This window comes from Papio anubis, chromosome 1, assembly GCF_008728515.1.
Source record: "Papio anubis isolate 15944 chromosome 1, Panubis1.0, whole genome shotgun sequence".
Classification (NCBI taxonomy): Eukaryota; Metazoa; Chordata; class Mammalia; order Primates; family Cercopithecidae; genus Papio; species Papio anubis.
The window spans coordinates 159,603,373-159,727,088 of NC_044976.1; the positions used below are offsets into that span (position 1 = coordinate 159,603,373).

At 51.6% G+C, this 123,716-nt stretch overlaps 3 protein-coding genes and 1 long non-coding RNA gene across 12 annotated transcripts; 2 read left to right on the forward strand and 2 right to left on the reverse strand.

Moving 5' to 3' along the window:
• Nucleotides 1-890: 890 nt before the first annotated feature.
• On the reverse strand, nucleotides 891-18,429 carry LOC103878719. The gene is made up of 5 exons (XR_004179283.1): nucleotides 17,607-18,429; nucleotides 7,897-7,998; nucleotides 6,261-6,377; nucleotides 3,103-3,151; nucleotides 891-2,445 (listed from the first exon to the last, which is right to left on the reverse strand). It is a non-coding gene; the product is annotated as an uncharacterized LOC103878719 (long non-coding RNA).
• PTPN7 (protein tyrosine phosphatase non-receptor type 7) lies at nucleotides 10,286-26,030 on the forward strand. 9 transcript variants are annotated; one of them, XM_003893293.5, is made up of 10 exons: nucleotides 10,286-10,483; nucleotides 12,370-12,539; nucleotides 13,537-13,720; nucleotides 14,017-14,101; nucleotides 16,844-16,920; nucleotides 18,428-18,565; nucleotides 18,916-19,026; nucleotides 20,049-20,206; nucleotides 22,565-22,678; nucleotides 24,282-26,030. In XM_003893293.5, exons 1-10 carry the CDS (start codon nucleotides 10,310-10,312, stop codon nucleotides 24,373-24,375), a joined length of 1,305 nt encoding a protein of 434 aa, XP_003893342.3. In that variant the 5' UTR covers nucleotides 10,286-10,309; the 3' UTR covers nucleotides 24,376-26,030. The 9 variants fall into 9 exon arrangements, with proteins under 9 accessions (XP_003893342.3, XP_009188325.1, XP_021789589.1 ...); XM_009190061.4 differs by having other exon boundaries at nucleotides 10,287-10,483; nucleotides 12,366-12,539; XM_021933893.2 differs by lacking the exons at nucleotides 10,286-10,483; nucleotides 24,282-26,030 and adding exons at nucleotides 10,575-11,276; nucleotides 23,604-23,920 and having other exon boundaries at nucleotides 12,366-12,539.
• A 2,594-nt stretch (nucleotides 26,031-28,624) lies between these two features.
• On the forward strand, nucleotides 28,625-39,613 carry ARL8A (ADP ribosylation factor like GTPase 8A). The gene is made up of 7 exons (XM_009190083.3): nucleotides 28,625-28,913; nucleotides 34,946-35,026; nucleotides 35,322-35,395; nucleotides 37,209-37,302; nucleotides 37,483-37,550; nucleotides 37,787-37,857; nucleotides 38,499-39,613. The coding sequence occupies exons 1-7, from the start codon at nucleotides 28,791-28,793 to the stop codon at nucleotides 38,546-38,548; spliced, it is 561 nt and encodes a 186-aa protein (XP_009188347.1). The 5' UTR covers nucleotides 28,625-28,790; the 3' UTR covers nucleotides 38,549-39,613.
• Nucleotides 39,614-43,506: 3,893 nt separating this feature from the next.
• Nucleotides 43,507-49,917, reverse strand: GPR37L1 (G protein-coupled receptor 37 like 1). The gene is made up of 2 exons (XM_003893295.5): nucleotides 49,128-49,917; nucleotides 43,507-45,292 (listed from the first exon to the last, which is right to left on the reverse strand). Exons 1-2 carry the CDS (start codon nucleotides 49,755-49,757, stop codon nucleotides 44,477-44,479), a joined length of 1,446 nt encoding a protein of 481 aa, XP_003893344.1. The 5' UTR covers nucleotides 49,758-49,917; the 3' UTR covers nucleotides 43,507-44,476.
• Between the last annotated feature and the right edge of the window lie 73,799 nt (nucleotides 49,918-123,716).

Sequence of the window (123,716 nt, forward strand, 5' to 3'; positions counted from 1 at the left end):
GCCATCTGCTTACTTATCTTCCTGAGGCACTGAGGACTATTCATCATTTTGGCCTCAGCAACTGGTTTCATGCCAAGAAAATGACAGTCATTCATTAAATAATTGTGGGATGGATGGATGGATGGTGGATGGATAGATGGATGGATGGACGGTGGATAGATGGTGGATAGATGGCGGGTATATAGCTAACCAGATGGAAGGAGGTAGAAATTGCTTGCAGATAGATTCATGAAAAGTCTCATCTTGTACTCATGGCCTTCTGAGTCAAGAATATGGCACACAAGGCCGGGCGCAGTAGCTCATGCCTGTAATCCCAGCACTTTGGGAGGCCGAAGTGGGCAGATCATGAGGCCAGGAGTTCAAGACCAGCCTGGCCAACATGGTGAAACCCCGTCTCTACTAAAAATACAAAAATTAGCCAGGCGTGGTAGCAGGTACCTGTAATCCCAGCTACCTGGGAGGCTGAGGCAGGAGAACTGCTTGAACCCTGGAGGTGGAGGTTGCAGTGAGCCGAGATCATGCCACTGCACTCCAGCCTGGGTGACAGAGCAAGCCTCCATCTTGGGAAAAAAAAAATATATGGCACACAGTTCAGCCACAGTGGCTCACGCCTGTAATCCCAGCACTTTGGGAGGCCAAGGTGAACAGTTTGAGGTCAGAAGTTCAAGACCAGCCTAGCCAACATGGTGAAACTCCATCTCTACTAAAAAAAATTAAATAAAATAAAAATACAAAAATTAGCCAGGCAAGGTGGCGGGCGCCTGTAATTCCAGCTACTCAGGAGGTTGAGGCAGGAGAATCACTTGAACCCAGGGGTTGAAGGTTACAATGTGCTGAGATCCCGCCACTGCACTCCAGCCTGGGTAACACAGCGAGATTCATCTCAAAAAAAAAAAAAAAAAAAAAAAAAAGAATATGGCACATAGAAGTGCAGAGTAGAGGATGCCAGTCCCCCAGTCCACCACCTGGGGCTGGCCTCCCACAGGCTGCAGCCAGGAACTCACAAGTACAGGTGTGGATCTTCTGAATGCTGGAGTTAAGGTTCCCCGCCCAGGCCCACACTGACACGGCACAGCAGGAGCTGGGCACCAGACTCCTCAAAGTCAGGCTGGAATTGTCCGGGCCCAAGTCAACAAGACTGCCCGGTGACCTCTGGCTGCCCTCCTAGTGCCAAGCGACCCTGTAGCCTTCCCACTGTCCTGGTGCTGGGGCCCAGTCAATGGCCAGGTCAGAGGGGCCGCCCCTGCTGATAACCTCCAGTAACTGTGGTGCCAGGGGACCTGAAGAGAAAGGCAATTTGGTGAGGGGTCCATATACCGCCTGCAGCCCTTTGGTGCCCCCTGCCCAGCTCTTCTGAGCCTCTCCCCTGCTCTGACCTCCCTCCCCTGGTTGCAGTGAACTGAGATTACGGCACTGCACTCCAGCCTGGCAACAGAGCGAGACTTCATCTCAAAAAACAAAAACAAAACAAAACAAAACAAAAACAGAAAGTGCTTAGCACAGAGTCCAGCACACAGAAGGGTTCAATTGACAACTATTGTCACCACCATCATCCCCTCAGATAGGTGCCCACCACTAGCCAACTGGAGGTACACTCCCTCTGAGCCTCCAAAGACGCCGCCTCCCCTGCCAGTTGCATCCTGGCTACTTGACCCATGGAGAAGAGATGGGAAGTCTCGGCTGTGTCTCCTTTACCCCAAAAGGCACTCCCAGGTCCACTCTGTGGCATTGGGCCCCACTGCCTAATGGGGCCCGGCAGCAACACTGAACGTCAGCTCATAGGGGGTGCCCGGAGACAGGTGAAGGAAGGTGTGATGGGAGACTCCCCATCTGACTACTGCCATCAGGTTGGTGCCACCTAGGAGGTCTATAAGCACCACGTGGAGCCAGGCAGCCCCCCTTGGAGCCATTCCCAAAGGCTTGCAAGGCACTGGTGCCCTGGGTATGCAGTACCAGGTGATCCGGAGACACAGGGGCTGCAGGAAGGATGGAGAGAACAAAGTCCGGCTCAAGAAAGACCCCTGGAGCAGGATGCTTGCAGGGACCCTGGCACTAGGGAGCACAAAAGCCCAGGCACATTGGGGCACGGCTGCCTACGAGGCGCCGGACTTTCCACCATTCCCACCACTCCCAGATTGGCTGCCACCTGGGGCCTTGCCCAAGTGCCCACCTTACCTGTCCACTGATGGAGGCTGGTTTTTGCTGGGAGGTTGCTAGCCTAAGTGTTAACTTCCAAAATATACTCACTACCTGGCAAGAGGTCTCCAAAATTGTAGCACAGGGTGCCCGGGGGCGTGGAGATACTATGTGCCAATGTCTGGGATTCCAGGTGGTAGAGGAGAAGGCGATAGCCATCCTGCTCCCCGGGGGCTTCACCCCATGAGGCCTCCAGGCGGGATGGGCTCCCGGGGCTGTGGAGCTGCAGTCCATGGACAGTTGGCGGGGCTGCATCAGAGGGAGACAGAGACACCAAGGTCACTGCCACACGGGCATCACCCCTTTGCCTGTAGTGCTCCTAAATGGGTGACTGTACTAGACATGGTCTACAGAGAAGTTGCCCTCCCTGCCAGCACTCCAGGGCAGCCCCCTCCTGCCCCAACCCCAGGCAACACCCCCACCCCCTCAGCCTGCAGGCCTCATACCAGTGCGAGCAGTGAGGGTGACAGTGACATTCTGCCCACAGGGTCGCAGGGCAGTCACTTCCAGCTGGTAGCGACTCCCTGGCACCAGATCCTGGAACTCAAAGCTGGATGCATTGGTGTGGGCCTGGAGCTGCTGCCCTACAGGAGAGCTGAGGGGGCTCAGACGTGTGAGGCAGAGGGCATGGATGAACAAGCCTGGTTCCGGGGCTGCCCAACTCAGAAAGAGGCTAGTAGGTCTACCCTGGCTGGTGATGTTCACGATCAGGGGTGGGCCTGGGGAAAAAGAGGTGCTTTCAGAACCCACTAATAGCCTTTCTGCCTTAAAGAAGAATGGAAGGCTAAAAAAAAAAAAAAAAACCCAGAAAAAGCCAGGGTAGAGGCAGGGTCTGGTGTGGAAACACTGGCCCTGCACCCCTGACTCTTCACCCCCAGAACTCTCTCCCCCGCTGAAGACACCTACCTGCACTCTCCCTGCCTGCACTCCTTTCCAGGGACGGGCATGCTTCCTCCTGCAGGAAGAAAGGGAACAGAGCGTGGGGGAAATGGACAGAGGCCTCTGGGAAGGCTACTGGGGTGGTGGGGCAGGGCCAGGATCCAAGAGAAAGCTCTGTTGCTGTGTCTGACAGCCCCACACACAGCCAAGGGGCATCTCCCAGAGGTGAGCTCATTAGAAGGTGATCTGTTCTCCAGGCAGGCTGGAGCAATCTGCCTTGCCTCAGCTGGTGCCAAGCATGCTGGCCTCTGTGGAGGTATGAGCAGACTCTCCTCACCAATGTGACCTGAAGGCCGTGGGGCCCCGAGGAGGGCTGGGAGGCCTGGATATGCCCTGAAGAGTGGGGACCCCACCCGCTGGTCTGCCCCCCATGCCCACCTTACCTCTCAAGCAAAAACCCCGGATAGGAGCAGGGCAGCAACAGGACAGGCCCCAACCTGATAGCTACAGAGTAAAGTTGGGAGGCAGCAAGGGGAGGAGCTAGTCCCCTGGCCCTCTTGCCTTGCTGGCTGGCAGGCAAGCAGGCGGGCGGCATGGGTGGGGCGCGGTGAGTTCTGGCAGAAGAGGCAGCAGGCAGCAAAGTGCGCGCCCTTTTTTTGAGACGAGTCTCACTCCCACACCTAGGCTGGAGTGCAGTGGCCGGATCTCAGCCTACTGCAAGCCTCCACCTCCCGGGTTTTAAGCCATTCTCCTGCCTCAGCCTCCCGGAAGAGCACTACAGGCTACCACCACTCTCGTCCCTCGCTAGTTTTTGTACTTTTTAATAGAGATAGGGTTTCACCGTGTTAGCCAGGATGGTCTCGATCTCCTGACCTCGTGATCCGCCCGTCTCGGCCTCCCAAAGTGCTGGGATTACAGGCCTGAGCCACCGCTCCTGGCCAAGGGGCTGCCTCTTACTCCCAGAGTCTGACCCCCCATCTCTCCAGCCTTGGCAAGGCTCTTGAAGGAACAGAGGAGGAGACTGGCTCCAGGCCCAGAAGGTGGAAGCGGATTGTGACTCTCAGGCTGCAGACAAGCCCACCTCTTCCCGATGCTGTAGCAGGACAAGCCACAGACAAAACTCCTCAGACACCAGATTAAAGAAGGAAGAGGTTTATTTGGCCGGGAGTGTCAGCAGACTTGCATCTTAAGAGCCGAGCTCCCTGAAAAAGAAATTCTTGGCCTTTTTAAAGGCTTACAACTCTAAGGAGTCCATGTGAAAGAGTCATGATGAATTGAGCAAGTGTGAGGAACGTGACTGGGGGGGCTACATGCATCAGCTAACAGAACAGAAAGTTTTGCAATGCTTTTTCATACAATGTCTGGAATTTACAGATACTTACAAAGTAGTTTAGATTAGGGGTTGATTTTTTTTTTTTTTTTTTTTTTTTTTTTTGAGACAGGAGTCTCACTCTGGCCATGCCAGGCTGGAGTGCAGTGGCCAGATCTCAGCTCACCACCAGCTCCAGCCTCCCGATCACGCGCCATTCTCCTGCCCCTCAGCCTCCCGAGAGTAGCTGGGACTACGAAGTCGCCACCTCGCCCGGCTAGTTTTTGTATTTTTTTTTTAGTAGAGAGGCGGGGTTTCAAGCGTTAGCCAGGTTGGTCTCGATCTCCTGACCTGTGATCCAGCCCGTCTCGGCCTCCCAAAGTGCTGGGATTACAGTGAGCACGCCCGGCCTATTATTATTACTTTTAACTCCTAGGGCCAGGTGGTGGTGCCAAGGTTGTCTGGCTATTTATCTTACTTCTGTTTCTTTCCAACTTTTTGCTTTCTCTCTTTCCTCAGACTCTCTTGTGAACTAGGCAAGATGGGGGGAGGAGGACAGCAGGAGTAGTAGTGGTCTCCTTCCTTAATGCCTCCCCTACCTCTAGCCCACTTCCAGCCCTCAGCTCTCCAGGGAGGAAAGGGTCCTGTGCTCTTGGGAAAGACCCAGAGGAGAGGTGGTTTTGCAAATGGACACATTTGCAGCTGGCTCTCCCACTCCTTGGCCCTGGAGGAGGGGCACGGTGTCTGCTGATTCCATCACCAAATGCGAGATAGATAGTGTTTCCGGGGGTGTGTATGGTCTTGGTGACACCATGTGGATGTGTGTTCCTGTGTCCTAGGTGGATGGCCAGCTGAGTGTGTGCCTCCTTTTGTATCTCCATGAGGTACCATGCTCTTGTGGACAGAAGCACATCCTTTGGCTCCTGAGTCACAGCAATTGTAGATCTAGAGCCCACCTGGCCTTCGGGCCTCCTCTGGTCGCACCTCATCACTGCCAGATGAGGAAGGCGATAACCAGAGAGGGGAAGAGCCCAAGTTTGTGAACAGAAAAACTGGGCTTGAACCTGGGACTTCAGACTCCACAAAACAGAGATGGCGGACCCTGCTCCTAACCTCCCAAACTGGGGTCCTCTCAGCTGGGAATCCTCTGAGGAGCAATTCAGGTACCTGAGACTTTTGCTTGCCTTCCCCCACTTCCTCTCCCCGGATCAGCAGCGTCCATCCTGGTTCCCCGGGCCCCTCCCAACCTCCACCTGGCTTTGGGCACTGCTGGAACCCAGGCAAGCCTGCCTGAGGCCTGGCCTCAAAGATAACGAAGTTAGGGCTTTGCTTTACTCCTGACTACAACCCGAGTCACCCCGAGCTGCTCACCCAGGTGCTCCCACCCACAGACAACTGAGGATGAGGAGGGAGAACGGAAGAAAAGGCTTTGGGCCCTGGGAGTGAAGCCTAGGACTCAGAACAAACTCAGGAAGTGGGGAGAGGGGATGCGCGGAAAACACACGAGTATGGAAGTCTGAACACCAAGGCAGCCTCTGGGGTAGCTGGATTCTCCTGGGCCTGCCCCAGCAGGAAGGACAAGCCTGCCCCAGCTCAGCCCGGCTGCCTGCTCAGGCCACAGCCAGGGGCTGCTTGCCCCTCCCCCGCTCCACCCAGCCCCAAACCTCAGAGCCGCCCACCCGGCCCCTGGATGGGGGCCTGGAAACTCAGCACTGCAGACTCAGGAGATTTTCCAGGCTGTGTGTGCGCCTGCGCATATGTGCTCTTTTGAAAGGCGGGGGCGAGGGGCGGGGGAAGGTTGCAACCAGGGAAACTGATGTGAAAGGGAAGCGGTCCCAGGTCCCAGTGTGACCAAGAGGTGGGCGAAACGACGTACCTTCTCATCCCATCCTCATCCCACTTCACCTGTGGACGTCTCACTTTGTTCTTTCTGGTAGCCTTGATCAGCAACCAAAAAGGGGAGAGGCGGGGTGGAGGCGCCCTAATTCGGAACCTAAGGAGAAAAGACGCACAGGACACAGGTCTAGGTAAATGCAGGGTATGTCAGAACCTGCCCAAGAGTCCCCACAAAAAAGAGGCCTGCGGGGCCCAGCACAGACTCCATAGCTAGTCCTTTGGACAGAGCCTTGAGGAGGCACCTGGCCTTAAGAGGCACAGCCACCAGTCCCCAGCTCAGCCTAGGGGACCGGGAGACAGGGCCCCTAGAGGTTCTGATAAATAAGCAGCAGCCAGCTGGGCACGGTGGCTCATGCCTGTAATCCCAGCACTTTGGGAGGCTGAGGTGGGCAGATCACGAGGTCAGGAGATCAAGACCATCCTGGCCAAATGGTGAAACCCCGTCTCTGCTAAAAATACAAAAATTAGCTGCGCGTGGCGGTGCGTGCCTGTAATCCCAGCTACTCGAGAGGCAGGAGAATCACTAGAACCACGGAGTTGGAGGTTGCAGCGAGCTGAGATGGCGCCACTGCACTCCAGCCTGGTGACAGAGTGAGGCTCCATCTCAAAAAAACAAAATAAAATAAATAAGCAGCAGCCTCCCCAGCCCAAACCTCTCCATTCAGCAAAAGAAAAGGTACCGCAAGGGCTGTATCTCCTCCCCAGCAACCACCCCCACAGACAAACCCACATCCTCTCCCTAGAGAACCCCTGGGGTTCCCCCCACTACCCTGAGGTCTCAGGGCACCTTACTGATTCCTTCTGGAGAGAGCCAGCCAGGAGGCAGAGGAGAGGGCAAGGGGCAGGTCCAGGAGTCCTGGCTCCCAAATGTGAACTGGCCTGGCCTACAGCTGTCCCAGGCAGCGCTCTTCCGGCCCCTCCCTGCTCTCCCACAGCCTGAAGCCAGGCCTTGGGCAGCCCCCACACTGGAGGAAGATAATCACCGGGCAGCAGAGGGGTGGGGTGGCTCAGGACAGCCAGGCCGCCCACTCCCCCTGCTGCCTATACTATGGGGAAGGTGGCCAGGGAGTGGGGGAAGGCCTAGTTCCCCGTGACCAGGTCATGGGAGAGCAGGGGAGGGGCTGGTCACGTGTGGATTGACACTGTGCATGTGCATTTGTGCAAATGTGGGCCATGAGGGTGTACACATCTGTCTTGATGGATGCATGAGTGGGTGTCCAGGGACAACACAGAGCGGGAGGGAGACGGGAGCCCCTGGGAAGAAAAGGCCACATTGTAGAATAGATGTCCATTTGGCTGGCTCTGGGCTTGGGAGAGAGGGAGGGACTCTTCCACCCTAAAACCTTCCTGCCAGGGTCCTGAGTTCCAGCAACGGGCAAAGAACCAGGTACTTTCCTGGACCTCCTGGCAAGATGGCCCAGTGCCGAGCAGGGCTGGATTGCTGGTCCTCCCAGCCAGGGGTAAGGGGTATGGGATGTTCCCCTTCACCCAAAAGGTAGCAGGAGGTCCTAGCTGGCCCAACACAGGGGTGCAGCTTTGAGACAGGGGTGCAGTTGTCACTCTGGTCAGCCCGGACCCATCCCATGCCCCTAACAGCACTTCCCTGCCCCACTCACCCTGTCTCCCCTGCTGTCTCCCTGCTTCCTCCGGGATGAGGCCTCCCAGATCCAGTTCTCAGTGTTTCTGTCTCCCCCACACAAACAGGAACAAGCCTGGGCCTATAAAGTTGGGGCAGAACGAGCTGGCTCAGGCTGGCCTAGGATTTTGGGGGCGAGAAGGATGGAGGAGCAGCCGCCCAGGATCCTAGTGCTTCTCCAGAGAGGAGCCGAGGAGGGCAGCTAGGAAGGGGGCAGAGCAGGTGGAGTGTGCAGGACCCAGGAGTCCTGGCCCCCAGCAGCTGACTCTCTCCCCAGGATCCTCCTCTTGGATAATTAGAGGGTGGCAGCCTTTGCTTCTGGGAGCCAACTGCACCCCAGCAAGGAGCTCCCTACTCCCTAGGGGCTGGCAAGGAGCAAAGACTTCTGAGAATTCTAGATGTAACGGCCGCCTTTCCCCTGGGCCGGGGGCTTCTGACACTTGGGGCAGGGAGCTGCAGCTCATAGCCCTGGAACTGGGAATCACTAGAGGGGGAAACAAGAGAGTCAAGATGTGTGTGGCCAGAGCTCGGGAGGGCTGAGGGCACCCACCACAGCCTCAGATGGGACAAGGCCTGACTCTCAGGATGCGTCATGCCCTGCATCAGTCCCTCCCCAGCCTGGCCTGCCCTCTCTGTCCTCGCTGGTGTGGACTCTGTCCCACCCAGGATGCTGGGAGACCCCTGGGAGTGACTCCTTCCTGAACTTCCTCAGTGCTCTGGTGGAAGCGCCCCAGCAGCCCTGCTTCGGGGAGAAAGTCAGCAATGAGGAGGAAGAGGGAGGCTGTCGAGAGGTGAGACCCAGCAGCCGTGACCTCCTCACCCTGTGCTGCTCCCAGGCCCACTTCCCCAGCCAGCTCCTCCCAGCTCCTCGCTCCTCTGGCTACTGACTCCCAACCTCTCCTCCGGGAGCAAATCACTCCATGGGCTGACAAGGAAGGTGCTATGATCATCCCCCAGTGGAGGGAGGAAGCTGAGGAGGAGACTGAGACTCAGCAATCTGCCCAAAGTCACACAGTTAATAAGCTACGTTTAGACTCATTATGCACAGATCTTTCTGATTTCCAACGATTACTATACTTTCTCTGGAGTCGAGGGTGGCTAGAACCTAAATCTCAACCCAGGAACACAAATCAATTCGAGTGATGGAAGTTTGACAGCTGCTGGGACCACGGGTGGGAAGGTTCTGGAGGGGAGAGGGAGTCACTCCCAGGAGCCTCCCAGCAGCCCAGATGGGACGGAATCCACTCCAGAGAGGGCAGAAAGCGGTGTCCCAAGTCACCAGGCCAGGCTGGGGAGGGGGTGGTGCAGGGCGACGACGCATGTTTGGTCCCATCTGAGGTTGCAGTCGGCACCCTCAGCCCGCATGAGCTCTGGCCACACACCTCCATGGACGTCCAGGCATCTCTAAGCACAGGAGAAGAAGGAATGGGCAGGAGCCAAGGAGTGACTGTCCCCTCTACCCCACACCCAGCCAGAGGGAACGGGGGATCCTTGAGAGGTCTTGCCTCATGCTCAGCCACTACCCCACCTGCCCCCAACTATCTTCCCCATCTTCTGGCTCCCATCTTCCTTGCCGTGAAGCTCAGCTTCCAACTGTACAGCCCTAGGCCTCGGTCTGTGGGGGCAAAGGGTAGGCTTACAGCCAACAGGGCTCAGACCCTGGAAACTTGGGGGGACCAGGCAGACCTGTGTGGGGAGGGCTTTGCCGCTTCCTCCTCCCACCCCTGTGGTGTCCTAGCTTCCTGTTCTTGATAACAATCAGCATAGGCCCAGAGCCGGGCCCTCTTTCCAACCCCCACCTGCCCCCTTCTGTGTCCCCAGGGCCCCCACTACCCACCAGTGGAAACACTGACTGGTGTGGGGGGTGAGGCAGAGGCCAGTCTCCGGGTCACTGCCCGCAAGCATGTTAGGGATTCCCAGGTTCCTGCTCCCCTCCACTCTCTCCTGAGCACAGGAGCCAACCCATTTCCCAGCCCTAATTGGCCTCCTCCTCGGGGAAACCCACCCACTCTGGAGAGGAGCGCAGGCTGCAGGGAAGGAGGTGCCAGGATCAGCTGGCCATGGAGGGGCTCAAAAAAGAGCCAGGCCCTGTCCCCACTGCCCAGAGCAAGGGCGGGTGCTGGGAGGCCTTCTGAGCCTCTGAGAGCCGTTCTTGTTCTTCATCTCAACCCTCCTCCCCAAGGGGCCAGCAGAAGGCCAGCCCCCTCCCGACCACCCCCTCCGGCGTGCCTACCCCCTGTGCCTAGGGTACCTCATTTCTTTTTTGCTGTCACCGTTTGACAGCTGAATCAGGGAAGTGGGAGGAAGAAAGAGGACGTGGATTGTGCGTGTTGGGGGCCGGGAAGGGAAGGGCGTTTGAAATGTTACAAGGTAAAAGGAGGCCTGCAGCAAGCATGAACCGGCTGGGCTGCTGGCCCGCAAGGAGCCTGCCAAGGCCAGGCAGGGGCAGTGGGCAGAGGAGTCTTGGACTTGGGGGCCACCCTTCAGGTCCCAGGCATCCAGGCACCCCAGCAGCGAAGAGGACATGGGAGTCCCCTGGTGTGAGGGCCAGAGACTGTCCACTGTCTGTAAGTCTTCTAAGTAGATGTCAGGGTTCTGGGAGGAGGCCTGCAGGGGGCTCAGACTCCCTCCCACAAGTGGACTCTGCTATCTGTTTCCTGCTTGGCTGGCCTACACTCAGGCCGCGGGCTGTGGAGAGCTGGGCCGTGGCACAGGGCGTGGAGACGACCTTTTTGGCCTGGCCCCAGGCCTTTCTTTCACATTGTGAGGCATGGATTCTTGCCTCCTCTTTTTCCCCACCCCGAGTCTGTGCCACATCTGCTCTGGGAAGATGTGGTCTGTGCTTGGCCATGAATTCCCAAGGCTTGAAGCAGCAAGGGCTTTGAGGGAGAGGACTGTGAGGCAGAAGCAGAGAAGCAGAAATAAGCCTCCGGCCAAGGTCAGGTTGAGCAGGAGAGCCTTGGGTTCTTTGTGGGACAGCACAGAGCTGGGGGTCAGGCGAGCTGTGCCCAGCAAGTAGGCAGTGGCTGGATGTGACAAAGACCCAGAGGAGAAACACAGCAGGAGGGGAGAGGGTCTGGAAGCTGGGGAAAGCAGGATGGTCGGGAAGGCCTGGCCCCTCACCCATTCCCAGGGAACAGGGCCTTGGGCCCCAGAAGGGCACAGGCGGGAGGCAGCCGACCCCTGGTGGCTGCGGCAGCAGGCACAGGAGGGCAGAATGCAGCTGGGGTGTGCGTGGGTGGCAGCAAGGAGGGGCGGAGGGAGGAAGCTGGCTTCCTGGAGCCTTCTCAGCCCTCAAAGACAGACCGACAGACAGACAGACAGCTGGCAAGAGGCAGCCTGGGGGCCACAGCTGCTTCAGTAAGTATCTGAAGCGGGGACTGGGAGTCCTGTGGCCCTGGGGGGTGCGAACTCCGGGGATATAAGAGGGCATCTCAGGAGGGAGTGCGGGAGGGCGAGTGGGGCGCTCCAATGCCTGGCTGGGGAATGGGTGCTCACAGACCTGGTGTCCCCAAGATGGGGGTGAGCAGGGAAACCACAGGGAGCTGCAAGGACAGCAAAGGCTGAAGGGACCCTTTCTGCTGCCAGAGACCCTTGCTCTACCACCCATACCTGTGCCGGGCCCACTCTGTCCCCTCACCTCCATCCCTGCCGCCTTGGTGACTCAACAGCCCCGCCACCTCGCCCACTGTGACCCTGGCTCTGGGAGATAGGGACTGCCCCCAAGAGGAGATGGTCCCATCACCTCCATGCCCCCTGTCTTGCCCCCAGCTGTCGCCTCACCATGCGCTGTCGCTCAAGGGCTTGGTGAGGCCATTTCCTGTGACGGTTACAGAGGCGGGAGACGGGGGGATGGGCAGGAGGAGGAAGGAAACACCTCCAGCCTACCTCCCTGGACAGAGACCCCAGAAGCCAGAAATGGACTTGGGAGTGGAACAGCAGCAGTTAGGAGAGGACCCTGCTGGGGCCCAGGAGCCTGCCTGCCTGGCTGCCCAATCAGTTCCAACACTGCTGGAGGCCTCCATTCCCTGTTCAGGAGAAGGCCCACTGGTTAGCTCAGAGATGGCTTCTGCACGCTTTCTCCCTTCTGTCCTAGAGAACACATGTTTTCTGCTTCCTCCCTTGCCTTCTCCCACTTGGACCCGCTCACAGCCCTGTGTACTCTGGTGTGTGGCTTCTCTCCCCTCTCTCTTTTCCTCCTTCTGGATTCTTTCCTATCTTCATCCACAATCTCTACCCTTTATCTTGCCGTTACTCTGACCCCAGACTGCCTTGTGCCCTGGGTCCCGCCATATAGATCTTGTCCTTCCCTTAGTGAAAATGAGGCTACCTCTTGGGAAACAGAAGACGCCCCAGTGAAAACAGAGCGCAAAGCCGGCCTAGCGTGGGAGCCTCCTTCTGGCCAATCAGGCAGGCCAGAGAACAGCAGCGGAGGACCCTGTCTTTCAGGCAGACCTCATGGCTGAATGAGCCTCCCCTGGGCCTAGCACCCCACCCCAGCATGGTCCAGGCCTGTGGGGGGCGCTCCAGAGCACAGCCGCTGACCTTGTCTTTGGGGGCAGCCATGACCCAGCCTCCGCCTGCCAAAACGCCAGCCAAGAAGCATGTACGGCTGCAGGAGAGGTGAGATCTTCCCTGGGAGAGGGGTCTTCCCCGCCCTGCGTCCCCATTCCGCTCCTCCCTTCCCTCCATCTGCTCCGCCAGCTCTGACAGCAGGGTCCAGAGGGCCCTCAGTTGTTGACTCCTATTTGGAAAGGAAACCAGTAGTGCTCATTTGCATGTCTTTTGCATGTCTGGAGCACAGAGTTTCATATCAACCCTGAGCCTGCTCCCTAAATTCCAGGCAAGGCCAGCAGCGTTCTTGGTGCTGGATGCATGTCAGAGCCACAGGGCCTGGCTGGGAGTGGGAAGAGGCAGGCGGCTGGAAGAAGCAGTTGAGTTCAAGGCTGCCCTGTTCTGGCTGACAAAGGGAGAGGGCTGAGCCGGGCATGGTAGCTCATGCCCCAAATCCCAGCACTTTGAGAGGCTGAGGTGAGAGGATCTCTTGAGTCTAGGAATTAGAGACCAGCCTAGGCAATATAGTGAGACCTCCTCTCTCAAAAAAAAAAAGGAGGGCATACAGCAGGGGCCAGAACCCTAAATTTACTGGGCCTCCAGGTTAAAGGAAAGACAAAGAGCGGCCCCCTCAGAGGTGCCTCATAACAGTAATACTTGTAAGATAAGCAAATATGGTCAGGCACAGTGGCTCATGCCTATAATCCCAGCACTTTGGGAAGCCAAGGCAGGAGGATCACTTGAGTTCAAAACCAGCCTGAGCAACAGAGCAAGACGCTGTCTCTCCAAAAAAAAAAAAAAAAATTTAAATTAGCCAGGTGTGGTAGCATATGCCTGTGGTCCCAGCTACTCTGGAAGCTGAGGTGGGAGGATCGCTTCAGCCCAGGAGTTTGAGGCTGCTGTGAGCCACAATTGTGCCAGCACACTCCAGCCTGGGCAACAGGGAGAGATCCTATCTCCAGCCTGGGCAACAGAGAGAGACCCTATGTCTAAAAGAAAAGATAAAAAGAAAAGGAAAGCAAATATGATTGGGTGCTCACTAGGCAGTGGGGGGCTATACCTGCAGGCGGGGCTCCAATGTGGCTCTGATGCTGGACGTTCGGTCGCTGGGGGCCGTAGAACCCATCTGCTCCGTGAACACACCCCGGGAGGTTACCCTACATTTCCTGCGCACTGCTGGACACCCTCTTACCCGCTGGGCCCTTCAGCACCAGCCACCCAGCCCCAAGCAGCTGGAAGAAGAATTCTTGGTAAGAAATTGGGGTCCCCTCCGAATCACTCTGCCCTCTGTATCAGAGGCAGCCAGCTGGAACCATTCTCTCACGGGCACCGTGGGCATGTCTCCTCTTTGGGCCCCTTAGGAAAGAGAACGTCAGGGTTGAGGGAGGGGGCTGCCCCCAGGCTTCCCCTTCTGCCCCCACCCCATCTAGGCCTACATACTAATGTCAAGAAGGAATGGCCAGAGTCCAGCTGTTCTAGAAAAAGGTAGAAGGGAGAGAAAAGGAGGCTAGGAGTCAGCTGCTCACCCATTTCCTCCCCCTGCCAGAAGATCCCTTCAAACTTTGTCAGCCCCGAAGACCTGGACATCCCTGGCCACGCCTCCAAGGACCGATACAAGACCATCTTGCCAAGTAAGAACTGCAGCTGGGATGGAGGGAGTTGGGTGCAGTCCCTGGGGCTAGAGAACTTCACAGGACAAAGTACACAGTTTCAGCCAGGGAAGGACAACCTTGCTTGGCACATCTTCTCTCAGCAGAGAAAGGGGGAAGAAGCAGCAAGAATCACAACAGCAGCAATAATAATGTTTGCAGATATGTACCTTGGGCCAGGCCCTGCTCTCAAACCTTTTTTTTTTTTTTAAGATGGAGTTTTCGCTCCTGTTGCCCAGGCTGGAGTGCAATGGCGCAATCTCAGCTCACTGCAACCTCCACCTCCCAGGTTCAAGCGATTCTCCTGCCTCAGACTCCCAAGTAGCTGGGACTACAGGCATGCGCCTCCATACCCGGCTGATTTTGTATTTTTAGTAGAGATGGGGTTTCTCCATGTTGGTCAGGCTGGTCTTGAACTCCCGACATCAGGTGATCCGCCCGCGTCAGCCTCCCAAAGTGCTAGGATTAGCACTGCGTGAGCCACTGCATCCAGTCTCAATCTTTTTTTTTTTTTTGAGACTGAGTCTGGCTCTGTCGCCCAGGCTGGAGTGCAGTGGCCGGATCTCAGCTCACTGCAAGCTCCGCCTCCCGGGTTTACGCCATTCTCCTGCCTCAGCCTCCGGAGTAGCTGGGACCACAGGCGCCCGCCACCTCGCCCGGCTAGTTTTTTGTATTTTTTAGTAGAGACGGGGTTTCACCGTGTTAGCCAGGATGGTCTCGATCTCCTGACCTTGTGATCCGCCCGTCTCAGCCTCCCAAAGTGCTGGGATTACAGGCTTGAGCCACCGCGCCCGGCCAGTCTCAATCTTTTATATTCACTCATTTCTCACAACAATCCCATGAAATTTGTACTGTGATATTATGATGACCATTTTACAAATAAGGAAATTAAGGCACAGATAAGTTGAATATGTTACCTAAGATATTCAGCTTAGCTACTTGCATGAAGCCCTTTTCCTTGTCTTCCTCTCGCTTGGGAAGTGCCCAGCCAAGGCTTGTGGTGGAGGAAGCACCACCAGGAGGGCTCCCAGAGAGAGGGCTTTGAGAAAGTCAGATGGAGACAGGGCAACGGCCAGCAAGAGAGCAGTGGCGGGGGGGATGGAGGACACTCAGCTAGGAGGGGGTGACCCTGCAAGCTGACAGACCCAGGACAAGCACCTTCTATTTTTCAGAGGCAGGCACGAGGCCCTGGAGCCTCTCCCTCCCTCCCCTGCTCTCCCTATAGGGAAGCTACTCCCAGCTTGAGGCTTTAGCTCAGTGAGCACATGGGCCCTGTCTCCTGCTAACCCTCCTGGAGTGCCCTCTGCCTGCATGGGCGGATCAAGGGGCTATTAGCGCTATTCCAGGCCAGGGGGAGGAGTACCCCTGTTCTTGGCCTAATTCTAATCAGCCCTGCAGCCACCAGAAAAGGGAACAATTCCTTTGCCTGAGATTCCCCTGGTCCCCAGGGTATCCTCTGTCCATGACCAGGCTGGCATGAGCAGAGCAAGAGTCTCTTCTCCTTTCCTCACAAGCCAGCTTCTTCATCCATGTTTGGGTTTCATTTAGAGAAATCCTTCCCCCTTAGAGGCAGAGGCCAAATGCCTGATGGCTGAGTGGAATCTGAGTCCTAGTTCCACTTCACGGCTGTGTGATATCCAGCAAGTTGCTCATCTGAATCCCATATTCACCATTAGAAAACAAATTCTTCTTCCTCTACATCTCTTTTTCCATTCCTACCAGCATAATCTTATTCTAAACCCGTACTGATCTCAAGGATAGAATTCTATATATATTAGAATATTATATCTGATATTATATCTTCCCATTTGGTCTCTGCTGTTCCGTTCCCTTCCTTCTGTAGTCCATCCTATATAGCACCACTCAGTTAACCTTCCCAAACTATTGCTTTGATCATGTCACTGTCCTGCTCAAAAACATTATATAGCTCCCTACCGTCTGCGTATAAAATTCTTCATAGGGGCCAGACATGGTGGCTCACACCTGTAATCTCAGCACTTTGGGAGGTTGAGGTGGGAGAATTGCTTGAAGCTAGAAATTCAAGACCAGCTTGGGCAGCAAAGTGAAACCCTGTCTCTACCAAAAACATAAATAAATAAATAAGCCAGGTGTGGTGTGGCATGTGCCTGTAGTCCCAGCTATGTGGAAGGCTGAGACAGAAGTATCACTTGAGCCCAGGAGTTAGAGGTTACAGTGAGCTGTGATCACACCACTGCACTCCAGCCTAGGCAACAGAGTGAGACCCTGTCTCTAAAAACAACAACAGGCCGGGCGCGGTGGCTCAAGCCTGTAATCCCAGCACTTTGGGAGGCCGAGATGGGCGGATCACGAGGTCAGGAGATCGAGACCATCCTGGCTAACACGGTGAAACCCCGTCTCTACTAAGAAATACAAAAAATAGCCGGGCGAGGTGGCGGGCGCCTGTAGTCCCAGCTACTCGGGGGGCTGAGGCCGGAGAATGGCGTGAACCCAGGAGGCGGAGCTTGCAGTGAGCTGAGATCCGGCCACTGCACTCCAGCCTGGGCTACAGAGCGAGACTCCGTCTCAAAAAAAAAAAAAAAAAAACAACAACAACAACAACTTCAGTGGGGATAAGGCCACCTGCTGTACACAAGGTGCTGGGACTGTGATGAGCACAGGAACTCTCTTCTTTCTGATCCTGCTGGAGTCTGTGTTAGTTGGTCACCTTCTGACCTCTGACCTCTGCTGATTTTTATTTCCTAGATCCCCAGAGCCGTGTCTGTCTAGGCCGGGCACAGAGCCAGGAGGACGGAGATTACATCAATGCCAACTACATCCGAGTGAGTGGCCTGGCTGCAGTGGTGGGTGGGGAATGGGGGAATTCTCAGACATCTGAGAATATCTTCCAGCTGTGACTCGTGGATCAGGTGCCTGCATTTCCTGCCCTCCCTGCTCCAGCTCACTGCTGTCATAGCCCTACCAAGCTGGGCTGGCACTGAACGCGCCCTAAGGCACCAACCTAAAAAACGGAGCAGATGTTGAAAAATATCTGGAGAGACCACCGAGTCTCCCTAACCTCCACTATCAGCCCTCCCATGCCACCCTCTAAACTTAGCAGGAAGTTAGTGTTGTTGAACCCAATCTCCAGCTCCTTGAGAGGTCGCAGCTCCCGAGAACTGCATGGGTGATGCCAGCAGTAATGGGACCTCCCCCACAACTTACCTTTTTTTTTTTTTTTTTTTTGAGACGGAGTCTCGCTCTGTAGCCCAGGCTGGAGTGCAGTGGCCGGATCTCAGCTCACTGCAAGCTCCGCCTCCCGGGTTCAAGCCATTCTCCGGCCTCAGCCTCCCGAGTAGCTGGGACTACAGGTGCCCGCCACCTCGCCCGGCTAGTTTTTTGTATTTCTTAGTAGAGACGGGGTTTCGCCAGGATGGTCTCGATCTCCTGACCTCGTGATCCGCCCGTCTCGGCCTCCCAAAGTGCTGGGATTACAGGCTTGAGCCACCGCGCCCGGCCCACAACTTACCTTAACTGACCCTCAAGTAGCCCCTCTTATGTGAAGACGGTTGATTGATGTCAAGCTATAGGAAGCTCCAGGCCAGGTGGATGCTCCTCGACAGCTTCTCGCTGCTGTGGACCCTAAGGCGATGTAAAAGCAGCGCTCTCTAGTGACTCAGTGTGGTAAGACATCAGTCAGGGGCGCAGGGAGGCGAAAAGCTCTTAGCTAGGGAAGCTATGGGGAAACACGATCTTCCATTTGCCGGCCAATACCAGATCAACTGCAGTCCTGATTCCACCATCATCTTGAGGAGCAGGAAGCTGAGGGTCCTGAAGGTGAGAAAATCAGGTTAGGGAGACTGTGCTACATTTTGCTACTACTTTTATAGAAAAGTAACATGTACGTGTGAAACTGTCACTGAACAAATATTAAACACTGTTTAGGTATTTTGTGCTAGAAGAAAGCAGCAGGGGAGGAAGAGAATAAACATGTATAGAGCACTTGCTATATTGACTCAATGTATCTTACTGAATTTAATCCACTCTACATTCCTACAAGATAGATATTATTATGCCCAATTTACAGATGATACAACTGAGGCTTACGGAGGCTAGGTAACTGGCTTATAGTGGCACAGCCAGGAAACAGCAGAACAGGGATCTGATCCTCACTCCAGAACCCATATCCTTTCCACCGTGTGCCTTCTGAGTGTGCGTGTTCATGCACGTGTGTGTCTATACCTGTGGTTCACAGCTTCAGGCTGACCCCAACACCTGAGGCATCCAGGATCACCCCAGAGTTCTGCTCTCACTGCTCCCCACCCCTTCCCCTGTGCTTCCACCTTCCAGGGCTATGACGGGAAGGAGAAGGTCTACATTGCCACCCAGGGCCCCATGCCCAACACTGTGTCGGACTTCTGGGAGATGGTGTGGCAAGAGGAAGTGTCCCTCATTGTCATGCTCACTCAGCTCCGAGAGGGCAAGGAGGTAGGAGGCAGAGCCACGTTCATGATGAACCCAGAAAGTGCTATGCCCGCCCCACCCCCTACTCCCCACACAGGGCAGCTCAGGACCAGAGGTTTCCCTGGGAGCCAGCACCAGCTCATACCTCTCAGAAAATTCCCTGAGATATACCCCTGGGAGGCTGTCCATGGCCGAAATATAGGATAGGGTGAGCACTCTGCTTGCAGGTGTCAAGCTCAGAAGAGCCAGGCTCCCTGTTGCTGACCTTCCATCCAGTAGGGGTGGAAGATGGGGAGGAGATACCAGCCCCTCTTTGCTGCCCTGTCACCTGCTCCAGCTGACCCTCTTCTGACTCCCAGCTTCCTCCCTCCTAGAAATGTGTCCACTACTGGCCCACAGAAGAGGAAACCTATGGACCCTTCCAGATTCGCATCCAGGACATGAAAGAGTGCCCAGAATACACTGTGCGGCAGCTCACCATCCAGGTACCACCCCAGGGGCCAGGCCCAGTGGGAGGTTGGGCTGCCCACAGCATCTCTGGAACTCAGGCCGGCTCTTCACTAGGAGCCAAGGGTTTGCTCATCTAAACCATCTTAAATCCACATCTATAGAAGAAAGAGAAACTTGAGCACTGTCCTCAGCCTCTAGTTAATAGGGCAGAGCCAAAAAGCCGAATAGGACTACCAGGAAGTACCCACCTGTCTGTGTGAATGGTCAGGCGAGGATAGGCAGGATCCAGGAGCCGGGCCAAGGGAACGAGAGGAGGTTAAAGGAGATGTGGAAGGCTAGGTGTGGCAGCTCATGCCTGCAATCCCAGCACTTTGGGAGGCTGACGCGGGCGGAGTCCTCCTGAGGTCAAGAGTTCCAGACCAGCCTGGCCAACATGGTAAAACCTCGTCTCTACTAAAAATTACAGCTACTTGGGAGGCTTAGACAGGAGAATCACTTGAACCCAGGAGGCAGAGGTTGTAGTGAGCTGAGATTGTGCCACTGCACTCCAGCCTGGGTGATGGAGTGAGACTGTGTGTCTCAAAAAAACAAGCAAAAAAAAAAAAAAAAAGAAAGAAAGAGATGTGGAATAACATGTACATAAGGGCTTTTTAAATGCCTTCTATTATTTTACGGTGTTTTATATTTTTGAAAGCATTCCTCTATCAACTCATTCTCCTCCAAATATCCTAGCAAGTAAACCAGTAAGATATCACTATCCCCATTTTCCAGGTGAAGAAAATGAGATCAAGGGACTTGCCCAAAGTCATGTGCTTATGGGAAGCAGAGCCAGGACTTGAATTTCGGGGTCTCCCCTCTCCCAGGACAATGCTCCTTCCCAGCATTTTGGAGGGGGAAGCGGTGGAGAATGATGAACATGAAAATTGCAACCTAGCTTGCTTTGAGTAGATGACCCCCCACAGGGTAATTCCAGCCCTTGCCTTCCTCAGTCACCAGAGAAAAAGGCAGACATGCCCTCCACCCTGACCTTGGTTCTCATGCCTTGTCTCCAACCCAGTACCGGGAAGAGTGCCGGTCAGTAAAGCACATCCTCTTCTCAGCCTGGCCCGACCACCAGACACCAGAATCAGCTGGGCCCCTGCTGCGCCTAGTGGCAGAGGTGGAGGAGAGCCCGGAGACAGCTGCCCACCCCGGGCCCATCGTAGTCCACTGCAGGTGTGTGGCCCTCCCTTCACTGCAGCCTGTGGACTGCGCTTCCCTCCCCTGCCCCCTGGGTCTCTCCTGGGGAAGGGTCTGAGCAGAAGAGCATCAGGCAAGCCTAGCCCTTACTTGGACATGACTCACAAGGCCATTCAGCAAGGGCTCTGTTCTTTTCACCTCCTTCATGCAGAACCCGAACATCTGGGCTGGACACCCAGGCCCCATCCACAGAGGGGACAGAATATCAGGAAGGTCCCAGTCAGCTGCAGGAGGACATAAACAGGATTCCAACTGTTGGGGAACTCATTTACTCATTCAACAAATATGTATTGAAAACCCTATTATTGGCCGGGCACAGTGGTTCACACCTGTAATCCCAGCACTTTGGGAGGCCAAGATGGGCAGATCACTTGAGGTCAGGAGTTTGAGACCAGCCTGGCCAACATGGTGAAAACCTGTCTCTACTAAAAATACAAAAAGTAGCACGTGCATGTAATCCCAGCTACGTGGGAGGCTGAGGCAGGAGAATTGCTTGAACCTGGGAAGTGGAAGTTGCAGTGAGCTGAGACTGCACCACTGCACTCCAGCCTGGGCAACAGAGCAAGACTCCATCTCAAACAAACAAACTAACAAAAACAAACAAAGAAGGCAGATTAAACAATTAAATACCGGCCGGGCCTGTAATCCCAGCACTTTGGGAGGCCAAGGCAGGCGGATCACCTGAGGTCGGGAGTTCGATACCAGCCTGACCAACATGGAGAAACCCTGTCTCTACTAAAAGTACAAAATTAGCTGGCCATGGTGGTGCATGCCTGTAATTCCAGTTACTTGGGAGGCTGAGGCAAGAGAATCACTTGAACCTGGGAGGTGGAGGTTGCGGTGAGCTGAGATCACGCCATTGCATTCCAGCCTGGGCAACAAGAGCAAAACTCTGTCTTAAAAAAAAAAAAACAAACAAACTATTAAATATCACACAATGTGATGAGAGCTGTGATGGGGATATGATGGGGAGCATAGAACCAAGTCTCCTAAGCCAGACTTTGACCAGAGAAGGTTTTCCAAGAGAAAGGCCATCTAAGCCAAGCTAAGACCTGAAAGGTGAATTAGCCAAGCGAAGAGAGGGAAGGGAACACATTCCAGGCAGGTGGAACAGCATATGCTAACTAAGGCCCAGAGAAGAAATGTGAAAATGGATACACTGCTGGGAGCAGGGTTACAGGTTGGGCCCAGAGGTTATGTGTGGGGTAATGATGAGAGATGGGTTTGGAAGGCCAGTGAAGGTCAGATGATGGGGGGCCTTGTAGGACTGGCTAAGACACTTGGTTGTAAAATAACACTTTGGCTATAGAGTGAAAAATGGATTGGGCTGGAGTGAGAGGGTATCGTAGGGGATAAGACTAAAGAAAGAGATCACTGGCCGGGCGCGGTGGCTCAAGCCTGTAATCCCAGCACTTTGGGAGGCCGAGACGGGCGGATCACGAGGTCAGGAGATCGAGACCATCCTGGCTAACACAGTGAAACCCCGTCTCTACTAAAAATACAAAAAATTAGCCGGGCGTAGTGGCGGCGCCTGTAGTCCCAGCTACTCGGGAGGCTGAGGCAGGAGAATGGCGTAAACCCGGGAGGCGGAGCTTGCAGTGACCCGAGATCGCGCCCCAGAGGGGGAGAAAAGGGGAGAGACCCCGCCACAAAAAAAAAAAAAAAAAAAAAAAAAAGAAAGAGATCATTTGGGAGTGCATATCCTAAATAAAACAGAGCACAGAGGCAAAAAGCATGACACAGGGCCTTCCCAGCCCACCCACAGGTAGCAATGGGACATGTGCAGGGAGGTCATTAGAGGCTCACGCAAGAGGAACAGGAGGCCTGGGGAGTTTTGAAATGAACAGAGGGCACGATGGAGCAAGCAGAGCAGAGCGGAGAGAAGACTGTGGGAGGGCGCCGAGGTGGGAAACAGAGGGGCCGGGCATGGGCTGCGTGGAAGATGAGTCTGAGCTGAGAGGAAGTCAAGGTTAGATAAGGAGGGCTCAAGGGTCAGCACGCCCACAAGTGGGGAACTGTCTGTTGGAAACTGCTGTAGATGCTCAGCAGAGGGGAGATCATCAAAACGTCCACAGGGACCAGAAGGTGGCCTGCAACAGGCTTACAGTGAGGCTGGTAAGAAACGTAAACTCCTCCTGTGCCAGTTATAACCTGCCTCCAGCAGGGTCCCCAAGGGGACTGGAATCCGAAGTACTCTACCTGCCCCCATCTCCAGAGTCCTATCCCCAAAATACAGCACCTGCAGGTCCCATTTCTTTCTCCACGGTTTGGGGCCTGGCTCTTAGATTCCCTTGTCTCCCATGACCTCCCTGTCCCCTCCCTGGCTATCTTCAGTGCAGGGATTGGCCGGACAGGCTGCTTCATCGCCACGCGAATTGGCTGTCAACAGCTGAAGGCCCGAGGCGAAGTGGACATTCTGGGCATTGTGTGCCAACTGCGGCTAGACAGGTGGGTCTGTGGGTGTAAACAAGGCCAACAACATTAATGGGGGGCATCAGTGCCTCTGGGCCCCAGAGCCCTGATAGGCCCATCACCATCAAGCACTCCTGCAAGAAAGGAAGAAACCCTTTCTGCTTAGAGCTGTTTATTTTGCAACTAACAACCAGCAAAAAATATCTATCTGGATGGCCGGGCGCGGTGGCTCACACCTGTAATCCCAGCACATTGGCAGGCTGAGGTGGGTGGATCACCTGAGGTCAGGAGTTCGAGACCAGCCTCGCCAACATGGTGAAACCCTATCTCTACTAAAAATACAAAAATTAGCCGGACCTGGTGCGGGCCCTTGTAATCCCAGCTACTCAGGAGGCTGAGGCAGGACAGTTGCTTGAACCCAGGAGGTGGAAGTTGCAGTGAGCCAAGATTGTGCCATTGCACTCCAGCCTGGGCGACACAGCAAGACTCTGTCTCAAAAAAAAAAAAAAAAAAAAAGAATATCTATCTGGAAAGTTGGCTTGGAGGCCTGGAATTAAACATGATATGAGGCAACAAGTAGTGCAAAGAAGCTCACTGGGTTGAAGCAGAGCCAGTGTTCAGATTCCAACTTTTGTCTCACTGAGATGTCACTAGATTTCTCTGAGCTCCCATTTCTTTTTTTTTCCTTTCTTTCTTCTTTTTTTAATAATAGAGATGAGGTCTCACTATGTTGCCCAGACTAGTCTCGACCTCCTGGGCTCAACAATGCCCCCTTGGCTTCGCAAAGTACTGGGATTACAGGCTTAAGTCACTGTTCCCAGCCCCCACTTCTTTATCTAGAGAGAGATAATGGCTCCTTCCCCAAGAAAACTGTTGTAAGAAATGAGTTAACTTATATGAAAGTGTTTTGGAAATGGAAACTATTATACAAATGTATGGAATCATTATTTTTACTTTTAAGATTATTAGAAAGAAGGAAACTTGAGGCTCAGGAGTATTCCTGGCCCGACTCAAGGCTTCAGAGGTCTGGTTTTGTCCCAGGAGCTGAGTGAATCAAGGAAGACCAAGCGTCAACACGGGGCATCACCCCTCAGCACGTGTAAGGGGCAGAGGACTCCTCTCACAGCAAATCTGAGGGTCAGCAAGGAGGAGTAGCAAGTAGAAAAGATGAATATAGGTGGCGGGGCATGGTGGCTCATATCTGTAATCCTAGCACTTTGGGAGGCCAAGATGGGCCAATCACTTGAGGTCGGGAGTTCAAGACCACCCTGGGCAACATGGTGAAACCCCGTTTCTACTAAAAATACAAAAATTAGCTGGGCATGGTGGCAGGCACCTACAGTCCTAGCTACTCAGGAGATTGAGGCAGGAGAACCACTTGAACCCGGGAGGCAGAGGCTGCAGTGAGCCAAGATCATACCACTACTCTCCAGCCTGGGTATCAGAGTGAGACTGTCTCATAAAAAAAAGAAAAAAAAGAAAAAAAAGAAAAAGAAAAGAGTAACACAGGCAAAGGAGTTGGCATGTTCTTTGAGAAAGTCAGGACTTTTCCAGTAGGACTGCAAGAATGTTTGACTGGAGCCATTCAGCCAGCACCCTGACCCTCCTTTACTCATGGTCTGTGTGTTTCTCCTTGCAGAGGGGGGATGATCCAGACGGCAGAGCAGTACCAGTTCCTGCACCACACTTTGGCCCTGTATGCAGGCCAGCTTCCAGAGGAACCCAGCCCCTGACCCCTGCCACCCTCCAACAGCCCAGGCACCCACCTCCCTCAAGCCTGGGAAGGTGGGTCTGGGGAAAGTGGGCCGAGTGATCTGGGGGTACCCCTTGGGTGGGTGTGCTCCTTAGTGGTGCTTGCAGTCACAGGAAGCAGCATCAGTAAGGACAAGGGGCTGGACTCCAGGTCTTCACCACTGGCCACGCCTCTGCTTCCTCTGTTGGCCCCAGATGGACGTAAGGGGAACCTCCAATGTCTCTCTGAACTTAAAGACAGGAGCTGGCAATTTATGACAGACAAAGAAAGAAGCCCAGGTGTCCTGGTCTTCTCTAAGACACTCTTTGTGAGCTTCAGTTTCCCCTTCTATAACATGAACATTAAGTGCTTAGCTGCCATGAGGGAAAAGCAATGAGAGAAGTTTCTAGAAGCCACTCCAGTCACTCCTTCCTGGGGCTGACAAAAGGGTGATTCCAAGACCATCCTTCACCCGAGGCCCTGCCCAAGCACAGGCCAGATGCAAGAATGGGGAAAAGTCTGGTCCTGATCTCCAAGTCTCAACATCTTAGCAGTGACTCTGCTCCCTGACCAGACATCGGAAGGGCTGGACAACTCCAATCCAAAGAAAGAACAAGGACTCTGGTTACCCTCGCCTCCACTCATGTGTCCTAAGAGTAGGCTACAGAGGTGACCGGGCCTGGCAGTTGAAATCTCAGGAAGAGGGAACATGTGGGGACTACTCAGAGGCAAAGAGGGGCTGCTCCTGCCTCCATGGTTGCTGGCCACTCCCACCAACTACTCTTAGGGAGGCTGAGCAGTCTCTGTTTTGCTTCCATGGCTTAAATAATACCCTGGGTATGCAGGAAGACAAAAGAAAGAGGCAAGGGGAGAAGAGGAGGCAAAGTGCTCAGTCTGATTTTAGATAACCAACCCCGCCATGACCCTCTATACTCTGCATTTGCTGAGTACACCTAGAGAGCTTGGCTGTTTCCAAAAACAATCAGGGTCATAACCATCCATGCAGACATGGAGGCTCGGCTGAAACTGGACTCCTCACTGTCTACCCCAGAGAACGAGCGCCCCTCATCCATCTCAGCATCAACACAATTTCCAGGGGACCTCAGGTCTAACTAAGGACTGAACGCCACACCTCAGGATTCGTCCTTCTTGAATCTGAGACAGGCTGCCTATTCTGAGATGGGGATGAAGGTAAGATGCTGCATCACCGGGCATGCCGCCCCTGAGAGCTGCCTTGATACCAGTTCTCTGTGGAAACCCCCGAGGAGCTGGATCTGGAGAACAGCTGGGCCTCCTCACTCAGGACTTCTCTCCTAAAGAACACGCAGTGCTAAAACTGAGGATGATTTCCCTAATGCTTCTGCTTGGCCTTGTGGAGGAGCTGCTCCTTCCTTACAGCCCTGGGGATGGACTTGCCCACACCTCCACCTCCCCTGAGCCCTGTGAGAGGCACAACTGTCTATGCCAATGAGGCTCGGTGGGGGGCTCTCAAGTGCCTGATCCTGCCCTGGGCTCAGAGCCAGCCCAGAGGGAAGCAACTGCACAGCCCCACAGGCCTTCCCTGGCACTGCCCCCCCAACCCCATCTCAGAACTCAGAGGGCACAAGCTCCAAAACAGTAACCAAGTGGGAAAATAAAGACTTCTTGGATGACTGACTCATTCCTTCTTTCCATCTTCTTCTAGGCCCTCTGGGGCTTCTTTGTAAGAAGAAAGACTGCAGACCAGGGACAGGCAGGCTGCAAATCTTTGCCCTTGGGATATGCACTTTTCTAGCACTTCCAAGGACATAAAATAAGGTGAAACCAAAGTCAATTTAGGAAGTGAGACAGGGTGGACTCTCATAGTCTACTCAGGCAGCTGTAACAATTCCCACTACCGTAAACCGTGTGGCTTCTAAACAACAGAAATGTATTGCTGGCCTGGCGCGGTGCTCATGCCTGTAATCCCAGCCCTTTGGGAGGCTGAGGCAGGTGGATCACGAGTTCAGGAGATCGAGGCCATCCTGGCTAATACAGTGAAACCCTAATAAAGACAAAATATTCGCTGGGTGTGGTGGCACACACCTGTAGTCAGCTACTCAGGAGGCTGAGGCAGAAGAATTGCTTGAACCCTGGAGGCGGAGGGTGCAGTGAGCTGAGATCGTGCCACTGCACTCCAGCCTGGACCACAGAACAAGACTCCGTCTCAAAAAAAAAGAAAAAGGAAAAAAGAAATGTATTGCTCACAGTTCTGGAGGCTGGGAAGTCTGGGATCGAGACCCTTGCAGACTCAGTGTCTGGCTATTAGGCAGAGCCTTCTTTCTTTCTTTTTTTTTTTTTTTTTTTTTTTGAGACGGAGTCTCACTGTCGCCCAGGCTGGAGTGCAGTGGCGCGATCTCGGCTCACTGCAAGCTCCACCTCCCGGGCTCATGCCATTCTCCTGCCTTAGCCTCCCGAGTAGCTGGGACTACTGGCACCCGCCACCACGCCCGGCTAATTTTTTATATTTTTAGTAGAGACGTGGTTTCACCATGTTAGCCAGGATAGTCTCCATCTCCTGACCTCGTGATCCACCCGCCTCGGCCTCCCAAAGTGCTAGGATTACAGGCGTGAGCCACCGGGCCCAGCCTTAGGCAGAGCTTTCTTTCTGTCCTTGCATGGTGAAAAGGTTGTGGGCTGGTGTTCTTCCCCCCCAACCCCACCCGCCCCTTTATAAGGCCCCACCCTCATGACTTAAATCACCTCCTAACACCATCACCTTAGGGGTTAGGACTTCCACCTATGAATTTTGGGGGACATCAACATTCAGTCCATAGCCTTTATCTTAGGAGCTAGAGGGGGACTTATAAAGGGCAGAGGTTAGAAAGATGGTGCTTAATAAACCAGAATATTGGCCAGGCACAGTGGCTCATGCCTGTAATCCCAGCACTTTGGGAGGCTGAGGCAGGCAGATTGCTTGAGCTCAGGGCTTTGAGAACAGCCTGGACAACATGGCAAAACCCCGTCTCTACAAAATATACAAAAATTAGGCAGGCATGGTGACGCATGCCTGTAGTCCCAGCTACTCAGAAGGCTGAGGTGGAAGAATCACCTGAGCCTGAGGAGGTGGAGGCTGCAGTGAGTCGAGATCTCACCACTGCACTCCAGCCTGGGTGACACAGTGAGACTCTTGTCAAAAAAAGAAAAACAAAACAAAAAAAAACCCCAGAATATTATTCTAGCCCAAACCTTGTGATTCTTCTACTTTGGTAACTTTTTGACTATTTGGGGTCATCTAACTCCGGTCGATTGGACAGATATGGTTGATATTGATAGTTTATCCACTTTTGACTAAAACAGCAGACTACATACGACTACATTTGAAAACCAAATCCCAACGGGCAGCCAGCAGAGGCTGGGGACTGCCCGAAGCCTGGGCCTACCCAGACGGTCAGCTGGGGTTGTCAGCCTGCCTGAGCAGGCCCTAGGGGTGGGTCCTGCAAGGAAGGGGGCAGGAGTGAGGCAGCTTTGCAGGCACTCCACACCCACTTCAGGAGAACTATCACTTTTCCTCCTGAAGAATACTCTGCTTTTCACCAAAACAGGGCAACATTTGCCTTTGTCACAGGTGTTCCTCACTGGAAGCCCCCTGCCAGGACTGTATCTGCTTCGGTACCTTGGGGATGCTGGTAAAAATCGGGAGCAACTTCAAGCGTCCGTTTCACTTGGGGCCAGAGGCTTCCTAACAAGTGGTCGGGGTAAATTGTGGTGAACAAAACAAGATGGAGTATGAAAAGGCCCGAATACGGTTGTCCCTCTGCGCTGGGAGCATTTTGAGGGGATGGGACTCTACCCAGGGATGCTCAGAGGCAAGGGTTCAGGAACAAAAAAGCCTCCATTTGCCTCCCTGTCGTAGAGATCTCATCTTCGTGTCCTGGAAAGTGAGTGACACACTCTCCTTCAACCTGGAAAGGCTCCTGCTTAACCGGGACCTCACCCACCTCGAGCCCACCCCCCTTTAAGAAAGGGGGTGCCAGTCAGGGCGCGGCGGTGGGGGACAGGGTCTAAAATAAATTAGACCCCATTTCCTAAGCGCCTCTCGACGCCAACTGCCAGTCAACCCCCGCCCCTGAAGCCTGCGGGTTCCCTGCTCACCCCACCTGCGGGTGCGGCCCCTGGTCCCTGGCTCCGGCGAGGGAGGAGCGCGCGCTCGGGTGCGAGCAGGACACGGCCCGGCCGCGCAGGGCGGCGGCGGCGGCGGAGGAGGAGGGCGCTGAAGCCACACCCATCGGCGAGCCGATTCCGGGGCAGCGAGTCGTCGGCCGCCGCGCTCGAGCCTCCGCCCGCACCGAGCCGCGGGACCCGGGCCGTACCGGGGAGGGGCCGCTCCGGGCCGCAGCGCGAGGTCAGCGAGGGGCGGCGGGGACCCGACACCGGGCGGGGCCGGCGGCAGCGACCATGATCGCTTTGTTCAACAAGCTGCTGGACTGGTTCAAGGCCCTATTCTGGAAGGAGGAGATGGAGCTCACGCTGGTCGGGCTTCAGTACTCGGGCAAGACCACCTTCGTCAACGTGATCGCGGTACGAGGGCGTCGGGTGCGGGGTCCCCGGGAGCGGGCCGCGGGTCGGGCCTGTCCCCGCCCGCGCCGCGCCCTGCTGAGCCGGGGTCGCCGCCTGGCATGGCCGGGCACGGCCGGGCGCCGGGCGGGGGAGGAGCTGGCCCCGAGTGCTTGGGGCCTAGTACGGCCCGTGCCGTGGGGGACCGGAGCGGCGCGCGACCCGCTCTCCCACCCGGGCCGGTACTGCACGGCTGGGGGCAAGGGAAGGGGGACTAACAGACAGGGCCGGTGCCACGGGGCAGGCGGCACCGAGGGGCTCTCGAGGCAGGAGGGACCAGCTGCCGGCTGAGACGGGCCCCCTCTGGCCCCCGCGCAAGGGGGCATGACGGAGCGAAAGTGCCCGGGCCTTCCTGTCCCGCGGGTAGAGGGTCACGGGACGGGACGGCCGAGAGGCTTGGGGCGGGGGTCTGAGCAAGCCCAGCCCCACCCAGAGGGCTTAACCCCTCCTTGCCGGAAGAGGAAGCCCCGGCCCTATTGAGGGGGAGGGGAGGTATCCCCCGGGGGTAGAGAACTCAGCTGAGGCCCTTGGCTCAAGCCCAGACTCCTCCCCAACCTCTCCCCGACCCGCAGTGTCTAGCTGGGGGTCCAGGGAGGATGGCATGGTAACCGGAGTTTGGAGACTCCGTCTGGCTCAGAAGTTGCAGGAGGAGGTGCTCCCAACAAGAGAGGATGAGGTGCAGGGGCACTGCCCGCTGGGGCCTTGGGAGAGTGGCTCTAAGGGCTTTGGGTAGTCAACACCGAAGTGGGTGATTGTAAGTCTTTCAGTGCCAGGGGAGTGGTGGGGAAGGAGTTAAAATCTCTCTCAAAAAAAGGGGAAGATGAGCTCCATGGGTGTGAGCTGAGGCTGCAGTAATGGCTGCGGCCTGCCTGTCAGAGCTAGGCTAGACAGGGCTTGTGGGTCGAGGAAGTGTGGGACAGGGACTGGGGTTGTCCAGGGACCTGGCCTCAGTCCCAAAGCTGAGGTTTCCAACAACTGTGAGTTGGCCAGATAGTGACCAAAGATGCTGATGAGATAGGTCAGCAGAGGAATGTGTCCAGCCAGCCTAGGTACCTCCACCTGTCATGTTGTTGCCCTGCCTTGCAGAAGATGGGCCTCCCGGACAGTTCTCAGCATCCCAGAAGGCAGGGGATGTCACTTCATTGGACCTGAGGCATGAAGGCAGATGGAAGGCTCAAGGGGCGGGCACCCTGATTGAACACTGGCTTCCTTTCCCAAACATGCTCTGCAAATGACCTCTGCCCTTCCTTGACCCAGTGTCTCCTGTCTCCTCTCTCCTGTCTCCTGATCTGACAGGGCAAGATCTTCAGGCCAATGCTGCGGTTTTGACACAGTAATTTTCGGAGCTAACGCCCCTGGGCTCTGTCTGCCTAGGCTCTGCCCTTTGGGTCAGAGACCCTCTGGTTAAAGTTGGCATTGACTTAGGCTCTTGGATTCCCAGAGCAGGCACACAACACCTGGACTCTGACCTGACTCTGCAGGCCTAGGTGGCTTGGCTTCTAGACGTTTAGGTGTGAGAAATGCAGCTGGGCCTAGGTATCTCCTCATTCCCCAGGGTGTTACTACAGCTGTGCTCTGGGACAGGGATCTACAGGTACCCAGGTGGGTTCGGTTTCTGGGTCTGCAGTTGAGCCTTTGACAGGAGGGCCCCCTCTAGACCAGCATCGTATCCAGAGAGTTGGAGACTATAGCAGACCAGAAACAGAACCCGAGACTCCCAAATTCCCATGCCAGGGTCAAGAGTTTCTGTGATGTACAGGAAAAGTCCCCCATCTCCAGCCCACATGGTCCCCTTTTTTATCTTAAATTTGCCACTTCCGCTGCCACATCTAAAAGAGCAGGCAAGCTAAATTCCCTTCTTTAAAGAGGCTTCCCAAGGAAAACCACCCCGTGTGAGCTGCAGTTGGAATTCCAGGGTCCTGGTCACTCCAGCATTTTCAGCTCCTCTGGGGCTACCACACTGGCATTTCTGCCCACCCCGTGTATAATCACAGTTGAGTGTCTTCCAGTAAGAAACGAAGAGTTGGGAGCCCTGGGCTCTGTTCCCGTGCCTACCACTGGATTTCTGAATTACCTTTGCCTGTTCATTTGGCCTCTGTTTGTCTCAGATCTTTTGGCATTGGGTTTTTTCTACTCACCCTATGAGGTCTAGCTGTAAATAGAAATTGAGTTTAGTGTGTCTAGCTGCTCAGCAGGTTAATTTGAGCTGGAAAGAAATTATATACAGTGCTTCTAAGAACCTAAAACATCGGCGGGGTGTGGTGGCTTACGCCTGTAATCCCAGCAATTTGGGAGGCCGAAAACAAACAAAGAACCTAAAACATCCTTTGAGTTCTGAAAAAGTTGTGATGCTAGAAAAGTGGGAGGTGTTTTGCCCTAGGAAACACATTTTCAATAAAAGTGTCAAAGACTGTCCTATGGATTAACTAGCCTTGGAGTGCCCAAGGGGACTTAGGAACAATGGGTGGACATTCTAGGAATGATAGGTTTTTTTTTCCCCTTTTTTTTTTTTTTTTTTTTTTTGAGACAGAGTCTCACTCTATCGCCCAGGCTGGGAGTACAGTGGTGCAAACTCGGCTCACTGCAACCTCCGCCTCCCAGGCTCAAGCAATTCTCCTGCCTCAGTCTCCCAAGTAGCTGGGATTACAGGCATACACCACCACGCTTGGCTAATTTTTGTATTTTTAGTAGAGATGGGGTTTTGTCATGTTGGCCAGGCTGGTCTCAAACTCCTGACCTCAGGTGATCTGCCCGCCTCAGCATCCCAAAGTGCTGGGATTACAGGTATGAGCCACCACGTCCAGCCAGATTTTTAACTCAATATAAACAACTTTCTGATAGTTGGAACTGACCCAAGAGGGGATGGGGCAGAAGGGATTGAAGTCTGAGACAAGAGATTGGGCTGCATGACTTCAGGTTAGTTCCAACCTTAAATAAAGAGCTATGAGACAGGGAGGCATTCGCAGCAAAATTAAGTCATAATCTGATTCCACCTTATCTCCAATTCACAGCTGAACAGGACCTACTGGTGCTGGGGAGCCTGGCTCCTTGAAGGCCCTCCTAGCATCCCTCTCTGCCAAGGTCACATTCTGCCAGGCTGGGCTTCTCATTTACTTGGTAGCCTGTGGATCTTCTAGTTGTCAAAGAGCAGTGATGGTTTTCCATGCTATATAGAAACCATTTCCAAGCACGTTGTGAGTCTTATTTACAGTTCCTAAGAGACCGAAACCCTTCTCCCCAATTTTACATTCAGAAACCCTGAGGTCCAGAGAAGTTCAAGTTTCTTATCCAAGCGCTCCTGGGATGAGAGATAAACAAGAACTGGGCCTCCTTCCTCAGACTCTGTGGATGGGGATGGGGTAGACTGCAGCATGCTGCTGGGGTTTGGGTAATTTCAGCACACTTAATTCTCCCTGCTTAGCCAGAAGAAGCCATTTCCTCTTCCTCAGTGATTCCTACCTTTGGGGCTCTCAGACCTTTTTGATATCTGAGAGGAGTTAGAGACCCTTTCTCCAGAAAAATGTACATACAAACAAAACTTTGCACACACACACACAGATGGTGTACAATTTCAGGGGGTTCAGGGGATCTCTGAAGCCCAACTGTGGGCCTCAGGTTGGAAACCGCTGCTGGACCTTGTCATTGGGTGTCAGTCCTGGGTACTCCGTTCTTACATCATCCTAGGGCCCTGACGAATGGGTGGTTCCTGCAGATAAAAGGGAATCGGGCCGGGCACAGTGGCTCACGCCTATAATCCCAGCACTGTGGGAGGCCGAGGCGGGCAGATCATGAGGTCAGGAGATCGAGACCATCCTAGCCAACATGGTGAAACCCTGTATCTACTAAAAATTAAAAAAAAAAAAAAAAATTAGCCAGGCGTGGTGGCGCGCGCCTGTAGTTGCAGCTACTCAGGAGGCTGAGGCAGGACTGCTTGAACCCAGGAGGCAGAGGCTATGGTGAGCCGAGATCCGCCACTGCACTCCTGCCTGGGCGAGAGAGTGAGACTCCGTCTCAAAAAAAAAAAAAAAAGAGGGGGTGGGGGAGGAATCGAAGCACTCTTATCAGGGGTCTTCATGTGGACTTGGAGGCATGAAATAAGAGCCAATCATCTACATCTTGGCTAATGGTCAGGGCCCCTGATTTCTTCATGTAACCCAAGGCAAATTATTCCTGCCAGCTGGTGGGAGAAAAGGGCATTGGTAAAGGAACAGGGCTTGACTGGGCACTGTGGCTCACCCCTGTAATCCCAGCACTTTGGGAGGCCCAGGTAGGTGGGTCACTTGAGGTCAGGAGTTCAAGACTATCCTGGCCAATGTGGTGAAACCCTGTCTCTACTAAAAATACAAAAATTAGCTGGGTGTAGTGGTACATGCCTGTGGTCTCAGCTACCGGGGAGGCTGAGGCAGGAGACTCACTTGAGCCCAGAAGGCAGAGGCTGCAGTGAGCTGAGATTGCATCATTGCACTCCAGCCTAGGCGATAGAGTGAGACTGTCTCAAAAAAACAAAAAAAGGAACAGGGCTATCACCCTCAGGTTCAAAGTTGAGTGAGCCCCATCTCTTTTTTTTTTTTTTTTCTTGAGCCAGAGTCTTGCTCTATCACCCAGGCTAGAGTGCAATGGCATGATCTCAGCTCACTGCAACCTCTGCCTCCTGGGTTCAAGTGATTTTCCCGCCTCAGCCTCCCAGGTAGCTGGGATTACAGGCACGTGCCACCACGCCCAGCTAATTTTTTTGTATTTTTAGTAGAGACGGGGTTTCACCATGTTGGCCATGCTGGTCTCGAACTCCTGACTTCGTGATCCACTCCCTCAGTCTCCCAAAGTGCTGGGATTACAGGTGTGAGCCACCGCGCCCGGCTGAGCCCCATCTCTTTAGCCCAGGGGATAAGCAGAAGTGTCCTACCCGTGAACATGGAGATATGACCTGAGAGGGAGTTGGGTCTGGCCTTATTTGAAGCTTGCAAGTGGTTTAGAAGAATCCAGAAATCTTAGAGACAATACAGAATGGATTTTGGAAAATGGAATTACAGTCAACCCCCCAGTATTCAGCAAACATTTACTAATGGGGGTCCTCTCCCAGGAAGTGTTCCTTCTAGTGAGGAGACACATACATCAGTAAGCAGACAATATAGAGTGTGGGTTATCCTTCCTAACAACTGGAGTACAGTACAAATAAACCCAACCATGGATAATCCCGAAATTGCTTGGCGTGCACTGCATTTTCAGAAAGACCCATATACTCTGCCCCAAAAAGTTTGACTTTTTTGGTTGGAAAATGCGTCTGCTTTCTTGAGATCCTCCTTAACTGTTAGAACATGACTTGCCTCAAGTTCTCTTCCTGGGAGGTAATTTCTTCCTCCTCTCCACTGGAGAGAAAGTAGCATCAGTTACTACAGAGAGATGTAGGTTAGACTTGAGGAAGAATTTTCCCCTAGTCTAGGCAGAGAGATTGAGACTGATAAAAGTGGGTCTCTTTGGCCGGGCGCGGTGGCTCAAGCCTGTAATCCTAGCACTTTGGGAGGCCAAGACGGGTGGATCACGAGGTCAGGAGATCGAGACCTTCCTGGCTAACACGGTGAAACCCCGTCTCTACTAAGAAATACAAAAAACTAGCCGGGCGAGGTGGCGGGCGCCTGTAGTCCCAGCTACTCGGGAGGCTGAGGCCGGAGAATGGCGTGAACCCAGGAGGCGGAGCTTGCAGTGAGCTGAGATCCGGCCACTGCACTCCAGCCTGGGCAAGACAGCGAGACTCCGTCTCAAAGAAAAAAAAAAAAAAAAAAAAGTGGGTCTCTTCACAGGGCATCCCCGAGTGTAGGCGGGACACATAGGTTGGTGATAGCCCATCCTGCCTAAAAGCACGGGACATGCAAGACTACCCCACGGTGGGAAGCCTAGGATGCTCTGGCCTGGCCTCTGCATGGTTCTTGCAGCCTCTTGGTCTGTGGCTAGGACATGTCGATTTTTGCACCGTTTCCCATTCTGAGTCTTCTTTCCAGTCAGGACAGTTCAACGAGGACATGATCCCCACCGTGGGTTTCAACATGCGCAAAATCACCAAAGGGAATGTGACTATCAAGGTGAGGGCTCGGAAGTTAGGGGGTGCAGAGGACTCTGTGTGTGTGTTGGGGAGGGCAATGGAGGCCCCTGGGAGGAGCGGGCTCAAGTGGGGCAGAGGCCAGGGTCCCCCTGCTGAGGAGCTGGGAAAAGACGGTAGAAGACTTCTAAGGTAGACGGAGAGGGGGATGGAGAGAGGGGAGAACTGGAGAGAAAGCCAGGGAGGCAGAGGAGAGTAGGGCAGAGTAGGAGGGGGCATTTGAGACCATTTTGGTGGCCTGCCCACTACTGAGGCTATCTCACCCTCTTCTTGCTCAGCTCTGGGACATTGGGGGACAGCCGCGTTTCCGCAGCATGTGGGAGCGCTACTGCCGAGGAGTGAGCGCCATCGTGTAAGTACACGGGAGGCATCCCCAGACTCCAGCCTTACCTGGCTCCCCTAGCCCTGCTACCTTCGAGGACCTCAGAGGCGCAGGGTTGTATTAGACATAATCCTCAGTTCATGACACAGTGTCGGTCCGTGGCCTGCCTTTATTTTGCATGCTGCTCCTTTCTTATTGGATAAATGCCCTGAGCGCTCACTACCCAATCTAAGAAACAGACACCTGTGTGTTCTCTTCATTAACTGTCTCCCTCCCCTCAACCCAAGTCACCACTGTCTTGAATTTTGTGTGATTTAAATGATTCTTTTTTTTTTTTTTTTTGAGATGGAGTTTTGCTCTTGTTGCCCAGGCTGGAGTGCAATGGCGTGATCTTGGCTCACTGCAACCTCCTGCCTCCCAGGTTCAAGCAATTCTCCTGCCTCAGCCTCCTGAGTAGCTGGGATTACAGGCATACTCCATCACGCCTAGCTAATTTTGTGTTTTTCGTAGAGACGGGGTTTCTCCATGTTGGTTAGGCTGGTCTCGAACTCCTGACCTCAGGTGATCTGCCCATCTCGGCCTCCCAAATTACATGCATGAGCCGCTGCGCCCAGCCCTCTCTTGCTTTTTAAAAATAATGTTTTTTTGGCTGAGCATGGTGCCACACACCTGTAATCCCAGCTACTTGGGAGGCTGAGGCAGGAAGATTGCTTGAGCCCAGGAGTTTAAGGCCAGCCTAGGCAACATAGCAAGATCCTGTCTTTAAAAAAATAAAATAAAATAAATTTTAAACATTGAAAAATGGCAGGGCACAGTGGGAGGCCAAGGCAGGCAGATCACTTGAGATCAGAAGTTCAAAACCAACCGGGTAACATGGCGCAACCCTATCTCTACAAAAGTACAAAAATTAGCTGAGCCTGGTGGCACGCACCTGTAGTCCCACCTACTCAGACGACTGAGGCGGGAGGATCTCTTGAGTCCGGGAAGCTGAGGCTGCAATGAGCTGTAATTGCACCACTGCACTCCACCCTGGATGACAGAGTGAGACCCTGTCTCAAAAACTAATAGGCCGGGTGCGGTGGCTCACACCTGTAATCCCAGCACTTTGGGAGCCCAAGGCGGGTGGATCACAAGGTCAGGAGATCGAGGCCATCCTGGCTAACATGGTGAAACCCCATCTCTACTGAAAATAGAAAAAATTAGCCATGCGTGGCGGCATGCACCTGTAGTCCCAGCTACTTGGGAGGTTGAGGTAGGAGAATCACTTGAACCTGGCAGGCGGAGGTGGCAGTGAGCTGAGATTGCACCACTGCACTCCAGCCTGGCAACAGAGTGAGACTCCATCTCAAAAATGATATTAATAATAATAATAAAATGTATTACATATATATGCCCAAACAATAGATCGTTTAGAATAAACAATAGGTTGCTTTTTAACCTGATAACAAAAAGTATCTTGCTAAAAGAAATCTTCTAAGGTTTCCTTTGCTTTTTTCACTCTAACCTTATTTAGTCTTTCCATGAAAACGTAAGTGGGTCACTTTGAGAGGGTCTTACAGCTAATTCCAGAGGGCCCATGCTTTTCCACATGAGTAATGGCTTCCCCAGAGTAGCACTTGGAGGCTAATGGCAGGCCCCAGGAGTCCCCGCAGCTGTTCACTCCCATAGACTCAGAAAACATCCGCGGAGCACCTGCCTTGAGCCAGGCCAGGTAGCCCATGGATCCTGAGGTGACCAAGCTGCAACAGATGCTTTGGCCTCCAAGCAGCAGCTCCTTCTCTTCCTTGCACCACCCCAGCCTGTGGTGTCAACATGCTTGTCCCCACCCTGCCCTTTTCCCCAGGTACATGGTGGATGCTGCTGACCAGGAGAAGATTGAGGCCTCTAAGAACGAGCTCCACAACCTACTGGACAAACCTCAGCTGCAGGGCATCCCGGTCAGCAGACCTGTGGGAGCGGGATGGGGAGGGAGCTCGGCTGGGAAGTCACTGGGGGCAGGTAAAAGCCAGGCATAGTAGGGGCGCAGAGAGGAAACGGGACCCAGGAGGCCAGCTCACCGCCCAGACAACCTGGGCACAGCTGCCCTAGACCTCATCCTCACCCTCGCTTCTCCATAGGTCTTAGTCCTGGGTAACAAGCGAGACCTTCCGGGAGCATTGGATGAGAAGGAGCTGATTGAGAAAATGTGAGTTGGGTGGCTCTTTATATTACTTTCTGCTCTCCCAATTCCCCAACCACCAGTCCAACAGCCTAGGCTTGCTGCTGTTCTTAGTATTAGCCACACGGTGGCAGCAGAGCCCACCTTTTCAGGCACCTCACCCTCCCCATTGTAGCCTCTTAAGAAAAAGGCCCTGCTGTCCCCTAGTCCCAGGCCCCCTGGACGTGCGTAGCCTCAGTGGACTCTACTCTGGTTTCCCCCAGGAATCTGTCTGCCATCCAGGACCGAGAGATCTGCTGCTACTCCATCTCCTGCAAAGAAAAGGACAACATTGGTGCGTAGGATTGGGGAAAGGGGAGGAGAGGGGAGAGGCATTTCTGGGTGTTTTAGTGGCTCTCAAAGGTTCTCGCTCCACAACTTTCCTTTAAGTCCAAAGCCCTGTGGCTCTTGGGTAGAAAAGGCAGCTGGGCGGCCCAGATTCTGGGCACTGTCCCAGCTCGTCCCCAAGTGGTTGTATGATCTTGGGGTTGAAATCGATCCCTGCTCTGGGCTTCACCGCCTCACTTCTAAGATTCTAGGGCTGGACCCCGTGATTCTCAGGTCCCTGCTGGCTCTGACATGCTGTGGCTCTGTCTCTTTCCCAGCACCTGGATTCCGCTACTACTTGTTCAGGGCCGTGTGGCGCTTGCCAGCTCTGGACTTCTTGTTTGTTTGTTTTTGAGAAAGTGTCTCGCTCTGTCACCCAGGCTGGAGTTCCGTGGAGTGATCATAGCTCACTGCAGCCTCCAACTCCACTCCTGGGTTCAAGCAATCCTCCCACCTGAGCGTCCCACGTAGCTGGGACTCCAGGTGTGCGCCATCCCTCCTGGCACCTCTGGACTTGTGATACCCTTAGGTTTGGTTTCTTAGGCCTCTGCTGCCCCAGCATGGCCAGCACTTGCAGGCCTTATAAGCTGTTCTCTTTTCGCCTCTCAGACATCACCCTACAGTGGCTTATTCAACACTCAAAGTCACGGAGAAGCTGAGACTCCAGCCCTTCTCCCTCAGACCAGGGACCGTCGTCATCTAAACCTGAAGCCGAGCTCCCCGCCCACCCCCGTCGTCCCCCTAAGCCCACCCCTCCTCACCCAGTGTGAGGAGGGCCCTCTGGGGACCCCAGAGTCCTGTTCTGCTGAGGTTTGAACTCCTGTTTTTATTGTAAAATACATTGCCCCCCATTCTGGTCCCCTAACTTCTCACCCTTCCCTGCTGCCTTTGTCCCATCACCTAGCCCTGGCTCCCTCCCAACAACCCTGGGCCACAGCCCCCGCCCCTGGCTTTTCCCCGGCCCACTCCTGCACCTCCCTTTTCAACACTCTCTGTTATCGTCCTGTGTGTACAGTATATATATGTATATATATTTTAATTTTTTAATTTAAGCAAAGACTAAAATCAACCATTTGATGCTGCAGGGCATCCCTTTCAGGACCTGGGAGGGGGCAGAGTCTGGAGAAAAGGAGGGAGACGCAGGTGGACTTGGGGCAAGTTCAGATCAGGAGAGGTGGAGACTGGCACCTGCGGCAGATACCAGCCTGGGCACTGGTGGCCGCCCCCCTGTCCCGTGTGTTTCCACCGCCCAGTCTGGCTTGTCCTGGCAGTGCTTGAACCCCACAGGCTAGCAAGGGCTTCCGGGGGCCCCTCCCCTCGGTCCCCAGCCTGGGTAGAGCCACCAGGTACGACCAGGTACCAGAAACCACCAGGTGCACGGGGCAGAAAGCCAGCATCCATGCCCCAGCAGCCCCCTCCTGCCTGCTCCTGGCTCCCAGCTCCTGCCCCTCCCCAGGGCCCCCACCTCCACGGCCCACTTCATTTTCTGTTCTCATTTTGCAGAGTTGCACAAGGAGAGAACTCAGCATGGGGGGTTGGTTCTTTGGGTTCTGTTTGTTTATTTGTTTAATTTAATGATTTGTAAAGTGATGTTCCTCTTCCTTTTTTACACTTTTCAGCTCATATTTAACCTCTGTTTGGAAAATGATTCTTGTAACTGTACATTTTTTTGCCTCCTAATAACAATGACAACAACAAAAATAAATGACCAGTTTTGTGTTGGGGGGGTGTATGGTGCCGGTTACTTCTCCGCAGTTGGCATGGGTTGCCTGACAGGCCCACAGGGCCACCAGCACACCCCTGCACACTGGGCACCAACAGAGCCACGGAGCGCGAGCACGTGCCCGCCCGGGGAGCACAATGGCGCTGCACAAAACGGCCTCCCACACGTGCGTCCAGGCTCTTGCGCCACCTCCTTCTCATTCTCTTTTCAGACTTTCATGTAGCCAGCTTTGAGCCAGCAGCTGCCACGTGGGGCTGCAAAGCTCTGTTGAGGGAACTGCCCAGGGCTGGGTAGAGGTGGCAAGGGACGGGGCTGGGTGCTGTTTTGTGTGCGAACTGAGCTGCGCTCTCCTTAGGCCCAGTTCAGGCCTCAGCCCCTCTTTCCCAGGCCCTGGATCTCACCGGCAGCCAAGGTTGAGCCAGAACCAGCACCCTGTCCCTCTGGCCCCCAGTTCCTACCCCAGAACCAGTTAACTGTGCTCCAGGGGTAGGGCTGGGCCCACAGAGCCTGGGGGAGTGTCACCGCCTTTGCTGCCTCTCAGTTAGTGCCAATGCTATGGGTTTCCTGGTAGGAGGCCTGCCCTCGCTCCTCTGCCTGATTCTAGTCGGCCCCCCCACCCACCACCTCACCGTTCACCGTCAGACTGGTCCTCCCTCGGCACTGCTCACAGCTGCTGCCTCAGAGCCTGGTGGCCCTGCCTGCTCAAATCCGAGGCCATCTTGACCCAGTTTCACAGTAAGCCCCACCTCCTCCCGCTCCACCTCCCTCGGCCTCTCCTTCACCCTGGAAAATGGAGCAGGCCCCTGCAGAACACCCCAGCCCTTCTCACCCCTCCCACTGCAGGAAAAAGGAGCCAAATTGTCCCGTAGTCCTGGGAGTGGGGATCTTGACTCCTCATCCTGGGCCCCCCAGCCCCTCACCTTCATTGGTGCCCAGAGCTTCCTCCTGGAGGCAGTCATCAGACCTGTCAGAGCAGTGCCCTGCCTGGAGAGGCAGTTCCCCACTGCTGGAGAGTTGGAGGAAAGAATGTGGATGGAATTTGGCATCTGAAGCTAAGTGATTCTAGGGTACTTCCCAACTCCTAAGGAAAATGGGACATGCCCTCCTGGCTAAGGAGGTTGAAGGGGGGCCAGGGCTCTGTCCCCTGCCCTCTCCTGGCTGCAAGCTTGTCTGGGTTTGCCCTGGGCCTGGGATCCTGGGAGAGGACCAGCAGTCTCACTCATCTGGGGCTGTTTCCAGGCCGAGGTGCCTTTCTAGATCCTGTGATCCTCAGTGAGGACTGAGGTTTGAGATAAGACACCTGGTTACCAGGAAGCAAGCGAGCATCCTCCTTCCAGAGTGCCGGCATGCAGCAGGTACTAATAAGACTTGAAGAATTTGTTCAAGGGCCAGGTGCAGTGGTTCATACCTGTAATCCCAGCACTTTGGGAGCCCAAGGTAGGAGAATCACTTGAGTCCGGGAGTTTGAGACCAGCCTGGACAAAATAGTGAGACCCTATCTCTACAAGTAATCAAAAATTAGCCAGGCGTGGTAGTGCACACCTGCAGTCCCAGCTACTCAGGAAGCTGAGGCAGGAGAATTGTGTGAGCCCAGGAAACAGAGGCTGCAATGAGCTATGATCACACCACAGCACTCAGCTTGAGTGACAGAGTGAGCTCCTGTTTCAAAAAATAAGTGTTCAGCCAGGCATGGTGGTACACACCTGTAGTCCCAGCTACTCAGGAGGCTGAGGCAGGAAGACTGCTTGAGCCCAGGAGTTCAAAGCCAGCCTGGGCAACATAGTAAGACCCCTCCAACTCTTTAAAAAAAAAAAAACACACACACACACACAACCTATTAAAAGTGAACAGGGAACAGACCATGAGTATAGGTAATTTGTCACGTTTGGGGCCCTTTGATGCCAAAACCTGGATGCAGTTAAGAATCCCCTGGCCAGGCTTGCTCCATCACACTGGAGAATTGAATTCCCAAAGGGGAGGAAGGAATAAAAGGTTTGGGGCACTATGCAAAGTGCTTTATGTATCTTGTCTCATTAAATGACCATACTCCTCTGTGAAGGACAGATTATTCCCATTTTGCAGATGAGGAAGCTGAGACTGGGTTTAAGTAATTGCACTCAGGTTCCAGGATAAGTGATGAGAAGGTGACTCCCAAGTGGAGCAGGGAGACGCAGTGGATTTCAGGCTCCCCTCATCCCCGTAACCTGGCATCAGGATCTGAGGGCTGGTCTGAAGTCTGCCCTTGGGTGAGCAAGCATGTCAGTGGCATCTCAGAGCATCCCAGCTCAAGTCCACCGCCCACCATGTGCCAACCCCCACCGCAAGCCTAGGACCCCTAAGCAACAAACCCTACATTGTTCCCCCAGCTGGCCCAGGCTGCGGGGACAGTGGCTCTTTCCCAAGACTGCTGGCCTGCTGACTGATTCTGCAAGCCATTCACGTTGGCAGGCCTGGGAGGTGGCAGTGGCAGAGCCTTGGAGCCACGATCTCTCCCCCTTCATCTCTGAGTCGACCAACCAGCAGGAGGGAGAGGCGGAGGGCACCCTTTGTGGAGGAGGACTCCTAAACAGGATGTTGAGGGGTCTGCCTCCCCTGCCCTGGACTTCACCTCAGTTCACCCGGCCCCTTCCTGCATCCCTTAGGAAGCTGGTGGTGCCTCCAGGCCTGGCGGAGGGTGGAGAAGGAGTTGGGGAAATGGGGAGGAAATGGTCCCTAGGAGCTTCAGCGTGACAGGCCTGCCTTTGGTCCCCTCTCCAACCTGCTCCCCCAGCCATCTGAAGTTTCTACAGACAGAGCTGAGGGCTTCAGTCACCGTGGCAACAGGTCTGCTGAGAAATGGGTGGGTGTCACTCCCCAGCACAAAGGGTGTGCGCATGGCGGCGCCATCACCTAGCAACGGCCTCCCTCTCTCTTGGCGGCATCACCCGCCCTGGGGGTGGGTGCCAGGGAGAGAGAACAAGGCCGTTAAGATCCCCAGGAGAGGGGGAGGGAAGCCTGGGTACAGGGCAGGCTGAGGCCAAGGAGTGTGGGTGGGTGGACAGAGGAGAATGGAGCCCCGGGTGCTCGGAACCCCTGCCTCTGCCCGTCCCTGGGCCCCCGGGACCCTTCCTGAGGCCCCGTGTGGAAGTTCTAGGTAGGCCTGGTGGGCAGAAGTCTGGCGGGACCCAGGACAGAGCTTCAGACAGGGGCGGCGGTTCTGAGGAAAGCTGAGCTCCCAGGCAGGGAGTGATTGGTAGCCTGGCTGAGGCATCACTTCTGTTTGATGCTGTGCCAGCTTCCCAGGGACCCACAAGGCTAATGGTGCCCTCTGGAAGGGCCCAGAGGTGGGGCTGGGGGAAGTGGGACTTCAAGGGCAAGACCCCACAGGAGGAGCTGCATGAAGCGTCTGCCGGGGGCAGTGGGAGCTCTGGCGGGAAGGGTGGTGCAGTGGGGGCTGGGCTGGGGCAGGCCGGGGCAGGCAGCTGGGCCGTCTACAGGCAAAACAGTCCATTCTAAGAAACTGAACAAGAGCGGCTCTCAGAGTGACAAAGGTTGGGAAGTCCTGGGGCTCACAGAGGAAAGAGCACTGGCCTCCCTCCAAGGGGGGCTTTGTGGAGAGAGGGCATAGCAGAGACGAGGGCTCCAGGAGAGAGATTTTCCAGGCTTTTGACTTCCCAAGGAGCATGGGGTTTAGACCAGGATGAGGACTTAGGTCCCCCGGCTCCCTGAGCCCTCCATCCTCTCTGTCCCTCAAAAGCCATAAAACCCTTGGAGTCCCCAGAGCCACAGGGCTGTTCTGAACATCAGCCACAGGCCAGGCCAGGTCAGCAGAAATTCCCCTAGGCATTGCCAGGCCAGGAAGGCCCAGGTGCATCTGGGCCCTGCCAGAATGTGGCACAAGAAAGTGGATGGGTGTAGGGGTAGTTCTACCTAGTTTATTGTTTCTCAGGAAGGGCCTCCTATGGGAAAGCACCTAACAGGGAGATTGGGATAGGGCAACCAGGGGATCCCAAAGAAAGGAGGAGGAAGGAGAGAGAAATCCTCTGGAAGAAAAGAAGGCACCAGTAGGAGGAGGCATCCAGGGCTGGGACAGATCCGGTCCAGAGAAGAGTGTATTGAGGCCGGGCGCGGCAGCTCACACCTATAATCCCAGCACTTTGGGAGGCCAAGGTAAGCAGATCACTTGAGGTCAGCAGTTCAACGCCAGCCTGGCCAACATGATGAAACCCCATCTCTTCTACAAATACAAATATCAGCCGGGTGTGGTGGTGCACACCTGTAATCCCAGCTACTCAGGAGGCTGAGGCAGGAGAATCGCTTGAACCCAGGAGGCAGAGGTTGCAGAGAGCTGACATCAGGCCACTGTACTCCAGCCTGGGCAACAGAGCAAGATTCTGTCTCAAAAAAAAAAAAAAAAGAAAAGAAAAGAAAATGAAGAGTGTGGTGAGCCACATTGAGCTGGAGCCCCCAAGGAGCCCCCATTCCAAGATGGAGCCCCAGGTTGGGGGTTGGAAGATGATGCCTGGGAAGGGCACAACTAAAATATGGTCAGGTTACAAGGCAGAGAGCAAGAAGAGAGACTGCAACCAAGGGAGGGCAGGCAAAGTTCTGGCTCCCAGCTGCTGGGACGCAGAGTTTCTGGGCAGTTCTAAGGACCTAGAAGCATCACCACCCACCAGTGGAAAGGACAGGGTTGGAAGGCCCCACAAGGGACAGGAAAGGCCCTGCGTGGGGAGGGGGCTTTGACATTCCCAAACCTTGACAAGAGGAACCAAGTCCATCTCTAGACAGCAAGACAGGCAGCAAAGCAAGACCTATGGGGAAAGAACAGCAGACACCGGCGGGGGTGGCGGCCCCTCCCTCCCTCCCCACCCCTGCTGGAGCCTCAGCAAGGTGTGCCCAGGGGCAGGAGCGGGGGTGACTCCCTGGGCTTGTGGAAGTAGATGGAAGAGGACACCTCGGTCTTGAGCTTGTTGTCCGAGCCACTGGCGGCCGAGGCCTCCGAAGCCCCGCCACACTCCTCACAGCAGCAGCAGCAGCAGCAGTCCAGGAAGGCCCGGCCCAGCGGCCTGCAGATGCATAGGAGCAGCACCGGGGTGATGGCGCCCTTGAAGAAGGCAGAGAACTGGTTGATGAGGCCCAGGAGGTCCAGGGTCTGGCGGGTCAGCTCGGTGGAGAGGTAGGCCACCACAATGTTGCAGACGTTCTCTGGGAGGGTGCAGAAGGCGTAGACCACGGTCAGGCCCACCACGGTGCTGTTGAGCTGGCTCTCACACTGCTCGTGCTTGCTGGCCCTGCACTCCGACTTCCTCCCCGGAGGGCCTCGCACCCGCCACGTCACCAGCTGGCAGGTGACCGTGAAGAGGATGGGCAGGCAGAAGTAGCAGCCAAAGTACCACCACATGCGGGCGTTCTGGTAGGTCATCACCAGTGAGTACAGGGACTCGGGCAGGCTGGCTGAGGGTTTCATGATGCACGAGTCCAGGGTGCCCATGGTGGGGGCAGGCTCCTGTGCCAGCTGCCACAGCAGGAGCTCGGGCACGGCCAGCGTCATGGAGCCCACCCAGATGACAGCCAGCTTGGCCAGGATAGATTGGCACCGCTCGATGGGCCTCACCTTGGGCAGGGTGCTGGTGGCCACGTGGAAGCGGTCAATGCCCAGGGCACAGAGGCTGAAAGTCGTGACTCCCAGAGAGGAGACCTGTGGGCAGGGAGGTGAGGGAAGGAAGGGAGGGACTTGGTCAAGGAAGGAATGGAAGGACAAGGAAGGAAGGAAGGAATCTGGATCAGGAAGGACAATGAATTGAGTAATAATCAGTAACAACTCCATTATAATAAGCTTTTCCTATGGGTCAGGAACTTTACATATCACATTCCCAATCAACCACCTTACAGCTGAAAAAGCTCAGGCTCAGGCAGGAAGAGTGACTTGCCCAGGACTACGAGGCTAGCCTGATGCAACATGGTGGAGCTGAGGTCTCTACTACACACACCAAAATTAGCCCGTCCTGGTCAGGCACACCTGTGTTCTTTGCCTACTCGGGAGGCTGAGGTTAGGATGAATGGCCTGGCTCCCACAGACCCTGTTGCTCTCTGACAGACTTTGGAAAATCATCTCCAAGGAAGAACCAAGATGAAGACATAGAAGTTCTGGATCTTTGCAGGTCCTTCCACTGCCCACACCCCATTATGTGCACGCATGGGATGAATGGTCTTGGGGAACATGGCTTATGTGTGCATGCGTGCGCGCACACACACACACACACACACACACACAGAGTCCTGCTCCTGGCCCTGTCCGGAGAAGCCCAGGGCCTGGCTGTGTGGGGAAGTGGCCCCCCTCCGAGCAGCCTGTGCCCACCATGCCCACACACTATTCATCAAGCGCATGGAAAACCACCCCGTGAGCCAAGAGGAAGCAGCCTGAGCAGCAGGGGAGGAGAGTGCCAAAGAGCAGGAAGGAAGAGGGGACCCTCCCGCACCGTCAGATGCTGCTTGGCCACACTCAGAGATTGTGCTCAGATCCCCCTCCTGTCCAAATTCTTCTCTCTTCTGGATGGGGAACACAATCCCCAGCTTTTAGCACGGTCACCAAGTGTCCTTTGTGAGAACCCCAACCCCATCTCTTGGCAGGGGAGCCCAGGCCTGTGGAGGCACAGCCTTTAAGCTTGGGTAGAAACGCCGCCATTCTCTCTCTCTTTTTTTTTTTTTTTTTTTTTTGAGAGTCTCACTCTGTTGCCAGGCTGGAATGCAGCGGCACAATCTTGGCTCACTGCAACCTCCACCTCCTGGGTTCAAGTGATTCTCCTGCCTCAGCCTCCCGAGTAGCTGGGATTACAGGCGTATGCCACCACGCCCAGCTAATTTTTATGCTTTTAGTAGAGACGGGGTTTCACCATGTTGGCCAGGATGGTCTCGATCTCCTGACCTCATGATCCACCCACCTCGGCCTCCCAAAGTGCTGGGATTACAGGCGTGAGCCACCGTGCCCGGCCCTGTCCTTCTATTTTACATCTCAAAAATATCTCAAGTTTTATTCCAAGCTGCCTTTTCCTGCTCCTTCCTCAGCGTCATCCTGAGATCCTCCCTATAAAAGGGTGTTGCCAGGCGCAGTGGCTTGCGCCTGTAATTCCGGTACTTTGGGAGACCAAGGCAGGTAGATTGCTTGAGCTCAGCAGTTGGAGACCAGCCTGGGCAACATGGTGAAACCTTGTCTCTACCAAAACTACAAAAATTAGCCATGCATGGTACTGCCCGCCTGTGGTACCAGCTACTCGGGAGGCTGAGGTGGGAGGACTGTTTGAACCTGGGAGGCGGAGGTTGCAATGAGCTGAGATTACACCACAGCATTCCACCCTGGGTGACAGAATGAGACTCCGTCTCAAATAAAGAAAAAGAGTGTTGTGGGTGACAGAGTGAGACTCTGTCTCAAAAAAAGAGAAAAAGGGTGTTGTCTCCCTCCACCCGTCCCACCACCCAGCCTAGAAGGAGGACTCTCTACCAGCCTGTGGATCATCTCTATCCTCCAGGAGGTGTGGAGGGGCTGGCCCAGGAGGACATTACATATGTCAGGACCCACAGTCAGGGAGGGCCAGGTGTTCATTTACCTACCAGCCACATGCAAGCAAGAGGTCATACGTGTCTGCCCTTTTCCCCTTCTCCTCTATACCATGCCCAAATAAAAACCACCATTTATTGATTTTAATTCTAAGCACTGTATAGACATCACCCATTTAATCCCTTAAGAATTCACCCAGATAGCTATTAGTATTATTATCCCCAATTTACCAATGAAGAAATGGAGATTTAGGCAGTTAAAGTAATTTACCAAATCACACAGAGAGTGATGGGAAAAGCCCAGTTTCTAATCTAGTCTGCTCAATTTCAGAGTCCTGCGTCTAAGCACGCCCAGCTCACATGGGTTGTGAGCACGAGATGATAACTAAGATGCAAAGGCTCTCTCCAGTTGCAGGGTCTTCTTTTTTTTTTTTTTGAGACGGAATCTCACTCTGTCACCCAGGCTGTGCAATCTCGGCTCACTGCAACCTCTGCCTGCCAGGTTCAAGCGATTCTCCTGCCTCAGTCTCCCAAGTAGCTGGGACTACAGGCATGTGCCACCACACCCGGCTAATTTTTTATTTTTAGTAGAGACAGGATTTCACCATGTTGGCCAGGCTGGTCTTGGACTCCTGACCTCAAGCAATCCGCCTGCCTCAGCCTCCCAAAGTGCTGGGATTACAGGCGTGAGCCACTGCGCCCAGCACAGGGTCTTCTTTCAGGGTGGAGTACCTTTGGACCACTGTTAGTCAGTCTCCCTGGGTTGGAAGGACAGGAAAGGACTGTACCCACTGCTGAGACCCAGGGAGTCTGTCCAACTATGACATCATCATTGTTACATGGTGAGGTGGGGACAGACCTTGGAATAGGACCTGTGTCCGTGTGCCTGATCCTGAGCCCTTCTCCGGCCAGGCAAGTCTCCCTTGTCATGCAGCATCATTCACGAAGGAACAGCAGCTTCACAGGGAGGCCACAGTCACTCCATTACACTCCATGCAGCCCAAATTTGAAAGACTGCTTATTTTGTCTCATAAAGAGAGGGTGGCCTTGCTGTGTTTTGCATAAATGCACCCATCAGTATATTTCTTCAGTGTTTTAAGTTGTCTCTCTATGCTCTACATACCCTTTGACACCCGTGGACTTATCGTAGACATTCCCAGAAGTGAGGGCATAGTGGTATACTTTAGAAGTGTAGAACAGGCCAGCTGGAAGGACCATCTGGTCTACCCACCCTGGTTGGGAGACTTGGTCTCCCAACCTGCCCAGTGACGCCCAGTGACGCCCAGTATGTCAGTGGTAGAGCTGAGACTAGAGCCCCCCCATTAGCTCCAGTGCCCAGAACCAGGTATTCCCTTTCAGAGAGGATCTAGGAAGTTGCTGGTGGAGACGACAATGGTAACAATGAGAATCCCAGCAGGGAGGGAAGAACAGAGCAGTCTTTTGCTTCGGGTGCTTGTATTCTTGTGGAGTGGAGGCTGACTTGATCCAGACGGGTGTGAAGGAAACTGGGCTCTCCCTTCAGGCACTCCTTCAGGAGGCAGGAGACGGTGAAGGGAGCTGTGGGAGCAGGACAGCCGCAGAGGGTACAGAGGGAAGAAGAAGAACCGCAAGAAAGGACAGAGGGATCTTGGGTGGGACAGGGGAGAAGGGCTGAGGAAGGGAGAAGGCAGCTTAGGGTCTGGAGAAAGTGGGAGAGACCTGCCTTGAGGTTGCTCCTGAAGCAGGAGATCAGGCTGGGGCTGGAACCCAGGGACCCCACACACCCGCCTGTCCCCCTGGCCTGCCTACTTCTCTTGAGAGCAACCAGAAACCAATACCGTATTTGTCTCCTTCTCCACGGTAGAGGAGAAGCAAGCCAGAGCTCCAAGACTCAGGTTTTGCACACCCACAAATTCCACTTCCAAGGACCTGATGGAGACTTTGAACCCCTTCCCTGGATTGCAGCCTCCCAACTGAGCTCAGACAGAACACACACTCACCTCCATGAAGGGCACGGCCCGACAAGAAACGTCACCCAGTAGCCTCTGCTTGGTGATCTCATTGAAGATGACAATAGGGAGGCAGAAAAAGAGGACCAGAAAATCCCAGAGGGCCAGGCTGGCAAGGATAGAGTTCCAGGCGCTCTTCAGGTAGTAGCTGTGCCACACGATGCACATGACCGACAGGTTGCCCACGATGCCCACCGCAAACACCACCAGCGCCAGGAGCATGATGGCATAGGCACTGTAGGAGCTCTCGGTCACCGGATACAGGGGGTTCTGGATCTGCAGCCTCTGCCCCGGTGCCCCCGTCAGATTACCCCTCAGCTCCTGCCCGCTGCCTGGGGTGCCCCCATCCTTGTCGGGGTTAGGGCTGGTGGCCACCAAGGGCTTGGTGGGCTGCCGTCCAGCAGGGTGAATGGGCCGGGGGTACTCCGCCCACTCCTCAGGCACATACTGCTGCACTCCCTTGGCCTCCTCATCCTCGGTGCCCCTCTTGGATCGGTTCTGCTGCTCCTGGGTCTCGGCTCTGTGCCTTCCCAGGTGCAGGGGGGCACCCCCAGAGACCCTGCTTAGCCCCACAGCCAAAATCACAGCAAGAGAGACAGCCAGGGGCCACAGCCACCGCATGGCTGAATGAGCAGGAGGCAGCCACCCCGGGAAGAGCAGGTGAGTGCAGGGGCCCAAGAGCTGGGCTCCAGAGAGGCAGCTGGCCGGCTGGATCCGCCTCCAGTCAGGCGTCTGGCATCACACTCGCCTGCCCTCCCTCCCAGCCTCCGGCCATGGGCTGGGCAGGGCCCTCTGCTGGACACACAGCACTGTTTCCTGCCCTCACACGTCTCATCCTCCACGACGCCGCTTCTCAGGCCCTACAGCACATCAGGCTGTGGGGCCCTAAGAGGGCACCTGCTTCAGGCCCCTGAGAGTAGGAAGGAAATGTGGCCTGCCTAGGGTGACACAGGGAGGTGGGGCAGAATGGGAACTGGGGTGCAGGTCTCCTGATTCTAAGGCAGCTCCTCCATTCAAAACTGAGCAATAACCATCACTGTCACTTGTGGAACACTTCCTAGGTCCTAGCACTCAGCTGGTTTCTCAGTTAACCCGCAATTAATCTCAGATCACAAATCTGAGGTTTGTAGAGGTCAGTCACTTGCCACATAGTTGATAAAAGGCAGAGCAAGGCCCGTAACCCAGATCTGATTCCAGAGATTTCTAATTTTTTTCTTTTTTTTGGTCGCCCAGGCTGGAGTGCAATGGTGCAATCTCAGCTCACTGCAGCCTCTGCCTCCTGGGTTCAAGTGATTTTCCTGCCTCAGCCTCCTGAGTAACTGGGATTACAGGTGCCCGCCACCATACCTGGCTAATTTTTGTATTTTTAGTAGAGACAGGGTTTCATCCTGTTGGCCAGGCTGGTCTCAAACTCCTGACCTCAGGTGATCCACCTGCCTCAGCCTCCCAAAGTGTTGGGATTACAGATGTGAGCCACTGCACCCAGTCTAAAACACCATATTCTGAGCCAGACACAAGATGCGTGGACATTTGCAATAACACGTCTTTACTGACTACATGTTGTGTTCAAGACACTCAGAATACAAAAATGTAAAGGATCTCTGCCACCAATGAGCTTTCAGTCCAGAGAAGGAAGTACATGTGTAAGTAAAGTCAGTGTGATAGATGCTATGAAAGGCAAGGGTCATGATGCTGAGGGAACCCAAGAAAATCTGGGGGGATCTGGAAGGCCTCCCAAGTGAGGTGACATTTGAATGGATCCCAAGAAATGGCTGTGAGCTTGCCTGACAGACTATGGGAAGGGAGGGTGCTCCAGGCAGAAGACACAGCACACACAAAGGCTGGGTGATGTGAAAGCAGGTGATGTTCCCACAAGACAGCAAGTCTGTCAAGGGGACTGGAGTGCAAGGGAGGTGAGGAGAGATCATGGGCCCTTGGGAAAAAGAGGCTGGAGATATCAGCAGAGGAGGAACTGGACTGTAAAGGACTTTGTATGCCAAGCCAAGGAGTTTAGATTTTATCCCATAAGCCATGGAGAATATCACAGGTTGTTAAGCAGACAATGACTCAACTAAGTTATTCTAGAGGGGTCCCTGATGGGCAGCTGGGGTCCTAGCAGTCTGGAACAGGAGGATGCAGAGACCGGGGGACCTGTTGGGAAGCAGTGGGTGATGGAGAGAAACCCAGAGTCAAGGAAAACCAGCAGCTTTGAGGGGCTTTGGCTGTGCATGGGAGGGAGAGGTTGAGGCATAGCTCAAGCATGGAGTGGATAGTGAATCTACCCACCCACATTAGGGAGGCACAGTTCTGAGGACAGACCACATGATGCCCAGGAGAATCCACTGGAGAACTAACTGGAAGACCTGCCCCAGAGTGAGTCAGATCATTCCCTCCTCCCAACTCCCATGGCATTAGGCTGCTGTCATTGAAACCTACCACCTTCACCAGCCCAGCCAACATGGTGAAACCCCATCACTACTAAAAATATAAAAATTGGACAGGCATGGTGGTGCACACCTGTAATCCCAGCTACTCGGGAGGGGAGGGGAGGAGAGGGGAGAGGAGGGGAGGAGGCAGAGGATGCAGTGAGAGGAGAGTGAGCCTACCACCTTCCGCCTTGTGGTGTGGCTATTTGGGGATTTGGGTAACTAGAATCATCTATCATCTGCAGCATCACCACTCACCAAGTACCACACTTTGCTCAATGCTTGCTATAATTATCACTTACTCTTTTTATTACTCTCCTAGACTCTGAAAGGTAAGGCAACTTTCCTAAGAACACACAGCTAGTGAATGACAGCTGGGATCCAAATGTAGGTCTGTCCAACTCCAAAGCTGAAACTTTTTTTTTTGAGACAGGGTCTGGCTCTGTCGCCCAGGCTGGAGTGCAGTGGCATGATCTTGGCTCACTGCAATCTCAGCCTCCCAGGCTCAAACAATCCTCCCACCTCAGCCTCCCGAGTAGTTGGGACCACAGGTGTGCACCCACCACACCTGGCTAATTTTTGTATTTTTAGTAGAGACAGGCTTTTTGCCATGTTGCCCAGGCTGATCTCAAACTCCTGAGCTTGAGCGATGTACCCATCTCAGCTTCCCAAAGTTCTGGGATTACAGGCATGAGCCACCTCACCCAGCCCAAAGCTGAAACCCTTAACCACTCCTTTGTGTGACTTCACAGAATTCTAACATAGGAAGAGATGCTAGAGATAATCTACACCAACCTTCTTATTTTTCAGGAGTGGAAACTGAAGTCCAGAGAAGCCAAGTGACCAGGCCGGGCACTCGGCAGTCCTGTCTCTGCTGTGGGATCCTCAGTGCTTCATAGGCACATGCCAACACAGTATGGACCCAAGCCCAGGGCTGGTATGTGTGAGCAGAATAAGTGTTAGTTCTCTGCTCTTAAAAAAAAAAAAAAAATCAAACACAAAGTCCTGCTCTATTGCCCAGGCTAGAGCACAGTGACATGATTATACTCACTGCAGACTTAAACTCCTGTGATCAAGCAATCCTTCCACCTCAGCCTCCAGAGTAGGTAGGACTACAGGTGCACACCACCCTGCCTGACCTTCTGCTTCTTATTTTATTTTATTTATTTTATTTTATTTTAAAGACAGGGTCTCACTCTGTCGCCTAGATTGGAGTGCAGTGGCAGGATCTAGGCTCACTGCAGCCTTAACTCCTCCTGGGCTCAACTGATCCTCCCACCTCAGCCTCCCAAGTAGCTGGGCCCATAGGCGCATGTCACCATGCCCTTTTTTTTTTTTTTTTTTGTAGAGATAAGGTCTACCAATATCACCCAGGCTGGTCTAGAACTCCTGGGCTCAAGCAATCCACCCCCCTCAGCCTCCCAAACTGCTGGGATTACAGGCGCCTCTTTATGCTCAGCCTCTTTATGCTCATGGATATGCCTCCATCAAACCTCACATTTTGCCTCACACAGAGTAGGTGCTCAACAAACACTGAATGCCTGAAAGGGCACCCCTTGTGCCTGTCTCTGTGAGAATGGTTGGAACGTCAGAGGCCACTAGGTGGAACCAAATGTCCAGTGATGGTAGTTAAGGGCCTGGCCTCAGACCTTCACCCCATCTGATCCTAACCCATCCCACTCTGCCCAGGTCCTGCCCACAGACCTTCTATGGCTGTCTGAGGAAGCCTTCTGAAAAGAGATGATAGGGGACAGGGTGGGTTCCCAGGGGCTGAGACTAAAGGGATGGGGGATGTGCCTACTCTTCCCCTCCACCCCCCCGGAGGGTGCCCAGCATGGGTCCCCCAAAAGCACTTTTCTCCCACCCCTAGTTCTACTCTAGGAAGATTCCTCTCTCTGGACCAAGCTGGAGCCATCTCCCCTATTCAGAAGCATGCCAGGCAGAGACAGAAGGCTTTCCTAGCCCTTGGGAGTCTCTCTCCACGATCCCAGGAATTCCCCATTCCTCTCCCTGGGAGTTTCCCCAGTGCTGGCTACAGAAAAGGTATTTAGCTGGGGCCGGGTGTGGTAGCTCACGCCTGTAATCCCAGCACTTTGGGAGGCGGAGATGGGTGGATCATGAGGTCAGGAGTTCAAGACCAGCCTGACCAACATGGTGAAACCCCGTCTCTACTAAAAATACAAAAATTAGCTGGGTATGGTGGCGCATGCCTGTAATCCCAGCTACTCAGGAGACTGAGGCAGAAGACTCACTTGAGCCTGGGAGGCAGAGGCTGCAGTGAGCCGAGATTGTGCCACTACACTCTGGCCTGGGCTACTACACTCCAGCCTGGGCAACAGAGCGAGATTCCATCTCAAAAAAAAAGAAAAAAGAAAAGGTACTTAGTTGGAACTGGGTGGGAGGGAAGCACTGAGGTGGCACTGAGGGTATCTGAGCTGGTGTGGAAGTGCCACCCATGAAAAAAATGAGCAAGTGTTGTACTGAGCAGATTCCATGTGCCATGCATTCTCCAGCCAAGAGCACACTCTGGAATCAGCCTGCCTGGGTTTAATTCCTGGCTCTGTCATTTACTAGCTGTGTATGTGACTTTGGTCAAGTATGTAACCTCTGTCCCTCAGTTGCCTCATCTGTAATGTGAAGATAATAACAGACTTGTTGTGAAGATTAAGATTAAATGCTGGGTGTGGTGGCTGTCCCCTCCCAGCACTTTGGGAGGCCAAGGCGGGAGGCTCGCTTGAGCTCAGGAGTACAAGACCACCCTGGGCAACATGGCAAGACTCTGTCTACAAAAAATACAAAACTTAGCTGGGCATGGTGGTGTATGCCTATAGTCCCAGCTACTTAGGAGACTGAGGTGGGAGGATCACCTGAGCCCAGGAGATCCAGGCTGCAGTGAGCCATGACTGTGCCACTGCACTCCAGCCTGGGTGACAGAGCAAGATTCTACCTCAAAATAAATAAATAAATAAGATGAAATTATGCCAGGCGTGGTGGCATACACCTGTAGCTCCAGCTACTTGAGAGGCTAAGGCAGGAGGATCCCTTAAGGCCAGTAGTTCAAGACTGTAGTGTGCTGTGATCTCACCTGTGAATAGCCACTGCACTCCAGCCTAGGCAACACAGCAAGACACTATCTAAAAAAAAAAAAAAAAGCCTGGGCGTGGTGGCTCACGCCTGTAATCCCAGCACTTTGGGAGGCCAAGGCAGGCAGATTGCAAAGTCAGGAGATCGAGACTATCCTGGCTAACACGGTGAAAACACATTTCTACTAAAAATACAAAAAATTAGCCGGGTGTAGTGATGGGTGCCTGTGGTTCCAGCTACTCAGGAGGCTGAAGCAGGAGAATGGCATGAACCCAGGTGGTGGAGGTTGCAGTGAGCTGAGATCATGCCACTGCACTCCAGCCTGGGCAACAGAGCGAGACTCTGTCTCAAAAAAAAAAAAAAAAAATTTGGTGGGCATGGTGGCACGTGCCTGTAGTCCCAGCTACTCAGGAGACTGAGGCAGCAGAATCACTTGAACCTGGGAGGTGGAGGTTGCAGCAAGCCTAGATCATGCCACTGCATACCAGCCTGGGTGACAGCAAAAGACTCAGTCTCAAAAAAAAAAAAAAAAAAAAGAAGAAGAAGAAGAAGATTAAATGAGTTCATCTATGTAAGTCATTAGAATAATATCTGGCATATGTAAGCACTATATACATGTTAGCTACTGACTAGAATTAATTCATTTGATTCTCACAGCAACCTTATGAGATAGGGTACTATTATTATATATCTACCCATTTTACAGATTTGGAAATTGAACAAGCAGAAGGCAGCCAAAGAAGCAGAGAGGGCAAATTCTGAGACAAGTTCTTTCCCCTGCCCAGGTTCCAGTTCTGAATAGGAACATAGATCTGGCCTATACTGAACACGGACTAAGGCTGGGGGAAGCATAGACAGTCTGACCCCACCAGATCTCACTGTGTCATTTTCCTCCAAGCTCTGGGCCCCTGGCCCCAAATGGCACTTGGGTCCTGCTCTAGGGAACAGGTGAAGGGCCACTAGTGGGAAAAAATGCTTCTAAAAATCAGGAGACTTGCTACTGAGTCCCAACTCTGCTACTAACTAGCCCTGTGACTTCAGGAATAGGTCAGTCACTCATTTTGAAAATATCTGTTGCGCACCTACTATGTGCCAGGCATCGTCCTAGACATTTGGGAAACAGAGTGGACAACATAGCATGGCCTCCACCCTCATGAAATTCACATTCAAAGCTGGGTGCAGTGGCTCACACCTGCAATCCCAGCACTTTGGGAGGCCGAGGCGGGTGGATCACGAGTTCAGGAGATTGAGACCATTCTGGCCAACATGGTGAAACCCCGTCTCTACTAAAAATACAAAAATTAGCCGGGCGTGGTGGCGGGTGCCTGTAATCCCAGCTACTTGGGAGGCTGAGGCAGGAGAATCGCTTGAACCTGGGAGGTGGAGGTTGCAGCGAGCTGAGATCGCACCACTGCACTAAAGCCTGGCAACAGAGCTAGACTCCATCTCAAAAAAATAAATAAACAAGGAATTAACATTTGAGGCTGGGCGCAGTGGCTCACGCTTGTAATCCTAGCACTTTGGGAGGCCTGAAGTAAGGAGTTTGAGACCAGCCTGACCAACATGGTGAAACCCCATCTCTACTAAAAATTAGCCGGGTGTGGTGGTGCATGCCTGTTATCCCAGCTACTCGGGAGGCTGAGGCAGGATAATCACTTGAACCCAGGAGGCAGAGGTTGCCGTGAGCCAAGATCATGCCATTCCACTCCAGCCTGGGGTACAGAGTGAGACTCCGTCTCAAAAAAAAAAAAAAAAAAAAAGAAAAGAAAAGAAAAGAAAAGAAAGAAATTACATTTGGGTCAAGGTGGCTCAAGCCTGCCTGTAATCCCAGCACTTCGGGAGGCCGAGATACGGATCACGAGGTCAGAGATCGAGACCATCCTGGCTAACACGGTGAAACCCGCCTCTACTAAGAAATACAAAAATAGCCGGCGAGGTGGCGGGAGCCAGTCCCAGCTACTCGGGAGGCTGAGGCCGAGAATGGCGTGAACCCGAGGCGGAGGCCTGCAGTGAGCTGAGATCCGGGCCACGCCAACCCTGTAATCCCAGCACTTTGGGAGGCCGAGGCGGTGGATCACGAGGTCAGGAGATCGAGACTAATCCCATGCCATGGTGAAACCCCGTCTCTACTAAAATACAAAAACTAGCTGGGCGTGCGGCGCCTGTAGTCCCAGCTACCGAGGCTGAGGCAGGAGAATGGCGAACTCCGGGAGAGGTGGAGCTGCAGTGGACAGATCGCGCCACTGCACTCCAGCCTGGTGATGAGCCAGACTCCGCCCAAAAAAAAAAGAAAAAGCTAAATTCCAAGTAATATAGCTATAAATTGTGATGAAGTCATACGATCATGAGACCTCTCTGTCCTTCCAGTTTCCCCTCAGTAAAGGGGTATTTCTTGGGCCTTAACTGCCCCAAAGCATGCTATGGTAATAAAATGCAGTCATTGCGAAGGCATTTTAAAAGGTAATGTGGACTGCTAACACACTGTAAGTCAGTGGGTTTTGATTGGATCATCAGGGTCAGAAACACCTGGAAACTGATTTGAAATGCACATTCTCAAGCCCCATCCTAGACCTGCTAGATCAGAAACAGGGTGGGCCCAGCTTCTAGTTGTTTTCTAGCAAGTCCTCCAGGATTCTGATGAAGGCTAGAGTTTAAGAACTACTATACTAGGCATTCCCATTGCATTCAAATGGTAGGGGGTGGAGGTGGGAGGATGCTTGTAGGAGGGGACAGGGGGAGAAACCTGTGTCCCTGGAGCTCCCAGATCAGGAAGTCACTGAACCTCTGATGAGCAGGTCCTGTGTCTGCCTATCTTGGTCCTCAGTGCCTGGCATTCAATAGATGCTTGATACACCTGTTTCTGGGGGAAAAAAAAAAAAGTAAATGGTAAGTAGAAACAAAAAACTGCTCAAAAATCCTACTTGTTATAAGATGCCAAAATCTCCTTAATGGGGGTGGGAGGAAACTCCTGGCTTCCTCAACAAAGGTAACATTTAACAACTTTCAAGTCCAGGTGACTTACTCCTGTAATCCCAGCACTTTGGGAGTCCGAGGTAGGCAGATCACCTGAGGTCAGGAGTTTAGCCTGACCGATATGTTGAAACCCGTCTCTACCAAAAATTCAAAACTTAGCTGGGGGCCGGGTGCGGTGGCTCAAGCCCGTAATCCCAGCACTTTAGAGGCCGAGACGGGCGGATCACGGCGGTCAGAGACACCATCCTGGCTAACATGGTGAAACCCCCGTCTCTACTTCAAAAACAAAAAAAAAAAGCTGGGCGTGGTGGCGGGCGCCCAGTCCCAGCCATCAGGAGGCTGAGGCAGAGAATGGGCGGTCCTGGAGGCGGAGCTTGCAGTGAGCTGAGACCTGGCCACTGCACTCCAGCCTGGGCAACAGAGCCAGACTCCGTCTCAAAAAAAAAAAAAAAACTTAGCTGGATGTGGTGGCGTGCGCCTGTAGTCCCAGCTACTGGGGAGGCTGAGGCAGGAGAATCGCTTGAACCTGGGAGGAGAAGATTGCAATGAGCTGAGATTGTGCCACTGCACTCTAGCCTGGGTGACAGAGTGAGACTCTGTCTCAAAAAAAAAAAAAAAAACTTTCAAGACAGTCAGTAGAAAGCCTTTCAACCATCTTCTGCTCCTGCCCCAAGATGCCCCTTTCCTCGGGGGGAAGAGGGTATCCTCCTCTCGCTGTGACTTTCCCCAGCCATGGCAGCTAGCTCCCCGCATGCAATGTTCCAAGCACATCTCACCATCTTTCCTCACTGGCCTACAGCACAGCTAAGGCAAGGCTGGAATGTTCAGATGCAATGAAATCCTCAAGGATGCTAAAGAGATACAAGCATAGTTAGTTACAAGAAGTCGAGGGATCCAGCCGACAAGGCGTGATCCTACCTCCCAGATCCCAGAGCCCCCCTGTCGTATCTCCTAGCTGGCACCCAGTACTAGGAGCTCTCTATAGACATCTACTCTCTTCCAAGTCCACACCAAGAGACGGGTGGAGAGAGGGCCTCTTCTACTTACTAGGACTGCTCTCTAGGTTAGTTTCTCAGTAAGGACCTTTCAATATCAGAATAACTACAGGCAGGGACTGGCCTCTCAGGGCCCAACTGGCTGCCCCATCAGAAAAAAAAAAAAAGAAAAGAAAACCCAAGTATTTATGAGACACATACTGGCTGTGGGAGGAGAGAGAGCCAGGCTGTTATTGTTTAACAAATGTGTACTGAAAGCCTTTCATGTGGCAGACACATCATTGCTACCTAGAAACATCTGTTATTAACCCCTCCTTTGACAGCTCACTACTTTCAAGATAGCCCATTCCAGTGTTTAGATGACTGTTATCATGCAGAACTTGCTCCCTTATCAGAAATGTGACTCAAGGAAAATCCACCCGTTGTTTCTGGTTCTGTCCTCTGGAAGAGACAGCACACACACACACACGCGCGCGCACACACACACACACGCGCGCACACACACACACGCGCGCACACACACACACACACGCGCACACACACACACACGCGCGCGCACACACACACACGCGCGCACACACACACACGCGCGCACACACACACACACGCGCGCACACACACGCGCGCACACACACACACGCGCGCACACACACACACGCGCGCACACACAGGATCCAGGTGTAAGACACAGTCAGCAGGCATAACATCAAATACATAAGGAGTAGGCACTGGCCACAGTAACAGGTGGAGGTATGTGAGGATGGCAGGAAAGCCCAAGGGAACCAGACAGGCTTGGGTGAGTCCAAGAAGCCTTCCTGAGTTCTAGAAGGGGTTTCTTCAGGAGCAGGATTTGAGTGGAAGTGAGAGAGTTAGTTTGGCAGAAAGGAGGTGGCGTAGAAGTTCCAGGCAGGAAGAGAGCTGGTGGGGAGGAAAGACTCCAGGAAGAGCCAGCTGCTGGGTGGAGCCCAGCATCACTCAGCTAGAGGAGAGTCTGGCCCCTGCAATCACAAGACTGAGCAGTTGAGCCAGGGCAGGAGTAGGGTGAGGCTGGAGGAGCCTGGGAAACCCCACAGGGCACCCTGCATCCTCTCACATCTCCCTTCCCCAGTGATTCCAGGCACATTTGGCTGTCCCCTACAGATGCCTGTGCCAGATTTTCATCCTTGGCAGCTGGAGGGGCAGGCTGCAGGGCCCTCTGGAGTCTAGAACTTGGTTCTGAAGCCCTGGGGCGGGTGGAGAGGGATGGGATAGAAATCTTACGGGGAGATCCAAGTCCTAGGCTGTAGCTGTGATAGGTTTGGCTGCAGCCAGGGGCAAATGTGGAAAGCTGCCACAGTTCCTGTTTAGGTGGCTGTCTGGGAGACGGAGCAAATGCTAAACATAGAGGAGTCTCAGGTCCTGCCTCCAAGCTAGCTGGCCCCCTCCCCGAGCCCTTGACCCCAGGTCCTGGCACTGCCACCATCCCCACCCCATACCACACAGCCACAAGGCAGCAAGGCCACGACAAACAGATTATTCATTGCCAGGTGCCCTAGCCATGTCCTTTCTGCCTTCTTGCCCTGATGTCCTGACACAAGCTGCCAGAGAGCTCAGCACAAAAGAATGCAGGGCAGAGCCAAAGAGGAGGGTTAACCCTTCCCTGGGCAGCATCTGCCTGGATAGCTTTCAGGGGACTGGTTGGGTGGGTGGGGAGGGAAACGATGGTTGAACTTCTACCTCCGAGTCCCTCTGAGCCTAAGAGCGGCACCGTCTTCCTGCCCTTCTCTGGAGTTGACGGGTCATCCCAGACACATGGAATTGGATCCACAGAAATCCACATCCCCCTACTCGCCAGCTGTGTAGCCATGGGCAAATCACTTAACCTGTCTTTTTTTTTTTTTTTTTTTTGAGGTGGAGTTTCACTCTTTCGCCCAGGCTAGAGTGCAGTGGTGCGATCTTGGCTCACTGCAACCTCTACCTTCTGGCTTCAAGTGATTCTCCTGCCTCAGCCTCCCAAGTATCTGGGATTACAGGCGCTTGCCACCACGCCCGGCAAATTTTTGTATTTTTAGTAGAGACGGGGTTTCACCATGTTGACCAGGCTGGTCTCAAACTCCTGACCTCATGATCCGCCCGCCTCAGCCTCCCAAAATGCTGGGATTACAGGCATGAGCCACTGCGAGTGGCTAACCTGTCTTTATCTCAGTTTTTGATTTTTGTTTTTTGAGACGGGGACTCACTCTCCCCCAGGCTGGGGTGCAGTGTGGCACGATCGTAGCTCACTGTAGCCTCCAACTCCTGGACTCAAATCATCCTCCTGCCTCTGCTGGGATTATAGGCCCATGCCCGGCAGACCTCAGTTTTCTTTTTTTTTATTTTAAAATAAAATTATTTTAAAATAGGCTGGGCACAGTGGCTCATGCCTGTAATCCCAGCACTTTGGGAGGCCAAGATGGGCAGATCACTGAAGATCAGGAGTTCAAGACCAGCCTGGCCAACATAGTCTCTACTAAAAATATAAAAATTAGCTGGACATGGTGGCGGGCACCTGTAATTCCAGCTACTCGGGAGGCTGAGGCACTAGAATTGTTTGAACCTGGAAGGCGGAGGTTACAGTGAGCTGAGAACGTGATGCTGCACTCCAGCCTGGGTGACAGAGCGAGACTCCGTCTGTTAGCCAGGATGGTCTCGATCCCCTGACCTTGTGATCCTCCCGCCTTGGCCTCCCAAAGTGCTGGGATTACAGCCATGAACCACGGTGCCTAGCCAATTACATTATTTTAAAGCAGAAACTGAGTCTTGCTGTGTCGCCCAGGCTGGTCTCAAATTCCCAGGCTCAAGTCATCCTCCCATCTCAGCCTTCCAAAGTGCTGGCATTACAGGCAAGCACCACCACACCTGGCCCAACTTCGGTTTTCTTTTTTTTTTTTTTTTGAGACGGAGTCTTGCTCTGTCCCCCAGGCTGGAGTGCAGTGGCGCGATCTCAGCTCACTGCAAGCTCCGCCTCCTGGGTTTACGCCATTCTCCTGCCTCAGCCTCCCGAGTAGCTGGGACTACAGGCGCCCGCCACCTCGCCCGGCTACTTTTTTGTGTTTTTAGTAGAGATGGGGTTTCACCGTGTTAGCCAGGATGGTCTCGATCTCCTGACCTTGTGATCCGCCCGCCTCGGCCTCCCAAAGTGCTGGGATTACAGGCTTGAGCCACCGCGCCCGGCCCGGTTTTCTTGACTGTAACTGAGGACACTGCACTTCCAAGGTTGCTCTGAACATTAAATTATGTAACTTGAGTGGTGCATTCCTGACACAAAGCATGTTCTTGATGAATGTCAGTTTCCTTCCTCACTCCCTCTATTCCCTCCTCCTTCACACACCTGCCTCATTCTCCCAGTCCCATTAGGAGCACTGTCCAATGCCTTCAGGCACTTCTGCTTACAGGGTGCAGCAGACCCTGAAACCCCCAGGCTAGGGCTGTCCTGCAGCCTGGTAATGTGGCTCTGACTCAGATTGCAGCAGGACCTCATGCCATGCTGTCACGATCCCAGGCATCCCAGAGACTCTGGAATGGGTTTGAGGGTTTCCTCTTCCCCTCCTAGAGTGATGAGTCTATTTTATGTCCCCCTTAGCCATTACCCCAAACTGGGGGTGGGGAAGAGGCAGAGAGTGCCTCAAAGGGAGGGGGGCAAAGCTCCCTGGCCACACCTCCCCGTGGGAGAGATGGAGGAAATTTCCTGTATGCAAAGGAGGATAAAGAGAGACACAGGAGGCCAGGCAAGGTGGCTCACACCTATAATCCCAGCACTTTGGGAGGCGGAGGCTAGTGGATCACTTGAGGTCAGGAGTTCGAGACCAGCCTGACAAACACGGTGAAACTCCGTCTCTACTAAAACTACAAGGCCATGTGTGATGGCTCATGCCTGTAATCCCAGCACTTTGGGAGGCCGAGATTGAGACCATCCTGGCCACCACGTTGAAACCTTGTCTCTACTAAAAATACAAAAGTTAGTTGGGCATGGTGGCACACGCCTGCAGTCCCAGCTACTTGGGAGGCTGAGGCAGGAGAATCTCTTGAATCCGGGAGGCAAAGTTTGCAGTGAGCCGAGATTGTGCCACTGCACTCCAACCTGGTGACAGAGTGAGACTCTGTCTGAAAAAAAAAAAAAAAAAAAGACACAGAGACCCCACCCCAGTTCTTAGCTCTGGAATCGGAGCCCAGCCTCTATTCCCTAGAACAGGCAAGGTCAAGCTGGCTGCGCAACATCTTGGGTGAGACTTGATTTATGCACGAATAGAATGATTTCCACCCATGGGCAAAAGTCCTCCTACCTCTGGCTGTCCTTGGCTGTAGGGGTCAGATCTTGCCCCCTCTGAATCTTCCTGGGATTCATTCTGTTTCTCTCTTGTCTAAACCAGCACAAAAGTCCTGTGAGTCTGCAGGGGCCGTGTTTTGCCCGTTTCGGGACCTGTGGCCTTGCGGGCTGAGGGAGGCCGTTTGCTGAAGCTACCCTATATACCCAACATGAGAACAACCTGCAGGGGCCTGGGTACCTAGTTCATGTCTGTCTCCCCAGCGCCTAGCATAATTCCTGACACAGAGTATGCACTTCATGTGTCTAAGTTGTTATCATTTTTAGCAGGACTCTGCTTAAAGATGTGGCAGCCTTCAGTCAAGGTCATGTCTAGAGGCTCAATACTGGGTAGTATGAACACCGTGCATCTGGAGGGCTCGAAAATTTGAGGCTTACACTGAAACAAGTTTGGATTGTCTGCATCTCTCTCTATTGAGGTCCCTCTGGCATAGAGCACTGAAATGCTAGTTCAACTAGCACCTAGGTGCTAGTTCATAGACCCTGAAACCCCCAGGCTGGGGGTCTTGGCCTGCTGTCCTGCAGTCTGGTAATGTGGCTGTGACTCAAACTGCTGCAGGACTGTGGGCCATGCTACCACGATCCCAGGCATCCCAGAGACCCCAGAATCACAGGCACTAGTTCAACTGGCGCCTATGAACTAGCATTTTTCCCTCATAGTCGACAGAAGATCCCTGTTCTCCCAGCCCTTGGGCAGGCCCTACGGTAGGAAGGTTGGAGGACACACAAGCATAGTGCCTCTTTCCCAGGTCTTCCTCTGGGCATGCCTGATCCACTGTGGCCAGCTGGGGGGCACCCCCCTGCAGGAAATCCTCCAGGGTGGGACCATGGGGCCAATATCTGACCTGGACCCTGGAACTTCGGCAAGATGCCCTTGGCAACAGTCACGAGCACTGAGCCCTCCTCTGGATGGAGAAACCCTCCCTCTGGGCCTAGACCTCATCCATAAAATGGGGCTTTGCTAGGGGTACGCTCAGTCCCCTCCAAGCACTAGTATTCCCAGATAAACCTACGAATGATGCCCAGTCAATGTTTTTGTTTGTTGTTTTGTTTTGTTTTGTTTTTTGCAGAGGACAAGGGAAAATGTCTGGACCACTGCTGGCCTAACAGTTCACAGAAAGCTGCCACTGTGCACTGGAAAGGTATATTTAGGTCTCGTGCAATATCCTTTTCTCTTTTGCCAATTTCTGACCCGGGAGGGTGGAGGAGAATAGAGATGATGGTGATCTTGGCGGAGGCAGGAAGGAGCAGGGCTGGTAGATAGATTTTCATCTGTGCAGGTGCATGTTTATGCATTCGTGTCTGTCTCTGAGCTCAGTATAGATCAGCGTGCATCTCCCTCCATATTAGAGTTACAGAGCTCTCCATTTACAGCTGTAAAAGAGATTTATATTTCTTTCTAGAATGGTTGGGGCAGGGGTGTGGTTCAACAGATGGCTAGCAGGTTACAGGTGTGTCTAGCTGAAAAAAGTATCTGGCCCAGGGCCTCCTGATTGGCTGTCAGTGAGTCACAACGGTTGGGTTCTTGGAGCGGAGCTAATTGGCTGTCATGGAGTTGGGTTCATGCCCTGCCTTATCTTTAGGGCCTTCTCCTGCCAGCCTAGACGGACAATGTTCCCTGTATAGGCAATGACGCTCGCAGGCTGCTGACTGGGGGTCAGTGGGACGTGCCCTTTGGGTAGATTTCCCAGCAGCAGGTGGTTCACCTTGACCTGGCCCCACCCTGACTCCTCAGCCCTCCAGAGCCCGATGGATGGCACCCTATTGGGGAGTGATTCCAGGGGCCAGCTGGCCGTGACCTGGCAAAGTCACAAAGGTACTTCCTCAGTTCTGGAAGTACCATCCGAACTGACTGGCAACAAGAAAGTGTTTGTGGGCAAACATTGTAGAAACCAACTCTGGATTCTGTGAAAGGCCTCTGGGGAGATAGGAAGGAACCGTTGCCATGGTAACCAGCTCTGGGGGTCTGAGCAGAAAGCAGAAGAGAGGCAGGCAGAAGGGGTCCCTGCCTTGGCTTTCCAGATGCAAGGAATCTTTGAACATGCAGGCTCTGGGAGTGGTCTGCCTCCCAGCCTCAAGTCACATATACACACAGGGCTTTCCACTTCTGCTAGGCCTTACATGGGTGTAGCTTCATGCCCTTCCAGGGAGCAGGACCCAGTTATTCCAGGGTTAGAGATGGGCAAAGCAAGCCCTCCAGGAGCATACACACTGCCCAAGGTCACAGGGCAGAGACCAGCAGCCAGCAGGAGCCCAGTGGACACAGGGACACTTGACAAAACTTGCTTTCTGTCTGTCTGCCAAACTAGCTGCAGCCCCCGGTCCTCCATTAAGAGTCCCAGGGACCACTCAACTCAGGGGAGTGGGAGGAGCTGGCATAATCTTCTTGGCTCAGGGGTACAACTTCTGAGAAGTTCAAACAACCACATATTTCCCCATCCTCCTCCTCCCACCTGTCTGTCCACCTGAGTAGAATACAATTTCTGTGTCTGAGCAGTGGGGGGCAATTGAGCTGGGGAGACCTTGACAGGCCCCTTACCAGCTCCCTGAGGCTGCCAGGCTGCCTGTTGGTATCCTGGACTCCCGGCTTTTGCCCGCCCAGCCTGGCACAGTTGCCATCCAGGGTGCCTGGGCAGAGAGCCAGAGGGAATTTTCCACCTGCCTGCCTTTGTTGTCTGCTCTGTGGTCTGAATCCTGGGCCAGGGGAGGGGCAGGCCCCCAGGGTATCTGCAGGAGGGCTCCAAGGTTGCCTTGGGCTGCCTCACACAGGAATTGCCAACCCTTCCCGTGTTCCATGACCCAATGGGGTTTCTTTTTCTCCCTGGGAGAGATGCAGGAGCTAGTGGGGATAGGGGAAGTTTGGGCACTGGGGTGGGGATGCCCACCTGGGTAACCACAGAGTGCAATGGTTAGAAGGAGCCTAGGCTTATCCAACTGAGCCCCTACCTTGTACAGATGGGAACACTGAGGCGCCTGCCTTGTACAGGTGGGGATAAGAGGGCAATGGACACGGCCAAGGTCACAAAGGGAGGGTAGATGCCATGACTCAAAGCTGCCTTCCAGACTCACATCCCAGTATCTGTCACCAAACCTTTCAGTCCCCCCATAACTTCACTCTTCCATTCTGTACTGAATCAGGCTATGGGTCTCCCACTCCAACCCCTCCTTCCACACCCTGTGCTCTCTTCTTAGCACAGGATGTGTGGGCCTGGCCTGCCCTCCACACCCCCTCAATGTGAGCACCAGCTCCCCTGGCCCCCGACTGGCTTCAAGGGGCCCTCCCCTCCTGGGACTGGCTGAACTCTGCATGGGGTCCTGGGCTGCTCTAGTGGGTGAATGAAGACAAACCCATGGGAAGAGATGAGAGACAGCCAGCTGAGCTCAGCAGTTGGACAGGGCGGTGGGCCCACGTGGAGCTGTTTTATGCTCCCCAAGTGCCTCATCTTTCTAGAGAGCTCCAACCCCTGTGCTGGCCTTGGGCCATCTGTGGGTGTGGGGGCAGGCAGTGCCCCAGAGCCTTGTATCTCTCACTCCTGCGGTGGGGTGACCCAGGTGCACCTGCTCCTGGGGGGTAAACAGCAAATGAGATGCCCGGGGCAGGGGCGGGGCGAGGCTGAAACTGGGTGCCTGGAGCCAGATGAGTCACATTCTCACTTGGGGCCACCAGGGATAAGAGGGGGAGTGAAGAATGGGGGGAGGACAGATTAGGGCCATGACAGAGCGAACTCAGGACCCCCCTCCCCCGACCCTCCTGCTCTCCTGTCTGGGCTTCATGAAAGAGTCCTCGGCAATCTCTCCTGCCATCACTTCATTTTATTGAATTCGGAGGCTGTGCCCTAGAGATGGCCCAGAGAGGACAAGTGACTTGTTGGGGACACAAAGCACTTTGGTAGTTTCAAGTCTCCTGAGCCAGTCATGGGTTCAAATCCCAGAGCCAAAAGCAGAATCTCAGCAAGCTTTTCCTGCCCAGTGGTTCGGAGAGCAATTTGTAATTACAATCATTGCTAAAATGCAGTCAAGCCCCTGAACTGCCCTGGGGATAGGAGGGACCTGTGGCTCCTCCACCTCCCTTACGTCAGCCAGGTGTCACCAATCCCCGGAAGCCCTGCCCAGTGGTGTGACATCACAGGGCTGGGCCAGCTTTGCTGGAAGGGGCTCCACCCTAGAGAGGAGGGTGGAGGGATTCCGGTCTGGGTCTGTCTGTATCATACCATGTAGCCTGCAACCTAAGTGCAGGGGTTATCGAAACTCGAGGGCCTCTCTGCTGCCCACCTCCCACTCCCTTTGAAACCCAGGACTCCTGGGGCTGCCACAGGAGCCTGAGTCAGCTCTCAGGGCCAACTTATGAATAATAAAGCCAGGCCTTCCCTGACTACATGTATTGTGGTTAAGAAGGTGGAATTTAGAGAATTCAGAGTGTCAGGTCATCCTAGCAAATCTCAGCTCCTCACTAGTCAACTGTGAGACCTGGGCCAGTTTCTGACCTCACTGAGCCTCTTCTGTAATTCGGGTATGAGATTACCTATCTCACAGGATTGTTGTGAAGATTAAATGAAGTGACCTGTGCATCACTCGGGCACAATGCTTGGCAGGCAGCAATATGGACTCAATTTTTGAAAGATAAAGTATAAATATGATAGAAGAGAACTCCACTGGGTGTGGTGGCTCACACACATCATCCCAGCACTTTGGGAGGCCGAGGCAGGCAGATGGCTTGAGGTCAGGAGTCTGAGACCAGCCTGGCCAACATGGTGACACCTGGACTCTACTAAAAATACAAAAATTAGCTGGGCATGGTGGCATGCAGCTGTAATTCCAGCTACTCGGGAGGCTGAGGCATGAGAATCACCTTAACCCAGGAGGCGGAGGTTGCAGTGAGCCGAGATTGCACCACTGCACTCCAGCCTGGGCGACAGAGAGAGACTCTGTCTCAAAAAAAAAAAAAAAAAAAAAAAAAGACCGGGCTGTAGCTCATGTCTGTACTCCCAGCACTTTGGGAGGCCAAGGTGGGCAGATCACCTGAGGTCGGGAGTTTGAGACCAGCCTGACCAACATGGAGAAACCTGTCTTTACTAAAAATACTAAATTAGCCGGGCGTGATTGCACATCCATGTAATCCCCGCTAGTCGGGAGGCTGAGGCAGAAGAATCGCTTGAACCCAGGAGGCAGAGGCTGCAGTGAGCCAAGATCATGCCATTGCACTCTAGCCTAGGCAACAAGAGTGAAACTCCGTCCCAAAAAAAAAAAGAAAGAAAGAAAGAAAGAAAAGAACTCTTATAGTAATAATAAACCAAGTTTCGAAACTTCGCACTTACATCACGGAAGGAGAGTGTAGGGCACTTCTTGGCTTTATCGATCTATTCAACAAACTTTTCTGAAGACCGGTGAGGAAGCAAGCACCCCTTTCACCAAGGTGACAAATGGAAGTGATAGGCTCCTCTTCCAGAAGTAGAGGGCTCAGGATGGGATTAAGAGGAAGAACAGAAAGAGACAGGAGCTTTCCAGTTACTCCAAAAACAAATGCACCTTCTTCTGTCCGTGCCTCTACACAGGCAGGTTTTTTCGGACCAGAAATTTTTGCTATTCACTCCAAACCTCCTCTTTTTTTTCGAGACTGAGTTTTGCTCTTGTCGCCCAGGCTGGAGTGCAATGGCGTGATCTTGGCTCACTGCAACCTCCGCCTCCCGGGTTCAAGCAATTATCCTGCCCCAGCCTCCCAAGAAACTGGGATTACAAGCTTGCGACACCACACCTGGCCACCAAATCTCTTCTTTACCAGCAGATATCTACTCCTCCTTCAGAGCCCAACTCAGGCTTCACCTCCCCTGAGCAACAAGTCAGGGCCAACTCCCTACTCGGGGCAGGGTGAGGTGCCCCTCCTTATGCACTCCCACAGGACTCTGCTTCCCCTTTCCTGCTGTTTATCTTAGCATTTTGCACACTCTTTTGTGATGAATTGTCTCTTCCATTAGACTGTAAGCTTCCCTAGGCCAGGGACCCCTTGCTATCTGGATTTTCCAGGAGCGGTAAGAGTAAGCCTTTGTGGAATTAACACATGAAAGAAACAGACTGTTCCTGTGACAGATGTTTTCCTGGGGTTCTGTGCCCACGAAAGGGGCCTGACTGACTATACATCCTAAAGTGCCCAGGACAACCACAGCCTATGCTGCTGTCCTGTCACGATTATTGATAGCACCCCCTTTTACCTGCCGGATGTCCTGGTTGAAGGATAAATTTTATAGTCATCCTTCTCTGTCAGAGAAACCTGGAGGAAACCCAGTTTCACCAACTAAAGGTTTCTTGTTACCTTTTTTCTTTTCTTTTTTTTTTTTTTTTTTAAAGACAGGGTCTCAGGCCGGGCATGGTGGCTCACGCTTGTAATCCCAGCACGTTGGGAGGCTGAGGCGGGTGGATCACGAAGTCAGGAGTTCGAGCCCAGCCTGGCCAAGATGGTGAAACCCTGTCTCTACTAAAAATACAAAAATTAGCTGGGTGTGGTGGACGCCTATAATCCCAGCTACTCGGGAGGCTGAGGCAGGGAACTGCTTGAACCCAGGAGGTGGAGGTTGCAGTGAGCTGAGATCACGCCACTGCACTCCAGCCTGGGTGACAGGGCGAGACTCTGTCTCAAAAAAAAAAAAAAAAAAAGAAGAGGCAGGGTCTCACTCTGTCGCCCAGGCTGGAGTGCAGTGGTGTGATCTCGGTTCACTGCAACCTCTGCCTCCTGGGCTCAGGTGATCCTCCCAACCCAGCCTCCCAAGTAGCTGGGATCACAGGTGCACGCCACCACACCTGGCTAATTTTTTAAGTTTTTGTGGAGATGGGGTTTTGCCATGTTGCCCAGATTGGTCTCAAACTCCTGGGCTCAAGAGATCCTCCTGCCTCGGTCTCCCAAAGTGCTGGGATTACCGGTGCGAGCCACTGCACCTGGCCTTTTTACTTTATTTGTGTGTTTGTTTGTTTGTTTGTTTTGAGACAGAGTTTCGCTCTGTTGCCCAGGCCAGAGTGCACTGGCATGATCTCAGCTCACTGCAACCTCCGCCTCCTGGGTTCAAGCAATTCTCTGCCTCAGCCTCCCGAGTAGCTGGGATTACAGGCACCCGCCATCATGCCCAGCTAATTTTTTTGTATTTTTAATAGAGATGGGGTTTCACCATCTTGGCCAGGCTGGTCTTAACTCAAGACCTCGTGATCCACCCACCTCGGCCTCCTAAAGTGCTGGGATTACAGGCATGAGCCACCATACCCAGCCCTTTTTACTTCTTAATTATCTCCTTTTGTCATACCTTTGTTCATTTTCCCAGCTGTGTTAACAGATATGGATGGAATACCCTGGCTGAGTCTGACCTGTGTTAGAGAGGAATGGGCAACAATAAAAAGACCTGTGGCCGAGTGCGGTGGCTCACGCCTGTAATCCCAGCAATTTGGGAGGCGGAGGTGAGCAGATCACTTGAGGTCAGGAGTTCGAGCCCAGCCTGGCCAACATGTCGAAACCTCGTCTCTACTAAAAATACAAAAATTAGCTGGGCATGGTGGTGGGTGCCTGCAATCCCAGCTACTTGGGAGGGTGAGGCAGGAGAATCACTTGAACCTGGGAGGTGGAGGTTGCAGTGAGCTGAGATCATATCACTGCACTCCAGTCTGGGCAACTGAGAGAGAGATTCCATCTCAAAAATAAATAAATAAACAAAGATAAGGAAACCTGTGGGGAGAAGGACCAAAGGAATGGTGCAAGCTGTGGCAGTACCTCCCAAGAAGAAGAGGTCCCCTGCTAGGAAATGTAGGGGTGGCCTATTTAAGTAAGCCCGAAAGAAAAGGCACTGCAGTTACAAAGAAGAATTCAATAGGCCCAGCTGGTAGGTAAGGAGGAAATTACCATACAATCAGGCTCTTTGTGTCTAAATCCTCCTGAGGCCTCAGCAGGGCCAGCCCATCTCTAACCTGTGAGACTGCCAAACCCCAAAGCACCCACGGTAAAGCTGTGGAGTCCTGAGAATCCTCCTCCCAGAGGCAGGCAACCTGATGCCTGGGCCCGCCAGGCCCCAACGACAGTGCAGGTTCGCCCTCGCCCCTGGCACCCTCTCAGGGATGGGGCTGCCTCTGTTTCTCTACGGCCCCCAGCTGGGATTTCAATGCAGTGTGTGGGGAGGTGAGAGGAGGAGGTCTGAAAGAGACAGAAGAGAGAGACAGAAGACAGGAGAGAGAGAGAGAGAAACCATGGCAACCAGTCCATAAATGAAGACTCATCGAGAAGTCTGGAAGAGACCTTGAGGAGGCACCTAGCCAGCACCTCATTGAATTTATTCAGCAAACATTTATTAAGCCTCACAGGGTGCCAGGCACTGGGCTAGGCCCTAGGGATACAGAAATGGAAAAACAGCCCCACCCTGTGGAAGCCCACAGGCTTCCGGAGGAGGCCAATGAGCAAACAGATGCTGTTAAGGACTGGCAGGGATGCTGGGCTGGAGGGAGGCCAGGGGTGTTGCTGGGGCCAAGGAAGTACCTGAATCCAGAGGAGGCCTGGTACCCGGACAAGGTCGGGGGTGGTCAGACACACGACTCCTGACCTCAGGCCTGAAGACCAGTAGAATCAACCAGGCCAAAGCAGGAAATAGACAGGTTTAAGGAGGGAAAAAGCAACTCAGGCCCAGGAAGAAAGAAGCTCTATGTTGAGGGAGACAGAAGAGCGTGGAATTTACTGAACCTTGAGTATTTTAGTGTGCCTTAAGAAAAATTATCCAGAATTTGGAAATTAGACCAAAAAATGTCAGCATGGTCTTTCAAAATCATTCTAAAAATTAGCTGGTGTGCTGTCAGCTGGGAGAGACAGGAGGAAGGAAGACTGCTTGAGCTGGGAAGGTGGAAACTGCAGTGAGCTGAGATCCCACCACTGCACTCCAGCCTGGGTGACAGATTATGTCTGCAATCCCAGCACTTTGGGAGGCCAACCAGCCTGGGCAACATAGTAAAACCTCGTCTTTACTAAAAATAAAAAATTGGCTGGGTGTGGTTGTGTGCACCTGTGGTCCCAGCTACTTGGGAGGCTGAGGCAGGAGGATCACTTGAGTCCAGGAGGTTGAGGCTGCAGTGAGTCAGGATCATGCCATTGTATTCCAGCCTGGGCGACAGAGCGAGACTGTCTCAAAACAAAAACAAAAACAAAACAAAAACAGCTCTGTGTGTTTAATTACTGAGTAGACCCTACAGACCTTTGCAAATTTGATGTTAACTTGTAGGAAATTGATAGATTGCAAATAATTTTTTTTTTTAAGGGACAGGGTCTCACTGTGTTGCTCAGGCTGCTGGAGTCCTGTGGCACAATCACGGCTCACTGCAGCCGTGACCTCCTGAGCTCAAGCAATCCTCCTACCTTAGCCTCTGGAGTAGCTAGGACCATAGGTGTAAGCTACTACACCCAGCTAATTTTTAAATTTTTTTTTTGTAGAGATGGGGTCTCATTATGTTGCCCAGGCTGGTCTTGAACTCCTGAACTCAAGTGAACCTCCTGTCTCAGCCTCCTAAAGTGCTGGGATTATAGGTGTGAGCCACCATGCCAGGATAAATTAAATAAATCTTTGATGTGGCCCACTATTTATGTAGGAGACATGCTTTTAACTTTTTGAAATTATAGGCTGGGCACGATGGCTCACACCTGCAATCCCAGCACTTTCGGAGGCTGAGGTGGGCAGATTGTTTGAGTCCAGGAGTTTAAGACCAGCCTGGGCAACATGGCGAAACCCAATCTCTATTATTTAAAAATACATAAATAAAATAAAATAAATTCCACAGTCAGCTCTCTGTATCCATGGGTTCTGCATCCATAGATTCAAACAATTTCGGATTGAAAATATTCAGGGAGGCCAGGCTCGGTGGTTCATGCCTGTAGGCAGCACTTTGGGAGGCCGAGGCAGGTGGATCACCTGAGGTCAGGAGTTTGAGACCAGCCTGGCAAACATGGCGAAACCCTGTCTCTACTAAAAATACACAAATTAGCTGGTGTGGTGGCGGGTGCCTATAATTTCAGCTACTTGAGAGGCTGAGGCAGGAGAATCGCTTGTATCTGGGAGGTGGAGTTTGCAGTGAGCTGAGACCGCAACACTGCACTCCAGCCTGGACAAGAGTGAAAATCTGTGTCAAAAAAAAAAAAAATTAGCTGGTCATGGTGGCACACTTCTTGGGTGGGTGAGGTGTGAGAAGTGCTTGAACCTGGGAAGCAGAGGTTGCAGGGAGCTAAGATCGCGCCACTGTACTCCAGCTTGGGTGACAGAGCAAGACTCTATCGCAAAAACACAAACTACAACAACAATAACAAAAATATATATATATGTGGGGAAAAATGGATAGCTGCATCTGTACTGAACATGCAGGCTATTTTTCTTGTCATTGTTTCCTAAACTATACAGTATGACACCTATTTACATAGCATTTACATTATATTAGGTACTATAAGTAATCTAGAGATTGTTTAAAATATACAGGAGCTCTACAAAAAATTAAAAAATTGGAGCACAACTGTAGTCCCAGTTTCTTGAGATATTAGGATGGGAGGGTCACTTGAGCCCAGGAGGTCAAGGCTGCAGTGAGCAGGAATCACATCACTCTAGCCTGGGCAACAGAGACCTTGTTTCAAAAAAACAAAAACAAACAAACAAAAGTATACGAGGCAGGGCGTGGTGGCTTATGCCTGTAATCCCAGCACTTTGGGAGGCTGAGGCAGGCAGATCACCTGAGGTCAGGAGTTCGAGATCAGCTTGGCCAACATGGCAAAACCCCGTCTCTATTAAAATACAAAAATTAGCCAGGCATGGTGGCAGGAGCCTGTAAGATTTTCACTCTTGTCACCCAGCTACTAGGGAGGCTGAGATAGGAGAATTGCTTGAACCCAGGAGGCGGAGTTTGCAGGGAGCCCAGATCATGCCATTGCACTCCAGCCTGGGCAACAGAACAAGACTGTCTCAAAAGAAAAGTATGTGAGAGGATATGTGTATGTCCTATTCATGCAAATGCTGCACTACTTTATATGAGAGACTAGAGCATCTGCAAATTTGGGTATCCTGGTGGTTGGGGGGGTCCCAGAACTAGGCCTCCATAGATACTAAAAGACAACTATTCTTTGATGGAGTGCGTATGAGGTCATGATGGAAAAGGAGGGCTTTGTATGTCACATTAAAGTAGGCCAGGTACAGTGGCTCACGCCTGTAATCTCAACACTTTGGGAAGCCGAGGCGAGTGCGTCACCTGAGGTCAGGAGTTCGAGACCAGCCTGGCCAACATGATGAAATCTGTCTCTACTAAAAATACAAAAAATTAGCTGGGCATGGTGGCAGGTGCCTGTAATCCCAGCTACTTGGGAGGCTGAAGCAGGAGAATCGCTTGAACCCAGGAGGTGGAGGTTGCCGTGAGCCGAGAACATGCCATTGCATTCCAGCCTGGGCAACAAGAGCAAAATTGTCTCAAAAGAAATAAAGAAAAATAAAGGGAAGAGGGTGCAGTGTTGTGTGCCTGTAGTCCCAGCTACTCAGGATGCTGAGGCAGGAGGATCACTTGAGTCCAGGAGCTGGCGTCCAGACTGGGCAACATATAGTGATACCCTGTCTCAAAAACAAAAAAACAAAAATAGAGGAAGAGTGTATGTTTAACTTTATAGGAAATGAAAAAATTGTTTTGTAGGTTTTTTGTTTGAGACAGGGTCCTGCTCTGTCACCCAGACTGGACTGCAATGATGTGATCATGGCTTACTGCAGCCTCAACCTCCTAGGCTCAGGCAATCCTCCGGCCTCAGCCTCCTGTGTAGCTGGGGAAAAAAGGCATGGGCCACCACACCTGGCTAATTTTTTTTATTTTTGTAGAGGCAGGTTCTCACTGTGTTGCTCAGGCTAATCTTGAACTCCTGGGCTCAAGTCATCCTCCCACCTCGGCCTATGAGAACAGAAACCTACATATACTTCTATGTTCCACATAGTAACCATGGTAGTTCTCATCCCACAGAATGCAGGATAACCTGGCTGGGCGTGGTGGCTTACGCCTGTAATCCCAGCACTTTGGGAGGCCGAGGCGGGAGGATCACCTGAGGTCAGAAGTTCAAGACCAGCCTGACCAACATGGAGAAACCCCGTCTCTATTAAAAATACAAAATTAGCCAGGCACGGTGGCTCACGCCTATAATCCCAGCACTTTGGGATGCCGAGGCGGGAGGATCATGAGGTCAGGAGATTGAGACCATCCTGGCTAACACGGTGAAATCCCATCTCTACTAAAAATACAAAAAATTAGCCGGGCGTGGTGGCAGGTGTCTGTAGTCCCAGTTACTCAGGAGGCTGAGGCAGGAGAATGGCGTGAACCTGGGAGGCGGAGCTTGCAGTGAGCCGAGATTGCACCACTGCACTCCAGCCTGGGTGACAGAGCTAGACTCCGTCTCAAAAAACAAACAAACAAACAAAAAAACTTAGATTGGCGTGGTGGCAGGTACCTGTAACCCCAGCTACTTGGGAGGCTGAGGCAGGAGAATCACTTGAACCCGGGAGGTAGAGGTTGTGGTGAGCCGAAATTGTGCCATTGCACTCCAGTCTGGGCAACAAGAGTGAAACTCCGTCTAAAAAAAAAAAAAAATTTGTCAGGAGTGGTGGTGGACGCCTGTAATCCCAGCCACTCAGGAGGCTAAGACACAGAATCGCTTGAACCCAGGAGGTGGAGGTTGCAGTAAGCTGAGATTGTACCACTGCACTCCAGCCTGGGCAATAGAGTGAGATTCTGTCTCAAAAAAAAAAAAAAAGGAAGAATGTGTGACTCTCAGTCTACCTTACACAAAGCCTTTGGGCCCAAACATGGCATAGTAGCAGAGGTGGTTTCAGTAGGGCTTGCCTTCATGCTCAACATGCCCCAGCTTGGCCCCCAGCATCTATACACATTTCTCACACTTCAGGCAGGGCCGATGCCAGTCCTTGCCCAAGGAGGTCACCCACTTGGCAAAGCTTCTCTCCTTGTTGCACTTGGTGCACTTGGGTATGGGGGTGCCCGGTCTGGGGCAGGTGGCTGCAGCTGAGGTGAAAGAGGGCTGTAGGCTCGAGACTCATTTGGGGTCTTTTTTTTTTTTTTTTTTTTTTTTTTTTTGAGACAGGGAGTCTGGCTCTGTCATGAGCTGGAGTGTCGGCTCACTAAACTCCGCCTCCCGCCGTCCTGCCTCAGCCTCCCGGTGGCTGGGACTACAGGCTCCCCACAACCAGCGCCAGCCTGAGCCACTGTGTATTTTTAACAGAGGCGGGGGTTTCACCGTGAGATCTCTGACCTTGTGATCCGTAGCCCGCCTCGGCCTCCCAAAGTGCTGGGATTACAGGCGTGAGCCACATGACCCATTTGGGGTCTTTAAGAAAATAAAAGTGTTGGAGGCGGTAGCGGTGAGAAACCAGCCTGTAATCCCAGCACTTTGGGAGGCCGAGGCGGATCACAAGGTCAGGAGAGATCAGATAAATACAAAGTAGCAGTATGATGATGTGGCGCCACAGTCCCAGCTTCTTTCAGGGAGAACTGAACTGCAGGAAAATGAAACAGGCCGAGCTTGCAGTGAGCGAGATCAGCTCCTGCATAGCCTGGAAAATTGGCAGCAGACTCCGTCTCAAAAAAAATAAAATAAAATAAAAAATATAAAATAAAATAAAGTATTTAAACCTTGAGGGCTGTTTCTGAGAGCACTTTCTGCTTCTCTGGGCTGTCAGCATGCTGCTGTTGCTGCTGCTGCTGCTGATGATGATGATGACAATGGTGACAATAACATTTATTGAGCACTTACTATGTATCCAGCACAGTTCCCAAATGTTTCCAGATGTTAACTCACTTAATCTTCAACAGCCTTTCATAGTAAGTACTAGTATAATCATTCCCATTTTACAGATGAGATAACTATGGATCAGAGAGACTACAAACTTGCCCAAAGTTCTCCTACAAACTAGCAAGGAGCAAAGTCAAGTTCAAACACAAGCCATTCATCCTAAGGGCCTTCTCTCAACCTCTGGTCTGTATATCAGTAGTTCTCAAATGTTTTAGTCTCAGGGCCCCTTTAAATCTTAAAAATTATTGAAGACTCCAAAAATCCTCGGTTTATGTGGGTAATAGCTATTGTTATTTATCAAATTAAAAGTTAAAACTGGCCAGAAGTGGTGGTTTATCCCTGTAATCCCAACACTTTAGGAGGCCAAGGCAGGAGGATCACTTAAGTCCAGGAGTTTGAGGCCAGCCTGGACAACATCTCTAAATTTTTTGTAGAGACTCCCATCTCTACAAAAAATTTAAAATTTAGCTGGGTGTGATGGACCACACTTGTAGTCCCAGCTACTCAGGAGGCTGAGGTTAGGTTCGAGAATCACCTGAGCCCAGAAGTTTGAGGCTGCAGTGAGCTATGATGCCACCACTGCAGTCCAGCCTGGGCAACAAGCATGAGCCCTTATCAAAAAAAAAGGTAAGGCCGGGCACAGTGGCTCACGCCTGTAATCCCAGCACTTTGGGAGGCCGAGGCGGGTGCATCACCAGGTTAGGAGATCGAGACTATCCTGGCCTGGCTAGCCACCCAGTGAAACCCCATCTCTACTAAAATATATAAAAAGATTAGCTGGGGCGTGAGTGGCGAGCCTGTAGTCCCAGCACAGAGCTGAGGCAGGAGGAATGGCATGAACCGGGAGGTGGAGCTGCAGTGAGCCAAGATCTGCGCTACTACCTCCAGCCTGGGTGACAAGTGAGACTTTGTCTCAAAAAAAAAAAAAAATAAGGCGGAGTAGCAGTGGCTCAAGCCTGTAATCCCAGCACTGGGAGGCAGTGGTGGATCAAGATCAGAGATTGAGACCATCCTGGCTAACATGGTGAAACCCGTTTCTACTGAAAATACAAAAAAAACAGCGAGCGTGATGGCGGGGCGCCTCCTGTAGTCTCAGCTACTTGGGAGGCTGAGGCGGAGAATGGCGTGAACCAGGAGGCCGGAGCTTGCAGTGAGCCGAGATCAGGCACACACACATGACCTAGGAGCACAAGCGAGACTCCGTCTAAAAAAAAAAAAAAATAAAAAGAAAAATAAAAGTTTGGGGGCAATAACAAGACATATGGGACAGGGAGTAGAGGCGGTATGGGGTGTTTTTTGTTTGTTTTGAGACAGAATCTCACTCTGTCACCCAGGTTGGAGTGCAATGGCACGATCTTGGCTCACTGCAACCTCTGTGAGGCAGTGTGAAATAGACAAGAGCTGGGATTGGGATCATCTCTCACCTTAACCATTTATGGCCCCTGTAGTAAAGTGCTTTCCTATGCATAGGGAAAGGATTCACACTAAGAAACCCATTATACATTAACATAAATAACTTTTTTAAATGAAAAAACTACATTTTCCAAAAGCAGAAAAACTTAGTGAGAAAAATGGCATTGTTTTAACATTTTTCCAAATCTCTTTAATATGTGGCTTAATAGAAGACAGCTGGATTCTTGTACCTTCTTCAGCATTCAATCCTTTGTGATATGTTGTTTTGGTTGATGTATAAGAATAAAATCCAGCTTCACACAGATTTGCAGTTTAAAGAGTGAGGAGTATTTTAATAGCCTTTTTTTTTTTTTGAGACAGGGTCACCCTCTGTCACCCAGGGTGGGGTGCAGTGGCACAATTTCAACCCACTGCAACCTCTGCTTCCCTGGGTCAAGCGATCCTCCCACCTCAGCCCCTCCAGTAGCTGGGACCACGGGCAGGCTCAACATGCCTGGCTAATTTTTGTATTTTTTGTAGAGAAGGGATCTCACCATGTTGCCCAGTCTGGTCTTGAACTCCTGGGCTTAAGCAATCCTCCCACCTCAGCCTGGGATTACAGGCAAGAGCTGCCACACCCAGAAGAAATAGAAATCTTAGAGGTTAGTTGCAATGTAGACTCTGAAACTGTATCAATGAACTTTTTGTACTCTGTAACATTAAAATCCATTGTTCCTTCATTTTGTAGGAAACTTTTAGGGGGTGATGGACATGTTCACTGTTTTTATTGTGGTGTTAGTTTCATGGGTGTATACATATGTCAAAACTTGTCTGTGGCGGTAGCGGTGGCTGAAGCCTGTAATCCCAGCACCTGAGGCGGGCGGAGTGGATCACGAGGTCAGGAAGTCGAGACCATCCTGGCTAACATGGTGAAACCCGTCTCTACTAAAAATACAAAAACGGGCGTGGTAGGCCTGTAGTCCCAGCTACTTTCGGGCTGGCGGAAGATGGCGTGAACCGGTGGAGCTTTGCAGTGGCGAGATCGGCGCCACTGCACTCCAGCCTGGGCGACACAGCGAGACTCCGTGCCGAAAAAAAAAGCTTGTCGGCACGGCGCACTCTAAATACCTTACAGTTTATTGTATATCATTATTACTCAATAAAGATTTTTTTTTTTTTGAGATCGATCTCGCTTCGCTGGCTGAGGTACCGAACTGTGCAATGCCAGCTCACTTTCACCAACTCTCCTGGGTTCAATTGCCGCCACGTATTGCTGGCATACATATGTCGTGTATCTCATCTACGTCGCTGGGATGAGTTTCATTCAGCATTTTGAGGCCGAGGCGGTGGATCACGCAGGTCAGGAGATCGGTCTCGGCTAACATGGTGAAATCGTTTCAGCACGACAAAAACTAGCCGCGTGGTGGCGCTTGCAGTCCCAGTTACTGAGGCCGAGGCGAGGCTGAACTCGGAGGTTGCTTCGAGATCGCCATCATTCTCTGAAGCTTCAGACACAGCGACACTGTTTCAAAAACCGCTCACCCTGTACACTCTAAATATACAGTTCGTCAGGCTACCATTGGCTACTCAATAAAGATTTTTTTTTTTTGAGATGGAGTCTCGCTTTGTCGCCCAGGCTGGGGGTGCAGTTGTGCAATCTTGGCTCACTGCAACCTCCGTCTCCTGGGTTCAAGCAATTCTCCTACCTCAGCCTCTGAGTAGCTGGGATTATAGGCATCCACCAGCATATCCAGCTAATTTTTTGCATTTTTTAGTAGAGATAGGATTTCACCATGTTGGCCAGGCTGGTCTTGAACTCCTGACTTCAGGTGATCCGCCCACCTCTGCCTCCCAAAGAGCTGGGATTACAGGCATGAGCCACCGTGCCTGGCAGGATGTTTTTTTTTTTTTTTTTTGAGACGGAGTCTCGCTCTGTCGCCCGGGCTGGAGTGCAGTGGCCGAATCTCAGCTCACTGCAAGCTCCGCCTCCCGGGTTTACGCCATTCTCCTGCCTCAGCCTCCCAAGTAACTGGGACTACAGGCGCCCGCCATCTCGCCCGGCTAGTTTTTTGTATTTTTTTTAGTGGAGACGGGGTTTCACCGTGTTCGCCAGGATGGTCTCGATCTTCTGACCTCGTGATCCGCCCGTCTCGGCCTCCCAAAGTGCTGGAATTACAGGCTTGAGCCACCGCGCCCGGCCTGGCAGGATGTTTTTAAAAAACAATCCTAACAAACAGATCGTCCTGACCTATTCAGAGAAGCAGCATGGCATGAAGGAAAATATGTGAGTTTTAGAAAGCAACTTAGCTGGGTTTGCCTGGCACTTCTTAGCTGTGTAAGCTTGGGCAACGTTCATTAATTCACTCATTTCACATGTATCAAACCCCGTGAGACTCTACAAGGTGGGCCTAAAGCAGTGAACGAGGCACAATCCTCACAGTCGAGGAGCTTATGGTCTGACTGGGGAGACAGGCAATGGCAAGACAGAGTGGCGGAGAGCCCTGTGGAAATAGCTGGGAGGGGCAAGCTATCAGGGGGCTGTGGTCAGGAAATGCTTCCTGGAAGAGGTGCCATCCCAGCAAAAACTTCTCTAGGCAAAGGATGGGAATTCGTCAGGCAAAGACAGGGAAAATGAGCTTTCCCAGCAAAAGGAATGTGATGACAAAGGTCCAGAGACACAGAGTGGTCCAGCAAGGCCACAGTGAGTGGAGATGGCAGGTGGGGTTGGAGGGGGATGATGCCAAGAGACCTGCAGTCAGACCCTGAAGGGCCCTGTCTAGGCCTATCCTGAGGAATCCTGAGGACAACGGAGAGGCATTGAAGGGTTTTAAGTAGGAGTGATGAAATCAGAGGTATGTTTCAGAAAGATGATTCTGCTGCAGTGTGGAGAATAAACCAGAGGGGCTACAGAGACAGGAAAACCAGTTAGCAGGCTAGCACAGTACGCTGGACAAGAAGTGTCAGTGCTCTGAATGAAAGTAGTAGTGCTGGGCCGGACACAGTGGCTCATGCCTGTAATCTCAACACTTTAAGAGGCTGAGGCAGGGAGATCATTTGAGGTCAGGAGTTCGAGACCAGCCTGGACAACACAGTGAAACCCTGTCTCTACCAAAAATACACATATTAGGGGTTCCCTCTTTTGGCTTGGAGCCCCCCTCCCTCTGTCTCTGTACAGGGGGAGTCTCTTCCTTCTATCTTGCCTATTAAATTCTATATTCCTTGGCCGGGCGCGGTGACTCATGCCTGTAATCCCAGCACTTTAGGAGGCCAAGGCAGGCGGATCATGAGGTCAGGTGATCAAGACCACAGTGAAACCCCGTCTCTACTAAAAATACAAAAAATTGGCTGGGCATAGTGGCTGGTGCCTGTAGTCTCAGCTATTCAGGAGGCTGAGGCAGGAGAATGGTGTGAATCCGGGAGGCGGAGGTTGCAGTGAGCCGAGATCTCGCCACCACACTTCAGCCTGGGCAACAGAGCGAGACTCCATCTCAAAAAAAAAAAAAAAAAAAAAAAAAAAAACACTCCACTGCTTAAAACCAAAAAAAACAAAAAGCAAAAAACACATATTAGCTGGGTGTGGTTGTGTGTGCCTGTAATCCCAGATACTTGGAAGGCTGAGGCAGGAGAATCACTTGAACCCGTGAGGCGGAGTTTGCAGTGAGCTGAGATTGTGCCACTGCACTCCAGCCTGGGCAACAGAGCAAGACTCTGTCTCAAACAAACAAACACAGTAGTAGCACTGGTAGCAATGGATGGAGAAAGAGGTGGACAATGGGTGAAGATGCTTAAAATTAGTTTTAATTATAAAAATAGTGCTTGTTCTTAAAAGTAGAGCAATACAGAAGCATTAAGTAAAGAGTAAAAGCCATTTCCACTCCCAGTGTGGCAGGAAAAGCTCCTAACAGACCCACATTGGCCAGCATGGGTTATGGCAGAGAGTACACGTGGTCCTGGGACAGAGGCAGCCTAATTCTGCAATGTGCTTTGGGGGTTTTTTCCTGAAAGCTCAGCCTAGATTCTGTGAGTTGGACCTTCCCAACAATTCTGGGAACTATCTTTATCCCTTAAAAAAAAATTTCCCCTTTTGCTTAAAATAGAACGGATTCTGTGGTTTGCAATTAAGAACATTGACCTAAGCAAAGGGATAAGGGGCAAAGGGGCTGGAAAGCGGTTGAATGACAGTCTAAGTTGGATTAGGAGGGAACCAAGGCAGAAAGTGCCTGATAGATGGGGACAAAACAGAAGTACTGTGGGACTGGAGGTCTCAAACTTATGCATTAGAAATAAAGGACACACGCCGGGCGCGGTGGCTCACGCCTGTAATCCCAGCACTTTGGGAGGCTGAGGCAGGCGGATTACCTGAGGTCGGGAGCTTGAGACCAGCCTGTCCAACATGGAGAAACCCCATCTCTACTAAAAATACAAAATTAAATTTGAGCGTGAGTGCATGCCTGTAATCCCAACAACTTAGAGGAGGCTGGGCCAGGAGAATCTCAGCTTGAACCCAGGAGAGTCCCGAGGTTGCAATGCATGGGGATTGCCATTTGGCACAATCTGGGAGGCCAGAGCAAGACACATCAAAAAGAAAGAGGCAGGCCTTGGCAGTGGCTCAAGCCTGTAATCCCAGCACTTTAAGAGCCCGGGGCAAGGATCCGCGAGGTCAGGAGATCCAGAGACCATCCTGGGCGAACACAGTGAAACCCGTCTCTACTAAAAAAATCTAAAACAACAGCGAGGTGGTGGTATGCTCAGTCAGCTACTCAGAGACAGGAGAATCGTATTGGCAGGGAACCAGGTGAGACTTACAGTGAGCTAAGGATCTGAAAGCCACTGCACTCCAGCCAGGGTGACAAGAACAGATCAGATCTCAAAAGAAAAAAAAAGAAGGAAGGAAGAAGGAAGGAAAGAGGAAAAAGGGGAAAAAGAAGAAGGAAGAAGGAAAGAAAGGAAGGAAGGAAGAGGAAGGAAGGAGGACACAGTCCTGGGCAACATAGGTGAGACCCCATCTCTACTAAAAAATACGAAAATTAGCTGACATAATGGTGCACACCTGTGGTCCCAGCTACTCAGGAGGCTGAGGCAGAAGGATTGCCTGAGCCCAGGAGGTTGAGGCTGTAGTAAGCAGAGATGGCACCACTGCACCCCAGCCTGGGTGACAGAGCAAGACCCTGTCTCAAAAAAGAAAGAAAGAGAAAGAAAGGTAGCTGTGGTGAGTGGGGAGGTCATGGAATATCTCAATTTAAGATTTAAATGGTAGGGAAGTTCCTAGTGATGGTAACATAGAGGATGTGATCATGGAAAAGTGACTAAGGAGAGTGGAGGTCAAGGAACAAGTAGGTTAAGGTGTTGGATGGTTATCTTCATGGACAATGAAGTCCCTCAGAATAATGGCAGGATGAGAAAAGAGACTCCTTTCAGGTCTCCAAATCCAGAAAGAATAATGGTGTGTCACCAGCAGGTGGTAGAGAAGAGTGGCAAAGAGATGGTCCAGATAGACAAAGAGGGGAGGGAAGGGGCCTTACAGGACCCTCTGGAAGTGATGCTAATAGCAGGACCCAAGATGCCTAGAGTGTGAGGAGAGTCAGCCTTGCTGCAGATATGCTGCTGGGAAGAGAAGTGAGTGTCTCATGTGACTAGTGACTGTTTGCGGCCAGTATCATGTAGGTGGTAAGGAGAATTTACTAAGACAGTTGTAGGTAAAGAAAGGCAGATTTGACTGGGTGCAGTGGCTCATGCCTGTAATCCCAGCCCTTTGAGAGGCTGAGGCGGGCAGATCACTTGAAACCAGGAGTTCGAGACCAGCCTGGCCAACATGGCAAAACCCTGTCTCTACTAAAGATACAAAAAGCTGGCCAGGTGCTGTGGCTCACGCCTGTAATCCCAGCACTTTGGGAGGCCGAGGTAGGTGGATCACTTGAGGTCAGGAGTTCAAAACCAACCTGACCAACATGGTGAAACCCCTTCTCTACCAAAAATATAAAAAATTAGCTGGGTGTGGTGATGCACACCTGTAATCCCAGCTACTTGGGAGGCTGAGGCAGGAGAATCGCTTGAACCCGGGAGGTGGAGGTTGCAGTGAGCCGAGATCTTGCCACTGCACCCCAGTCTGGGCAACAGAGTGAGACTCCATCTCAAAAAAAAAAAAAAAAAAAATAGCCTGGTGTGGTGGCACACGCCTGTAATCCCAGCTACTCGGGAGGCTGAGGTAGGAGAATCACTTGAACCAGGAAGGCAGAGATTGCAGTGAGCCAAGATCATGCCACTGCAATCCAGCCTGAGTGACTGGAGCAAGACTCTATCTCAAAAAAAAAAAAAAAAAAAGGCAGATTTATTGCAGGAGGGCTGTGTGTCCTAGACCATGAAAAAAGGCAGACTTACAGCTTATCTGCTGTCTGTTTTTGCTTTGCCTTGGTCCTGCCAGCCCAACTCCTTTTCCCTAATTAGGACTCCATAGTGAGGACTTCAGGGGAGCCAGGTTCCCTGCTGTGGGCAGAGGTGCTGGGAATAGTCTCTGAAGGGATGAGTTGAACATATAAGGAGTTTTCATGGATCACATATTATTATTATTATTTGAGACAGAGTCCTGTTCTGTTGTCCAGGCTGGAGTGCAGTGGCATGATCTCAGCTCACTGCAATCTCCACCTCCTGGGTTCAAGCAATTCTCCTGCGTCAGTCCCCTGAGTAGCTGGGATTACAGGTGTGCACCACCATGCCCGGCTAATTTTTGTATTTTTAGTAGAGACAGCGTTTCACCACGTTGGCCAGGCTAGTCTCAAACTTTTGACCTCAGGTGATCCACCCGTCTCGGCCTCCCAAAGTACTGGGATTACAGGTGTAAGCCACTGTGCCTGGCACCCCAGCTAATTTTTAAACTTTTTTTTTTTTTTTTTTTGTCGGGGTGTCAGACTGACTCTCGCTCTGTCGCCCAGGCTGGAGTGCAGTGGCCAGATCTCAGCTCACTGCAAGCTCCGCCTCCCGGGTTCACGCCATTCTCCAGCCTCAGCCTCCCGAGTAGCTGGGACTACAGGCGCCCGCCACCTCGCCCGGCTAGTTTTTTGTATTTCTTAATAGAGACGGGGTTTCACCGTGTTAGCCAGGATGGTCTTGATCTCCTGACCTCGTGATCCGCCCGTCTCGGCCTCCCAAAGTGCTGGGATTACAGGCTTGAGCCACCGCGCCCGGCCTAAACTTTTTTTTTTTTTTTAAGAGACAGAGTCTCACTATGTTGTCTAGGCTAGTCTGAAACTCCTGGGCTCAAGTCATCATTCTAACTTCGCCTCCCAAAGTGCTGGGATTATAGGCATGAGCCACCTTGCCCGGCAAGGACTGATGGTCTTTAAAGGAATCCTAGACCACATGAGAAAGTTACTTGATCTCTCTGGGACTCAGTTTTCTTATTTGTAAGATGGGTACCATAATACCTAACTTGTTAGGTTGTTGTAAATTTTATAAATGAAATTAAGGCTGAGGCAGGAGGACAGCTTGAGCCCAGGAGTTCGAGACCAGCCTGGGCAACGCAGGGAGATCCCATCTCTACAAAAAACAACAAAATGAAACAACCAGCTGGGCATCATGGTGCATGCCTGCGGTTCCAGCTCCTTGGGAGTCCAAGGTGGGAAGATCATTTGAGCCCAGGAGTTCGAGTCTGCAATGAATTATGATGAGGCCACTGCAGTCCATCCTGGGCAACAAAGTGAGATTCTATCTCAAAAAACTAACTAAATAAAACTAAAAATAAATAAAAATAGAAATAAAGTTAAAATAAGGCACTTAACTGAGTATCTAGCCCAAAGTATGTTTTCAGTACAATGGCTGCTATGTTTGCTGTGGTTATAATTCAGTCCCTTTGGGAAGGCTGAGGCATCGATGAGAGATGACATTAAGGTCAGGACCTGGTGCTTGAGACACCTCAGGGTCCAGCCCAGGTCTCACTCTCCTCCCCTCCCTTCCCTTCCCCACAATTGACCTTCTCAAGAAATGTGGCTCTTACCTTCTCATAGGGTCCAGGCATTCTATTTCTCTCCATTTAGAGAAAATAGAAAGTCCTCTGCCACCAGACAGAAAGTACTCTCCTTAGGAGAGCATCTTCTGAAGGGAGCATCTCTTGAATCGGATTGCTCAGAGCCCAGGGCACCCGTGTGGCCCTATCCCACTGATTCCTCCCTCAGTATCTCTGACCCATTAAACTCCCTGCTTACCTCTGCCCTCATCTCTCAGCCTGCAGCAAAGTAAAATCCTGGCCAGATAACTTCCCATGGGCAGCAGAAGCTGGACGCAAAGTCTTTGGGCAGCCACCACCATGATGACGAGCTGAAGGGAGCTGGCCCAGAGGAGAAGGCAGATGTCTCAGCCTATCTCCACCACCCCTTCTGCCCCTCTGTCCTGTCTTCTTAGCTGCCTCTTTCCCTCTGCTGTGCTCTCCGTGTCCCTCACTAGCCCTCTTAGGTCCCCTTTCACTTGTTCCCATCTCTTTCTGAAAACGGGCAATAGAAATGAACGTGACTTATCAAATTTGGAAAGCTGGTAATAGTTTTACACACACATGCACACACACACGTATTCTTCATCTCCTCCCATCTTTTCCTCCCTGTCTCTGTCCCTGCCTATTTCTCTGGACTGACTGCCCTCCCTCTTCTTCATTTCTCACACTCTTCATTCTCTCTCCTCTTCCCAGATCTGTTTCAGGCTATTGCCTCCTCCCTTCGGCAAGACAGGAGTTATCTGAGCTCCTCTCTTGCCATTTGCAGGAATGAGATGCCTGAGTAGCCCAGGAGGAGGCTGCCAAGGGGCACAGCAGAGTTTGCCTTGAAGCCACAGACTGGACCTTTAATTCCATCCCATCTGTCTGATCAGTCACTGATGCTCCCCATGCCTTAGTTTATCAATAAAATGATGTGTTGTGATGACTAGTACATATGTAGATTTCAGCTCATATGAAATCATAGGGACGAGCCTGGCCAATATGGTGAAACCCAGTCTCTACTAAAAAATACAGAAATTCCCCAGGCATGGTGGCATGTGCTTGTAATCCCAGCTACTTGGGAGGCTGAGGCAGGAGAATCGCTTGAACGGGGGAGGTTGGGGGGGCGGAGTTTGAAGTGAGCTGAGATCGCACTACTGCACTCCAGCCCAGGAAAAAGTGCAAGACTCTGTCTCACAAAAAAAGAAAGAAATCATAGTTACACCATAAAGAGAACAACTGATGTCCCCCAAACTCAACTGTTCTCCCCTACTGCCTAGTCTGTCTGGGTCCTCAGTCTGAGCTCAAGAGGCCACTCATACACTCCTGATGGCCCCCAGCCCTGGACTCCACCAGTTGCCTCCCAGGGGAACCTCCCTCCCTCCCCCATACACACCCTCTGGCTCCCTCTGCCAGGGTAGCAGCCAGCCACAGCCGGCCTGAGCAGGACTGGGTTGGGAACATCTCCAGCCCCCTGCATGGCCCAGTGTCAGTTTCAAGCCCTTCTGGGGTGGGAGGAGGCTAGGGTGGGGCTGCCAAAGTCAACACAGCCTGTTTTCACGGGCAGGGACCGGTTTGGCACCTGCAGGCCTGGTTTCCAGCTCACATGCTTGAGTCTTGACCTCTCCTGGGGTCAGCTGGAGTTCCTCCCCCTCTAGCTCTCCAGTCTAACGTGTCTCTGCCTCTGCCCTGCAGTCTGGTCATTGCTCTTCAGGACTATAGACCCTCCTGCCATTCCCCGCCCCAAACTCCAGACCAGCCCCTAAAGAGCTTTTACCCTCACACCCTCTAAACTTACATCTAAAATGGAAACTACCTACCATAGACACAACTGAGGTTACATTAACATGACTTTGCTAGTCTGCTGTCTTCATTAGCATAACTTTATTATTCCAGTCAACTCCGCCCAGGTAAAAGACCTGATTGTTCACTACAGGAACTTCCCACAAAACCCATCAAGTCTTCAATGGAAGCATCTACTTTGAGCTTGCTTCCTAACATTCTCTTAATTCCTTGTCTCAAAAATCCTGGCCTTGATGTTTGCACCAATTCTTGACTGTTATATGGCGATCCTTACCCAGTCCTAATCAAAGCTGTCTTCAAGATCCATCTTAAACCAATCTTAAACCAAACTTCGAATAACCTTGCCTTCCCCACTTGGAGAGACTGCCAAATCTCTGTCTCCCTCACCAAGGTGAGCAATAAACTGTGCTTTGTGATATCAGTAGATTGTACTAGTGATTTTGAGGAGCCAGCATTTAACACTTTCTACTTATCTTCTCCCTAAAATGAGCCCTTCTGGTCTCCACAGGTGCAGCCCCGATAAGATCCCAAACCTGGCCTCATTCTCCTAAACAGATGTGTTTCTGGAGTTCCTCAGGGTCAAGCCAGCTCCCTGCACTACAGCTGCCTCTGACTGGGAGGCCAGTCTAGGGACCAGCCCACACCTCCTGACACGTGGACAGAAGGAATGGGAGGCAGGAAAGGGGCTGGATGTAACTAACAGATGGGTGAGGGGTGCAGCTGGGATGGGCAGAAGCCTTCATCAATCCAGACTTCTCTCCCATGCAGGAAAGGGGAGCAAAGCAAAGTCCTCACCCTCTCCAACAGCCGGATTTGTTTTGCAAACTCTGAGGTCATCCTATGTTCAGGCCCCAGGGAAGGCCTGGGGGGAGGAGGTGGAGGCAGCTCCACACGGTACACACACTGCTGCATCCAGACTCACCACCTCCTCCCCATCCCAACGTGCCCGCTTCTTCATTCCTACTTTCAAATGGTCTCCAAGTTCTATCTCCCACTCTGCACAGCAAATCCTGCTCCCTACCCTGCTGCCTGTTGGATAGATGTGGAAACCGACTAATGAGGAGCCGGCCCTTCCCCAAATGTAGGGGGGCACTAGATACCCCAATGTCGGCCCCGACAAAGATAAAACTGCATGCATTTTCAGCATGAGGCTGGAGCAATTCAGAAAAAAAACCCCTTTCACCCCTGTCTGAGGCCTGTGTGCCCCTTGGGCCAGCAGCGGGACATCATTAACGCCCTTTGCCCATCATGGGCAAGCTCAATGGGAGCCAGGCAGCTGCCTCACCCAGTACTGCCCTGCCCCTACCCCCTTCCCCACCCGGGGCGGGGCTGTCCTTCCTCTCCCCGAATGCCTCCTGGGGCTCGGGTCCCAGGGCTATACAAAGAGTCCTTTGTCTGTGCTGGAAACAATTGTTCTCCCCTTTATGGAAACATGGGCTGTGTCTCATAATCAAGCCTTCAGAGGCCGGATCAAAGTGCACTGCAGCTTGGGTGCTGGGGATTACGGAGTTGCCCTCGGAGCCACTGACAACCTGTCATCTGCTCCTAATCTTTACCTGTTCCATACCCACTGAGAACACCATTTCTTCCCTGGGCTGGGCCTGTGTAAGCCCTTGGAGAGGGAAGGGAGCTGGGGGAGACAGGAGGAGGACAGGGTGGGTCTCCCCGTCCTGGCACCCAGGGCTCAGGTTACAGCCCCTGACAACACAGCATTGGGTGTGAACGTGCAAAGAGGCACTACCTGGTGAGAAAGGGAGGTGCCTGGTTTGGCCCAGGGCCACCCCCCATCTCCAGGATCTTCAGTCAAGGGGGGAACCACCCCTCGGACTCACAGGGGCCTCTTCTCCTTATTTGCTTTGGCGTGGAGTGAGTCTCTGCCCAGAGACACATGGGACCAGGTCCCTGTTCTGCCCACAGCTCTCTAGCCCTCTGCCTGTCACCACCCAGCCCCTTCCCACCTCCCGATTCCTCCTCCTTTGTCCACCTTGCGGCCCTCCCCACCATCCCCTGCATTGCCCACACGGGAAAGACTGGCTGGCTCCACTCCCACGTGGGCCTTCCCTTCTCCATCATACCCACGTAACTAGGCCCAGAGGCTCAAAACATGCAGGCTCCAGACCACAAACTCCTTCTTTGCCTCCACAAACATATCCACACACCTTTTCCAGAATCCAACAAAAACAAGTCCTAAATCACTCACCTGGAGATTAAAACCAAGTCTGTCCTCCAAGGTCGGAGCCTCTCTGGGCTAGTGCTACAATCAGTGCACAAAAATCACATTATTAGAACTGGAGAAGCTCTTAGAGACAAATTTAGGGGCTTGTGAACCTTCTCCTCTCAGTCACACGCGAAGTTTTGTGCACCAACTCATTATTCTGGAGCTATCTATAGATTCTGTTGATATTTCAAACATAATTTAAGAATCGGCCTTGGCCGGGCATGGTGGCTCACACCTGTAATCCCAGCATTCTGGGATTATAGCATTCCGCCAAGGCAGGTGGATCACCTGAGGCCAGGAGTTCGAGACCATCCTGGCCAACATGGTAAAACCCCTGTCTCCACTAAAAATACAAAAATTAGCCAGGCGTGGTGGCAGGCATCTGTTATCCCGGCTACTCAGGAGGCTGAGGCAGGAGAATCGCTTGAACCTGGGAGGCGGAGATTGCAGTGAGCCGAGATCGCGCCATTGCACTCCAGCCTGGGGGACAAGAGTGAGACTTCGCCTCAAAAAAAAAAAAAAAAGAATCGTCCAGGTGCGGTGGCTTATGCCTGTAATTCCAGAACTTTGGGAGGCTGAGGTGGGTGGATCCCCTAAGGTCAGGAGTTCAAGACCAGCCTGGCCAACATGATGAAAACTCATCTGTACTAAAAATACAAAAATTCGCCGGGCATGGTGGCAGGTGCCTGTAAACCCAGCTACTGGGGAGATTGAAGCAGGAGAATCGCTTGAACCTGGGAGATTGAGGTTGCAGTGAGCCAAGATCGCAACGTTGCACTCTAGCCTGGACGACACAAGCAAAACTCCATCTCAAAAAAAAAAAAAAAATCATCCATGTAGTCCAATCCATATCCTTCTACAGATGGGGAGACTGAGCCTCCGAGTGAGGAAATTTTTATCAGGTCTCCTAACCCCCAGGCCACAGAGGGATCCCTGCTGTTTCCTGTGTAGCTTGTCTCCCTACCAGCAATCACCCACAGGGGTTCCTGGCTTTTTGCAAAGATCACCATTAATTCAAATGTCTGGGACACCCAGTCCTTCCCCGGAGGAAGCTTACAATCAAGCAGAAATGGAATAGATAAGAACTGACAGGCCGGTGAAGGCTGAAGGTGGCTGACCAGGCACAGTGGCTTACTCCTGTAATGCCAACACTTTGGGAGGCCGAGACCAGTGGATCACTTGAGTCAGGAGTTTGAGACCAGCCTGGCCAACATGGTGAAACCCTGTCTCTACTAAAAACACAAAAATTAGCCAGGCGTGGTGGCCCATGCGCCTGTAATCCCAGCTGCTTGGGAGGCTGAGGCAGTAGAATCACTTGAACCCAGGAGGCAGAGGTTGCAGTGAACTGAGATCACGCCACTGCACTCCAGCCTGGGCAACAGAGCAAGACTCTGTCTCAAACAAACAAACAAACAAACAAACAAACAAACAAAAAAGCTGATAGCCTGGGATATGAATAAATGCAGTGTTCAATGCAATGTACTGAGATAGCATCAAAAACATGCCTACTACAAATACACGTGAAAACTAGTCCTCCCAGGCTGGGCGAGGTGGCTCATTCCTATAATCCCAGCACTTCGGAAGGCTAAGGTGGGCAGATCACCTGAGGTCAGGAGTTCAAGACCAGCCTGGCCAACATGGTGAAACCCCGTCTCTACTAAAAATACACAAATTAGCCAGGTGTGGTGGCGAGCACCTGTAGTGCCAGCTTCTAGGGAGGCTGAGACAGGAGAATCACTTGAACCTGGGAGGTAGAGGTTGCAATGAGCCGAGATCACACCACTGCACTCCAGTCTGGGGAACAAAGCAAGACTCCATCTCAAAAAAAAAAAAAAAGAAAACTAGTCCTCCCAGGGACCTCTGTTCCACCTTCAGGTCTGGCTGGCTGTGGGACTGTGGGGTCAAGACTGGCCCGCTGACCAGAACAGAGCCCCTGACTGGGCTTTGGTGTGCATCCTGCCCCTGAGGAAATTAGTATTCTGTTCAAGAGACAGGACACAAGGCCCCCCTACAGCAGCCAGAGAGTTCAAACCCTCCATGGCTCCACATCTTACCTGTAAAAGCCAAAGTCCTACAAAAGCCCTGTGCTATCTGCCCCTAGACTTCATCTCCACCCCTGCGTCCTTGGCTCTGTTCCATCTGCACAGGCCCCCTTGGCTTTTCTCACAGGAGCCGCGCGTTCCAGCTGCTGGGCCTTATAAAGGCAGAAAGGTGTGATCCCTTTTCTCACCCACCAGAAGGAGGTTAATAAGAGAAAACGTAACAGATTTATTTAATCAAAGTTGGATTTTTGTTTGTTTGTGTTTGTTTTTCCTCACTCTGTAGCCCAGGCTAGAGTGCATGGTGGGATCTCGGCTCACTGAAGTCTTGACCTCCTGGGTTCAGGCGATCCTCCTACCTCAACCTCCTGAGTAGCTGGGACTACAGGTGCGCACCACCACACCTGGCTAATTTTTTAAATTTAATTTTCATAGAGACTGTGTCTCACAATGTTGCCTAGGCTGGTTCAAGCAGTCCTCCCACTCAGTCTCCCAAAGTGCTGGGATTACAAGCGTGACCCACTGGGCCCAGCCTATTTGATCAAAGTTTTATGTGTTCACAACCAGCCTGGGCAACATAGGGAGAGCTCGTTTCAATAAAATTTTTAAAAAAGTTTTATGAGAGCCTTCAGAAGTGAAGACCTAAAGACCCAGGGAAAACTCTGTTTATGCTTAGGGTTGATGAGGAATGGCAGCTGTGTAGAAATATGATTGGATGAAGGGCTATGATCTAATGCTCAGTGAGAGGGAAAACAGCAAGGCCTGTCTGCTCGATTCTCCTTGGTTTCTCTGTGTAACCTTTCCTTCTTCCTTTCTTTCCTTCTTTTTTTTTGATACGAAGTCTCACTCTGTTGCCCAGGCTGGAGTGCAGTGGAATGATCTTGGCTCACTGCAACCTCCATCTCCCAGGTTCAAGTGATTCTACCACCTCAGCCTCCCGAGTAGCTGGGATTACAGGTGCATGCTACCACATCCGGCTAATTTTTGTATTTTTAGTAGAGACGGAGTTTCACGGTGTTAACCAGGATTGTCTCGATCTCCTGACCTCGTGATCCGCCCGTCTCGGCCTCCCAAAGTGCTGGGATTACAGGCTTGAGCCACCGCGCCCGGCCTAATTTTTGTATTTTTAGTAGAGACAGGGTTTCGCCATGTTGGCCAGGCTGGTCTCAAACTCCTGACCTCGAGTGATTTGACTGCCTTGGCCTCCCAAAGTGCTGGGATTACAGGTATGAGCCACTGCGCCCGGCCTGTGTAGCATTTCTTCTTCCTAGGTATGAGGAAGGACCCCTCTGGGATGAGGGACTTTAAGGGAGAAGGGAGAGGGGGAAAATGACCTCTGTAGGTTTTGCTTTCTGGGAGAGGGATTCTAGTTTCTATGGCCGTGGGGAAGAGGAATTCTGGTTTCTATGACTTGCCTCGAAAGAGAAAGAAAGGTGAGCAGCAGGGCAGGAGGTCAGAGAGACTCCGCTTCCGAGGCCTTCCCATCTCCTTTAGTTCAAAATACTCAGCATGCCTTACTTTGGAGAATTGTGTTCTGAGCCCTACCTGGAAGTCTCTTCTCTGAGATGATTCCACAGCTCCGTCCTCGGGCCAGTGCTGAAACCTTCTCTTAACCAAGACATCTGAGAGGAGCCCAAATGGAAGCCTACCCTCACCCCAGTTTCATCTCCATTCCTTTCTTTCTTTCTTCTGCTTTATTTTTCTTAAGGGAACATATCAGCACCTGACATAATTGTGTGTTTCATTATTGTTAATTGTATTTTTTTTTCAGTTTGTTTTTTTTTTTTTTGAGACAGAGTCTCGCCTCGTCATCAGGCTGGAGTGCAGTGGCGGGATCTCGGCTCACTGCAATCTCTGCCTCCCGGGTTAAAGCAATTCTCCTGCCTCAGCCTCCCGAGTAGGTGGGACTACAGGTGTGCATCACCACGCCCAGCTAATTTTTGTATTTTTAGTAGAGACAGGGTTTCACCATGTTGGCAGGATGGTCTCGGTCTATTGACCTCGTGATTTGCCCACCTCGGCCTCCCAAAGTGCTGGGATTACAGGCATGAGCCACCATGCCCAGTCTTTTTTTTTTTTTTTTTTTTAAAGTAGAGACAGGGTCTCCCTATGTTGCCCAAACTGTTCTCAAACTCCTGGGCTCAAGGTATCTTCCTACCTTGGCCTCCCAAAATGATAGGATTATAGGTATGAGCCACCATGCCCATAACAATAACCACAATAATTGTGAATTGTATTTTGATTATCAGTTGCTCCAAGTACAATATTAGCCCCATGAGGACAGAACCTTTTTTTTTTTTTTGAGGCAGGTTTTCCCTCTGTCTCTCAGGCTGGAATGCAGTGCCACGGTCTTGGCTCATTGCAGCGTCAACCTCCCAGGCTCAAGTGATCCTCCTGTCTCAGCCTCGTGAGTAGCTGGGACTGCAGGCAGGCACCACCACGCCTAGCTAACTTTTGTATCTTTTGTAGAGACAAGGCTTTGCCATGTTTCCCAGGCTGGGAGGACAAGATTTTTGTTCTGTTTTCTGCTGTATCCTCAGTGCCTAAAACAGCACACAGTAGGAACTCAATGAGTTTTTCAATGACTATCGTTGAAAGAATACAGGAGGCCAGGCACGGTGGCTCACGCCTGTAATCCCAGCACTTTGGGAGGCTGAGGCAGGTGGATCATGAGGTCAGGAGTTCAAGACCAGCCTGGCCAAGATGGTGAAACCCCCTATCTACTAAAAATACAAAAAATTAGCCGAGCGTGGGGGCATGCGCCTGTAAATCCCAGCTACTCGGGAGGCTGAGGCAAAGAATTGCTTAAACCTGGCAGGCAGAGGTTGCAGTGAGCCGAGATCACGCCACTGCACTTCAGCCTGGGTGACAGAGCAGGACAAGCAAGCTAGCAAGCAAGCAAGAAAGAAAGAAAATAGGAAAAGGTGGCCAGGCATGGTGGCTTATGCCTATAATCCCAACATTTTGGGATGCCAAGGCAGGCAGATCACATGAGGCCAGGAGTTTGAGACCAGCCTGGCCAATATGGTGAAACCTCATCTCTACTAAAAATACAAACATTAGCTGGGCGTGGTGGTGCACAACTGTAATCCCAGCTACTCGGGAGGCTGAGGCAGGAGAACTGGAAAGGCAGATGTTGCAGTGAGCTGAGATCGCACCCCTGCACTCCAGCCTGGGTGACAGAGCAGGACTCTGTCAAAAAAAAAAAAAAAAAAAAAAAGACTATAGGAAAAGGAATATTAGATAAATCATGTGGCTCCAGTTTCCCCATATGGAAAATGGGAAGGATTAAATTGGATCTAAGATTCCATCTGTCTCCAGGAGTCAAGTAGGCTGTGTTGGGGCGGCCTGGGTGGGCACGGAGGTGGGACTGAGAGGGACAGTTTCCTCACAGGCTTCAGAACAAGCCTGTATGCGACTGGCAGGGTGGGGCAGGGCATGGGGGGAGGGGCGATGGAAGGACTTTGCTAAGGACCTATCCAGAAGATTTCAAAATTCCCTGAATGAGACAGAATCCAGATGAGGGCAGCTTCAGTTCAGGGCATGGGGCCCTTAAAATAAAAAGCAGCAGGCCAGGCGCGGTGGCTCACACCTGTAATCCCAGCACTTTGGGAGGCTGAGGCGGGTGAATCTCCTGAGGTCTGGAGTTCAAGACCAGCCTGGTCAACATGGTGAAACCCCATCTGTACTAAAAATACAAAAAATTAGCTAGGTGTAGTGGCGGGTGCCTGTAATCCCAGCTACTCAGGAGGCTGAGGCAGGAGAATCGTTTGAATCCGGGAGGTGGAGGTTGCAGTGAGCCGAGATCATGCCACTGCACTCCAGCCTGGGCAACAAGATCGAAACTCCATTTCAAAAAAAAAAAAAAAGGTAAACAGCAGTGCCTCAGCAAACAGCAACATCCTCCGTTTCCATACATACAACCAAAGACTTAGGAATCTGGACACTCCCTTTTCCCTCAGTCTCTACATCTGATCAACTTTCAAACTTGCAATTCTTCCCACTTGCCTGCCACAGTCGTTATCTTTAGAAACACTGACATTTGGGCTGGCACGGTGACTCACGCCTGTAATCCCAGCACTTTGGGAGGCAGAGACAGGCAGATCACCTGAGGTCAGGAGTTTGAGATCAGCCTGACCAACATGGAGAAACCCCCTATCTACTAAAAACACAAAATTCGCCAGGCGTGGTGGCACATGCCTATAATTCCAGCTACTCAGGAGGCTGAGGCAGGAGAATCGCTTGAACCCGGGGAGCGGAGGTTACAGTGAGCCGAGATCATGCCATGTTGCACTCCACGCTGGGCAACAAGAGCGAAAATCCATCTCAAAAAAACAAAAACAAAAAAACCCCAAACATTTGCAGAGCACTTCCCACAGGTCACAGCCTGTCTGACCCTTCCAGCCCAGTAAAGCAGGCCATCCCTCCAGCTCTTTTCCTCAAGGGCTCTTCCAGCATCATTCGGGTCTCAGGCTAAATGTCACTTCCTTGGAGTGGGCTTCTCTGATCACATCCTGTCACCCTCTAGCAATCATCCTATTTTAATTTCCCACATAGCACTTGGCACTCCCTGTGGATTCTCTGGTTTGAGATCTGACTCCTCCATTTGAGTGGAAATCCCACACGGGCAGGGTCTGTCCCCTGCACCGCAGCATCCCTCACCTGGGGCAGCACCTGGCGCAGCACCAGAAGACAGGTGAAGAGAAATCCTGTATTATAGCTATGAAAACAGAAGCACAGAGGCTAAGTGTCTGGCCCAAGGTCTAACAGAGAGTCAGTGCCAGAGCCAGAATCCATCCTCCCACGCTGCCCCTCCTGCTCACCATGCCCATCTCTCTGCCCCGGCTGCCACATGGCAGCCAAAGTGAATTTTTCTTTTTTCTTTCTTTCTTTCTTTTTTTTTTTTTTCTAAGAAGGAGTCCTGCTCTGTCGCTAGGCTAGAGTGCAGCGGCACGATCTCGGCTCACTGCAACCTCCACCTCCTGGGTTCTAGTAATTCTTCTGCCTCAGCCTCCCAAGTAGCTGGGATTACAAGCACACGCTACCATACCCGGCTGATTTTTGTATTTTTAATAGAGATGAGATTTCACCATGTTGGCCAGGATGGTCTTGATCTCCTGACCTTGTGACCCATCCACCTTGGCCTCCCAGAGTGCTGGGATTACATGCGTGAGCCACCACGCCCAGCCCAAAGTGAATTTTTCAAAACATAGACCAGATTACTTCTGACTCACCTTCCTGTGGCTTTGTTTTCTGCATATCATCATCTCCAGACTTCTTATCTAGGCCTATCTAACTGTCCTCATCAGGCCTCTGCCCACTATCCTTTTCTCTCCAGCTTCTATGCCCCAGGACCTTTGCGCTAGCTCTCTCCTCTCCAGGGAGGTTTTGGCATGGCTCATTCTTATCCCCCAGGGTCTTTGTAAGAAGGCCATTCTGACCACTGTAAAGCTGCCCTGTGCTGTCCCCATAGTCTCTCCCCACCACAGCCCTCTTAGACTTTCCTCCATTGCACTCAGCACTCACTACACTTATTGATTTATCTTTTGTCTCCGGCTACCCAGAACACAGCCCAGTGAGAGTAGAGACCATGACTAGTGGCTTCCTCAGTGTATCTCCAGTGCCCAGAACGGTGCCTGGCACAAAGTGGGCACTCATAAAATATTTGTTAAATGAATGGATGCAGGAGTGAGTGAATGCATTTGGGAAAAAGGCCCAATGGGCAAGAAAGAAATGAGGTTGGAAAGGCAGGGCCGGCTGCTGAGGGTCATTTCATAGGACAAGCACAGAGGCCTGCAGGCCGAGGCACAGACCTCAGGAGACATGCACAGACTACTGTTAAGAGACAGTGACACTGAGGTTCCTCGCGGTGCTGGGAAGTCTGACTTGAGAGTACAGTGCTGGTTATGATTATAAACTGGCAAAAAGCAAACAGGCAAGACTGGTGAGCTTAACCCAGTGCATCTCACTCCTCTTATCAAATTTCTCTGAAACTGTTATCTCTCTGGACTTCAAACAGCTGCCTCTTATCTTCAGCCCAGCCCAAGCAGTTATCAGGTTCTAGAATAACAGCTTTCCAGGCTGCTAGGAGCAGAGCCCAGTGCCAGGTCTCCAGCCTGGTGTGGGGAAGGCCCGAATGTGTCTTCCCTGCACTCAGCAGGGCCTATTGACTCCCAGTCCCCAGAGTCCCTCATCACAGCACAGGAAGGGCGGGAGACAGGCTGAATCTCAATGAAGCCACTTTGGGTAGGGGCGGAGCGAAAAAAAATTTCTATTCACAGTTCCACCAACCTGTTAAGGGACTGGTCCTAAGTCTCCTCTTATCACCTGAGCTATGGGTTAAAGTCTTAAATGGGACCCCTGGGACCCCAGAACATGACCTGGATGTCAGGCCTCCTCTGAGAATATCCCAGTCCGCAGCACCCTTCAGTACAGGGAGAGAAGTTTCCCAGAGAGAAGTAGCCCCTTCTATGTGCCTTGGTCTACTCTGACCTAAGAAATCACTCCTCAGCTACCCAGGACCAAGTCACCTTCAGAACTTTGAAGCCAGATGTGTGAGAGGGAGATTGAGTCACTGCAGGACAGACCAGGCCCTCAGGGTTCTGCCTCCTCACCATCCCAGCAGGACACAGAGCTCCAGCAAAGCCCAGGAGGCCACAGGCTAACATCCACCTGGCCTCACTTCATACCAGGTGGTGCACTGGCCCAGGCCCCATTGACAGGGGACAGCCAGGGCCCTCCCTACACCCTGGGGTAGGGGCAGGAGCCAGGGCAGGACAACAAGCACAGCATGACATGCCCTAAAGGACTTGTGCCAGCTGCCTCCCACCAATGCCCTCCCTCTGTTAGCTATAGAGATGTGTGTAAGTCTGAGCCATGGGAAGGCTTCCTAAGGCATCTTTAGAAACTGGCCAGACCCCTCATTTCCTCACTTCATTCCACCTTGAAGCAGGGGGTGTCGATAAGGAAAAAAAGCACATACAGAAGTGGCATTAGCAACAGCATGTCAACACCTATGCCGAGCACTTTATCAGTCAATAAAGGCCAGAACACAGGGCAGAGAGGGCACGGACATTTCATGGACAAAGGGAAACTGTGGTGGAGATTTAAGTAGGGGATGGACAGCACCAGATTTGCATATTTGAAGACCTCTGGCTATAATAATGAGTGGGGGGAGGAGCCACAGACAGGAGGAAGGAGCTGTTAGGTGGGAAGAAAACTGACCATTTGAGAGAGAGTCCACAGTATGTATGTATTTTCTCAATATAAGACACTGGTTCAGCCATGTGCAGTAGTTCATGCCTGTAGTCCCAGCAATTTGGGAGGCCAAGGCAGGCGGATTGCTTGAGCCAAGGAGTTTGAGACCAGCCTGGACAACATGGCAAAACCTATCTGCTAAAAATGTCACAAAGCATAGAGCAGGCCTTGATGTTTTCCTGCAGTCCCAACTATTCAGGAGGCTGAGGTGGGTAGGATAAGCTTGGAGAGTCCAGAAGGCAGAGAGGTTGCAGTGAGTAAGATTGTGCCCACTGTACTTCCTAGCCTGGGTGACAGAGACCGTCTCAAAAAAAAAAAAAAAAAAAAAAAAAAAAAAAAAAAGACAGTGGTTCAAGACCAGCCTGGGGGCAACATGAGTGAGACCCTGTCTCTAAAATAATTAAAATTAACAGGGCAGGCGAGTAGCGGTGGCTCTGTAATCCCAGCACTTTGGGAGCCGAGAGGCGAGGCCCGGATCACGAGGTCAGGAGATCCCGAGACCATCCTGGCTAACTTGGTGACCCCGTCTCTACTAGTATACAAAAAACTAGCAGGCGTGGTGGTGACGCCTGTAGTCCCAGCTACTCGGAGGCTGAGAGGCAGAGGAGAATGGCCCTGAGCACCGTGGGAGAGAGCCCGGAGCTTACAGTGAGCCGAGACTCAGCGCCACTACACTCCAGCTTCGGGTGACCTGTGAGACTCCGTCTCAAAAAAAAAAAAAAAAAAAAAAAAAAGTGGCTGGGTGGTTCGTGCCTGTAGTCCCCAACTTCTTGGGAGGCTGGGGTAGGAGGATTGCTTGAGCCCAGGAGGTTGAGGCTGCAGTGAGCTGTCGTGCCACTGCACTCCAGCCTGAGCAACTAAGACCCTGTCTCAAAAAAAAAAAAAAAAAAAAAAAAAAGACCTTACTAAGGCTGGGCACAGTGGCTCGGGCCTGTAATCCTAGCACTTTGGGAGGCCGAGGCAGGCATATCACGAGGTCAGGAGATTGAGACCATCCCAGCTAACATGGTGAAACCCTGTCTGTACTAAAAATACAAAAAAATTAGCGGGTGTGGTGGCTGGCGCCTGTAGTCCCAGCCGACTTGGGAGGCTGGGGGCAGGAGAATGGTGGTGAACCAGATGGGGCTTACAGTGAGCGAGATGTCCTTTCCACTGCACTCCAGCCTGGGTGACAGAGCAAGACTTTGTTTCTGTTTCAAAAAAAAAGACACTAAAAGCCAAATGCCAAGCATGTGGAGGCTCATCAGAAATTTGTTTGTTTTTGTTTGTTTTGAAGGGCCGGAGTCTCACTAAGCCCAGGCTGGAGTGCAGTGGCACTGTCCTTTTCTGCAAGCTCTGTCTCCTGGGTTCCCACATCATTCTCTTGCCTCAGCCTCCAATGTAAGGACTACAGTGCCAGCAACATTTTTATTATTTAGTAGAGACAAGTTTTCACTACGTGATGCTTCAGGATGTGTGATCTCCCAAACCTCCTCACCTGCCTCATCCCAAAGATGCTGGGGAGGTGATGTCCCCTGCACCCTTATCAGAAGAAGATTTTAGCTGTTTTGAAAAAGTCTTCATCCTCAAAACTAGGAAGGCCTCCATGTAGGTAACACCCAAGCCTCTTCCTCCGGCCTCCAAAGACTTCCAAGATGGGGCTAGCCTCATTTCTGTAATGCCTGTGCCCTTGTTTTGCACCCCAGTGTCCCAGCAGGGAATAGCCCCCTCTTAGGTGACCACAGTATTTACATGCACTCCTTTTTATGTGCAGGCTGTCACTGCTGCAAAGCATTCCCTCCCTCTTGTGTCTTGTTCAATGCTGCTTTGTATCTGGCCCGTGGTAAGCTCTCAATCAATATCTTTTACACTTGCACAGCAGAAGTAATCACTCCCTCTACCTCCATGCAGAGTACATACCTCTAAGGTTGCAATTGAGTTGCTTTCGGCAATAACCTATTTACTTGACATCCACCCAGACTGCAAGCTCTTTGAGGGCTGGGACTCTTTCATTTTTGTGTCACCTGCCCACCAGCTTTTTAGTAGGTGCTTATAGTAATGCTTGTTGAATAACTGTGTAACACCCATCTGAACCTTCTCTAAAATGCTGGAAACCATGGTATCTATGGCGCCTTTTTTGTTTTTTTTGAGACAGAGTCTGGCTCCCCAGGCACAAGGTGCAGTGGTATGATCTCAGCCACATGGCCCCCACCTCTCGGGTTCCAGTGATTCTCCTGCCTCAGCCTCCTGAGTAGCTGGGATTACAGGCGCCCTACCACCTTCGGATCTAGCCATTTTAGTAGAGATGGGATTTCGCTGTGTTGTAGGCTGGTCTCAAACTCCTGACCTCAGGTGATCCATCTGCTTTGGCCCCGAACTGCTGGGATTACAGGCATGAGCCACCATGCCTGGCCAGGTGCCTCTTGTATCTCCCTCATGACATTGCTCTGTAGCCAACTTGGTTAATCCCAGGTACCTCAGACAAATCCCAAGTCCAAATCTGTGCACCATTTGATGATGATGACCTAGCACACCTTAAGCCTCAGTTTCCATTTGGTGCATATTCCATTAAAGTGGAAGGAATGCAATCAGGTGAAATTCATGGCAAAGAGTTTGTAGGTATCAGAGCAAATGTAACTTTGTTATTGGCCCTTGCAGTTTTCTCACTTTCCCAGAATCCTAAAAGCCAGCCGTTTAGTGCCTCAAGGACCTTGCTCTTAGAGAGATGATAAGATGCCCTAGGTGTGGCCAAAGAATTAAGAAGGTCCAAAGCAAAGATAACATTTTTAAAAATGTGAATAGAAGAATGAGTAATAGAAAGGAAGGCTGGCCAGGGTAGCAACAGAATCAGGAGGGACCTTGAGGCTGCCTGGGAGTGCCTGTGTGTATTGGCATTGGCACAGCCAACCGTCAAGGTCGGCACCAACCGGCCCAACATCTGGGTTCTGCTGTAGCTCTTCTGGCCCAAGCTGGGTGGCCTCCCCATACCGTTCAAGGACTCTCAAAGCTCCTGGCTCTCCCCACAAACCTGCTGTGAATTTCCTGCGGGTTTGCTCTTCAGTTAGGGATTGAGAGGTATGGAGCATGAAGGACAAACTGTCATCGCAGGAACCCAGACTGTACCTAGTACATGGCATTCCCTGGAGCCTCATGTGTATGTTCTTATTATTTTTTTTTTTTTTTTTTTGAAGCGGAGTTTCCTCTTGTCACCAGAGCTGGGTGCAGTGGCGTGATCTCGGCTCACCATCCTCTGCCTTCGGGTTCATCGCGATTCTCCTGCCTCAGCCTCCCCTGGTAGCTGGGATTACAGGCAGAGACCACCACGCCAGCTAATTTTTTGTATTTTTAGCGAGTAGAGATGGGGTTTCATCACGTTAGCGAGGCTGGTCTCAAACTCTCCTGACCTCAGGTGATCTGCTGTCATAGTCCTCCAAACTTCTTTGGGATTACAGGTGTGAGCCACTCGCGCCTGGCCTTAATTTTTATATTTTAGTACAGATGGGGTTTCACCATGTTGGCCAGGCTGGTCTCGACTCCTGACCTCAGGTGATCCACCCACCTCCCACCTCCCGGCCTCCCAAGTGCTGGGATTACAGGCATGAGCTACCACGCCTGGCCCACAATTCTTCATTTTATAGAGTAGGGATTAGCAATTTCTTTTTTTTTTTTTTTTTTTTTTTTTTTTTTTTTTTTGGAGGCCAGTCTGTCTATTAACCCAGGCTGGAGTGCAGTGGGTGGCTGGATCTCAGCTCACTGCAAGCTCCGCCCTCCTGAGTTCATGTCTCCTGCCTCAGCCTCTCCCGAGTAGCTGGGACTACAGAAGCCGCCACCTCACCCGGCTATTTTTTTGTTTTTTAGCGGGGTTTCACCGTGTTGTTAGCCAGGATGGTCTCGATCTCTCACAGCCTCGTGATCCGCCCATCAGCCTCCCAAAGATGCTGGGATTACAGGCTTGAGCCACCGCGCCCAGCCAGCAATTTATATCTCATATAATTTATTATTATTATTTTTTTGAGACAGATTCTCTCACTCTGCCACCCAATCTGGAGTGCGGTGGCGCGATCTCGGCTCACTGCAAACTCTGCCTCCCAGGTTCAAGTAATTCTCCTGCCTCAGCCTCCAGAGTAGCGGAGACTACAGGCAGGCGCAGCCACACTCAGCTAATTTTTGTATTTTTAGTGGAGACGGGGTTTCACCATGTTGGTCAGGCTGGTCTCAAACTCCTGACCTCAAGCGATCTGCCTACCTTGGCCTCTCAAAGTGCTGGGATTACAGACATGAGCCACTGCACCCAGCCTATGTCATAGAATTTTAATGTTAAATTACATCATGTTAGCCTGGCCATATAATTTATTATCCAAACCAGGATACATTTGAGAGTGAAAGGAGGCCACTGTCCACATTTACGCTGGAACAATAGGCCTAAGCCAGGACTGTCCCTGGTGCACACGGAGGTAAGGTCATCTTGGGTTCTGCTTATAAGCACCTCACCTTAGTGGTAGCAACAACAGACACTCATTGGCTCTTACAACGTATGGTGTATGGTTCTAAGTGCTTTGCCTCATTTGATCCTTACAAATAATAAAAGTACCTATTTTACAGGTGGATAGCCACCATTTTATAGGTGAATAAACCAAGGCATACAACGTTAAGTAATAGGTTTCTTGTTTGTTTGTTTTGTTTTTTTTAAGGCCATTCAAGTGAAACAGTAGGAGTGAAGGAACAAAGAAATCTGTAACCGCTTGTGATCAATTAGTTGTAAACAACAAGTAATACGTCTTCGGTCACCCAGGTGGTAATAATAGTAGAGACGGAACCTAGAGTCTATGTGCAGGATTACCAGACCATGTTGGCCTTGGTCAAAGCTGTTGCTCTTCCTGAGTAAGTCATCCCACTTGGATTCCCAGGAGTCAGTCTCTCAGCCCCAGCTGAGCAGGCTTCTCCCTCAGGTGTGTCCATCATGGCATGGGCCCCTCCTCACTGTGTAGGCTCATTCCCTGGGTATTACCCATCCACACACCCTGAGCAACCAGCTGTGATCACCAACCTAGCATTTCAGCTCAGGTGTCTGCTGATCTCCAGACTGGCATATTCAGGGCCTGCCTGGGCATCTCTGGGGTCCCTATGTGGAACCAAAGTACACTTAGAAGGGACCGACGTGACCTCTCACAGGGTCCAGGGTGCTCCAGGGTGGATGATCTATACCAGAGGAATTGATAAACTGATATGCCCTAAATTTTAAAAAACCTCTTGGCTGAGCATCTGATAACTGGGCAGTATGAGGTGGAGACTGTTTTCTTTCTCTTTTGTTTTTGTTTTTGTTTTTGAGAGGGAGTCTTACTCTATCCCCCAGGCTGGAGTGCAATGGTGCAATCTCGGCTCACTGCAACCTCTGCCTCCCGGGTTCAAGTGATTCTCATGCCTCAGCCTCCTATTACAGCTGGGATTACCAGCCACCACACCCGGCTAATTTTTGCATTTTTAGTAGAGATGGGGTTTTGCCATGTTGGGCAGGCTGGTTTTGAACTCCCAACCTCAACTGATCTTCCCACCTTGGCCTCTCAAAGTGATGTGACTACAGGCATGAGCCACTGCACCCAGACGGATTGTAACTTTTCTTTTTTTTTGAGGCGGAGTCTCACTCTGTTGCCCAGGCTGGAGTGCAGTGGCATGATCTCGGCTTACTGCAACCTCCGCCTCCCAGGTTCAAGCAATCTTCCTGCCTCAGCCCCCCTAGTAGCTGGGATTACAGGCATGTGCCACCATGCCCGGCTAATTTTTTTGTATTTTTAGTAGAGACGGGGTTTCACCATGTTGGCCAGGCTGGTCTTGAACTCCTGACGTCAGGTGATCCATCTGCCTTGGCTCCCAAAGTGCTGGGGTTACAGGCGTGAGCCACTGTGCCTGGCCCAGATTGTAACTTTTTAACGGAGCAACCACCCTTAACCTTCTTGTCATCGTTGATGTCTTCTACAATATAAGCCCGTCTGCTGTGCATGCATTTTGCCCCTACAGACATCATGTTCTATTAGCCATCTGCAGGTCATGCTCCCTTGGCTGCCATTCTGACCTTGCCAGTGTTTACAGTGTCTGCTACAATCTGGCTTTTTGTCGCCAGGGCAGCCACCTGGTCTCCATTGTTTCAGAGTCCTCTTATTTCCACTGATATCAACAACAAGCCTCTCTACCGGGAGCCTCAGCTTACAGAGGAAAGCTGCCACTGAACTCCTGAGTGCTGCTGGTGTCCCTCTCAACACTGCATTCCCAGTGGTCTTAGTATAAATGGTGCATCCTTGTGGGCTTCCCATGGAACCTAAACATCTGATGGGTTTTCTGGTAGCACCCAGCATATCATTTGAGCATGTCCCCTTCCCTGCACGTTTTTTTTTTTTTTTTTTTGAGATGGAGTCTCACTTTGTTGCCCAGGCTGGAGTGCAGTGGCACAATCTCGGCTCACTGCAACCTCCGCCTCCCAGGTTCAAATGATTCTCCTGCCTCAGCCTCCTGGATAGCTGGGACTACAGGCGCCCGCCACCATGCCCAGCTAATTTTTTGTATTTTTAGTAGAGATGGGGTTTTACCGTGTTAGCCAGGATGGTCTCGATCTCCTGACCTCGTGATCCACCTGCCTTGGCCTCCCAAAGTGCTGGGATTACAGGCCTGAGCCACTGCACCCAGCCCCCTGCACTTTTTAATTCTTTCCTTCCCCATCTGCTACAGTAATTCTGGTACTGCAACTTCATTCACTGTGGATACTTTTTCCAGCTTCTAGAAGCCATGATTATGGCAAGTTCATACACTCTCCTGAGATCCTGAGATCCTCACTAAATCCAGTATCTCAGGAGAGCTCAATAAAGTCAATACATTTTCCTATCATATATATATATATATATATATTTGCATTATTTTAAATTTTAATTTAAAAAAATAGAGACAAGGTCTTGCTATGTTGCCCAGGCTGGTCTCAAACTTCTGAGCTCAAGCCATACTCCCGCCTTGGCTTCCCAAAGTGCTGGGATTACAGGTATGAGCCACCATGCCCAGTCTCCTATCCAATTTTATGTTCCAGCTCCTTAATCAAGCATCCTTGGAATCATCCACCCAAACTCCCCTGGGACTGATAGCGCTGCTGATTCTTGCAGCTCATTTGAAACACAGTCTCCTTTTCTCTGTCATTAGGTCCAGTACCTCCCCAGCTGGCTGACTCCTCCAAGACTTAAAGGTTTTGTGTAGCCCAAAAAGGAGGTGGCCCTGAAGGGGCACACATTGTCTTGCTGGGGTGAGACTTCTGCATTGCCTTTGAGCAAGGGCTGGTGGAGAGGCAGTGCTAGCTCACAACATGGAGGAGTGGGTCACATCTGCAGATTCAGAGTAGCCTGGGATACCAGGATCTTCAGGAACCTTCACCCAGATGTCTTCACTCATAGATGTCTCCACGCATAGACGTCTCCATCCCATGGGTTAGGGTCCCAGATTTTTCTAAATTTTTTATTTTATTTATTTTATTTTTATTTTTTGACAAAGTGTCTGGCTCTATTGCCCAGGCTGGAGTGCAGTGGTACGAGCTCAGCTCACTGCAATCTCCACCTCCCGGGCTCATGATCCTCCCACCTCAGCCTCCGACCATAGGCACGTGCCGCCACCATGCCTGGCTAATTATTTTATTATTATTTTTTTTGCCAGAGTCTAACTCTGTTGCCCAGGCAATAGTGGCTTGATCACAGCTCATTACAACCTCTGCCTCTTGGGCTCAAGCAATTCTCATGCCTCAGACTCCCTAGTAGCTGGGATTACAGGCATGAACCACCACGCCCACACACCCAGCTAATTTTTGTATTTTTTGTAGAGCCAGGGTTTCACCATGTTGCCTAGGCTGGTCTCGAACCCCTTACCCCAAGTGATGTGCCCGCCTCAGCCTCCCAAAGTGCTGGGATTACAGGCGTGAGCCACCGCACTTAGCCAAGACCTTCTGACTTTCACACCTGATTTTCAATTGCTTGTTAGTCCCCTCAGCTGTTTTTTATCTTTCTACAGAAGTAGGTGGTTTAGCAATCGCCATTCAGGAGCCCTCTCCTAATTGATACCAGTTCCTCCCCATCGGTCAGACTCCTGGGACCACACACCCTCCAGTGCATTCTCTCCCTCCGGTACGCCTTCTGGATTTACCACCAGTGAAAGTTTTAACGCTGCCACTTTGTGCCAATAGCCCTCTGTACCCCACTTCCCACCAGGGATGAGGTCGTCATGGCCAGCTAGGCAGTGAGGCATCCAGCTCCCGAAACCCATCTTATTACCTGCTTTCTTGGGCCATTCCTGACTGAGTTCTCTGGAAGCAGACACTGAGACAGAGCTGGGATAGAAGACATTTGTTAGGGATCAACACTTGTAAAAGTAAGACAGGAGCAGGACTGGGCCAAGGGAGAAGCTGAGCTGCCAAGCAGGCCTGTGAAGACTGGACCAACCAGCAGAGATCTCTGCGGTGAGTATTGCCTGTCAGGTCGTCCCACCGTGGGCTGTGAGGGCCAGATGTTTCTACCCTTATCTTAGTCACTAGATCCGGGCTGCCCTGGGGAGGGCATGACCTCAGGCTCTCTCAAACTGAGGCAGACTGTGACAGAGCTGACAGCTGGGAGCTATCTGGTGGCCTCACTCCCCACACCTGGGCAGCAAGTCCTTCCTTGAGGGAGGCTCTACGCAGCACATATCTGAGTCCACAAAAAAGCAATTTAACATTCATTCAGTCAACAAATATTACTTCCTATTATTATCTGCTAAGCACTGTTCTAGGTGTGGCAGATGCAGCCACGTAGGAGACAAGCACGTGCTCTCATATGGTGCTGTATGACTTAACAGACTATTCATCTAGAGATCAGGTTGACATCACCTTATAAAACTTGAGGATTCTGGTCAGACACGGTGACTCACACTTGTAATCCCAGCACTTTGGGAGGTCGAGGCCGGTGGATAACCTGAGATCAGGAGTTTGAGACCAGCCTGGCCAACATGGTTAAACCCCCATCTCTACTAAAAATACAAAAATTAACCAGATGTAGTGGTGCATGCCTGTAGCCCCAGCTACTGGGGAGGCTGAGGCAAGAGAATCACTTGAACCCAGGAGGCAGAGGTTGCAGTGAACCAAGACCATGTCACTGCACTCCAACCTGGGCAACAGAGCGAGACCCATCTCAAAAACAAAAACAAACAAACAAAAAAAACTTGAGGATTCTAATAACAATACCAGACAGAAGGCCATTCACTCAGAGGGGAAGAGAGGCAACATTATTCTAATATCATCTCTTATGGGTCTGCTTTAATGTGTAAAAGAATAAAGAAATGGCTGGGCAAGGTGGCTCACACCTGTAATCCCAGCGCTCCGGGAAGCCAAGTCAGGAGGATGTCTTGAGGCCAGGAGATCAAGACTAGCCTGGGCAACGTAGGGGGACCCCATCTCTACAAAAAATTAGCTGAGCATGGTGGTATGCACCAATAGTCCCAGCTACTCGGGAGGCCAAGGTGGGAGGATTGCTTGGGCCTGGGAGGTCAAGGCAGCAGTGAGCCATGGTGGTACCACCACATTCCAGCCTGGGTGACAGACAGAAACCCTGTTTCAAAAGAAAAAGAAAAAAAAAAAAAAAAAAAGGAATCGAAGCCCCAAAATTACTCTCCATGTAACATGGCTTTCATAATTATTTTTTAAAATGACTTTACTGAGACATCACTCACATACAATTTATCTATTTAAAGTTTACAGGCTGGGGACAGTGACTCACAACTATAATCCCAGCACTTTGAGAGGTCAAGGTGGGCAGATCACCTGAGGTCAGGAGTTCGAGACCAGCCTGGCCAGCATGGTGAAACCTCGTGTCTACTAAAGATACAAAAATTAGCTGGGCGTGGTGGCGGGCGCCTGTAATCCCAGCTACTCGGGAGGCTGAGGCAGGAGAATCACTTGAACCCCAGAGGTGGAGGTTACAGTGAGCCCAGATGGTGCCTTTGCACTCCAGCCTGGGCAACAGAGCAAAAACTCCATCTCAAATAAATATATAAATAAATAATACAGTTTACAATTCAATTACTGTATTCATAGAGTTACAAATTAATTTTGGGACATTTTCATCACTCCACAATGAAACACATGCACATTTTTATCACTCCAAAAGGAAACCCTGTACCCATTGGCAGTCACTCTCCATTCTCCTCTCCTCCCAGCTTTATGCAGTCACTAATGTACTTTGTGTCTCTATAGATTTGCTATTCTGGACATCTTATATAAATGGAATCCTGTAACGTATGGTCTTTTGTGACTGGTTTCTTTCACTTAGCAATAATGCTTCCAAGGTTCATCCATACTTCCTTCTTTTTTTTTTTTTTTTGAGACTGAGTCTTGCTCTATTGCCCAGGCTGGAGTGCAGTGGTGTGATCTCGGCTCACTGCAACCTCTGCCTTCCAGGTTCAAGCGATTCTCCTGCCTCAGCCTCTGGAGTAGCTGGGATTACAGGCGCCCGCCACCACGCCCAGCTAAATTTTGTATTTTTTAGTAGAGACAGGGTTTCACCATGTTGGCCAGGCTGGTCTCAAACTCCTGACCTCAAGTGATCCACCCACCTTGGCCTCCCAAAATGCTGGGATTACAGGCATGAGCCACGGTGCCTGGCCACTTCCTTCCTTTTTATAGCTGAATTATCTCCTATTTTAGAGGTAAATGCATGTTCTTTATTTGTCAGTTGAAGGACTTTTTGGTTTTCATTTTTTGCCTATGATGCATAATGCTGCTCTGAACATTTGTGTGTAAGTTTCTCTGTGGACATGTTTTGTCTTGGGAATACACCTAAGACTAGAAGTGCTGGGTCATGTAGTAACTCTATGTTTGACATTTTAAGGAACTGCCAGCCTTCCAAAGTGACTGTACCATTTTACATTCCTCCTAGCAATATATAGAGTTCCAATTTCTCCACATCCTTTTTTTTTGAGACAGAGTCTCGCTCTGTCACCCAGGCTGGAGTGCAGTGGCGTGATCTCGGCTCACTGCAAGCTCCGCCTCCTGCATTCCCGCCATTCTCCTGCCTCAGCCTCCTGAGTAGCTGGGAATACAGGCACCCACCACCATGCCCGGCTAATTTTTTTTTTTGTATTTTTAGTAGAGACGGGGTTTCACTGTGTTAGCCAGGATGGTCTCGATCTCCTGACCTCGTGATCCGCCCACCTCAGCCTCCCACAGTACTGGGATTACAGGCGTGAGCCACCACGCTCAGCCCTCTCCACATCCTTGACAACACTTGTTATTGTCTGTCTTTTTGAGTATAGTCATCCTAACAGGTGTAAAGTGGTATTTCATTGTGGTTTTGATTTGCTTTTCCTTAGTGGCTAATGACATTAGTATCTTTTCATGTGTTTACTGGCAGCCTCAATAATTTTAGCCAGGAATTTCAAAAGATCTACTTCAGGAGTTTTCACACTTGTTGAGCCTTAGAATTCTTTCTCCTGATGCCAGTTTACAGGGAAGTCTAACAAACAAACCCAGAGTCAGGGAAAAGGGTGAGAAGGAAGCAAGGCTCAGGCCACTCTGCCCAGTGTCTTCCCCAGGGCCTACCCTTAACAGCAATAGCCTCTGAAACTCAAAGCTTTGTAAAGCACAGTTTGAAAACCACCAACTGGCCAGGCACAGTGGCTCATGCTGGTAATCCCAGCACTTTGGGAGGCCGAGGTGAGTGGATCACCACCAGCATGCCCAACACGGTGAAACCCCAACTCTACTAAAAATACAAAAATTAGCCAGGCCTGGTGGCACATCTCTGTAATCCCAGCTACTTGGGAGGCTGAGGCAGGAGAATTGCTTGAACCCAGGAGGCGGAGGTTGCAGTGAGCCGAGACCACGCCACTGCACTCCAGCCTGGGCAACAGAGTAAAACTCTGTCTCAAAAAAAAAAAACAAGAAAAAAGGAAGAAAATCACCAATTGGGGCAACATCACAACATAATGAGAAGAAAAACAGAACAGTAAATAGGAGGGAAGAAATAACAAAAAACAGAGCTACAGATTCTGACAACAGAATATTTGAACCTGAAAGTTTTTCGAAAATCCTGTCTTTATTCTACATTTTTTTTTTTGAGACAGGGTCTCACACTATTGCCCAGGCTGCAGTGCAGTGGCATGATCTCGGCTCAACGCAACCTTTGCCTCCCAGGTTCAAGTGATTCTCCTGCCTCAGCCTCCTGAGTAGCTGGGACTACAGGTGCACACCACCACGCCTGGCTAATTTTTTTTGGTAATTTTAGTAGAGATGGGGTTTCACTGTGTTGACCAGGCTGGTCTCAAACTCCTGACTTCAGGTGATCCACGCGCCTCCACCTCCCGAAGTGCTGGGATTACAGTTGTGAGCCACCGTGCACTGGGCTTCAGTCAACAAATATTAATTGAGAACATTTCTTATGCCAGATTTTCCAGGTTCTAGGGATTAAAGCAGTAAACAAGGCATGCCCCACCCTGAGATTTACATTCCAATAAATGGAGGCAGACCACAGACAAATGAATAAACAAGAAAAACATCAGATGGTCAATAAGGCTTTGCAGTGACTCAGCTATTTCCATGGATCTGATGACTACTTCAGGAGGTCAGAGACCCTACCCGCTACCTCTGCCCCCTCCCCTCTGGAAAGTGACATTTTAACTAGAAAGCTGAAGAAACAGACAAAGCTCTAGGGTGAGACCCTGCATGACCTGCTCACACAGCTTCAAAGAGGTGGAGCAGAATGGCCCGGGAGGAGTCGGAATGAGACTGGAAAAGTTGCTAATAGCCAGGTTTTGTTGGCCTCTCTGGGCCAGGCTAGAGGGTTTATATTTTATTCTGACTATGATGGAAAGTTATTGAGGTGTTAAGCAAGAAAGTGACATAACTGATTTATCTTTCTTTATTTTATAATAAACATCTTTGATAATTTTATTCATTTATTAGAGACAGGGTCTTGCTATATTGCTCAGGCTGATCTGGAACTCCTAGGCTCAAGCAATCCTCCTGCCTTGGCCTCCCAAAGTGCTGGGACCACAGGTGTGACCACTGTGCTCAGCCTGTAATAATTTTAGATTTACAGCCAGGTGCTGTGGCTCACGCTATAATCCCAGCACTTTGGGAGGCCGAGGCCGGCAGATCACGAGGTCAGGTGATTGAGACCATCCCGGCTAACACAATGAAACCCAGTCCCTACTAAAAATACAAAAAATTAGCCAGGTGTGGTGGCGGGCGCCTGTAGTCCCAGCTACTCAGGAGGATGAGGCAGAAGAAGTGCTTGAACCCGGGAGGCAGAGGTTGCAATGAGCCGAGATGGCACCACTGCACTCCAGCCTGAGACAGAGCAAGACTCTGTCTCAGAATAATAATAATAATAATTTTAGATTTACAGAAAAATTGAAAAAGGAATACCAACAGTTCCCATATACCCCGTAACTAGTGTCTCCTATTATTAACATTCCACATTAGTATAGTACATTTGTCACAATCAGTGAGCCAATATTGATACATTACTATTAACTAAAGTCCATATTTTATTCAAATTTATTTATTTATTGAGACAGTCTTGCTATGTTACCCAGGTTGGATTTGAATTCTTGGGCTCAGGGGATCCTCCTGCTTCAGCCTCTCAAGTAGCTGGGACTACAGGTGTGTGCAACCGTGCCCAGCTATTCAGGTTTTCTGAGTTTTTCCTTAATGTGCATTTTTTTGTTCCAGTACTCCATCCAGGATACCACGTTACATCATTTAGTCATCACGTCTCCTCAGGCTTCTCTTGGCTGTGACAGTTTCTCATACTTTCCTTGATTTTTGTTTTGTTTGGTTATGTCTTTTTTTTTTTTTTTTTTTTTTTTTGAGATGGAGTTTTACTCTTGTTGCCCAGGCTGGCGTGCAGTGGTGCGATCTCAGCTCACCACAACCTCCACCTCCCGGGTTCGAGCGATTATTCTGCCTCGGCCTCCTGAGTAGCTGGGATTACAGGCATGTGTGACCATGCCCAGCTAATTTTTTTTGTATTTTTAGTAGAGACAGGGTTTCTCCATGTTAGTCAGGCTGGTCTCGAACTCCTGACCTCAGGTGATCTGCCCACCTCAGCCTCCCAAAGTGCTAGGATTATAGGCATGAGCCACCGCACCTGGCCTTTTTTTTGTTTTGTTTTGTTTTTCTGAGACAGAGTTTCACTCTTGTTGCCCAGGGTGGAGTGCAATGGCGCGATCTCAGCTCACACAACCTCCACCTCCCAGGTTCAAGTGATTCTCCTACCTCAGCCTCCTGAGTAGCTGGGATTACAAGCCTACACCACCCATGCCTGGTTAATTTTGTATTTTTAGTAGAGACGGGGTTTCACCATGTTGGTCAGGCTGGTCTCAAACTCCTGACCTCAGGTGATCTGCCCACCTTGGCCTCCCAAAGTGCTGGGATTACAAGCATGAGCCACCGTGCCCAGCAGACTTTCCTAGTTTTGGAGATACGTTTTGGAGAATGCCCTGGAGTTGGGATTTGTCTGCTGTTCCTCTCATGATTAGAAACGGGGTTGGAGAGGCAGGGCTAGGTGTGGGCATCATCCAGTAAGGCAGTCATTTACTTATATCAGTGTGGACGTGTGGATGTCTGTGTCATATTCTGCACTGTCATCCAACACTACTTGATTTTGTTGTTCAGATTGTTTTGGCTTTATTTAACCAGTGGGAGCTCTTTCAGTTGCTTCCTGTGTCCCTCTGACACACTACATCTTAAGACAGCATGGGAAAAGCCAGAAGCACCCCAATTTACAATAGAATGTGGGTAAAGTCACAACATGTGGCTTCCAAGGCTAAGTTGTAAAAGACATTGCCGCTTTCAACTTGTACCCTCTGAGGCTGCTCACTTTGTGGGAAGCCAGTGGCCATGTCAGAAGGACGTTTAAGCAAACTCTGGAGAGGCCTCCACTGGGAGGAACTGTGGCCAAGAGTCACCATCAGCTCTCCAGATGTGTTTCTGGGCCTCCGTGGAAGTGGATCCTCCAGCCCCAATCAAGCCTTCAGATGACTGCAGCCTTAGGAGGGACCCCCATGCCTAAGCCCACCGAAGTAGGCCCTGCCAGAATTCCTGACAAAAAGAAACGGTGGCTCACACCTAGAATCCCAGCACTTTGAGAGGCCGAGGTAGGTGGATCATTTGAGGTCAGTAAAAGATCTGCCTGGCCAACATAGTGAAACCCCATCTCTACTAAACGTACAAAATTAGCTGGGCATGGTGGGGCATGCTGGTAATCCCAACTACTCGGGAGACTGAGACAGGAGAATCACTTGACCCCATGAAGCAGAGGCTGCATGGTCATGCTGTGCCACTGCACTTCAGCCTATGCAGAGTGAGACTCCATCTCAAAAAAAAAAAAAAGACCTGGCATGATGGCTCACGCCTGTAATCCCAAGTAGCACTTTGGGAGGCCGAGGGTGGACTGCAGAGGTCAGGAGTTCAAGACCAGCCTGGCCAAGATGGCAAAACCCCCATTCACCAAAAATACAAAATTAGCCAGGCGCGGCAGGGCGCCAGTCCCAGCTAACCCCAGGAGGCTTGCAGGAGAATTGTTTGAACCCGGGAGGCGGGTGAGCCTGCAAGGAAACAGATCGTGGCTAATTGCACTCTTAGGGGCCTGGGTGGACAGAGTAAGACTCTGCCTCAAAAAAAAAAAAAAAAAAAAAAAAAAAAAAAAAAAAAAAGGAAAGAAAAAAGAAAAGAAACTATAAAACAATGAATGTTCTTTTTTTTTTTTTAAGCCTCTAAGTTTTGGAGTAATTTGTTATGCAACAATAGAAAACAAAGGCACAAGAGTAGAATGCTATAAAAAAATAACATGCATAGGACATGGTCCACCTGGCCAATAAAGTAAGACCCTGTCTCTAAAAAAAAAAAACAAAAATAATTAGCTGGACGTGATGGCATGACCCTGTAGTCCCAGCTACTTGGGCAGCCGAGGCAGGAGGATTGCCTGAGCCTGGGAGGTGGAGGATACAGTCAGCCGTGATCGGGCCACTGCACTCCAGTCTGGGTGACAGGGTGAGACCCTGCCTCAAAAAAAAAAAAAAAAAAAAAAACCCACAACAACCAAAAACATAAAAAAAGCTCCTAGAAATTAGATACCTGAAAACAGAAAATATAAACTCAATAAAGGTTAAGTGGAAAGTTGAGAAATCTTTCCAGAACAGGTTTGAAAGACAACAAGATGCAAACAGGAAAGAAAAGAGAATTAGACAATTCGTTATGAAGAGTCCAACTTCTGAAAAATAGGGGTTCTTGAGAGAGCAAAGAGTATACAAAAATTAGCTGTGTGTGGTGGCACATGCCTGTAATCCCAGCACTTTGCGGGGGCCGAGGTGGGCAGATCATGAGGTCGGGAGACTGAGACCATCCGCCAACATGGTGAAACCCTCATTCTCACTAAAATACAAAAAAATTAGCCGGCATGGTGGCATACCAGTCCCAGCTACTCAGGAGGCTGGAGGGGCAGGAGAATGGCGGAACCCGAGGCGGAGCTTGCAGTGAGCCGAGATCACGCCACTGCGCTCCAGCCTAGATGACAGTGTGAGACTCCATCTCAAAAAAAAAGAAAAAAAAAAAAGTACTAGTGAAATAATCCAAGCAAATTTCCAAAAACTGAACTGAAATATCCTTCAGTTTTCAGATTGAAAGGGCACAGTAAATGCCCAGAACGATGTTTGAAGATAGAAGTATACTAAGGCAGCCAGGCGTGGTGGCTTGCACCTGTAATCCCAGCATTTTGGGAGGCTGAGGCAGGCGGGTCACTTGAGGTCAGGAGTTCGAGATCAGCCTGGCCAACACGGTGAAACCCCGTCTCTACTAAAAATACAAAATTGGCTGGGCATGCGCACGACCTGTCATCCCAGCTACTTGGGAGGCTGAGGCAGGAGAATCGCTTGAACCTGGGAGTTGGAGGTTATTGTGAGCTCTGATCGCGTCACTGCACTCCAGCCTGGGTGATAGAATGAGACTCCATCTCAAAAAAAAAAAAAAAAAAAAAAAAAAGAGGAATGATTAATACAGAAGAATCAAGGATGACATCTTGATTTTGGCTACAGCAACCTAGTAGATGGAAGTCCCAGTTACTGAGACAACAGGGAAGACAGTCGGCCTCACCTCTGGCCCCTGAAGGCATGACTGGATTTCACAGGTTACACAGGCTCCAGGGGAAGCAGCACCCTCAGGGCTGGGCTAAATTTAACTGAAGCCAGACAGTGAAGAGGGTTTGGTGGAGGGTGGGGAGACAGTGGGAGGGTAGATCAAGGGACAGGAAACCCCGTCACAGTAGGCTTGGGCTTGCAGGAGGGCAGAGATGACCAGAGGGACTGAGAATCACAGCACTGTGGGTGTAACTGCAGCAGGCATGGTCCAAATTGGTAAGTGGCAATAAGACTGGTTGGTTTCCCAGACTTTGTTCCTTTGACATCCAGGCTTTGCATGAACACCCATGTCCCCTTCTCAGAAAATTGCCCATCCCCTTGTTGGAATTCTTCTACTAAGACAAAATCTCCCTTCCAGTGACCTATGCTCAGTGGTTCTTGTTTTTTGTTTGTTTTTTGAGACAGGGTGGGCCCAGTCTGGAGTGCAGTGGTGTGAGCATGACTCACTGCAACCTCAACTTCCCGGGCTCAAGTGATCGTCCCACCTCAGCCTCCTGAGTAGCTGGGATCACAGGCATGTACCACCACACCCAGCTGATTTTTAAATTTTTTTGTACAGACAGGGTTTCACTATATTGCCTAGGCTGGTCTCGAATTCCTGGGCTCAAGTGATCCTCCTGCCTCAGCCTCCCAAAGTGCAAGGGTTTCAGGCATGAGCCACAGCATCCAGCCATGCTCAGTGGTTCTTGATTTACCTTCTGGTCAACTACAATGCAGAGTACATGACTTCTGTGCTTCCTCACTTTGAGCATTGAAAGCTTTTTGCCTGGTCACACCAAACCTTGGCAAGAACAATTTCACCAGCCACCAATGAGAAGGGTCACTTCTGCAGTGGGTCTTTAAAAAAAACATGCCTGGGTTTTCTTTTTAATATGATGTTGTTTTGTTTGTTTGAGATGGAGTCTTTTTTTTTTTTTTTTTTGAGACGGAGTCTCGCTCTGTCGCCCAGGCTGGAGTGCAGTGGCCGGATCTCAGCTCACTGCAAGCTCCGCCTCCCGGGTTCACGCCATTCTCCTGCCTCAGCCTCCAGAGTAGCTGGGACTACAGGCGCCCGCCACCTCGCCCGGCTAGTTTTTTGTATTTTTTAGTAGAGACGGGGTTTCACCGGGTTAGCCAGGATGGTCTCGATCTCCTGACCTTGTGATTCGCCCGTCTCGGCCTCCCAAAGTGCTGGGATTACAGGCTTGAGCCACCGCGCCCGGCCAAGAGATGGAGTCTTGCTCTGTCGTCCAGGCTGGAGTGCAGTGGCTTGATCTCAGCTCACTGCAACCTCTGCCTCCCAGGTTCAAGAGATTCTCATGCCTCAGCCTCCTGAGTAGCTGGGATTACAGACGTGCATCACCATACCTGGCTACTTTTTGTATTTTTAGTAGAGATGGGGTTTCACCATGTTGGCCAGGCTGGCCTCGAACTCCTGAACTCAGGTGATCTGCCTGCCTTGGCCTCCCAAATTGCTGGGATTATAGGCGTGAGCCACCGCGCCCGGCAATTTTTGTATTTTTAGTCAAGATGGGGTTTCGCCATGTTGGCCAGGTTGGTTTTAAACTCCTAACCCCAAGTGATCCACCCATCTTGGCCTCCCAAAGTGCTGGGATTACAGGTATGAGCCACCATGCCCGGCAACCCCTTCTTAAATTAAGCCCTTGTAGTACCGTAGAGCTTGTCTCTCCAGATAAAGGGCTGTAGGGAAGGAAACCAGACGGGGCAGTTTTCCTAGCTCCCACCTACTTCATTCCCCCAGGATATGTTTCCAGTGAGCATCCCAGAGTCCCCCAGGCCACCCCAATTAATCTTGTTAATGGGTCCTCCTGGGGAACCTGTCTCCTCTGATAACCCTGAACAGATCAAGGCAGGAGGCGCTGGGTAGCACCGTGCGGCCCCACCCTCTGCAGTTACCAAGCTGAGCGCTTTGTTAGGTTCGTGACTCCAGTCTATCTGGTGACGAGAGTCTGTTTGCAGAGTGCTGGCACCCGGTGCGGCTCACAGAGCTGACATTCTGCTCCACTCTCTGGCGCCAGGTCCATGCCACCACGCCCGCCCATGCCCCAGTGAGGCTGGCTCAGGTTACCCCTGTACACCTGTGGTTCCCCAAAAGGCCCAGGGCTGGGTAGGAGGGTCCCGCCCCTCCCCGCAGTGGCATGGGTGCTTGAGGAACACAGAAGGGCCTTACCTGAGGTCTCTGGGAGAGCCTTGAGGACGTGCAGCGGCTTTAGTTGTCATAGATACCAGAATCTGGGGGCAGCCCCACTTCCCATTTCCCACGCTTCACTGCATGGGGCTCACCAGGCCACTTGGGGCTTGTCCATACTTGCCCTGTGCACTGAAGTTTAGCGTCAGTGCCAGCCTCGGCCCATCCCTATCTTGACCACACTAAGCTGTGAAAAGCATTCCAGATCTAAATAGCAATTGCAGCTGGGCGCGGTGGCTCACACACGTAATCCCAGCACTTTGAGAGGCCCAGGTGGGCGGATCATCTGAGGTCAAGAGTTTAAGACCAGCCTGGCCAGTATGGTGAAACCCTGTCTCTACTAAAAATACCAAAATTAGCCAGGTGTGGTGGTGCACACCTGTAATCCTAGGTACTTGGGAGGCTGAGGCAGGAGAATCACTTGAATCCAGGAGGCAGAATTTGCGGTGAGCTGAGATTGCACCACTGCACTCCAGCCTGGGTGACGGAGTGAGATGCTGTCTCAAAAAAAAAAAAAAAAAAAGCAACCTCAGTGACCACTGGTCTTCTATGAGTGTGATGTTTTGGCCTCCTGTGCTCATTGCTGCATTACCATCCTCTCAGCAAACGCCTGGACTCTGTTGTTGCCACCTGTATTTCTTATGCCTCACAGCTCATTCATCAGCAAATTCTTTCAGCTCCGCCACCAAAATATAATCCTAGTCTGTCCATTTCTCACCATCTCCCCTGCTCCATCCTGGTCCAAGGCATCATTATCTCTACCCTGGAAGCCTGCAGTAGCCTCTTAACGGCTGTCGCACCCCCACTCTTGCTTCTCTCTATCTTCACATCGCCACCAGAGTGAGCTTTTAAACATGGAAATTAGGCCAGGTGAGGTGGCTCACACTTGTAATCCCAGCACTTTGGGAGGCCAAGGCGGGAGGATCACTTGAGGTCAGTAGTTCAAGACCAGCCCGGCCAACATGGTAAAACCCTGACTATTAAAAATACAAAATTTAGGCCGGGCGCGGTGGCTCACGCCTGTAATCCCAGCACTTTGGGAGGCAGAGGCGGGCGGATCACAAGGTCAGGAGATCGAGACCACAGTGAAACCCCATCTCTACTAAAAATACCAAAAATGAGCCGGGCGCGGTGGCGGGCCCCTGTAGTCCCAGCTTCTTGGGAGGCTGAGGCAGGAGAATGGCGTGAACCCAGGAGGCAGAGCTTGCAGTGAGCCCAGATTGCGCCACTGCACTCCAGCTTGGGCGAGAGAGCGAGACTCCGTCTCAAAAAACAAACAAACAAACAAACAAACAAAAAAACCCCACAAAATTTAGCCGGGCATGGTGGCACACACCTGTAATCCCAGTTATTCGGGAGGCTGAGGCAGAAGAACAGCTTGAACCCAGGAGGTAGAGACTACAGTGAGCCAAGATCATGTCACTACATTCCAGCCTGGGTGACAGAGTTAGAATCCATCTAAAAAAAAAAAAAAAAAGGCCCGACACGATGGCTCACTCCTGTAATCCCAGCACTTTGGGAAGCCGAAGCAGGCAGATCACCTGAGGTCAGGAGTTCAAGACAAGCCTGGCCAACATGGTGAAACAAATCTCTACTAATAATACAAAAAAAAATTAGCCAGGCGTGGTGGCACACGCCTGTAATCCCAGCTACTCAGGAGGTTGAGGCAGGAGAATTGCTTGAACCCGAGAGGCGGAGGTTGCAGTGAGCCAATATCACACCATTGTGCTTCAGTCTGGGAGACAAGAGTGAAACTCCGTCTCAAAAAGAAAAAAGAAAAAGAAAATAGATTGGATGACTCCCTGATTTAAATCTGTGGCTTCTCATCTCCCATAGAATAACACCCCAACTCTTTGCTCTAGCCTGCAAGAGCCTATGCATTCTGGTCCCCTGTGGCTACCTCCTCAGTCTCATCGGGTGCCACCATGTATTCACTGGCCTTGGCACACAGCTTCCCTGTTTCCCCAAAACACCCAGCTTTCTCCTGTCTCAAGGCCCACCTGCTGTTTCCTCTTTCCTCTGCTTCTCCCCAGACAGGTCTCAGTTCAAATCTCACCTATTCAGAGAGCCTCTGCCCAGCACCCTATCTAAAATAGATCCTCTTTCCAACCCCACCCCACCCTCCAGCACTTCACCCAGCCATCTTGTCTTCAGAGCCCTTATCCACCTGAGATTATCCAGTGTCTTTCTGTACTTGTTTACTATCTGTCCCTCACCAGCCCCAATGTAAGCTACTTTAGGCAGATCTTTGTTTTTTTTTTTTTGATATGGTGTCTTGCTGTGTTGCCCAGGCTGGAGTGCAGTGGTGCGATCTCGGCTCACTGCAACCTCTGCCTTCCGGGTTCAAGCGATTCTCCTGCCTCAGCCTCCCTAGTAGCTGGGATTACAGGTGCTTGCCACTACACCCAGTTGATTTTTAGTAGAGACAGGGTTTCACCATGTTGGCCTGGCTGATCTTGAACTCCTGACTTCAGGTGATCCACCCACCTTGGCCTCCCAAAGTGCTGGGGTCACAGGCATGAGCTACCTCATCTGGCCCAGAATTTTTTTTTTTTGAGATGGAGTCTTGCTCTGTAGCCCAGGCTGGAGTGCGGTGGAGCAATCTCAGCTCACTGCAAGCTCCGCCTCCCGGGTTCAAGCGATTCTCCTGCCTCAGCCTCCTGAGTAGCTGGGACTACAGGCGCCCGCCACCACATCCGGCTAATTTTTTTTTTTTTTGTATTTTTAGTAGAGACAGGGTTTCACCGTGTTAGCCTGGATGGTCTCGATCTCCTGACCTCATGATCTGCCCGCTTCGGCCTCCCAAAGTCCTGGGATTACAGGACTTTAAGTTATTTTTTAAAATAACTTTTATTTTAGGTTCAGGGGTACATGTGCAGTTTGTTATTAGGTAAACTTCTGTCACAGGGGTTTGTTTTACAGATTATTTCATCACCCAGGTATTAAGTCTAGTACTCAATAGTGATTTTTTCTGATCCTCTCCCTCCTCCCAGTCTCCACCCTCAAGGAGGCCCCAGTATCTGTTATTCCCCTGTTTGTGTCCATGTGTTCCCATCATTTAGCTCCCACTTGTAAGTAAGAACATGTGGTATTTGGTTTTCTGTTCCTGCATTAGTTAGTTTAGGATAAGTGCCTCCAGCTCCATCCATGTTCCTGCACAAGACATGATCTCAGTCTTTTTTTTGGCTGCATAATATTCCATGGTGTATATGTACTACATTTTCTTTCTTTCTTTTTTTATTTTTATTTTTTTGAAACAGAGTTGCCCTGTGGCACGATCTCGGCTCACTGCAAGCTCCGCCTTCCTGGTTCACGCCATTCTTCTGCCTCAGCCTCCTGAGTAGCTGGGCCTACAGGCACCCACCACCATGCCCGGCTAATTTTTTGTATTTTTGGTAGAGATGGGGTTTCACCATGTTAGCCAGGATGGTCTCGATCTCCTGACCTTGTGATCCGCCCGCCTTGGCCTCCCAAAGTGCTGGGATTACAGGCGTGAGCCACCGTGCTGTGTTGCCCAGGCCCACATTTTCTTTTTTTGTTTTGAGACGGAATTTCACTCTTGTTGCCCAGGCTGGGGTGCAGTGGCACGATCTCGGCTCACCGCAACCTCCACCTCCTGGGTTCAAGCGATTCTCCTGCCTCAGCCTCCCAAGTAGCTGGGATTACAGGCATGTGCCACCAAGCCTGGCTAATTTTGTATTTTTAGTAGAGACGTGGTTTCTTCATGTTGGTCAGGCTGGTCTCGAACTCCTGACCTCAGGTGATCCACTCTCCTTGGCCTCCCAAAGTGCTGGGATTACAGGCCTGAGCCACCACGCCCGGCCCCAGGCCTGCATTTTCTTTATTCAGTCTACCATCAACGAGCATTTAGGTTGATTCCTCGTCTTTGCTATTGTCAATAGTGCTGCAATGAGCATACGCATGCATGTGTCTTTATGTATGTAGAATGCTTTCTATTCCTTTGGATATATACCCAGTAATGGGATTGCGGGTCGAATGGTATTTCTGTTTCTAACTCTTTGAGGAATCCCCACACTGCTTTCTACAATGGTTGAACTAATTTACATTCCCACCAACAGTGTATCAGTGTTCCCCTTTATCTAGAAATGTTGCCAGCATCTGTTATTTTTTTACTTTTTGAGGCAGATCTATTTTCTGTCACGTCCACATGAGTGCCCCAGTAGCTCTTCCAAAAGCTGCTCAATAGAAACATTTTTGAGTGATAATGACGCTAATAATTTAGATACATTCTCTACTCCTACATGAAACTCAAGGCCCACCAGCATTTTTTTTTTTTTTCTGAGCCAGAGTCTCTCCCTGTCACCCAGGCTGAAGTGCAGAGGCGTGATCACAGCTCGTTGCAGCCTTGACCTCCCAGGCTCAAGCAATCTTCCTGTATCAAATTTTTGAGACAGAGTCTTGCTTTGTCTTCCAGGCTCAAGTGCAGGGAAAGGGATCTCAGCCTACTCTGCAACCTCCTCAGCCTCCTGGGTTCAAGCACCTCCTCCTACCTCAGCCTCCCAAGTAGCTGGGATTACAGGCATGTGCCACCATACCTGGCTAATTTTTGTATTTTTAGTAGAGCAGGGTTTTGCCTTGTTGGTCAGGCTGGTCTTGAACTCCTGACCTCATGTGGTCCGCCTGCCTCAGCCTCCCAAAGTGCTGGGATTACAGGTGTGAGCCACCGCGCCCAGCCCATTTAAAAATTTTTTTGTAGAGAGGAGGTCTCACTATGTTGCCCAGGCTGGTCTCAAACTTCTGAGGTCAAGTCATCCTCCTGCCTTGGCCTCTCAAAATGCTGGGATTAGGCTGGGCGAGGTGGCTCACGCCTGTAATCCCAGCACTTTGGGAGGCCGAGGGGGGGTGGATCACCTGAGGTCAGGAGTTTGAGACCAGCCTGACCAATATGGAG

Excerpts from the sequence above, each read along its gene's own strand:
- PTPN7 (XM_009190035.3), top strand. The coding sequence starts at position 11,014 with ATGGTCGGGAAGGCCTGGCCCCTCACCCATTCCCAGGGAACAGGGCCT. Across the intron at positions 19,027-20,048 it reads TGCGGCAGCTCACCATCCAG|TACCGGGAAGAGTGCCGGTC; the intron begins GTACCACCCCAG and ends TCTCCAACCCAG. Across the intron at positions 22,679-24,281 it reads TGCCAACTGCGGCTAGACAG|AGGGGGGATGATCCAGACGG; the intron begins GTGGGTCTGTGG and ends TTCTCCTTGCAG.
- ARL8A (XM_009190083.3), top strand. The coding sequence starts at position 28,791 with ATGATCGCTTTGTTCAACAAGCTGCTGGACTGGTTCAAGGCCCTATTC. Across the intron at positions 28,914-34,945 it reads CCTTCGTCAACGTGATCGCG|TCAGGACAGTTCAACGAGGA; the intron begins GTACGAGGGCGT and ends TCTTCTTTCCAG. Across the intron at positions 35,396-37,208 it reads CGAGGAGTGAGCGCCATCGT|GTACATGGTGGATGCTGCTG; the intron begins GTAAGTACACGG and ends CCTTTTCCCCAG.
- GPR37L1 (XM_003893295.5), bottom strand. The coding sequence starts at position 49,757 with ATGCGGTGGCTGTGGCCCCTGGCTGTCTCTCTTGCTGTGATTTTGGCT. Across the intron at positions 45,293-49,127 it reads GGGCCGTGCCCTTCATGGAG|GTCTCCTCTCTGGGAGTCAC; the intron begins GTGAGTGTGTGT and ends CCCTGCCCACAG.